Below are 124039 nucleotides of genomic sequence, written 5' to 3' on the forward strand. Positions count from 1 at the left end.
AAAATTCGTGTATTCTCCATGTGCTTTTACTTGCGTTTGATTTCACCTTATTTGATTGAATTCGGGTTTGCTTCCACGCGATCCCCAATAGGAGGATATTTAGCACCTTGTATTTGAGGGAATTTGAGAGGATTTAGGGAGATTTTGCCCCAAATCAATCATTCAGCGTGTGTATTTCAAGGTAAATGGAATTAAAAATACTTGAAATATATACATTTTGTTTTTTGAAATCTCACTTTTTTGTTAAAATTCACGTATAATCAAAATGAAATGCTTTTTTTAGCTCTCTTTTTAAAAATAGGAGAGTTGGGTGTGTAACAAAAGTGTCGCTAGGCAACTAATCCACTATTCACATGGTATACTGATGATACCCCAAAATAATTCAATTATCGGTTGCAACAAGAAAATCACATCAGTAGAATGAAATGAACCATCCAAGCATTTACCATTTAAATGGATGGTTAAGAAACGTTGGTGAGTCGTTCGTTTGTGATCCTTATGTTTGTCGCCCACCCGAGGTTCAAACTTTCCTATTTTTTGCCGGAGTTTATATTTCAATGGGCGGAGTATATATTTCAATGGGTTTATTACAATCATTCCCTCAAATATCACATGCATATTAATTTATTAAAGCTGATTTAGTCAATCAAATTCAAGTCTCATAAATATAATTAATAATTCCAATGCAGAACAAGTACAAGCTCCGAAATTGAAAGTTTGGATTCCACTGCATTCTGATCACAAGCTGCAAAAGATAATTGAGGATTTAGAATCACCCTGAATTTCAGTATAATTGTGATTTGGATTCCAACTCATTTCAAATACAAGCTCCCAATTGAGCCCTAGACGAGATTGCTAACAAAAATCACAGCCTTCCAAAACCCTGAATCGGCAATGGTGCTAGCTAGGGTGGCAATTGTTGAGCCTTCAAAGGTTTTCAGGCTGGATCTTCTTCTTCTTCTTCATCTTCATTTTTTTTGAAATAATCTTTGAACAGAGCTCATCTATGTCTTTGCATGTCTCTGCCCATTACGAGCTGCAGGATGGCTTCTTTGCAAACAAGCATAAACATAACTTCACTCGAATAGGTTAACATTCCTATCATATGACAAAAAGCTCTTTTCAAATCCGACAAGCTCCTCTCACCAATAAGATCTCCAAACCCATGTTGATTGCCACTGGCATCTCCGCCCCGTTCGGATCACCAATACCAACTGGGCTGGAGAGCATTGTCTTAATTGAGCTCGAACCATTCCTCATCATTTCCCCGAATCCGAAGGCACCGGGATTGCTCATCAAACCACCATCAACATTAAGCTTCCATCAACTGCTCAGCGCATAGAGTCAATGCATCGACTTTTTTAGGAGGCTCCCAATAGTTATTGATGACTGTGAGCTTAGCCACGGGCTTCAATCAATGCTCTCCAAGTTCTAGTAATGTCGGGAGAAGACATGCTGCGAAATTCTTTCTTCACCTCAGTCCATTGGAAGCTCTAGAACCTTCCAGTGATCTCACCATGTTTCATGGACGATTCCAACGATAGATGTGTTATCATTGCTTCTGCTATTCAATGGGTGGTGGGATCACGTGGCCATTGCCACATTCAGCCGCAGCGATCTTGCACCATAGGCATTTTGCAAATACTCTTCAGCTTCTCCTTGAGTCTCCAGCCAAGAGGGAGAGTATCTCATCAGTTTGTGGATGTGATCTATCCCCTGATAAGAAGACATGCACTCTTCCCTTCAACTGAATCCAACTGCAACCAGGAACCTTCCTCACACCCTTTGCTCCCATTGCCTTCCTCAGCATTCCCTCTTCCCTTTGCTGATTGGTAGCTGCATAGATGTTACATAGCAAAACATGGGCAGGAGCATTCAATGGTTCAAGCTCAAGGATACGTAGTGCTGCACGTTTCCCCACATCGGCATTCACATTGCCAAGGCTGCATACACCTAATAAGGCTCCCCAAATGGTGGGCCCCGGCTCAAATGGCAGCCCACAAACAAACTCCTCAGCTTCAGCAATCTTCCCCGCACGGCCGAGAAGATCAATTATAGAAATGTAGTGTTCATCAGCTGGTGGAATGGAATGGTCTCGCATCATGGAGTTGAAAAATTCCCACCCTTGATCAATCATTCCAGTGTGGCTGCAAGCAGATAGAATGCCTAAGAACGTGACAGCATTTGGTTTCATGCCGACTCCTCGCATCGACTCGAAAAGCTCCAGGGCCTTCTTGGCAAGCCCATGATGAGAGAGGCCTATAATCATCGAATTCCAAGAAATGACATCTCGGGATGTCATCTTGTCGAATATGCGGCAAGCATCGTAGATCTCCCCACACTTCGCGTACATAGAAATTAGAGAATTGTCAAGAATTATATCGAATTTAAGTCGGGTTTTCAACAGTAGAGAGTGGAACTGCTTCCCTAGATCAAGATAAGCCATTGCACCAGCAGCACCGAGAAGGGTAGAAAATGTGGAATCCAGAGGTCCAATGCCCACAACCCGCATTTCGGAAAACAAGTACATAGCCTCATCAAATAGTTCATTTTGAACATGACCGGAAATCATCGCAGTCCACGAGATGGCATCTCTTACAGGCATTCTACCGAATAGCCAACATGCCTCTGTTACATCACCGGCATGAAAATATCCTGAAATCATAGAAGTCCATGAGATCATGTCTCGAAAGGGAACTGTGTTGAACAGATGACGAGCATTTTCCAACTGCCCAAAGCAAATATAGCCATTGATCATGGAATTCAAGGACTCAATTATGTGGTTGTCTGAGTTGCTAGTAAATAGACAGCTTGCAGTATCCATGATTCCAAACCTAGAATACATGTGAATCAAACTCTTCAATAATCTTCCATCATAATCATCATGATCCAAACCGTTTAAGATTAGATGGGCATGTAACTGCTTCCCAAGATAAGGAAAACCCAAACCAGCACAAGCATAAAAAAGAGAAATGAATGTTTCAACATTTGGTTTAACATTGCCGATCCCTTTCATTTCCAGGAAAACTAGTAGTGCTTTTTCAAAGAAACCATTCCATGCGAGTCCTCCTATCATTGCAGTCCAAGAGACGACATTCCTAACTGGCATCTTAACAAACAAATCATATGCCTCTTCAATATCCCCAATTCGACAGTAGCCCGCAATTAAGCTTGTCCAAGTGACCACATTGGCATCAGGCATGACATCAAACAGACGCCTTGCTTCTTCCATCCTCAGATTTTCGGCGTAACCGGCAATCATCGCATTCCAAGAAACCTGATTTCTAACAGGCATTCTGTCAAACAACCGCCGCGCTTCCTCTAAATCGCAATTTTGGATCAAGCCCGAAATCATAGAGTTCCACGAGACCACATTCCGATTAGGCATGACATCAAACAGCCTCTTGGCGTCGTCCAGCATTCCAGCGCGTGCGAATCCACATAACATCGAAGTCCATGACACGACGTTCCTCTCAGGCATTTCCTCAAACAACTGGCGGGCGTCTATAAGCCTTCCGAACTGCACATAGGCAGATAGCATGGCGTTCCACGTGACAATATTCCGTACGGGCATGATTTCGAAAAGCATCCGAGCTTCATCAACGAAGCCATCTCGGGCGTATCTTGAAAGCATTGAGGTCCAGCAAACAACGTTGCTGCCACCTCTCTGAGGCATTTTGTCGAGCACCAGGCGTGCTTCTCGCAGCTTCCGCTGGGATAGGCAGCACAGCAGTTCGGAGTCATTGTCACTGGCGGATTTACGATAATGTACGGTCGAAATAGAAAGCTGAGTTTTGAAGCTGCGGACATGGAAAAAACAGATGCAGTGCTTGAATCTGGGCGAGAGGAAGCTGTCGAGCTGTCGAAAACACGGCGAGGGCATTAAGCGTAAATTGAGCCGCTGCGTCGGGCAGTTCTCATCCTTTCCAATCTGCGTGGACGCGCATTGCCTACTGTGGATGCGGATAGCCTGACGTCGGTCTCAGTAGCCAGTAGCTAGTGGACGGAGCTCTGTGGGACCACCATGATGTATGTGTTTAATCCACGCCGTCCATCCATTTTTCCAGCTAATTTTAGTGCATGATCACAAAATAAGTTACATCCAAAACTCATGTGTGCCACACCACGGCAAATAATAGTGATTGAACGCCCAACGTTAAAAACTTGTTGGGGTCCTTGTGTTTTCCCTTCATCCAGGTATGTGCGGCCTGATCAACAGATAAGATGGCAAATAATCATTACAGTGGGCTCTTGGAAGTTGTTAATGGTGAACATTTAATCACCACCTTTTTGTTGTGGTGTGGTCCATTTGAGAAATGGATCTGTCTCATGTTTGGTCTCGTGCATCTGAAAAATAAATGAACGGCGTGGATAAAACAGGTACATCATGTTTGGATCTATGGAGCACTGTCCAGTAGCCACCTGGCTACCGGCAGCGTCAGTAGGCAATCCCCGTTCCTATGGCATATTCTCAAGGAAGCGATCATCACCGTAGAATTTTGGTAGGGCAACCGCAGATCGTGGGTAGAGGTGGGCATCGAGCCGAATTGAGTCGAGGTGGGCCAAGCTTGGCTTGGCTTGTCCATGATGTACTCGAGTTCGAGCTCGAGCTCAACATTGAAGCTTGGCTTGTTTGCCAAAGCTGTCGAGTCGAGTTCGAGTCAAGCTAGTGGTTCGAGTCGATTTGAGTTTACCTCAAGTTGAGCTTAAGCTTGTTGGGTGAGAGAGTAATGGATTCTGTTCTTGATCCTCCTTCATTGATGAAAAATTTTAAAAACTTAAGAGAATCAAAGTAAAACCCGATGAAAAAAACCAAACAAAGCTTCAAATCGGATGATGAAACTTGTAAGAACCGATCTGCTCTTGATCTTCTTCCACCAGCAAATATTCAAGTACTAGAAAAGAAACAGAGCAGAACATAGATCAGAAATTCAAGTAAAGAACTCTAGTCAATTAGATCATTAGATTCCCTTGAAGCTCTAACAAATCTAAGAAGAACCCATCTTAGATTTCTTAGGCTTTTTGCCCACTAAGTAAATATCGAGGGATTGAAATCATACTATTGTGGAGCTGAAATGAAAACTGTTGGTGGTGGTACGGGCGGGCGTGCGGCTGACAGTGGGTAGAGAAAGAGAAGAAAGGGAAACGGAAAGGGGGTGTGTGTGGTCGGTAGAAACTCTAGGGTTTTTTTTTTTTTTTTTTTTAAAGTTTAAACTTAAAACTTTTATATATATATATATATATATATATATATATATATATATATATATATAAATATAAAATATTTAATATATTTATTAATTGAGCCGAGTTCGAGTTTCGAGCTTCGAGTCGAGTCAAGTTCGAGTCAAGTCCACTTGAAATGCCCCCTAGTCGAACTTGACTTGAACTCAACTCAAGATTCAAATAATTAGCTTAGCTCGGCTCGAATTGGCCATTCGAGCCAAGTCAATCCAAGTTGACTCGAGCCGAATCGAGTGAGTTTTTCGAGCTAGCTTGACTCGTGAACAGCCCTGACCGTGGGCATCTTTGATCGTTCCAACGGGAGAATATTATTAGTTGAGTTATTGTGCTGAGAATATAACATTATGCTCGGCTTTTCAGTTTGTGCTTGTGGGGACCATCGTTACATTACCAAATTGTCTATACGAGTCGGTCCTGCTTGTTAACCCATCCTGCTGGAGTTCTGCACCTGACAGCTTATCTCTGCCATTGTTTAGGACTTTTCTCCCTATAGTTCTCCTGTTGCATGTAATCCATTTGAATGAGTTACAAAAATAGTTTTGGGCGGTTCTATTCGTCTTCAGGATCTCTTCATCAATTGGCAGTTCCGGTGGGTCAATTTGGGTATTGTTCTATTACATTTTCAATGGTCTATATGCATTGGCCCACTTTTTCCCGCCAATAAAATTATGTAGTAATAAGGTGTCGGGTATGTCTAGGCAGTAAGAATAAGAATAAAGAAAGTGAATGGTTGAGACATGTTGGGACGGATTATAATGCTTACTATTACGGGGAAAATGGACCGACCAATAATGACAGCCAGGTTGGAATTTCAGCAAATACGATTGGGAAGGGCCTCTTTAGCCCTTTAGGGCTCAGGGCTTTAAGACAGGCCAGGGTCAACTTTGGCTTGGCCTAGCACAGCCCATTGCCATCCCTAATGGAGACTTAGGTGGCGGAGATTAAGCCCCATCTTGAATGCTTAGGCATTAAATGCCAAAAAAATGAGTTCATCTTATTTCCATTAGCAGTGGATTTTTATTAAGGATTTTGATTTCTAATACATCTCTAATATATAATGAGTTCATGAATTAGTAGTTGTGATCTCAATCTCTAAAAACACAAGTTTTTATTGTGATTAAAATGACATGAACTCAATTTTTAGGTGCTTTAGCCTCTACTAAAAACGGCCATAGCTTTTTTTTTTTTTTTTATCCCTCCTTATGTACCAGGATGCTGCTTTTATTCATTGCTGGATGTCTTTCGTTTCATCGGTCTAAGAAAATTTTATTATATCACTTTCCGTATCATCCTCATTTAGTAGAATCAAACTCGTTACTCTAATCAATATTAATAGATAGTGACATTTTATTCGGACCAATATAATAGCTTGAAAATTAAAAAACGAGAGTGGCATTTCTTTAAGGGCTCGACATCTTTACTTTAAATCAATTAGTTTTTGTTGTTCTAGCTCATATTTTAAATAATCTCATTAAGTAAAATTATATTTTCAAGTTCACAAAAAGCTCTTATTTAAAATAAGCATGCTTGGTAAACTTCACACCCTATCCAAAATCATAGTCATTTCACAAACCTGATTCAAACCCTAGCCGATCTAGAACCATCACCCAAGTCAAAGTATGCCCAAACCTTCACCCATAATCAATTCATTTTTCGAGCCACTTTCAGTCATTTCCGAGTCAATTTCGAACCATTTTGAGCCAAATATCCAAAGATGGGCTTTGGGCCGCTCTCAGGGCCCAAAATAGGCCCATCGGCCAAACCACGAAAGCAACTGTACCGAACAGTAGTCTGACTACCGCGGGCGATAGTCTAACTACCGTTGGCGGTAATCGGATTACTGCCCTCTCTCGATAAATGTTCCCTCTGAGCACACAGTTGTTCCCCTTCCAAAAGTTAACTCTTTTATAAACCCATCCCTAACATTCATTTTATTTACCATCCTACTAAATCTAAGACCTTATGAAAGTATGTCATATGACATTACCCTTCCCTCAACCAATCACAAGCTGTCACATCAGCATTTATTCTCCATAAACCCTATAATTACCAAAATGTCATCCCAAAAGGTTATAACATTCACTTTTCTTCATTTTCCACATAACAACAACCATTACCAAGAGAGAGAGAGAAAGAGTGGGTGAGTGAGAGTGAGAGGGAGTACTTGAGTTCTCAAGCTCCCATCTTTCTAGCCTCACTCTAGCCTCCTCCAACCACCTCTTACACTTACAGTCCTACTTGAGTCAATCATCCTTAATCATGCTACATCCAAACATCCAAACCATTTCAAGTACAAGCTAAAGATCATACAATTATCATTAGCATTCATATTTTATTAAATCGCATCATTACTTTCCTTCTCAGCTCCTTTGCTCCTCTAGATCGCCATTAAATGTATGCTCTGTGATTTGCCAGAATCTCGGATCCTATCACATCAGAAATTCATGGTAGTCTATTCCATATTTCATCATCATCATTATTTGTTTGAAACACCTCTAAACATTCCCGGGCATATGCTCTGTAGCTTGCCGAATTTTCGGACCCTACCATATCAGAAATCGGAGCTTGCCTAGATCTTGTCATTCTATCTCTTAAGAATACTTTACTACATAAAGTAGAGATCGTACATCTGTACGGACAGAGAGGGTGCTTAACATCTTCCATCTTTGTAACCGAGGTCTCTTATTCAGAATCTCTAAATTGTAAATCAGGAGTCAATTTAAAGCGAGAGGGTCATTAGATTCTCTAGCTTTATATATTCTACAAGTTCTAGTCGACTACGCGATTTTAAATTAAGTGGCCAATGGCGACTCCAAGTCTACTGCATCAATAATCTAAATCAGCCCAACCACACTACAAACAAACATAAATCAGCGTGGGCACCAATTTTCAACATTTACAATGGGTCTCACCTTTGATGTGGACCGTCCATCAAGTAAGGCTTGCTTGATGTGGATTGTCCATCATGGGGGCCACACTTTGATGCGGGCCATCTATCATGTGGGGCTCATCTTTGATGGGACCATTCATCATGTGGGGCGCCACCTAATATGGGTTATTCATCATGTGGGCTTATCTTGATGAGATTGTAAAGAGAAGAGAGAACAATATGTGAATTATATTACAAATTATAAGGATAAACTTGTAAAAAATTAGACAAAAATATCTACTCATTTGAGTCAAAGGGGAGTGTATTGGATTTGTTATGGCTAAGTGAATTCATTGTAGGTAAAAAAAAAAGAAAAAAGAAAAGAAAAGAACTTGTCAGTGGAGTTACATGAAGGGAAAGAAGTAACGGGGAAGTTTGAAGTCACTTCTTGTGATCCTTTATAAAGGTTTCATTCACTCACCCATTACCACACCTAGCTGAGCTAGTGGCTCAACTTTTTTCTTTCTTTTTTTTCCTTCCTGCTAGCTTGTTAGTACACAACTATCTCAGTTGACACTTCACTGTTAGCCACCCCCACTAGGGACCGAACCAAGATCTCAAGTGTTGAAATGAGGTATCCTTCACTCAGTCTACCACTTGAGCTATGGATCAAGGTGATGCAAAAAAAGAGTTTTGCATCACCTGTAACCCAGGAACAAATAGCCATGAGTAAGAAGGTGATTATGACAACATTTTATTAGTATTAGTCTAGTAGAGCTTGAAAAATAACATTTCTTTAAAATTATTTTCTAAGCTCAAATTTGGGTACTATAAATTCCATACCAAACTGTGGAATTCATAGTACTCCCACGTTAAAATACATTTTTTATAATCCTAATAAAATGTTAAAATACATTCATAGTCTAATACATTATATATATATAAAATAATAATAATAATAATTTACAATTTTGAAACAAGAAACTAAGCAAGTTGTCTGAAAAAAAATATGAAATCTATGTTTTTTACTTCAATAAGACTCAAAATCCATATTTCAGCTCTGATGAAAATTATCATTAAATAATTATTTATTATTTTCTTTCTTTTTTCCTTGAACTCCATTAACTAAACGTTTCTTAAGAAAGCGTTTGGACAGAAATCATAAAACAGGTATAGGGCCAGTGAGACTTCTTAGGACCCTTCTCCGTAAAGATACATTATTCTAGAAGGAGAACCCTCCGGAGAGGAAAACATCACTTTCCTAGTGGGCACCAATTTTCAACAGTTACAATGGGTCCCACCTTTGATGTGGACCATCCATCAAGTAAGACTTGCTTGATGTGGATCATCCATCATGGGAGCCACACTTTGATACGAGCCATCTATCATGTGGGGCTCATCTTTGATGTGGACCATTCATCATGTGGGGTGCCACCTAATATGGGTTATTCATCATGTGGGGCGCCACCTAATATGAGTTATTCATCATGTGGGCCTACCTTGAGGAGATTGTATAGAGAAGAGAAAACAATATGTGAATTATTTACAAATTATAAGGATAAACTTGTAAAAAATTAGACAAAAATATCTACTCATTTGAGCCGTGTGTATTGGATTTGTTATGGCTAAGCGAATTCATTGTAGGTTAAAAAACAAAAAAGGAAAACAAAAAAAAAAGAACTAGTCACTTGAGTTACATGAAGGGAAAGAAGTAATGGGTGAAGTTGGAAGTCACTCTTTGCGATCCATTATAAAGGTTTCATTCACCAACCATTATAACACCTAGCTGAGCTATTGGCTCAACTCTTCTTTTTTTTTTTTCCCTTCCTGCTAGCTTGTTAGCACACAACTATGTCAGTTGACACTTCACTGTTAGCCACCCCCACTAGGGATCGGTACCAAGACCTCAAGTGTTGAAACGAGGTATCTTTCACTCAAGTCTACCACTTGAGCTATGGATCAAGGTGTAGCTATTGTCTCAACGTTATCTATTCATTTCTTTATGAAAAGAAAAAAAGAATAAGAGTTTTACATCACCCGGTAACCGAGGAACAAATAGGCATGAGTAAAAAGGTGATTATAACAACATTTTATTAGGATTAGTCTAATAGAGCTTGAAAAATAACATTTCTTTAAAATTATTTTCTAAGGTCAAAGTTGGGTACTATGATTTCCATACCAAACTGTGGAAATGAAAAATAAAAAATAAAAAAAATCATTTATTTATTTATTTATAATTTACAATTTTGAAAAAAAGAAACAAAGCAAGTTGTCTGAAAAAAATATGAAATTTATATTTTTTATTCCAATAAGACTCCCACGTTAAAATCCATATTTCAGATCTGATGAAAATTATCATTAAATAATTATTTATTATTTTCTTTCTTTTTTCCTTCAACTCCATTAACTAAACGTTTCTTAAGAAAGCGTTTGGACAGAAATCATAAAACAGGTAGAGGGCTAGTGAGACTTTTTAGGACCCTTCTCCATAAAGATACATTGTTCTAGAAGAAGAACTCTCGGGGAGAGGAAAACATCATTTTCCTAGTTGCGTTTGAGTTGAGCCAATCAACCTACATATGGTTAAAACTAGGCCTAACCGATCTAATTAATTTAATAATGATATTAGATATATTGACTATCCTACCAACTTAACAACGTTCCTTAATCTACATGCGAGATAGACCATTTATCACCGCACGTGTCAAAGTGGCACATGCTTGTCCAATCTAATCCATCCATTGGTGTAAATGATTCACTTAAACCAGGTATCTGTACCACAGGACCCAATTCGTTGAAACCGACCCAATTAACTACCATAGGACCTGATTCGTGAAACCAACCGTTGAAAGCCACCAGCTTAAGGTCTTTATCAATATGCAAATGGGAATCGTTGGAGTGAGGTCGAAGTCAGGAATATCAACCAGCGCCATAGATACTTCAATAATAGACATTTTGGTACCTACTAACTAATTTGGACAACATCGCAGTTTGAATTACTTGCATGCCACGCTAAAATTTTCCAATGTCCGTTCATCAAGTGGTTACACAAGCAAATACGGACCACTCGTGTGAGATCTGAGCTTTCCATTGGGTTGGAACAATACTTAGATCTTTTGCCTAACAAATTAGACAATTCTACTCTTCAGGTGGGCCACAAAATACAAAATAAACTGATGCTAAATATTTTGTTTTTAGCGGTTCATTTGTTTTTACAAGTGTGGCCCACAGAGGTTTAAAATAGCCTGATTTTTAAACTAGGGTATCTAACCAGTTTAGCTCGCTTGATGGAAAGCTCACATCTTAACACGTGTCACATTATAACATACGTGATCGTGCGTGGCTGTGTACGGATGTAACACGCGCGTGGAATTAGAAAACGCCTTAATTCGAATAGAACGGTGGAAATGTGGTCCATTCAAAAGTTCCAAATGTAAGGGAGAATCGGGCCCCACTGAGAATTCGGGGGGACTTCTCCACCTTCCGGAGAACGCGTTTTTGACGGTCTTCGTAACAGAAAAGTCACGCCTGTGGCTGCTTTATCATCGGGTCCTCGGACCGTCGGCTCAAATCCCGCCTCAACCAACCGACCCAATGTCGGCGGATTCCGTACTACGCGCCCGTCCGGAGCTCGGCACACGCTGGTCCTGTGAGGGGTTTCCAGTGATGTATGGATTTATCCACACCGTCCAAACATTTTTACATATCATATTAGGCTATAAGACGAAAAATGAGGCAGATACAATTCTCAGGTTGACCACACTGTTGGAAGCAGTAGTGCTATTGCCACACACCGTTGAAACCTTCTTAGGGCCCACCTTGATGTTTATTTGTCATCCAAACTGTTCACAAGGGCACATAAGACCTGGACTAAGGAAAAAATATATCAGCTTAGAATGAAAACCTCTTTGGCTCTCGAGAAGTTTTTTATGGTGGGCGTTCAATCCCCATTATATGGTCCACTTGAGCATTGGACCTGCCTCATTTTTTAGCATATAATCTAAAATAATATGAAAAGAAGTATGAACGGTTTAGATAAACCATACATCACGGTGGGACCCTCAGAGCCCCAAGCTGTGCAGAGCAGTGACAGGCGGGGGTAGTGACAAATCCGCGTCCCAACCCAATGGCCACGCGAACAAGTCTGGGTGGGATCTGGAACGCCCAGATCCAAAGGCTGCTGCGCGACGAAGCAGTTCATGAGAGGAGAGACTGAAGAGGTGAATCTCCTTATAAACTGCGACTCGTCGCACACGAGCGATATCCAGACCATGCACCAGGTGGGGCTCAATGGGAGATGCCGGTCCAGCCACTCGTCAGCTACGCTGCACTCGTACATTAAATACAGCCGTTAAAGTTGGGAGCGGAAATGGTGAGGCCGGGATACACGAGTTTCCGGAAGCCCTGACGCGGCGACATTTGATAGGTCTAATCCCATTGGCCGAGTACGTACAGGGCCCAAGCACTTTCAAACATGATTGCGGGTCTTGCACGAATCAGATTGGGTGGCGATCGTGACCACCCAGCTGGGTGGTGTTGGGTGCTGTGGGACCCAACGTGATGTGTGTGATTTTTATCCATGCCAGCCATCCATCTTTCAGGCTTTTTTTAGGGCATGAGCCCAAAATTGAAGCATATATGAAGCTTAAATGAAACACACCATAGGAAACAGTGGGGATAACTACCACCGTTAAGCTTTTCTAAGGGCCCACTGTCATATTTATTTTCCATTTAACCTCATGATAAGGGCACAGAGACCTCGACGAAGGAGAACACAAATATCAACTTCATCCAAAAATTGTGGGCCCCAAGAAGTTTTTAATGATGGACATTTAATCACCCTTATTTCGTATGGTGCGGTCCATTAGAGCTTAGAATACGCTTCGTTATTTTTTTCCTTATCTCGTTCTCCAAAATAAGCTGCCAAAATGGATGGGCAGCGTTGATAAAACACGTACGTTAACGTGGGTCCTACAGTGCCAACACGAACTAAGTGGTGTTGGGTGCCACCAATCCGCTTCCATAGAGGCAGGCCTCTGTGGGGCCACTGTAATGCATGTGTTTTATCTGCTCCGTCCGTCCATTTTACTAAATCATTCCGGGGCATGAGAAAAAAAAAATAGAAAAGAGGCAGGTGCATGGCAAGAAAGTTATCACCGTAAGGGCATGTTTGATTTTGACGGTTTCACCAGGAAACGGTACATGCCCTGAAAGGAAACGGTAAATACCCTGAAAGGATGATTATTACCATTTCACCTTGTTGAATATTTGGGGGAATTCCGTGGGCATTTCGGTCTTGGAAAACAGTTTAAAAGAAGTACTTTTAATTTTTGGACCCCATCTTGAGATATATGATATATCTGTTCTATTCATTTATTCTATCACAACATTTTGAAATATGACATAAAAAATTGATGTAGATTCAACTCTCAACTAGCCCATGCTAAAAGAAACAATGGCCCCATGATGCTTTTAACGGTAATTATTTAATTTATATTTTTCTAGGGCATAGTTTGCTTGAGCATTGGATATGGCTTAGCCTATATCATAAATTTATTTGACATAATGGATGAATTGCGTGGATATATGATATTCTTCAGGGTGAGGCCACAAATATTTCGTAGAATTTACCCTTAAAAAGAAAAAGGTAAGCCGTCAAATCAATTACGAGGAAGAGAGGAAATAATTATTACTATTTACGGGGTATCCCAGTGAATTCGGAAATCAAACACACCTTAAATGTAACCTTGTATCCAGCGTCTTTTATGAACCGTTAAAAAGTTACCTCCCAACTTAGACCTTGTACGTACGGACAGAGCATTTGAGGACGAAAATACTTGGGTCCGTACGTGCATTGTGAAATCAAAAGCGGGGTATTTTCGACCTGAAATGCTCTGGCCGTACGTACAAGGTGTAAGTTGGTAAGGGAAGTTTTGGACTCTTCATAAAAGACGCTGGATAAAAGGCAGCGTTTACAGTGATAATTTTCTCTGATTTACACGTCGAATCCGGTTCCGTTTATAATGTTCCGCTACCAACGATTGGTTCGGAAAGCGAATATTTTTGCCACCTCGCCCGTGTTCTGCAAGCCACGTCTAGGATCCATCCTCGCGCGGATCGCCGTAGCATTTCTCTCTCATTTCCGCTTCTTTTCCGATTTTTAAAGGAGTTATGCGGTACTCAGGCAGCGTATAACGCTCGATACGCAGGCTCCTAGAAAGTGTAGACGTGAAAAAATTAACTCAATTTCAACCGACCAAATTGTGTAAATTACTGTCCATAGATCACAATCCCAAAAACAGATTGTTTGAACGATTGTAAACATTGATTCGATAACACTTGTTTATTGAATCGGGACCATTGAATTTTTAAACCGTACAATAAGTATCCATCAATCTGATAGTCAAAAAGTTAAAACGCGTAGTTTTTGTTTCATGAAACATCTAAACGTGGAAACATAATTATGAAATTTTAATTTGACTTTCTTGTATGCCACGCAAGCAATTTCTAAGTGCCTGCGTATCATCTATCACACTCTGCCAGAGTATTTTTTTCTCCATTTTTTATATTTTCTCTTGGATCCGCAACTGCAAATAGAGGTTTCCGCGCCAGTTTATAAAGCCCTAGAAGCAGTTAGTTTTCATCTCCTCGCCTTCTCTCATTTTTCCTTGTCCGTCTTCTCTGCTTCTGCAGCTGCGAAAGCATCGGATCTCTTATTAGGTATCGATCCGTTCTCTTTCTTCTAAGTCTTTTTTCAGATCTGAATCCATATCCTGTTTCTTCGCAGCTACTTCCGTTGCATTTTTTCCGCAGAGATTCTTCGATTTCTCTTTCGTTTCCCCCTTCTTTGAATCGATGCTTGCATTGCGTAGATCTGGACATTTCATCAGATCTGGTGAAATTCTAACCGTTAATGTTTAGATCCAGTGTTTTCCCGCTTTTCTTTGTAGAACCTGATAGGAGATTGAACAAGATCTGTTTTGGTTCTGCAGAAATGTAGTGTTTTGATTGAAATTCCTTGCTACTTTGTTTTGGGACGTGATTTGATTTTATAAAGATTTTAATGCGGAAATATGAAATTCTAGAATCGAGCGAATTAGAATGGTTTGTATTGTCGGATCGATGATGAATTTGTAATGTGAGTTCTTAATAGGATGCTGAGCTATTTTCGCTTGAACTTGAAATAGATCTGGCAAGAATTTCGGGATTGCTGTTTATATAAATTTGGAATTTTGAATTTTGGACTGCTATTTAGTTTCTAAATGATGATATTTGGGGTATTGAAGCTTTAAAGCGTAACAACTGGCTTGAAGTTAGCAATGCACAGTTGAAGAAGTTGGCTTCTTTTTTTTTGGTTGGTCAAGCAGCCACAAATTAGTGTTTGACATTTGATGATCCATACCATACATCTGGTGGCCTTGTCGTGGATTGGCTATGCTTTAAATAATCTCTCTCATCAGATGATGCCCAATTGTCTAATGGGTGGATTTTTGTCATTAAATTTAACCATCCATCTTGTAGGCCAGAAGATGGATGGTTAGGACCATCTGATGGGGGGAGATTTTGGGCATTGGCCATCTATGATGAGCCCAACCAGATGAACAGTCTAGATCATTGGAAGTTAGGCGCCACCTTTATGGTTGCCGGGTGTAGCAAAATACACCATTTTGCTGGCCTAAACACCATATAATACCACTTCTCTTTTCACCTTTTTGTTTTTCCCTAATTTTATTTTAGGGATCAGAAAATTTTATTTACAAGAAAAAAGACAAGATCTGCTCTTTGCAAGATCATCGGCAAAAAAAAATAATCGTTTTTATGACTTATGAGTGCCTTCAAATGTTTCTATCCTTTACACACACACACACACACACACACACACACACACACACATCGGGATTACTGGAGAATTCTTTATTCCCATTTTGTCTCATTATCCATTTCTGGGAATTGTTTGCTGTTTACTTTCAATGCATTTCTCAATGATGCATGAACTCGGGTTTATGGCATTCTCATCTAAGAGAATGTTATGCTCTGTGGTCTTATTGCATCTCCTAATCAAGCCAACCTTCTGATGAATGCACATCTTATATCATTTTCTTTCATTTATATGCAGATATAAAATATAGTTGTAGTCATGGGGGCCGTGGTTGATGCTGCACCAACATTGGCATCTAATGAGGTATCTTCTGATGGTCATGTCCCTAATATTTATTTGTTATAAAAAATTAGATTCTATTTGCCATGTTGATATTCTCTTGTTTAAACATCTAAAAATAATATTAATGTTGTGTTTTAACAATGATATGATTTCTTTTGTCTTGTCATTGTTTATGGGAAATTTGGTTAGCAAGCTAATATATGTTTATTAGTTTATTTGGTCATTTCATATATTGTATTCTTGCTCAATGAAAATTAAGGGCATGTTGGGGTGTCACCAAGAAGCCATTTTTCTTCTTTTTTAAAACATGCCTGATAGGAAGTATCAATGCCCGTCAAAATGTTGGTTGATGGTTCAGACTCTATCTACTACTGTAGCCCACTTGAAAATCTGATCAGCTTGATATTTTGGTAGACCATGATCATGTGACAGTGTGTCAATGGATGGTTTTTATGTGGTGGTTGGTAAATCACCACTGCCTCCCCAAACTATTTTTTGACACCATTGGTTGGGCCCTCTTTTAACTGTCTTGTTGTTCCATTCCAGCAAAACTGAAAAGAAATGATAACGGGCAGCATCCAATAGGCCCTTCTGTTGGTGTTTAGATATGGTTACATTGTGATTGACACAACCACTTTGAAAATCTGCCATGCTGAAATGTCCTTTGTCTGTACAGAATACAGATATATTATCATATGGGAAATCAGACAAAGACACATGATGAATTATAGCTTATAAAAATACACAATGAATCAGACAAAGATATATGATGAATTATAGCTCATAAAAATACACAATGAATTATTAATCGCTCACATAGTATATATGGTAATACCAAAGTGTTGGAAGAAAGCTGCCAATTTGATTTGATTCATCAATGATTAAATACTGCTGCTAATTTTAGTTGTTCAGCATGCTGGAAAGAAACAACAGACGTCTTTGTAATTCTAAGTTCTCTCTGCTTTTCTTGTAAGGTTGCCTTGTACATTAGGGAATGGGCTCCCTAAGGGTGTCTTCTTCTTTTTCTTGTTGTTTCTGCTCTTTTGGCTTTTGGCCTTTTAATAGAATCATCTTTCCAAAAAAAAAAAAAAAGTTGTTCAGCATGCTCGCCATAAATAGCAAATGTTGCGTAACTTTGAACCATGACAGGAATTTGGGAACAGATAACAATTTCCATAATTGTAGATTTTCATGGTATACTATCTGCAACATTGGGGTTATTCTAACTACATATTCTAAACATGGTCTTGGTTAAATTCATACCATTACTTCTCCATTGATTTCATAGATAGGTTCATACCATTACTTCTCCATTGATTTCATACATAGGCCCTACCATTATACTTTAGACAAGTATCCGATTAACTTGATATGTTATATGTAAACTTCACCATCACCACCACCATCATTATCTAAGCCTTATCCCAGTGTTCGAAATACTTGTATCGCGTTACGTATCACATCCTTGGGAAACAAATGCGTATCAGTTATCGCATGGGATATATCATAGGTATCGTGTAATTTATCGCGCTTTTTGGGAAATATGGGGAAACATTGGGAAAATAGTTGAAGTTTTCAATGAAACTTACATTGATTGTTTAAAAAGGCCTCAATACACAGTTTTAAATCATAACATCTTAAAGAAGAAGTGCATGTAATAGGTTTCCTTTGTATAGGGTCATAAGCTATGCGCTGTCTAATTGAACTAATGCAACTATATTCAAATTGAATGCATAACATTTAGAGTGTATATGATCATCATTTTATCAAACGCTCCGAAGTACTTCAAAATTAGTCTCAATTGACAGCTGTTTGAAGGGAAATTTTGATTTTTTAAAAAAAATATTTCAAAAATATTTTATTAATCTTTAATTAAAAAATGAATTTTATTTTTCAAAAATTACAAATCAGTAGATCAACCCTCATACATGATTGATTTCATGTTTGGAGTGCAACATTGCAAGCAATTTGAGAGAAATTGGGGAAAATTTTGAATTTTCCCAAAATTTCCCAAATCAAACTTCCTACACTCAAATTTCAAAATTAGAGTGTATGAGATAATCATTTCATCAAATACTCTTAAATACTTCGAAATTAGCCTCAATTGACATCTAGTTGAAGGAAAATTTCGAAAAAAAAAATGGAGAACGTGAAGAATAAATTGATATCGAAATCAAAGCTCCAACTCCGTGATTTTTCATGCAAAACATAAAGAACCAATGGATTTGTTAAACATTCGACACTAATTTAACATAATTATTAAAAAATATATCGGAAATTGAAAATGCTCACCAAATCGAACATGTGGGATATATCGGCACTACCTATGCATTTCGTTTCACACGGGTGGAATCTAAGATATATCGTGTGATATATTGGCCGATATCGTTGATATTTAAAACATTGCCTACAACAACAACATACACTATGGGATCTCTTCCTACAAATGCCTTGTCAACTCATCCATAACCAATGCAAAAAAGTACAGACTCAATGCCAACCTAAGGTGCAAGTCTATTGTTGTTGGGAACTCACTCATCTCTCCACTAGCGGTCCTCACATTTGTTATTGCTCCCTCATAGATATCCTTAAGCATGCCAATATATCCTCTCGAAACTCCTTTCTTTCCTAACACCCACTAGATTAACTCTCTAAGGATTATATCATTAGCTTTCTCTAAAGTCAATAAAGACCATGTCAATATCCCTCTCCATATATAATATCCATCAATTGTACAAGTAGGAAAATAACTTCAGCAATGGACCTCCCTGGCATGAAAACAAACTGATTTTCTGATACATTCGTCTCATGCATCGATCTTTGCTCAATCACTTTTTCTCAAAGTTTCTTTCTATGGTTCGTAAGTTTAATCCCATTGTCGTTGGTGCTGCTCTATATGTCTCCTTTATTCTTATAAATAGGTACCACGGTACTTTTCCTCCATTCGTTTGGCATTTCCTTCGATCTAATAATTTTGTTTGTGAACTTTTGCCATGAAAATATGTTGATGCATTTGTTGAGCAGGCATGCCTGGCTAATTAAACATGTGGATGATGTATTTTGGTTAATCTAGACAAGGGCGTAAAGGGTTCGTTAAATCCAATTACATTGAATTATTGTACAAGTGGCCTCTTCATGCATGGATATGACTCTGATGAGGATTTTCAATCATTTCTGTGTCAAGTGTCTGTGCTTATGGGATGGTTTTTAAAATGTTCCATACAACACAACTTGGTTTGGACTGAGTCATATCAGTTTTGGCTCCCAATGAAACGAGTTATCAGATTGAACTGATAGAGTCAGGGCGTGTCGTCTGGTTTTGGTCCTCAGGCGAGTCATGCTCCAAAACAGCTATTTAAATCAATGCTTCGGAGATATGCCTTCCAATTTGCTATATAATAGCTCTATAATATGCATGCTTCATGACTGCAGAATACAAATGGAGGTCTTTCAAGTGGGAAGAAAGTCACTGTTGTTTTTGTCTTAGGTGAGCACCCAATGATTTCATATTTTTGCGGATGTGGTTTATTCCTCAAATAATTATGTGGTTTAGCATTTGCCTTTACAAGTTCAAATCTTAGGTTTTCTCGCAAAACTATTTTTCAAACATTACTTCATCTATTTCTGACAGTGTTTTTTTTACTGGCTTTAATGATTGGTATGGAAGTGGATATTTAACTACCAATGCAGTCCCATACCTATTTTGTTATTGCACTCACATCAATGTTTTAAAACTCCCTGGTTGTCTCTTCTCAAAACAACCAATGCGGTCCCAATGTATTGGTGTGGTACTACTGTATCTTTCACCACCAATATGGCCCCGTATTGGCTGTTTCGGGCTGAGACAGCCGAGTCGTTCATGTGCAATACCGGTCTGTATTCAGCAATATGTACCAGTTTCGGATGATACTTTAAACCTTGACTCACATAGATTTTCTATACCTTGCATAGTCTGCTCTATTTTTCTAATGTATTTATTAAGGGTTTTCAGCTGATAGCAACAATGTCAATAAATATATGTTCAGGCGGTCCGGGCAGTGGAAAGGGCACCCAGTGTGCAAATATTGTTGAACACTTTGGCTACACCCATCTCAGTGCTGGTGATCTCCTTCGAGCAGAAATAAAATCCGGTTCTCAAAATGGGTATGCAACCATGCATTTCGTTTTTATTTTTATTCTTCCTATATCTTAGTCATTGAAATTGAATTGAAGCCACATTTGTTGTATATAAACTCAACTTCTGCATCGGTGGTGAAAAAAATGTGGGGTACCATGACTTTACCTGATGAAAATATTAAAACCTAGAAAAATGGAAATTTTGCACAAGAAGATTGGAAATTTTGAATTGCATTTATGTCAATTAGATTGATTTCATTAGGTTGTAATTAATGCCAAATTACTGATATCTATTGTTTTCTGCTTGCAAATTAATTGCTTTTCAGATACTGCAATTTAAATAAATTTCTAATGGCCATAGATTTTGGATTGTGATTGATGTGAGAATATCTCTTTCCATATATATTCTTTATCTATAAACTCTCAATGGCTTATTGTCGTCTTCCCTGCTCCAGTACCATGATCCAGAATATGATACAAGAGGGAAAGATTGTGCCTTCTGAGGTAACAGTTAAGCTTCTCCAACAGGCAATGGAGGAAAGTAAAAATGACAAATTTCTTATTGATGGCTTTCCCCGGAATGAAGAAAACCGTGCTGCATTTGAAAACGTTGTAAGTATGATGTTCTGCTAGCCAAATTGCTTTCTGCATTTTGTTAGATCAAAGTTATAAAGCTTCCATTAGGGCTGCAACTTGGGGGTTTGAGTATCCATAGGTGGTGAAATCCCACTACGGCGTGAGTGTGTCGGGGTGTGTATGTGTGTGTTAAAAAAAAAAAGAAAAAAAAAAAAGGGCTGCAACTTGGGTTCGGGTCAACCTGAACCCGACTGACCCAACCAGAGTCTGGGTTGGGTCTGGTCAGGTTGTCAAGGTCCTTGGGTTGGGTTGAGGAATGCTAGCCTGATTTGAATTCGGGTTGGGTTTGGGTGGGTCAGGAATAATCACATGTATGATGTATCTGGGTCAGGTCGCGTTGGGTCAAGCATAGAGGACTTTGGGTTTTGTTCTGTTCAGGTACCTCAGGTTGGAATCCTGGTCGGGTTGAGTTGCAGGTCAGGTTGGACTCGGGTTGACCCAACCCACCTGAGTTGCACCCGAGCTTCCATGTTGTTATGAGAACTTCCTAATCAGAATGGCTAATCAAGGACAGTCTTGATTCATATTCTTATGTGGAAATTGGAAGTCCAGGTTACTTTTCCATTCTAGTTGATAATTCTGCATTCTCTTGCAGACAAAGATCATCCCAGAATTTGTACTGTTTTTTGACTGTTCAGAAGAAGAGATGGAAAGGCGTCTTTTGAATAGGAATCAGGTAAGGCATGTGTATCTTTCTGTTTTTAGATTTTCTAATTACCATACACCCTTTGACACTGTTTCTTTCTTTTTCCATTTATTATTATTATTATTAATTTAATAATTATGGTTCATGAAGGGAAGAGTTGATGATAACATTGAGACAATCAGGAAGCGGTTCAAAGTTTTTATAGAATCCAGTTTACCTGTAATTCAGTATTACAGCTCCAAAGGGAAGGTTCGGAAGGTAATTTGTTTTTGTTTTTATGTTGCCTCTTTACAAAGTCATGAAGGTTCTGATGTGATAATGTTAATTGTTGGCATTTTGGCCTACTTCTCCAAAAAAAAAAAAAAAACTATTCCTGCATTTTACCAGTGACTTTGATGCATTAAAAACAAGGTCCCACAGAAGTCTAGAGACAACATCATATATCATAGCTGTTTTTTCCTCTGTTTCAGTCATCCAAATTAGAAAGGGCAAGCATACCAACTTTCATGAGCATTCTCCAATGAAACATTAGCACATGGCATTTCTTGCATGAGATATTGGATCTTCTGTAACTTTCGGGTGTGTCTGGATTCCCTGTCAAGTTTCTTCTGGGCTTACATGAAAATTGTTAGTAGGCTGATTTCATGCAATGATTGAAGGTCATCTTTAACTTCTTGAATGTGTGTACATGTGGATGCACATGGACGCTGTTTGCAACAGCTAACTGCTGTTACTTTTGGTCAGATTGATGCTGGAAAGCCTGTTGAAGAGGTCTTTGAGGCTGTCAAAAGCGTTTTCTCTTCAGCTGTAAAGAACGTAAGGCACCTCTTGGCAGTTCAGTGTTGTTAATCATTACTTGTGAGATAAATGCAAAAGAGAAAAACAGATACACATGGATGCTGTTTGTAACAACTAACTGCACAATGTATGTTGAGTTATATAGATAACACATGGATGAGTTAGCCTATCTCGGGTTTTGGATCGGCTGGATGCCCTCATATCTGCTAATTTTGTTGCTATATTCCGATTAACATATCATGGCCCCACGTTGTTACATCATGTAGTTGATGGGCCAATGGAGTGCCTAGCAGCATGGTGGATTGGATATTCATGATATTTTAAATGCTCCTTCGTGGAGCGAGAAACATACAAGATCCCATGTCACAACAACTCATGCACGAGCATCTCATGTTCTTGACATGGCTGCTTTCTGTGTTGGCAGGCTCAGTAGAACTGCACCAATGATATGGGACAGAATCTTGATTAAGGTAACACTCGAGAATCTTGAGAGTGTCTTATGATTGGTGGACCACATTATGAATCATTTCTCCAGTAGCTGTATGATTGAGGATATATACTGACTTCTAAGAACGAACGAAATTCCCTTTTATGAGTAGGGATAATAATTCCTTGTTGAGGCTATTAGTTTCATAGCGGCATTTATCCTCAAAAGATCCTTGGGAAGTTCTCTGGAATTCCTTATCCCCTGCTCTTTTGCTTTTCAATGGTTGAGATATGTTATTACTATCAGAATTACAAAGGAAGATACATGAGCTTGTTGACATTTTATGGTCTGAGGTTAGCTATAGTTATTTTTCTGATAGATATTTTTTTAGAGTTGATGACCAATTAAGCAATTTCTTAATTTTCTCAAGTTTAGAGGTTTTACATTCGTTTTTTATGTATTTCACAAGAAAATTTTCAGTAGTGATGATTGTTGGCATGTTTTTGGCTTGTGTACTTGGTCGGAGGTTTGGATTTCTCAATTATGCTGATAACAAAAGAAAAAAAAAAATTCCTATCCAAAAGAGAAGAAGCAAGGAAGCATATAAACATGGATGAATTATGGAGTCTGACACATCAGAAAGGAAATAGTTTCAAGACCCACTTCATTCATGTATGGCCCATGGTTTGTCAATCCAGACCGTTGATCTTATGGAGTCATCATGGATGGTGGGTGCTCCAAAACTTTTCCAGATTTGGAGGGCTGTGGCCATCAAATATTTGGCAATTTCCGACACGGTTGTTTCATTCCTTTTTCCCCGTCTCAACTGTCTATTTGTAGACCACTGATTGAAGACTTGGGAACCTCTGGGAGATTTTTTGGTGAGTTCCTCGGCTAGATTAGGGCCCATATAATCAACAGTTTAGATCACTAAACCTATGTGCCCCATTAATACAAGCTGGTGCATCAGGACAATGCTATTTGGAGAGAACCATCTTCCTTTGTAAACTACTTGTAATATGCTGGACACATGATGGGTTTCACGTTTTGTTTCTGTTGCAGGCATTAATTACAGAATACGTAGCATATGTACCATGATATACATGTACCAGAGCTCCTTGGGGTGCACCATCTATGGGAGGAAGCAGCAGCAGTTACGAGTTATGTATGCCCTGTTGTATCAAGTTATTCCTAAGAAAATAAATCAGTCTTTGGAGATGATTATCTGCCCTCTTTTGGGAGATCTTCCTCCTTTCATAGCTCTTCCTATATAAAGAACAGCTGCTGTAGTTGAGTATTCTATTAATTAGATTTGTTATTTGGTTGTGGCATTTCTTTTTCTCTCTCTTTTTTTTGAAAGCTCATATTTCAAAATGCATTTTTCCATTTCTTCTAATTACATGGCACTGGTCACCAGATCTTGCGAACAGACTGATCAGTGTCTGAGGATCATGGGAAACATGTATTGAGGACTCGGGTTGAGTCTGTTTTCTGGTTTGGCAACATGAGCCAGCAAGGAGAGAATGGCTGAGTCAAGTGAGTTAGGAATCTACTTAGGAGGGAGTGAGTTGGTCCAAGTCGCGCAAGTCTTAAAACCATGATGGGAGATGATGCGGAGAGAAGGTAGAACTCAGAATATGGTGGAGCCGTTTCTCCAGTTTCCACGGGGTGACATGGCATTTTGGACAGCCCATCTAGTTACTCGTACAGTATATTGCATATGATATACAGAGATCTGGTAATGACAGTTAAAGTTATGGAAGGGATTGGCTATAACAAATGTTTTGAGGCATGAGCCATCCTGTCATAGGCCGGCCAGATTATGGTAAAGCCATTTCTCCACAGTACGTGTTAGATTGATTTAGCATTTGACACTGTCCATCAAGTTGCTCCTATAGTGGATGGAAAATGGTCCAAACTGTTCATAGATCAGATAACTGTACCCATTTGATCACTGGACTGCAAAGCCATGGTGCAGGAGGAAATGCCCACGGTTGTTTGATGGATGGACGGTCCCGATTGATGCATCAAACGGCTGTGTACTGTGGAGGTATTACCATATTACTTCCCATGCTCTAGACTCTAGTGCACAAGGGGGAAGATGAGCAAGTGAATCTTAAAATAGGAGCATGTTGCCTGACTGTTCATCTGGTGGAATAGTCGTGGGTGGCCCATATTTAAAAATTTACACCTATAACAATTGTCTTGACTTTGCCGTGATTAATGTTGATTGGGGACGAATTTTATCCCCTATCGTTGCTCTAACGTCCACTAATCAGATGGCTAGGATATCCCAATGATGTCTCCTTTGACCCCTTGTGCAGCAGGGTTTAACTTAATGGATGGTCTCAATGCCATGCGTGATGTGAAGAGATCTCTCTGCCAAGGCGCCCATGCTTTTCTTTTTCAATTTTGGTTTAACTTGGGGCTCGTTGGGATTCATGGAAAGCAAAGCAAAGGCAACATTAATTAAAATAAACCAATTTATTTTCCCCATCTCACGAAAGTGAATGTATCGAGGATTAAGCTCAAGGGTGAAAGCAGATTGCTTACTCAGTACGCTTCAAGCATACTGAGTGAACTTGTGGGGCCCAACATAGATGTATGGGTCTTATCCATGCTGCACATCCTTTTTTTAAAATCATTTTATGGTATGATCTCAAAATTGAATCATATACAAAGCTCAAGTGAACCACACCACACGAAACAGTGGGAGGAATGATGTCCACCAATGAAACCTTCTTAGGGCTCGCAGTGATGTTTATTTGTCATCCAACCTGTTCATAAGGTCACACGGATATGGATGAAGGAAAAAACACAAATATTAGCTTGATCCAAAACTTCTATGCTCCCAAGAAGTCTTCCTCTGTAAGCGTTCAATTCACATTGTTACTTGGGGTATAATCCATTTGAGATTTGGATATGATTCAAGTTTTGAATTATACCTTAAAATGATATACTAAAATAGATGGGCAGCCAGGATAAAATACATAAATCATGATGGCCCCTACAAAGTTTACTCAATATGATTAAGCATAATGCTTAAGCGTGTATGGTGACTCAACACACAATTCCTTTCCCCATCCAACGTGTTACATTCATGTTCAATAGTTTCACATGTGATGCATGTGTCAATGTACTAAATGAGCCATTGTCTATCTTTGATTATTACTTACATGTGCTACTATGCCACATGTGTCACCATTCATCTACTCTTGTGCCCCATCTATAAGGTATGCTGTGGCAGTGGAGTAAGATATGGAGACATATCTTCATAGGAAACAATCTCTTGTACACCCCCTATCTTTGGCTCTTTGTCCATATTGCCGAGTTTACAACCATGTTTGTTGACGCCTACTTCTTCTAAGGTTTATGATTTACATTCTCATGTAGTCTATACAAGGAGTGCTCTAGATGGAGAGAAATGTAGTCAAATTTCATTAATTCATTTCCTGAGAGTATTCTTTGGTTTGGAAATTCTTGTATGTGGAAGAGAGATAAGTTTTATATTTCTGCTTCTATTGGTTTTAGTAAAGAAGAAAACTTATATTACTATCATGGGGAGTAAGATACTGTGGAATCATATAAATCATTATTACCTCTTATCTCTTGCTTTGGTTTAACTATTTTAACCTTTTGTTTAAACTTTCTTTTTCTTGATATTGCTTACATTGATCATGTATGAGAGTTTTTCCCCTAACAAAAAGTTACATATATGTAATGCGCCACATGTGAAATTATTCATCTTCTCCTAGACCCCACTTGTGCTAATGTGCCACATGTGAAATTATTCTTTTTCTCTTACGCCCCACACGTTCTAAGTACTCTACATGTGCTAATGTATCACATGTGTTGTCATCTATCTTTAATAGCTCCAAATATGACACATGTGCTGATGATGCCAACCACCATCAGTACTACCATCTAGCTTTAAGTGCCAATATGTCAAATGTGCCAATGCATATCCTACATCACATGACAATGCATTTCTTATTCCAATATGTCACATGTGTCATCATCCATCTTTATTGGTTCCAAATATGCTACATGTGCTAATGATAACAATGAGCATAAGTACTACATCTAACTTTAAGTGCCCAAATATTAAATGTGCGATGCATATCTTACTCCACATGTGCCACCATACAACTTCAAATAACTCACACAAATAATGTATGTAGCAATTTAGCTTCATGTACCAACACATGACACTATGCCATGTCTGCTATTATTCATTTTCAAGCATCCTACATGTGTCAAATGTGCTAGAGTCACTCATGCCAGTAGTTACTCATGAAACCACCAAACGTCGGGTTTGGTAATTTTTTTAGTAGTGCTAGGAAAATCTTACTAAAATGGATTAGGATATTTTAATGCAAAATTCAACCGGGATTTGATTCACTATTTCATTTCTTATGCTTTTTATGAATCCATATAAGTAAGAGATTTTTACACAAAATACAGGTAGAATTTGGATTTCAGTTAATAATGCCATCAAAGCTTTTCTAGAAGAAAAATTATATTATCACCCTCTTATATTTTTTCCCTACAACAAAGTGGATAATTGAGAATTGTGGGGGATTATGTAACATGTATCTCACATCCAACCCATCCATGCAGATGCACGCCAACATCATTGTTATATGAACAAAAATATATATATTATGGCAGATACATCACTGTTAGATGAACAAAAAAATTTATGGTGGATACAGTCATAAGGTGGACATTTAAAAAAAAAAAAAAATTACCATTCAAGAAATCCAATTTCAAATGTTGCTAATTTGATGATCTGATCAACCCGATGTTTTGTTCATGTTATAAACTTATAACTATGATGGGGTGCATAAGTTAGATGGTTGGATGTTATACACATACCATGTGGCCTAATGAGTCTTGAACTTCACTATTTTTTAAATAAAAAATAAAGGTAAAATAAAGATTTCTTGCAAATTATGATAAAAAAATCTTTCATTTTTGGGGGCTTTATTCGATTCTCGATATGCATATATATGATGCTTGGACAATCCGACTTAATTACACTGACTAAATTACGAAGCCCACTTTACTTAAGTTATAGAGCAACCCAAGCCTCTGATCCACAGCAACTTGTTCGGTGAAATAAGACTGCTGGATATTTTTTCATTTCTAACCGTCCAATAAATGTCCACCAATCTGATAATCAATAATTAACCATGAGTAATGTTTTTTTTTCTTTTTTCCCTTCATCCATGTCTATATGATCTCATGAATAGGTTGGATGACAAATAAACACTACTGTCAGCATTAGGAATGTCTCAATGGTGGAAATCAATATTTCCACCATTTCCTGTGGCATGGTCCACTTGAGCTTTGTGTATGCTTTGATTTTTGGATCAACTCCTGAAATGATCTGGAAAAATGGATGGACAGCGTAGATAAACTACATGCATTCACGATGGGCCCAAGAAATTTATGGTAAAAAATCCTTCATTTTCAAGGCTTTATTCGATTCTCGATATGCATATGATGCTTGAACAATCCGACTTAATTAGACTTACTGAATTATGAAGCCCACTTTATTAAGTTATAGAACAATCCGAGCCTCTGATCCACAGCAACTTGTTCGGTGAAACAAGACTGCTGGATATTTTTTTCATTTCTAACCATCCAATAAATGTCCACAAATCTGACAATCAATAATTAACCATGAGTAGTGTTTTTTTTTCTTCTTCTTTGGCTACACCTAAACTCGTACCGCAAATCTGGACGGTTTAATTTGAATTATTTTCATGCCATGTATGCATTGTGTAATTAATTAATTAATTAATTTTTACATGCCTGTGTATCATCCATGACAATATGTAGCGTATCAAAGTGTACCCTCTCCATCGTATATTGTAGAGCCCCCTTCCACCGTTTCCTTGGAAGGGTAGACAATGGATCAAGACCGTTCACCTACAGAGAATTCAAAACCACACCGATATACTCTTTTGGGGTTTTTTGTTTGCAGATGTTACAGAACATTTGTTTCGGGCTTTTTTTGAATCACGGTCCATCTGTGGTGGGATACACTAAATGCAGGGACCTGATTGCTGCTTATGCCTCATGGACTTGATCGACCCATCATGGATTGCTTAAAAGTATACAAATCTCTTCATTTTCTAGAACTGAACGTGAACCGTTAGATAATTTTTTTACTACTAACGGTCCACTAATCGGATGGATAGAAACAATATGAAGGATGAAATCAGATCGCATACTGAGTTACTCAGTACGCTTTTATCGTACTGAGTAAACTCAGCTGAGCCTACTGTGAATGTATGTATGTTATCCACGCCGTCCATCCGTTTTTCAAGCTCATTTTAGTGGTTGAATCCAAAATATAATTATTCGCAAAGCTCAAGTGGACCACACCACAGGAAACGGTGGGAATAATGACTTCCATCAATGAAACCTTTATAGGGCCCACAGTGATGTTTATTTGTCATCCAATCCGTTAGTAATATCACAAAGACATGGATGAAAGTAAACCACAAATATCAGATTGATCCAAAGCTTGTGTGGGCCCCAAGAAATTTTCAACGATAGAATTTCAATTCACAAATTTTCCAGTGGTAAGGTCCACTTGAGATTTGAATATACTTTATTTTTGAGATCAAGACTCAAATTATACTTTAAAATGAATGGACGGAGTAGATAAAATATGTCAATCACGGTGGACCCCACAGAGTTTACTCAGTACGCTTAGCGCACTGAGTTACTCATACGCAAACCGCTTCCATGATGGATATTAAGTTTTGGAAATTTTCCATCCACATTACTTAAAACTCGATGGACGGTTCTGATTGATACGTTACCCTGTCATGTGTGCTGTGAATAGAAAGGTTCTACCGAAATCCGGTTCGTATCGATTCTACTGGATAATCTCCCTATATAACGAGGTCGTCTGAAGTTTAAGCGTTTGGACCATATAAATTACATCCTATTAAGTTTATTCAGCATCTAACCCATCCACTATGATTTTCCCATCATTTGGATCAGATTTTCAAAAAAAAAAAAAAAAGCTGATATTTGTTTTTTCCCTTAATTTGTGCCTGTATGACCTAATTAACAGATTGGATGTCAAATAAACAGTACAGTGGCCCGTAGGAGGATTTTAATGGTGGATATCCAATCACTATTGTTTTCCTGTGGTGTGGTCCACCTGAGATTATATCCCTCTCATATTTTGGGTCAAGTGCTAAAATGATCTTTAAAAATGGATGAATGGAATGGATTAAAAACATACATCATGGACGGTTCTGATTGATACGTTACCCTGTCATGTGTGCTGTGAATAGAAAGGTTCTACCGAAATCCGGTTCGTATCGATTCTACTGGATAATCTCCCTATATAACGAGGTCGTCTGAAGTTTAACCGTTTGGACCATATAAATTACATCCTGTTAAGTTTATTCAGAATCTAACCCATCCACTATGATTTTCCCATCATTTGGATCAGATTTTCAAAAAAAAAAAAAACAGCTATATCCATTCATCTATCGACCCACATTCATATTTTTTTCTATTTATCAATAGCTAGAAAATGTTTCATTTGGTGTGGACTATTTGATAAGTAAATACGAATTATTTTTATAAATCCTATATTTCATGATGGATCCAACCTATTGGAAGGTTTAGATTCATATATACCTAACAGGTTGGAAATTATTCTCTAGATGGACTGTTGTTTGTCTTCCAATCCGTTGTACATGAAACTTCCTATATTATTCTCCTCGCGTAGGAGAATTCCATGCTGGAAGATTTCGTGGATGTTATTTCCCGAAATATCTGGGTTTTGATACATGTTAAAAATGAACTTTCGTATTCCTCAATAATTTGTCTTTACCTAAAATCGAAACCGTCCAAACAGTGGGTCCCACTATAAGTTGGCCACCTACAAAATCAGTTTGACTATACAACCATCACCAGTGATTGGTGGACCGTTTTCTCATCTAATTTGGACTGTTATTACTTTCCAGTTTTACAGCCCATGAAATGGCCACCAATTGACCAACTAAGATCATATTTTAATGTGGTTATTGAGTTACAATGCATTTGCAGGTCCCACTTTTGATGGTTCAGTTTGACGAAAATGCCACGTGTACGGTCCGGATCTTCATTTGCAATCCTACCTACAGGCAGCGATGTAGGTGCTGAAGCGGATTGCGTACTGAGTAAACTCTCTGGGGCCCACCGTCATATATACATTTTATCCACTCCGTCCATCCATTTTACCAGATAAATTTAGGGCTTCATCCCAAAAATGAAGCATATCCAAAACGCAGTTGGAATACACCACCAGGAGATATTTGTGATTTCCCTTCATCCATGTCTGTGTGATCTTATGAATATCTTGGATGACAAATAAACTTCAGTGGGGCCTTAGAAAGATATCAACGGTGGATATCAATACTTCCACTCTTTACTGTGGTACGGTCGACTTGAGATTCAGATATGCTTGAATTTTAGTATCAACCACTAAAATGATATGTAAAAAACGGATGGACGGTGTGGATAAACGACATCCATTAAAGGTGGGCCCAACGGAGTTTTCTCAGTGCGCAATCCGATTTCTGTGGGTGCGACCCTAACCGTAGGGCCCACCTCGATGTATACATTGAATATCCACACCGTTTGCGGGATGACCACTGTTTGCGGTATGCTACTGGCCGAAAGCGGAATCCCCAGTAACCCCCAAGCGCTGTGGGGCTCACCATGATGTTTGTATCATATCCAAACCGTCCATCCATTTCCCCAGCTCGTCTCAGCACCTAAACCCAAAAATGAGGGAGATCCAACACTCAACTTAGGCCACACCACAGTAAACAGTGGGAATGGAAACGACCAGTGTTGAGACCTTCCTGGGACCCACCATTTTATTTATATGCCATCCAACCCGTTCATAAGTTGATTCCCACATGGGTGAAGGGGAAAAACAAATATCATCCTGATCTAAATCTTGTGTGGCCTTAAAGATGGTTTCAACGGTCAGAATACAATTCCCAATGTTTCTTACGGTGTAGCGCATTCTAGTTTTGGATATCCTAATGTCGTGTCTTAAAGGGTTAGCGAAACGGATGGACGTAGTGGATTTAACACAAACATCGTGGTGGGCCCCACAGAGCTTGGGGTTACCGGCAAGTCACCTTCAGTTAGGCGCCAAACGCGAGTACCGGCCGCTCACGGCTCATGACTCATGTATCCAAAAAACTTGAAACAGAGCAAGAGACGGAAAGCGCGCGTTGCCCTCTCTCTCTCTATCTCTTTCACATACCTTAAATTCCCGCCTTCTCCAACTCGAGATCTTTTCCTTCTCCTCAAATTAACTTCCCCTTTCCAAAGCTCTCACTCCATCGATTTTTGTTTCGCATTCGATTCAGATAATCTGCAATGCAGATTTCACAAGATCCGGCCAGGCGATCTCACCACAATTTCCTTCCGGTATCCGTTCTATCTTTCATTTTCTTTCATTTCTATTCGTTGAGTCTTTCGATCTCAAATCTACTGTCCGTTCGGGTTCTTGCATTTTGCTACTTCAGAAACGCCGCATCACATATGGATTTCTTTATTCTTGGGCAATGAAAGCATCGCCTTAAAACTCTTCTGGTTTTATTGCACTAACTGACGAAATTGCAATCGTTTCGTGTTATGGTAGCGTTTGGGTGATGATATTGTAATTTAGCAGCTTGACTGTGAAAATCTTGACTGATTGATTGATCATGGATAATGTGTGTTTGTGATCATTAATACAGTGCAGTATTCGAAATTTGAAATAAACTGATCGAGAACGGTAATCGTCATCCCTATCACGAGGGAAACACGTTGTGAGACGGAATCGCAATATGCTTTTCCGAAACGTAGGGTTTTTTCTCCCTGTTTCTTTTGTTGTGTCCAGCTACAGCTGTCAACTGGCCGGGCTGATGTTTGTCCAAGCCTGGCCCGCAAAGGAAAACCCAGGGCCGGCTCGTGATGATTATGCATGGCCTGGTTTTGGGGTGCCGTTTGGGTGGATCACTAACTGTGGGGCCCACTGTGATGTGTGTTCCTTACATCCACGCTGTCCATCCATTTTGAAAGCTCATTTTAGGGCATGATCCAAAAATCTTAGGTGGACCATACTACAGGAAATAGTAGTGATTGAATCCCCACCATTAATAACTTCATGGAGGCCACCGGAATGCTTATTTGCCATCCAACCTGTTGATAAGGTCACAAAGACCTGGATGAAGAGACAGCACAAATATCAGCTTGATCCAAAACTTTTGGCCCACGAGAAGTTTTTAATGGTCGATTATCACTGTTTCCTGTATTACGCTCCGCCTGAGATTTGGATCTGCTTCATTGTTGGAATCATACCCTAAAATGAGTTTTCAAAATGGATGGACGGGGTGGATATAAGGCACATACATCACGGTGGGCCCCATGGTCAGGGATCCTAGCAACACCTATGCCGCGCCCCCAGGTTTGAACACGGCCCGTGATGATCATGCATGTCCCTGTTTGAGTCTGGCTTAAGCCCAAGACCAGCCATCCTCTTTTGGGCAAGATCAAGGCTGTTCATTAGGCGTGCCCAATCATGCAGGATATTGACAAAAATGCCCTTGAAATCTTAAACGGCCTCGTTGATGAACTCTTTGACACAGCCCTAGCCCAACCTGAGTAATAGATGGGCTTAAACTTTAGGCCTAGGTCCGGCCCTCGGGCCTAGTATTTCAGCCTAAGCCTAACCTGAAGAGGCCAAGCCCAAAAGCCTGACAGGCCATCCCGGGTCATTTACAGTCTCTATATCCAGCCAACGGATTATAATCACATTCCATGGAGTTTTCAAACTCATCTCAACGATTGGATTTCATTAGGTTGAGAAACAGCCCTCATGAGATTGGTAATGGAAACTGTTTTAATCCATTGTAACTTGATTTAAAACTGATTTTCAAAATAATATATATACATCACTATTATAAGTTTCCATAAAGATGGAATCCGAAATCAGTAAAGCTGCTAACCATGGGGTTTCCTGGGATTATAACACCATGATTAGCCATTGGCTATTGAAGCATCATGGCCATCCATTCCAACATCTCCCACTTGGCTACAAGGGCTGAATATGTCAGACGGTTTCACTGCCATCATTCGCAGATTTACCCTTCATCCCCATCATGAGTTTTTTCACGCTTCAGCACATGTGCCTAGCAGACCACCTTTTCAAGTGCTTTTGTTTTCACCTAGGCATGCCTAGGTCCCATGCATGCTTTGAGAATAACTCTCTTTTGTTAAGAGATCGACAGTCATATCACTTAACAGTAACTTATAGTCACTCCACACGGCTGAACAATATCATGTATATAATGATACTGTCTTCCAATGTGTTTACCCTTTTGGGGATAATTGCTGTATTTTTATTTATTTATTTATTTACTTCCATAAACTGTCTATTTGTGGGCCATTGTTGAACAGTTAAGACCTTCCGATCCGAGAGTTTTGTAGGCCATTGCTGTTCTTGCAAATCCACTGCAAGCTGGTTTCTTGTTCTGGGTCCATAGTCGTGTAACCAGGAAAGAAATTCGTGTGCGTAATTATGACCATAGCCGACAAATATTCAAAACTTGAACCTGAACAGGCTTGCATTTTGCAGTAGGCATTGGATTCCACACTCATTGCTCCACCTATAAACTATATCAGATTGGTAAGAATACTAATGAAGTGAATGCATCTACATGGAAAAATAAATTTTATTAATTTTTAATTCATATATATATATATATATATATATATATATATATATATATATATATATATATATTACGGAAACGCTCACCTGCGAACCAGTTCGTACGTACTACGTACGAACTTTTTTGAGAACCCATCATACGTGATGTGGATCCAAAATCTGAACCGTTCATGTGAAGCAGCACCTCCTGAAACCCCCCGGGCCCAAGTTTTACTTTGATCTAAAACTTTGATGGGCCATGAAAAATGAAAACAGTTTCCTCCCTTGATTTGCATTTCTCTTTTCTATGGCCCACCAGAATATTAGATCAGGGTGAAAATTTTTCACATAGGGTTTTATGGGATTCCGCATCACATGGACCGTTCAGATTAGACACCCATGCCACGTGTGCAAAGGTGCGCACGTGCGCAGGGGAGCATGACACACACACACACACACACACACACACACACACACATATATATATATATATATATTGTGGAGGATTGTCATTTGGAGCTTCTTGGCAGGGGGTATTGTTTATTGGATAGAGTGCAAGCAGTTGAGAATATTCAAAGACTTCATAAGGAACAACCTGTAGTTATAGAATGTTGCTAGAACTTATAATTATCTACATAGGACGATTAAAAGATCATAAACCTCTCATTTTGATTAATGAACAGGTTCCTAGTTTCATCCTCTTCTTTTACATATTTCGAACTTCATTACAATTCAGTTGAATAGAGTGGAGGTCACAAATTGGCCATGGGTGTTAGCATCTTATAATTTGTGATACTCTTAATTCTGTCTTTTTCTTCTTTATGACTTCATATGCAATATCTTTAAAATTTTAATGTTTGTATTTGCAGGTTTGGCACGTGGGACTGTAAGTTTAAGAAAATTGAGGTGCAGTCCACAGTGGATGAAAGAACTAGAACTTGAAATTTTCCAGGAAGAGATACCTTCCCATTAATAGCTGCTTGAACTATTATGCGCTTTGTATCCCTTGGGCCTGTTGCTGGTTCAGAGGGTGCAGCACCAGTTAGATTTAACAGTCCACCAATGGCTTCCCCATTATCGTCCTATCCCTCATCAGAGAGAGGTGCAAATCAGAGTTCAGCAACACCTATTTGTCCTTCTACTGCTCAATCTTTACCCTCCTCACATGTCCCATCTTCTGCCAGCCAGCCAATGTTACACCATCCCGTTCTACCGCCAATGGTTCCACAACAGGTTTTACCTCCACCTGCTGGCTCACAGGCTTCTGGTTATAGAGGTTCACCACCAATTAGTTTTAACAATTCATCAATGCCTTTCAGGCCATCTTATCCCTCATCAGCTGTAGGTGCTTATCAGCATTTCCCAACACCTGTTGGCGCAGAGGCTTCTGGTTATAGAGCTGCACTGCCAATTAGGTTTAACAGTTCACCAACATCTTGCCCACTATCATTTCATCCCTCTTCAGATGTATCTGCTCATCAGCGTTTCCCAACACTGAATAATCCTTCTGCTCGACCTTTACCACCTGTCCCACCTTCTGATAGAAAGCCAGTGTTATGCCCACCTGTTTCACCTTCAATTGGTCAACAACATGTTTTACCTCCAACTGCTTATGTTCATCCTCAGACTCATATCCCTTTAATGACAAGTAAACCTCCACCTCAAACTGCAAACCTTACTGCACCAAGAGATGATATCCTTCCATCACCATTAGGGTCACCATTTCCTGCTGCCCAATCAGTTTTGGATCCATCTTTGCACGGATACCCCAGCAGGCAAGTCAATCCAGTTACACATGCTCCTGCATCATGTACTCCTTTTCTTGCTCAAAAAGGAGGTTTTGTACCACCAACATCTGTAGGGACTCCTATAGGCCCGAATTCCGGGCAACAGATGCAATATTCTAGCATGGGACCTCCTGTAGGTGCAATTCAGGGCTTGGTCGAGGAGTTCAGCTCTCTCTGTGTTGGATTATTTCCTGGATCTGTTGATCCTGGAATCGATATCAAAGCACTGCCGAGGCCTTTGGATGGTGACGTGGAGTCAAGTTCCTTTGTTGAGACATACCCCTTAAACTGCCATCCTAGGTATTTGAGGCTGACAACTAGAGCAATACCAAATTCTCAGACTTTGTTCTCTAGGTGGCATCTGCCTCTTGGAGTGGTGATTCATCCTCTGGCAGAAGCTCCTGATGGGGTCAGTCAGAAAATGTGTTTTGAACAGCTGATGTTTATTGACAGTATACATATATATACACATGCATACATACATATATATGCATATGTATATATATGTATATTGATATTTTCATCTAATCAACTCTGCTATCCCTTCTCAGGAGAAATTACCTATTGTCAATTTTGGACCAACAGGCATTATTCGATGTCGAAGATGTAAAGCACATGTCAATCCATACGTCACATTTTTTTATCATGGAAGAAAGTGGTGTTGCAACTTATGCGAATTTCTTAATGATGGTAAGTCCCTACTTAAGTATTCTCTGCTTTCAGGCTTGCAGCTGAGCAGCTCTTAAATTTGTCCTAGTGAATCACAATTATAGATACATCTGAAGTATTCCATAATGCATTAGTTGTTTCATTTTCCAATGTATTGGAGGTTTATTCTTAATGAAACACTTTCAGATTTAAAAAATGATCTCTGCACTTCCATGATGTCTTCCTGACCATAGGTGCTAACCTTTCTACTAAATCTAGTCTATAAGAACTCTTGCTCTAATATTCATCATGAAAAACTTATTTCTCTACGGGTGTGTTTGTTTGCACCAAATATCATTAAATTCATGATATTTTGCACCCAATTAAACTTATTAATAATGAAATATCATGAAATTTTGAGAGATTTGGTGCAACCAAATGCACCCTAAGATAGTGGCTCCTCTTTTTCCTTTTCTTTTTTTTCTCACTTTTTGTATCAGAATTACTTCCAGTCGCCAAGGTCATACATGCTTCAAATTCGCCCCCCCCCCACCCCCCCCCCCCCCTCCCTCTTTTTTTTTTTTTTTAAGATTCTGATTTCCATATTATGCTATTACTTCTATAAAGATTGACCACATTTCTGGCGAAGTATGATTCAAAACTGTTAGTGTGGGTAACAGCAGTTGGAGTACAGTTGTTACAGTTTGTATGGTAGGCTGAAGGTGGTTCATTTAAAGTTTGATCAGTTCATGAGTTGTAAGTTCTTCATTTGTAAATCTAAGCATGTGTACTTAATGTGAAAAATTTTCTGTGAAATATAAGATAAGCATAAATTATAAGGAGGTGAACTAGAACAAGACGTGATTCTAACCATCTCTGTCAATAGCCACTAAGCTTTTCTTTTTGGCAGGACTAATTGCTTGATGAGCATGGGAAGGGGTCATCAAGAAACCCATTATGAAGTATTTATTACAGATGATATGGAAGGGAACCCCAAGAATGACCATTCTGAAAGGAACCACTCATGAATTTGGTATCTTTTACTAAAAAAAATTATGTCAGGTTTCTTCAAATTTGATTACATAAAAAGGAAAAGCAAGATAACAAAAAGAAGTTTGGAACAATGTTACCTAAAACACAAAAGCCCCACATTTTCCGTTCCACATAAATCGATCTGGATTATGGTCCATTTGCAATCCATATCGTTAGCTTTAGCAACCTAAAATAGTGGCTCTATATTCTTTCTATTGAGTGGGTTAATGCAAATTAATATTTACAATGTAGAGATTTATACTTCTATTTATTTAGTTATAATAACATTCATCATTCATATAAAAATTGCAGTATGAGTTCATATCTAAAACTATCATTGCATACAAGATATGTATTGGAGTGAGAAACATTATCCAACCCTTAGTGTAACACGTATTGGAGGAATTATCATGCCACATACCCATTCCCGTACCACGTACCAAAGCAACCCACAATCCAGATAACCTTGGTCTGGAACAGCTCATGATACAGGACACATGATTTACTGCTAACATGCAATGTGGAGATTGTGAAAGAGTCCATAAAGTGATTCAATTAATAAAAGATGCTAACCTACTAAGTAATAAAGAGTAAACAATAAGAAATAAAATCTGATTTAACCTAAATCACATGCCCCATGCTAAGAAATCACATAAATCAATTCAAACTAGGACCGATGGAATGACATAACTTCCAATTTAGCATAGGCACGTTGCACACTCAATGGACAAATTTGTAGGTTTTATGATTATGGTTAGGAAAGGGGAAAATCTGAAATTAGGAAAATTAGGGTTCATGGGAATTTGGGATTTTAGAATTAGGGTTTTTAGAAATTAGGGAAAATAGAAATTTGAAGATCGAGGGTTTAAAAGGTTGTGGTGGAAGGGAAAAGAGGAAGGCAAGAAAATAAGAAGAATAGCTTTCAAAGAATGAGAGGAAGGATGTAAAATGAATAATACCATTCAAAGAAGAAGAAGAAGAGAAAGGATGTACCTTGGAATGTACCACCAAACAAGTTTGTACCCTTCCACAATTCAATTGGAATAAAAGTTTTTTTTTAATTTTAAAAAAAAAAAAAAAAACCCTAGAAAATAATGAGGAAAATTCCTTCACACAAGAGAGCTTCTCTCTTCTTCTTTTTTTCTTGTCAAATCTCCACTAGGGTTGGAACTCCACTCTCCTTGTAGTTTTATAATTAAAAATTCGGAATTAAAATCTAACATAATTACAATTATGCCACTCACTTAAGTAAAGTGGCCCATCATCCAAAATAAGAAAACTAAAACACATATTATCAATCTCAACCATCAAATGACTCTTAAAAATAACAAAAAACATAAAGAAAGTAAAATCAGAGTCCAGGGGGCCCGGATTTAAAAGATCTGATGGCCTAATGGCCTGATGGACAAGATCCAACGGTCGAATCGACAAGAAATAGAAATCCTATGACTAAAATAATCTTCTAAGCAGCCCACATGCATCATCCCAAAGTGAAGTCTTCTTGATGCACGTCCAATGCATGTGGGGTCTTCAAAATAGCTCGACGGGCCCTATTTGGAACTCGTCTCTCATCCATGAAGTAAGTTATGCTGATGTGGGTGGTTGTCTCCATCTCTGGTACACCCGAGTGGGTCCTCTGATGCCCCCATCAGCTCCACTTGATAAAGTTTGTACAGAAGTTTTTCGTATCTCATTTTATAAATGGTAAAGGAAAGTTTGAATTGCTCTGATTGAGCTAGCTGCTTTTATTGTGGATGAGTCATGTGAGTACCTCGAATTTAGGGAATTATTTTGAAGCAACAATTCAAATAGGCTTCGCTGAATTGTTTTTGTTTACCTTTTGTATTGTGGGGTTTTGCCAACTTGAATTCAGACTTAAACTTGGAGTACAATCTTTCTGAGTCGGACTCGTACTTGGTTTTAAGCATTGTGACTCAACTCTTGACTAGAACATGTTGGCTTGGCTTATTATTGCAGTTGATTTTGTTGTTAATCAGCATATTATCACATACGTCTTTTGATGTGGACATCTCGCCCACACGCATGCCCCCCTTACGCACATATGCAAGGAAGAGGGCCCCACCTTCTATCTGAATCAATGACAACATCCATGGAGGGCCTCCTAGTTAGAGGACTGTGTTTTGGTTCCTTGGGGTGGACCCGATCATCATGTGGATCCCATTATTGGATCTCATGATCGTGGCCCACTACCCTAGGTGACCTAGTACTTTGGGTTATTATTGTTATTAGGAATATCATGAACGGTTTAGATTGCTTTAATTAGTTGTTATTTTTTATTACTTCGTCTTCAAGTAATAGATTGTGCACATGGCACGAGTTTTGGGGTCTAAGGTTTTATTATAAATAGGCACATCTTGTAGTCTTTTTTCTCATTGAAAATTAATAAATTTTTTGCATTTTTCTACTCCTTTCCGAGTTACGAAAACCTAATTGGGTGCGAAGCCCTCCCTTCTTCGAAGGATTGACTACCGTGGTACGAAGCCACATCTATCACGATTCGCCCCCACCTTCTTTCATCCATATTTCTCTTCTCCTACATTCATCTACGCTTCAAATTCATCCTCCATTGCAGCTGTTTTTCTCTCTACAGAAGATTTTCAGAATCTGACCCTACAAGAGGGCTGAAACTTCGACGGAGCACCACACACAAACCGTACATCGAATCAAATTGAGATTTGGGGTTTTGGAGTCCATCACTGTTCGACTAGGGCGAAGGTGGTTTTTTTTTGAATAGTGGGCCCCACACACGTGTGGCTAGAATCACACGCATGTGCGTCTGAGCCAATGCTACTATCCACACGTGCGGTACTTCTTTGGTTTGTATCTCTCCTCTCTCACTCCTTATTCACCCAAAATCCGTAAACCTAACATTAAATTACTTGAATCCCCAATTTTGTGCAATTTCTTCAACCTTAGGGTTTCCCGAATTGAAATTTATGAATCCCTTGGATTAGGGGAATTATTTATGTGCATGTGTGGATGAATTTACCCTCCTTTGATTCTTGTTTGGTCTATAATTTTGATTGATCTAGCCCTAGCATGTGTAGGCCTGGATCCGCATAAGATTCCCCTTGATTGAGTGTTTGAACTTTTGCGTAGGATGTGGAATTTTGTGTAATTATTTCTGAACTAGTGTGATCTAAAGCCTGAGAATCTTGCACATCATATTTGAATTTCCTATCCTGCATCATCTTCACATAGAGCCATGTCTATTTATTCATATACATGTCATTTGTTTTCATTCCAGCTCCTTACCAAATATGAGATTGAGACCCTGAATTCCTTTTCATTTTATCCCTGCTTGATAAGAGAAATTTTGATCTTTTTTAGTACCTTATCGAGGATGGCTTTTCTTTGGGCATCTTCTCTCCCTCCATATGCCTCATAAGTTAGCATGTGAGTGGTCCACGAGACTTTGCCTTGCAGTTTGAAGGTGCCGGCTCCCCAATTCCTGAAAAGATATTCCACACACATAGGCATTGCCTAATATATTCTAAAGAGATCGAAAAATGCATGCCAAATTCTTAGGGTCATCTTGGCATGGTGGAAGAAGTGGCCAATGTTGGTATTTTGTGAAAGACGGAAGCACAACTTTGCAAATTCCCATCTTTTATTTTTCTAAGATCTTATTCCATCGAGATGAAATCAAATTCCCTATATCTAAAACAGACGGTTAGGAACATACTTGCAGCCGTGTCCTCTTGAACTGTGTAGATTTGGCATTATTCCTCCTTCAATGAAGAAGATCCCTCCCAATCATCTTCAATGAGGGGAAGGTCAAAGAGTCTTCTCTTCTCTAAATCAAACTATAGGGTTGTGACTGGAGAAAAGGCAAGAGACCCTCACATGAGGTAGACCACACGAATGGATGGATGAGGGGGGAGATGAGATGAGAAGAGAAGAGGTTTCTCCCTTTCTTTTCATTTTTTTCTTCTCTCTTCGCTCTCTAATGTGGATGTACCAATGGATGGCAATTGCATCTACTTTCATGCAAAATTGAGCTTTATCTTTTTTAGATCTTGTGGTTTCTGAAGTACAAGCATGTTAGCTTCATGGGCCAAGACAGCATCTTGCTTCTCCTTCAAGACTTCAGATGTTTGCTTCTTCTTTTCGTCTTTCAAGGCATCAAGACTATCTACGCAATTGTACTTCAATTTGTTGGATATGTTTTTTGGCAAGTGTACTATGTTAAATAGAATATACATTTGGACACGATAATGGAATATATAGATTTTGGGAGCATCTCAATATCTTGATTTGAATACACACTATAAAAGCTTTAGAAAGATGAGAATCATCAAGGGACATTGTAAAATTGGTTTGAATCGTCCTTGTCTAGAGTTCCTAAGAATTGATAGATTAATGCCTTTTTCCCAATCTAGATGTCGGACATCTAGGGGAGATACTAAATAAGGGTCTTTTAGCTGGTAATTTAAATAAGGATGAACAATCAAATTTATTTGACTAATATGCACAAATTTGTAATTTTTTGTTTTCATTTTTGAACGTCGGCTTTCAAAAAGAAAGGAAGGAAGACTAGGCAAGTACCTTGACCTCGCACATGCATTTTGACATTAGATTGCTTAATTGATCAAAGGATCATGCTTGATATGGTTGACCAACATAGAGGTCATCTTTTTTTACTTCAGGAAACGAAATAGTTCCTTCCAATGAAATAACTTCTTCTAGAATACTTGTGTGCAAAGCTGATAAAGAGGCCATCAACTCAAAGGAGCTTGCAAAAGACATTCGTGGATTAGTTCGAAGCGTCTTTAATTCGAAATTCGATGTTGGGGGGCTCTTTGCACCTCTCCCCTTTGGTGATAAGATCTCAATATAGGAAGAGATAGGGTTTCAAGGGAAATCAGTTTCACTAGTCCTCATCCCTACCGGACTTTGGTATTGCCCTACAACATCAAAAGCCCATAAACTTGCTTATTCCATACACCAATATTGGCCCAAATGCTTCTACTATATGTGGTGTTCACTCTTGGCCCAAAATCCCATTCAAGACCATGATGTGGAGTACTAAAAGATCTAACCATCAAACTTTTATAAAGTAAAAGACATGAACAATGAATTAAAGGCTCTAATGGTAAAAAAACATTCATGAAACCTTTTGAAAACTGTCAAAGAGAAAAAATCCTTTGGGAGAGAAACTTTAATTGGAGTTGAAAGTCCAGCCCCCTTCTTATTTATATTATGTCCCAAATTACCAAAAAATACCCTTGGAACCAAGGGAAAAAGAGGAAAAACAATAGAAAGAAAAATAATAAGAGAAAAATAAGAGACGGTCCATGGAGTAGGGAGAGAAGGCCCACGGTCCAAAAATATACATGTCTACACTCCTCAAACCGAGTCTATGATATCAATTATTCCCAGCTTGTAAAGAATACATTGTCCAACTTCAACAACAAGATCCTTTGTGAAACTATCTGCAAGCTGAGTAGTAGATGGAACAAAAGAAGTAGAACTAATGCCAGCAGCAACATTCTCACGAATAAAATGCAATTAGCTTTAATGTTTTTTTTTTTTCTACTCATGAAATATAGGATTAGAAGCTATATGAATTATAGCAACTTGATTATCACAATACATAAGCATTGGAGTCTTTACTAAAAATCCCAATTTAGTAACATAACTTCTTAACAACAAAATTTCACATGCATTCGTCATAACACCGTATTCGGTCTCAAAACTAGATCATGCAACAACTGTATGCTTTTTAGTCTTTCAGGTAATGGGATTTCATTTGAAAAAAGTACAGTATCTTGTCGTAAAGCGTTTATCATTTAAGAACCAGCCCAATCTGCATCAAAATAGCTTTCAACATCAAGATTATTGTGACGGCTAAATAAATGCCACGTCCTGGAGAAGACTTAATGTAGTGTAAGATGCAATGAACTGCCTCAAGATAATTGGATTAAGGAGTATTCATGAACTGGCTAACCAAACTCACTGCATTAGATAGATTTGGGTGAGTAATAGTCAATATATATCAGACGACCAACCAAACACTGATACATTCGAGGATCATCAAGAAGTGCCCCATCACTAGCCCAAAGCTTCTTATTAGCCTCTAACAAAGAATCAATAGGTTTAACATCAAAATTATCAGTTGAAGCCAATAAATTAAGGGTGTATTTTCGTTAAGAGAAAATGATGCTTTTCTTAGAATGAGAGACTTCAATTCCTAAAAAGTATTTTAGCGGTCCTAAATCTTTGATGTAAAAAGCCTTGGTCATATAGAGTTAACTCAGAAATTACTCGTTACTTCTAACAATGATATCATCCACATACACACAATGGTGATATCCTTTACACACCACTTAACAAACACAAAATGATCAGAGTGAATGCGAGTAAATCTTATACAAATTAGGTTCCCACCAAACTTCTCAAACCGGGCTCAAGAAGCCTGCTTCAAATCACATATAGCCTTCATAAGATGAAACACCTTTCTTTCCTCTCCCTTTCTAACAAAATTAGGAGGGAAAGCATATAAAGCTCCTTAATCAGATCACCATCCAAAAAGGCATTCTTAACATCTAATTGCTGTAATGGCCAATCCAAATTAGCAGAAAGAAAAATTATCACCCGTACCAAATTCATCTTAGAAACATGAGTAAAAGTCTCAGAACAATCCCCACCATATGTCTGTGTAAACCCTTTAGTTATAAGACAAGTTTGGAGAGAGAAAAAAACTCTAACTAGAGAGGAACTCCAGCCCCATTTTTATTTATATTAAGTAATATTCCAAACTACATAGAATACCCCCGAAACTAAGGGCAAAAGAAGAAAAACAAAAGAAAGAAAATAATAAGAGAAAGATAAGAGGTGGCCCATTTCCAAAGAGAGAAAGCCCACGGTCTACAGAGAGAGAGCACATGGTCCAGAAATGTGCTTGCAAAAGCATTTTGAGGTTTTGCCAAGCCATTGAGGATTGGTAGCCCGATTAACAAGATTTATCCACAAACTATGACCTAGGAAGACTCGTAGATCCCATCTTGGTGTATGTTAGGCTTCCACAAAATTCTAATGCATGTAAAAATGTGATCTCCATGGGAATCAATGGTATCTCATTCAAAAGATTTCTCCTTGGGATTCAAATTTTGGAATGATTGTGCCTTGTTCTTACTTTCTGAATGGCAAAGAAGAAGGCCATACCATTTATATTAACCTACAAGGTTATCACCGACATTAGAATAGTTGGTATTTGGATTTTTGTTGCATAATTTCTGGCTTGACTAGAATGATTTTACTTATTTTATTAGGTATTCCATTCAATTGAGTCTAATTATTAGTCGGTGTATTCCCCTACATATGCCAATCCATTTAAAGTTTCATGTCCAGTTCCTGATGATTATTTATCTCGTTCGGATTCAAGTGGTGGAAGATGTGATGCAGAACAGCAGCTTGTGTCTTTGAAGGGCAGCGTAGAATTTGTTGCTCCAACTGAATATATGTCCCGGCCTCCAATGCCGCCCCGATATTTTTTTCTTATCGATGTATCACTATCCGCAGTTAGAAGTGGTATGATTGAGGTAATCACTTTTGAACTTGTTAGGGATGTTTACATTTTTTTCAGCTACTCCACCCAATCCATACACATGCTTAGGTGTGCATTATGCCAGGGTACCATTCACATATATTATGATGTCTCTAGTGGAAAATTATACAACATTCATGATTAACTGGTAGAATGTCCATATTGCAGTGCCACGGCCATCTAATCAGCTTATTTTCGTGAAACTAAGACAAATGATAATAGTTTTCTCTGTATAATTCCTTTGACATCACTATAATCTGTGTGTTTCCACCATTCTTTGTGGAAGCAAACAAGAATATTGGTTTTCGTTCTCTATATTTCCATCAGCATTACTATAATCTGTTTTTTAACACCATTCTTTGGTGGAAATAAACAATAATATTGGTTTTCATTCTTTATATTTCTGTCGCCATTACTATAATCTGTTTGTTTCCACCATTCTTTGGCAGATTGTTGCTAAGACCATCAAGTCCTGTTTGGATGAGTTGCCTGGCTTCCCTAGAACACAGATTGGTTTCTTAACTTTCGACAGCACACTCCATTTTTATAATATGAAGGCATGTGATTCTTTCTACTCAACGATCTGTAGTTCAGATGCAGTTCATTAATTGGTTAAATAAGAATATTGCACTTCTGTTCCACAGCTCTACTTGGGTGCACTGGTTAATTTGCCCCAGCTTCCAAATAAATACATGCTTAGATGTATATGTTGTGTTACTAAATCATAGTTTCTCAATGTGCCAGTCGTCTTTGACACTCCCTCAAATGATGGTGGTAGCAGATCTGGATGACCTATTTGTTCCCTTGCCGGATGATCTCGTTGTAAACCTGTCTGAATCTAGAAATGTGGTGGATGCATTTTTGGATAGTTTGCCGTTCATGTTTCAGGACAATGCGAACATAGAGTCTGCCTTTGGCCCTGCTCTTAAAGCAGCATGCAGGGTTATGGTGCGTTGTCTTTACGGTTATTCACCTTTGTGTTGTTTTTTATTGGGTGTTCAAAATAAATTTAATCACTGGATTTTTCTTATGCCTTCGGGGCACCATTTTTTGTTGTTGAACTTCCTTATAGAAATTCGGACTGCTTGTTTTCTTGACCAACAGAGCCAACTCGGAGGAAAATTGCTGATCTTTCAGACCACGTTACCGTCTCTTGGTATTGGCTGCCTCAAGTTGCGTGGAAATGATCCTTGCATTTATGGAACAGATAAAGAACATACATTAAGAATAGCAGAAGATCCATTTTATAAGCAAATGGCTGCTGAACTTTCTAATAATCAGATAGGGGTGAATGTATATGCTTTCAGCGACCAGTATTCTGATATAGCCTCTTTAGGTACCAGTATTGACATGTATTAATAACAAGTAAATGTAATCTTATTGGTGCTGATTTTGTCCTCAAATTCCTTATTTTCTTTGACAGGAACTCTTGCAAAATATACATGCGGCCAGGTAAACTATTATCCATCTTTCCAAGGAGGCATTCATACAGAAAAGTTCAGATGTGAGTTGACCAGGGACCTTACAAGGGAGACTGCTTGGGAAGCTGTGATGCGCGTAAGATGTGGAAAAGGTTTGATTAATACCGCCTTATTATTATTTTTATGAAGTCCAGAGGTCTTGCACTTTTTTTCTTCACCTAACCAAAACCATCAGGTGATGATTAGGATCCTGATGAGTCCTTTTCTCTTCTGGTTTTCAGGGCTGCGGCTTACTACTTTCCATGGGCATTTAATGTTCAGTTCCTCAGATCTAATGGATCTCCCAGCTTTAGACTGTGACAAAGCCTTTGGGTTGGAATTATCTCTAGAAGATACTTTATTGACAACTCAAAACACATTCATTCAAGTTTCTCTGCTGCATCCTTTTTCCTGAAATAGTTAGTACTACAGTGGGATGGAGTTGTTTACAATGAAAATGCTTTCCTGAATGCTACATGCAATTCGTTTCCTATACCTGAATCATAGAAAGATTTGGATATTGTTCCTAGAATCGAACTGGTTTTAGGCACTTCCAGTTAGCAGATGGTATGAATGGTCTGTTAGTTTACTATGTTATATGTTCATGGTTGTATGCAGGACTAGAATGTTCTTGAGATGTGAGAGAATGACTTACAATTCTTGTATGAAGTAGCTGTCTGTTTCTTTTCAATCATCTTCACAATATGCTGCACAGAGAGTTACCATAGCCTATTTTTTAAGTTCTATCCATTAGTTGGTAGACTTCCTGTTTCATGAATTAGATCTTGCAGATTTATACTATTCCTTTGGTGTAAATTAGGTGTCAAGCACATCTTGGTTTGAATCTCAGTTATTGCTATTGGAGTTACTTAGAACTTTTCTTGAACAGGCAACCAGCTCTCCTTTCTGGACCTTCTTTTTCCTGCCCTAACTAGTAGCAAGTGTTCCAGCAAGCGACGCCTTAGAGAAGGTTGGCTCAACCAGCGTTTGAAGTATCGATATTGCTACAGGTTTTGTTGGTTGGAGATATGGAAACAACGTCGATATCGCTGATAATATTGTTGATAACCGAAAATGTGTGGAAACATGGGGAAAACGGTGGAATTTTTCAGTGAATCTACAAGAGATGCTAAAATACATATTTGCATATTTAGGAATATTTATTAAAAAAAAAAAACGCAAAAAGAATGCATACAAAATAAGTTTGCATTTAATGAGGGCCTAAAAGCATGAACCAGTCCAACCATCCCGTCCATCCCATTTATCCATTCAACAATCCCATCTATCCATCCAAACATCCATCAATATTTCAGAATAACAACACACGATATTTCGCCGAGAAATCGTCGACAACTGGAAAGGAAATAAAAGATGTGGTCTCGATATCACCCATGTTGTAATAATGATAATATTGCGATATGATCGATATTATCATCGACACAAACAATTTTTTGGTGATATCGATACATTGCCGATATTATCGAAATATTACCGATACACTAGCGATACAAGCGGGACCTGGAATTTACATAGTCGAAAACATTGGCGATATCGACACTTTGACAATACATGTGACACTTGGAATTTACACAGTCGAAAATATTGGCAATACATTGGCAATACTTAGCAATGCATCACCGATACTTGGAATTTCTGAGACTATCAGTGTTATCAGTATTGCTACCAGTGTTATCAGTATCGCTGAGCTGGAGATACGGACAATATCAGGGATACTCTGAACACTGGGCTCAACAAGGTATGGGATTCAACAGGCTTCTTCAAGCCGACTCAAACTGCCTCAGCCTAAAACTTAAATGGGAGAGAGGAAATGATATTTAGCTTTTAGCCTTCTAAATCCTCCCCAAGATAAGCATGGGTAGGGAACTTGCAATGATGTGATCCTGCCAAGCTCCCATCTTTCAAATCCCTAACCCCCATTTCCACTTAGTTTGGTGGAGTCAAGTGAGAGTCTTCACCTTGTGGATATCCATCTTGATATAATGTTCACATGATCGGGGGAGCACCCTTTCTTCATCTTCATAGCATATTTGGTTTAGTTGCGGACTTGCAGGAGCTCCCTAAGGTGCTGCTCATGCTTCAGAACCTTCTTCCATGCCCCTTGGTGCTCTCCCCAACTACCGCTACCGTGATTAACTGGGATTTCTAACGCAACCCCACAGTTTTTATTTTTTGTTGCTTCTAAATGAAGATATTGTAGGGTCTGGAAAATTTATTGTCAAACAAGTTATTTCAAGGGAAAAGATTGTGTGCACACACTGCACTAGGAGTTAGTGTGCACATCTGTAGCGGTGGGTGGGAATCTTAACATGCATTTCAAAATGGGCTTCTGGAAATTTACATTTTCAAATGCTGATAACCATATTTAGTGGTGGGAGATAATATGCGCACCACCACAGACTTTCAATGCTCACTCTGCACGTTCAGGTCGTGCTCTTTTGTTAAATGTGATTAGATGTTTTATATCTGCTATATAGACATTTTTTACATTGCTCTTCGTCGACAGTTTAATGAATTTTCTTTTTTCCAGAAAACAGTAAAAGAAAAGAAATCAGGATTTCCATGTGATTACAAACAGCCTGCATATGGTTTGAGCTGCTAGACGTTCATTATTGTACATGTTGTAGTTCATTTGAATTTAGTCTGATGGTTGGGGAGCTTGATTATATCAACATGATCTGAGCTCCATTTTCTCCTTTCACTTCAAGTTCCTTGATTATATTGACATGATCTGAGTTCTGTTTTCTCCTTTCACTTGAGTTCCTACTCGGTCTGTTATGTTGCGTTTCATCTTTGTTAAATAATTTGTAATATAAGACATCCACTGAACCTACTTCCTGTTGTCTATCTGAGAGGCTTGCTGGAGTTTTCATTTTATACATTTTAGCTTTTGTTCCCTGGCATTCTATCTTGCTAGCATCAGGCATTTTTAATGTATATTACAAAAAGCGCATGGAAGTTTGACCTTCATGAATAATTGCTGCAATGTCTAAGGCTAGGGAATGTTTGGACCAAGGACTCCCTCTTGAGCTCTCTTCCGAATTTGCATTGATTGACCACTCAAAGACCAGAACTATACGTATGTAGGCATACACTTCAACACTATACACGTTGATCATTGCCCAAATGATGCTCAGGCTTGCTTGACCGGTGCATGTTAAGAGCAGGATCCACATCTTGAACGACTTGATCTACACAAAATTCCAATGGTCACATGGTTGTGCACCTGCACATGGGGTGGCTCCCTGCTAGCTTCACTGATTTACATGCTATAAGCAGGAAATTAGAAGCTCCATAAGATGGGAGGTTGCATTTTGTGTCTTATTTGATCTTTCTATTGGTTTCCATGGGTCATTTTTATTTTATTTTTATTTTTTTTTACACACACTCACGCCATGGTGAGATTTCACCACCTATGGATACTCGATCCCTTGACCAGGTGTTGAAACTCCTGAGAGTCTGCCACCGGAGCAAGAGTAAGGATCCATTTCCATGGGTCATTGGATGTCCTGTGCATTTCTGATGTTAAAGTTCCTTTCCTCATCTTAGATTTTGTGCATTTTCTATTTAGCCTGACATCCTATTTCTCGAGAATAGTTTCCCTCGTTTCTGGCATTCCAGTGACTAGTTTATCCCTAGCTTTCCTTAGCCTGCAAAAGATACACCTCATCTTCCGGTGAAAGACGTATCAGAGTCCATACAGCAGCAGTACCTGTGGTAACAGATCTTGGAGAGATGTACCGCCACGCTGATATTGGGGCTATTGTTTCTGTGTTGAGTAGGCTCGGTGAGATTGTCTCTTGCAACAACCTTCTATGTTTCTGGCATTTCATCTTTAACCAGGTTTTCTAGCTTCTTACCATCAATCAAATAATGTGCAGCAATTGAGAAAACATTATCCCATACGCTTGAAGAGGCTCGCCAAACTGTGAAGTTGATAATTGTAAAGGCCCTTAGAGAATACAGGAACCTCTATGCGACGCAGCATCAGTTGGGTGTCAGGATGATATATTCAGAATCACTGAAACTCTTACCTCTCTATGGACTTGCACTGTGTAAATCAGTACCTCTTCATGGAGGATATGCCGATGTTCAACTTGATGAATGCTGTGCAGCTGGTTTCAATATGATGATTTTGCCTGTTAAACAGTTGATGAAGCTACTCTATCCCAGCTTGACTCGTATCGATCACCACCTTGTAAAGGTAAAGAATCTTCTTGCATGTATCATTTTATCTCCAAAGGATTTTGTAAAATTTTCGAAGGTGATAATCCTTGGTTTGATGCTTGGAGTTTGACTTGAAATCCACTACTATGTCTCACATTGGCAGGCACCAGCTGATGCTGATGATTTCAGGAACCTCTCGAAACAATTACCTTTGGCAGCTGAGAGCTTAGATCCTACAGGCCTTTATATGTATGACAACGGATTTTGCTTCATTATTTGGTTCGGTGGAATGTTATCTTCTGAGATCGTCAAAAATTTAATTGGAGGAGATTTAACTTGTTTCCCTGATCTCTCCAAGGTAGAGGCCTTTCACTCTACTGTTAAAATTTCTGGACTTGAAACATCTCTGCTCATGTCATTAGACATAAGATTGGTCAAGATTCTACAACTTTACCACTTTTCATCTATTCAGTTTTGAGTTTCCTGAACTAACATGACTATTTCAAGATGAAACTGTGCATTCCTCGGGAGAGAACTGATTTGCCTTATTAGTTGTTTCCTGTAGGGGTTTGAATCATAGCCATTCCAATCTTCATTAATTTCTTCAATATGCTCTCCACAGTTACATTCAGCATACTTGTGTTCCCACTGCTCTTGATGTATGAATGTTCCTGCTTTTAGTGTGCAATCTGTTCAGCAATCTGCAGATAGCTGGGTTAACTATGGTACAGTCGACAAGTGTAAACAGTTATGTGACGAGGACACTTATTCTTCTAAGTAATCTGTCGTGTCTGACACCAGTGGTGCATGGACAATAGTGTCAGGGTACTTGTTGACTCAGCTATTAGGAAAAGAATATTGCAATTATTTATTATTCCTACATTCACGTACTAATACATTTTCAATGGATCTCTAATCTCTAGAAATGTATATGACATTTTCTATGTTTCATGCATTTAAGAACTGTAAACAAACTAACATATTTCGACTATCCATGCATTTAATGTGTTGTCATCTTAGCCTTCGTCCTATAAATTTGGGGTTGGCAAAGGTTTTACAATTGACTGCCCAACGCCAACCCTCTTTTTTTATCCCACAGCAAGGTCAAAGGTTCACATTGATACCACTCGCATACCAATGCAATCTAACCCAGTATTGATACCCAGCAAAACTATCAATGCGCATTCCAAGGGTGAGCAGGGGAAGTATGATCTTTTAAAAACTAATCAATAACACACATACATTTTATATATATATATATATATATATATATATAATCACGTATCTGCATGGATGTTTCCGTGTGTGTTGAGTTTCTTATAATAGGGTTCCCATGTCAGACACTACATACATGCATACGTACATACATTTTTCAATATCATTATGTCTGCGTCGGCATCTCCACTTTTTTTCCAATATCATACCCATCTGAATGGAGGTCTCCTGTGTGTTGGGTTTCTTATATAGGGTCACCGCGTTGGACAGCTCATGTCCTGTCCAACACATGGCATGTAGCCCTACCCAAGTTGCATTGTTTAATTGCCTTTTTCTTTCCAATCCACATTCCTCATTGGACTACACTCCAATGGTGCTCGCGGCATCTTTGTTTCATTATCAATTCTTCCTTTCTTTTTCCAGTTTGCCAGCAGCATTAAACTTCCTCTTATGCTATTCTAATTTGCTCCGGACTGCAGGTGAACCTTACTGAGTTCGACAATGAAGTGTCAAGAAAGCTAATGGGAATAATACGAGCCTCAAGGGAGAACTGTCCTTCTGATTATCATGTGTGTCATCTTGTAAGACAAGGAGAACAACCAAGAGAAAATACATTGCTGGTAGCGAATCTTATTGAGGACCAGACCAGGGGGATCTGTAGCTATGTTGATTGGATCCAGCAATTACACCGGCAAGTCCTGCAAATTGCATGAATAGTTGGTAGTGCGTTGTGAATTGGTAGTCGCAAGATTTTATTTTATTTTCCCTGTTTTTCCCTTTGCTTTATACCTTCTTCTGTTCTGTCTTTAGGATATCGTTTATACACAGTATGGTTTGTTAGACTGAAACATGTTGGGAAAGTTTTCACTATATAATCCCCCAAAGAAGCAAACTATCAAGAAACAATCACGTTGATATTGGAATGTACATGTCTTGAGCTTCGTTTGTACTGTTTTGTTTAGGGCTTTGATTTGGAATTCAGTATTTTTCACCCACCCTTAATCATTTGCATACACCCATTATGATTTTTGAGACTTGAAATGGTATAAGCAAACGTACTATTTTCAATTCCAGAAATTGGAAAGGGATGGTTCCAGATGAATCGAGGTAGGTCTAGATATCAATCCCCTTTTGATTTTTGAAGTTTACTTCTAGGATTTGAGTTAAGTTGTATCCATGGTTGCCAGATTGATCTTATGCAATCAAGTCTCTAACCCTAGAATGCAAATTCAGGTCCATTCTCTGTACCAGTCATCACCAATGGTTACCAGTAATCTTTCAAAAAAAAAAAAAACCAATGGTTATCAGCAGGGGTCAGATCCCATGTGAATTTGCCACCTAGTGCTGAATTGTGTCAACTCATTCAAGATGTATGCCTATAAAGACCGTCCAAACCATGGCTAAATGGATGGAGATTTTATTTTGTCACACTTGGGTCAAGGCTCCAAAATTCCAATTCATCTTTTGCTAAAATTCAAGTGCAGAAAATATTAAATCCCACTTATTTTTTACTTGGCCTGTTTATATGATAGAACTGCTTGCAGAATCAACCATTCCGACCACAATGCTGGCACATTTTAGGGGGGCCATTTGGATGTTAAGTTACTTTAGATGAGCTACTAATCCCATAAGTAGCTTATCTTGGTTTTTACTTATTTAGCAAATAAGTATGTTTGACAAGCAACATAATTATCAGCCAAAAAATAGAAAAGCATGCTTGGTTTCCACCATCATAATATATATATATATATATATATATATATATATATATATATATATATATATATATATATAACAGGATCTAAAACTCTGTGAGAAAACTATCCAGCCCATCCATTTTGCCCAAATCATGTAAGGACAGCCCAAAATTGAGGCAGATCTAAATCTCAGGTGGACCCCACTATGGGACACAGTGCTGGTTGATCAACCACCATTAAAACTCCTGGTGGTGGGGCCTGCCCTGCTGTATCCTAGCAGCCCGCCTAATGGCATGTTATTGCCATCTAACCCATTGATAAGGATGTAAAGACCTGGGGAGGGGGAAGCACCAAATCAGATTGATCCTAGACCTCCGTGGGCCCAGAAAGTGGGGCCCACCATGATGTCATTTGCTGGCCGACATGTTGGTTGGGTCCCACAAGCCTGGCCGAAGGTAAAACACAAATGGCAGCTTGCTTTTAAACGCTGTGGCCCCACCACAGTAAATAGTCAGTTTATGATACCCACCGCTGGAATCTGGGCCAACCTTTAATGTGCACCATTCGTTATGGATGGCCCACCTTTGATGCTGGTCATCCATCATTGGTGCCCACCATCAATGTCTGTCCATCATGTGGGACCCACCTTTAATATCCACCACCCATCATGTGGAGCCCACGTTTGATGTCGACTGTCCATCATGTGGGCCCCACCTCCGATGTGGACCGTTGTTCATGCGGGGCTGGCCTTAGACATCGGCCACTCATCATTAGGTCGACCTTCGATGGGTACAGTCCATCATGTGAGGCCTCCTTTGATAAGGACTGTGAGAGAGAAGCCTCCTTTGACATGGACCGAGAAGTGGAAAAGTAACAAGTCAAAAGGCTATATAAATAAATAAACAACTTATTGAAATAAGTAGTTTTTAGCATTAAGTTGCTTTTATAATGATGCTTACCAAACAAACTTAAGTGAAAAAAGTAACTTAATGACTTAAAATAAGTTAAAAGGTAACTTATTTGGTGGTATCCAAACAGGCCCTAGGTGATTCCTGTCTGCAGCAATTGGACGATCTTAGCAAAACAACCGGTTGCCCATCTGTGAATGGATTATATAGAGAAACACTAATGTCTACATCCAACAGAGGGAAAGGAAAAAACCATCCATATGATGCTAAGGACCGCCTAACCCCTGCGGCCCTGCCTGCCCCGTTACCATGGATTACAGTTATTTTCAGCAACTGTCAGCAATCAACAACGTTGCAGCTTACTGGCAGTTCAGCTTATCAGCAAAAAGACAGAAAGCTGCAGCCCATCTAATAAAAAGCATAGGAAGAACCATGGCCCGCTTTATGGCAAGCTTAGAGAGAACCAGTGGACTCAGTTCAAGGCTCTCAAGTCTTTCACAACATGAAGATTAATCAGCTTTTATGTACAAAAGGGTGACATTGGAGGAGTTAATTAAAGATGAAGATCGCTTCCTCACTGAAAAGCAAGCTACAGTTAAAAGGGACCCAAATCTCTCACCAGACCAAGTCACCAACCAGTCTGCTTGACTGTCGGAACCCAACACATGTAACACCATGTCAGCCTCACTGCAACACCCAGTTCAGTGGAAATGGATTTCACACAAAAATGATGCCATTCTCTTTTATGGTGTCAAGGATGATACCGAGCTTACCTTCAATCCTCTCATCTTTCTTGGGGTCGTAAGACATTGCAAATATATCCGCATCTTTAGATCGCTCTGCAATCAGTCTCCCGACAGTCCGGCAAGCGGCATTATCGGTGAGGGATGGCAAGGTGTTCCTCAGATCCTTTGCGTTTGTGCTCGCCACAGAGATCACCTTGCTTGTTCCCCTATGAACTACCTTTGCATGTATGAATCTCTTCGAGAAGAACACATTCAGTAAGAAGGGCCTCATGTACATGTCTGTCCGTTGCTTCCATGACTTCCTGTTGGGTTTTTTTGCAGCTTCACCTCGAGATCTACGCGTCCAAGCAGCTTGGACTACATTGTCCTACATTGGTGATATGGGCATCACATGAGGAGGAACATAATCACCATCAACAACAAGTACAGCAGCGTGATTAGAAATAACATCCAATTATTATCATCGAATGGATACCCAAGCAAAGGTTGTAGAGAAGCAAGCAGAGAGACATCAGGCAGGGAGATACTTCTTAGTGAAAAAACTTAGTACTGTGGCAGTTTGAAAGTCCACATGCACGCAAACACCCACCGTATGCATGCAAACATGTACCTCAATTCAGACCATCCAAATCATGGTGGCAACTGTAGATGGGGCACAGCACATGAATCACACATGAACTGATTAACTTAATTGGCCAGCTGGTCGACATCTAATGGACGGTTAAAATGGTTAGTAGTCAGTGGTCCGAATTCAGCAGACAGATGTCCACTAAACAGAGACTGAGACATTCAATCAATACAATTTTGGGGCACATGGGTCTGACAATTTGAGCAGCCTGGATTTAAGTACATTTGTCACATGTACAATGGTTGAGTAGATGCATATGCCCCTCATACTCTACCAGCAGATCAGATAACTCCTCTACTTTTTAATCCAATAGGGAAACCAATGTGATTCAAACAAAAAAGAAAGTGAGGCAAGCACATCTACAATAAAGTAATGTAGAGCCAGCCATGATTCAAGATTCTAGAGAAGCTTTACAACAAGTGAAAACAACAAGCTTGATCATTCTTCCTTATCGCCTTTCTCAACTCCTCAAACACGCTTGTTGCTTCCTTCCTCCAATAACCCAGCTGTACAAAAAGAGGAGCTTTGTTCCTCCTTTCCCAACCCACAACAAGAACAGCTACTCAAATTAAGCTTTGAAGAGTAATGCTGCGAGGAGACGCTGGTCCTCTTTTTCCAGGTGAAAGAGCAATTTGGAAGATCAAGATCAAATGACAGATGAATAGATGGGGTACAATGCATGTAGTGTTTCCAAAGGTATAGATCTATTTGTGAGGAGACCCTAAAAGCCCACCATATCTCATTCCATAGAAGCTAAATGATTTCCCTACATTAACATCAGTAATTCAAATATTACGCAATTCACATCAACACTTAATTAAGATTTTGCCAAAATAGCTGTGTTTATCTGACATACTGCCCATCATATTTCCCTACATTCCCATGCCATCTTTCTTCCAAAATGCCTAAACATCAGATAAGCCGAATAGTGTCTAGTTTTTTAAGAATGTGTCATTTACACATCTAAGCAGTCAACAAGCCCAATTGGATTTGGCTGTCATCCAGAAGATGATCTACTCATTACCTAACCTAAGTTTAATAAGACACTTCATAATGGCCCTGTCGAAAAAGTCCAGTTTCCAATCAAACGATGTTTTGCACATTACTCTCAATCTAAGTTTAGTTGAGTAGAGTCGCAATACTTCAATTCAATAAACTGGAACTGACCCAAGAAGGGGTAGCCCCTCTCCATTTCTAAATAAGGAACTAGCCTCCAAATTGAAATTAAGGATTGTTTGGCTCCCTGGGAAAGTGCCCAACTGAAAATGTATCCATAAGTAGGATAAGTTCATGTCTTTGGGGTCCTGGAAAACTTAGAAACGTGTTTCTAGTTGGAAAATGATTCCTTCTTTTGAGTAGTTTTTTCATTCCTGGCCAGCAGCTGGCTTGCAAATTACAAGGAAATGAATTCCTTCCCAGGGTCACTTTCTCTTCTTCTTTTTTTTAAAGAGGTTTCGACATATAGCAGCCTCCCTTTCGGCCCCAAGATATATAACACCCTCCCTATCATTATTCCAAATAACACACTCCGTTTTCCAAAATAGTTAAAAACCACCCTGCCATTAATTTTCGGATGGAAGAACTAACCAAGGCTAGTTAACAAAAATCTTTAAAAGTTATAATATTACCCTTCTCCTAGATCCCCAAGATACCAACCCTAACGCCAAACACTCTTCTCTCTCTTTCCCAAACCCTATGCCTAACCTTACTCCCTCCCAACTTAAGGGTAAAAAGGTCCTTTCTGTGGCCAACAGTCAAGTATAATTGCTATTACATGGCTTAGACACGCTTTGCCAATGGATGTTAACCCTAGGGTGGTTTTTGACCGAAAATGGAAAGGTAGGATGTTAGTTGTCTTTGGGCCAAAAGGGAGAGTTCTATATGTCAAATAACTCAAATCCCATTTTTATAAATAGCACCTACTCAGTAGAATTCCTGTCAATTCTTTCCCAGCACCCAAACACATTTTGTCGATTCGATAGAATTACATTACCAGTAAATAAAACAAGACAAATAGAATCTCTTTCTCAGGAAATTTGCTTCCTGTAAATAAATTCTTTGGTCCGTGGGATTAAATGATATGGAATTGCATTAGATGGAATTAACACCATTATTGCCCGATGATTGCATGTCTGGAATTACCATGGCATTTTGACCGTCCAATCCCACATTTGGGAGCAAATTCTTCCTTTGGGAAAAACGGTGTATTAAGTGAAACCTACATTTGGTGGACTATGGAATTGTAATCAACGGACCATATTCACAATTGATGTCAGTCACCTGTACCCATATGCAACTCAGATGTCACATGTATAAGGGCACATATGGATGGACGGCATGGATAAAACACATGCATCAATGTGAGGCTCACAGATGTAGTGGATTTTGAAATCCATCAGAGATCTTGCAGTACTTACTATTGGAACTGGATGATATGATACCTAGATTAATCCAATCATTCACGTCATTTCCAAACGCCGGATAGAATATGCATGGAACCAAATGCAATTCCATACCACCTAATCCCATGCTCCAAACAGGCCCTTAGGTCCTTTTAAATTCCATACGTGGAATTGCAATTAGGGTTTTCTCACCATTGTGAATAAAAATCAAGACACTTCATCTTCACTTTGGTCATTGTCATTCCTTTAATATTGAATTGAACTATTACAATTCAGCTCAATTGCGCATCCAAACATGCCGCTAAGTTACCAAGAATTGGGTCTGGTTTCCAACCAAAATTGTGATTTACTCCCAGTAAGTAATGTTGAATTGGATCTCGTTTACAGCTAAAACAAGGAATTACACAATCCACAGCCCAAAAATATCCACAGTATATTCAGTTTTCAGTTTTTGACGATGAGGCCCCTGATTCAGCGAACCAAACGATGGTCTGATACGACCAGCCGCAGATGGGCCATGCCCCAACTGTCCTGCCCACCAAAATTGGGCCTCTTGCAATAGAATGCATTTCTATCCGACCGTCTATTTTCAGGGCCCAAATTGAAAGGATGGGAATGCTGAATCAATGAGAGTTTTGGGACATGGTCCATCCACTGCAGGGCCCGACATGCCAACGGTCTGAATCAGCGCACCATGGGCTCTACTTCCCCTATCTGAAAACCCAAGTATATCGTCATATCCTCAGGTCGAGGATCATGTAATCCCTCCATTCCATAACCCTAAATCCGATCAAATACATATAAAGAAAACTATAGAGATGGAAAATACAGCTTACTTTTGGGGGTATTCTTGGAAGAGAAGGATTTGCGATGGAAATCTTCATCTGAGGAAAAGAAGAAGCCCATGACAGAGAAATCGATTTCTCAGAAAACGATTTTTGAGGGAAGGACGAAGACGAGCCGAGCAGAGAATACGAAGAAGAAATGCAAGCCATGTTTGATTTTCCACCCACCAAAATGTGATAGATAAACCCCCTTTTATTCCTTTCCGTGTTAGAGATTTTTTGGTGAGTGTGTTATAACTTGAGTACATATAGCGAAGAACTTTGATACTCTGGCAGAGTGGGATGGGCGATACGCAGGCACTTGGAACTTGGAAATTACACACAAGGCATACGTGTAGTCTAATTAAACAGTCCGAATTAGCGAAGAACTTTGATACTCTGACGGAGTGGGATGGACGATACGCAGGCACTTAGAACTTCGAAATTGCTCACATGGCATTCGAGTAATCTAATGAAACAGTCCGAATTATGGTACCGAGTCTAAATGTATCATGAACCAAAAACTAAGTTTATTTCACAATCAAATGAGCTGGAAATGGATGAACGGTGTGGATATAAAACACGTACATCACAGTGGGCCCCACAGCGCCTACCACCACGGAATCCGCTTCCGGCCCATGCTTTCATTTTTTAGTTCGCTTTGCACTCGGATCTAACCATCGGTAAGGGTGACAATGGGCCAGCTTGATAAGCCCAGCCTGTTTTTGGACAGGCTTGGACCTGTTAGCCGGGCCTGCTCAAATCATTGTAGCCCAACCCAACCCAATTTCATTTATACTTGAGCTATAGTTTAGAAATATGCCACTATAATCTGTAATCTGCGATCCACACATCTTAAATGTAGGCCGTTGATCACGATCTTCTTAAATGTATATTTCTTAAATGCGATGGTTTTGGATGGAGCTTATATTTGTGTTTTCTATTCATTCAGGTTTATGCAACTTTATGAATAAGTTGGATGGTAAATAATCATCACAATTGGCCCTAGAAAAGTTTCAATAATAAGAATCATTACCACCACTGCTTCCTGTGGTGAGGTCCACTTGATCCTTGCATCTGACTCATTTTTTGGCTTATAAACTAAAATGATGCAAAGAAATGGATGGACAATGTGATAAGACCCATACATCAATATGATCACTCAAAGCTCCTAGCCTTTCCATGCTGGAGATATGTAAGACGCAAAAGGGGAGTGTCATTATCATCTCTATTTCCCATGGTGTGGTTCACTTGAGCTTCAGATATGCTTTAAGCCCAAGCTCAAAATTGAGCTGAAAATGTGTATGGACAGTACATAAAATGCATACATCACGGTGGGAACCAATACCACCCAGCTGGGTATTGAGAGGGCACCACCCAATCTACTTCCTTACTCTTGCTCGGGTGGTAGACTCTCAAGAGTTTCAACACCCCGTCAACGGTTCGAATACCCATAGGTGGTGAAATTCCACTTCGGCGGTGAGTGTGTGTAACCAAAAAAAAAAAGTTATCATAGTACTCCGCTCCATCGAATGGTTAACAGTTGATACGCAGGCTTTCGGAAATTGCACATGTGGCATACATGGACGGAAATTAAACGGAATTAATTGTGGAACCCATTATTGCTAAATCACTGTCCCAAACTTAGATTGATTGGATGATCCTGACTCGTGGCCACTTTTTTGTTGAAATTGGACCATTGGATAGTTTTTCATTTCAACGGTCCAATAAATGTCTGACGATCCTATGGATCATCACATCCACGAAATTTTTGGCTCTTAAAGCATATATAAACTTGGGAGGCCGGATCCTCTACAACGATTGCAGAATAAACTTATTCTAAAATGCAGATTGTGGGGCCAGCCTAGATGCTTGCATGACATTCAATCCATCAATCAGTCAACACCCCAATGTTCCCTTTGGAGCCTAAACCGCCGGTGGCCCACCTGAATTTTGGGAATGGCATGATTTTTGGATTGCCCATTCATCAGGTGGTTCACTTCTTTTTTGAATGGATCAGATGGCATGTAAAAAACATGTCAGCCTGCAGACAATAAAGTTTTAGTCTAGGCATGTCCATCCCAATTTTTCCATCAGTGTGGCCCACCTAGGTATTGAATGGGCAAGATTTTTTAGAGAGAGGGTGAAATGGAAGTGAAGTAAGTTATGAATGGATTGGATGCAGGCCGATCATCACAGTTAGTAGTCATACTACCCTTAGAATAAGTTTATTTTACAAACGTTTCATAATGCAAGTGGCCGTGCTCTAAACCATGGACCATTACTTGTACCCTATATTCTACAAATGCTGCAGATGATACAGCCTTTAAATGGCCTGGATTTGCCTGTGCCCCTTGCCTATAAGAAGTTCCAGAAGGTCAAGACTATGTGAGGCCCACACTGATGTTTGTATTGCATCCAGTCCTTGTATCAGTTTGGGCAGCTCCTGTTAGGACATGATCCCAAAACAAAACAAAACTATAGACCACATGAAACAGTGCGGATTGAATACCACCATTGAAACGGGAGCGGATGAGCTGTTGCCTAGGCGTTACCCCAACCGTGCGGAGGCCACCTTAATGTATTTTTTGTATATCCATGCCGCCCATATATCTCATCTTAGGTGGACCATACCACTAGAAATAGTGCTGAGTGATCATTGAAAACTTTTTGTGCGTCAAAAACCTTTTGGATCAAGCCCTCATCCAGATCTTCTTGACATTATCAACGGGTTGGATGGTAAATAAACATTAGAAAAACCTTATGACCCTTTGGAATTTTTAAATGCGAGGCACTCAATCACCGCTATTTTCTCTGTGGTCCACCTGAGATTTGGATTTGCTTAATTTGTTAGACAACGTCCTAAAATGAGACTGGAGAAATGGATGGACAGCGTGGATATACAACACATCATCAAAGTGGGCCTCACAATATGGGTAACACCTAATCCCTGGGAAGTAGGGTTATCAACAGGCCATGCCTGGGTTGCACTTGGCCTAGATTTTGAACTATTTCGGGCCTCGCCCATTCAAGAGTCTGACTTTGCCAGGCTCGAGGCCAGTCATTGACAGCCTTACTGAAAAGGTTTCACCTTTGCTTCTTGTGAGGTGGTCTACTAGGGTCCTTACTCAAAACTCACATGAGTTTCAACACAAAGTCATGTGTTTAAATACCTATCGTTGTGTGTGTGTGGGTGTGTAAAAAAAATGTGGTCCATTTAAGTTTTGAATCTTGCCTTACTTGTGGACACAGCTTGGTTTGAGTCCTCGCCTTGGTGGAAGACTCTCCAGGAGTTTCAACGTGAGATCTTAGGTTCAAGTACCCATGGGAGTGAATTTCTCATGGACATCATAATGGTCGGGCTCCCAATGGAACATAAGATTAGGGCTATACACAAACTAAGTTGGCTCAATTAGCTCGCTCGACTAACTCGACTTGAAAAGGCTTGATTCGAACTAGCCGAGTTGAGCTGATTTTTTGAGCTCGAAAATTTTTCGAACTAAGTTCAAGCTCGACTTGACTCAGATCAAACCCCAACTCAAATCGAACTCGGATCGAACCAGTTCGGTGACTCGGTTACTTTGATATCGATGTTGCTTACCAAGTGTTCAATGAAATGACTTAACGAAGTGTCGGCTGATGGCAAGGAATGTATGTTTATAAAACAAATACCATTTTTTATTGATTTTGATGTTGCCTACAAGGTTTTTGATGAAATACCTGTAAACAGCCTCTGTTGTTTTACGTACAGTAAGAAATTTTAAGTGCACTACTTGTGTTTGTGAAAATGTCATACAGGCTCGATCTTAACTCAAATTTGGCTCGAACTGGCCCAGCTGCTGATCGAATCGAGCCAAGTTGGCTAGTCGGGCTCGAGGACCGAGCCGAGTCGAATTCGAGCTGGGTCAGCTAGTGGCCGAGCCGAGTCAAGCTGTGCCAAGCTCGACTCGGTTCAACTCCTGTACACCTCTACATAAGATGTCCCTCTAAATTATAAAGCTTAATTTCAGAGTATTTGTGTAATGAATACAGCCTAGTAACTAAAATTTATGAGGCGCATCATGATTTATGCCTTGCATCTCATTTTAGGGCATAAACCCAAAATTGAAGCACATCCAAAGCTCAAGAGTGGGACCACACTACCAAAAAAGTTAGCATAATAACACCCACTGTTGAAACCTTACTAGGGCCCACAATAATGTTTACTTGTCATCTAACCCTTTTATAAGGTCTTAACGTAGATGAAAGTAAAACACAAATGTCAACTTGATACAAAACTTTTGCAGCGGTGTGAAGTTTTCAACTATAAGAGTCCAATTCTAGTCCAATTCCCACTGGAAAAGTTTACTCACCATGCAATTGGCATCTCTCGTCCCCTCTAAACAAATAACCCTCCCTTGAATAGCTTTATTTTGTTATGTCAGCAAGGACGCCTATTGGGAGGCGCTTCTTCCTTTTCCTGTGCCTTTATAACTATCCTCTCTCACTCCCTTGTGAGTACAAACGTGTATACGGATGCCTACATTGTGAAGCTTGTTTTTCTATATAAAGAGAGCACTCATTTAGAAAATCGTGTGTGATTACGTCATTTATATTCTATAATTCTTCATATGGGTGAGAGTGAAGTAAGTTTTATATATTCGTTTTTCTTATTTCTAATAAAGAAGAAACCTTTGTTTTGCAGTCTTGTATGGTATTCATATGGTCAAACTACGTAAACTTTTATTTTAATTTAGCCCTTTTGATTTTTATGTAACTCTTTTTTTTTTCTTTTTTTCTTTCTTCAGCTTTGGCCTTGCTGACATTAATCAAGTGTGGGTGCTTTTCTACAACAAATTTTTTAATAATTTCAAATACTTGCCCATCATCCAATGTGCTTTACTAAAACATCTAAGTTCTTGAGGAGGCATTTTTAAATGTAAACATACTTCATTCTTTTCAAAGGCCATCCATACCTAGAAGTTATTCAAAATAAACAAGTAGCTAAGCATATGGACAAAAAACTAACTACTTTGATTTTGATTGACAGAGAATAGGATTCTCCCGAATGAAGCTGTTTTATTTCACTGGGAAAAAAAACATACAGTTTTATTTCATTGAATTTTAATTTTTCTTTATTCCCTCACATTAACCGACCATAGGGACCTGGTTAACGATGCCGGTGTCACGTTTAACCCAAACATAGACCCGGTTACAGCAGAAGTCTTTTAAGCGCGGGTCGCCCTCAGGCAAGATAATCGCCGTAACGCTTGGGTTCTCTTCCTCGATTATGGTCTTCGCGTATTCTCCTTTTGTCCCCGCCAGCTCTGGCCAATACTTCTTGTCTTCTGTTCAAAGGAAAAATAAAATTCCAAATCACTTAAAATCTCCAAACGTTTTTCTATGATGGACGGTGGGGATTTTCCTATTGAAAAGGGACCCTCATCCATCCGTCCGTCCAACCAAATGATCAACATCTGTAGTACGAAAAGATAGAATTTTTCAAGCACACACGCCTGTACTGCCCTGCTAATGTACAGACTCGTCTACATGTCTGCGAAATCCGAACTTTCCATGAGAAGGGCCACATTTGTATATCATCTGACCCAAAAATTTCAAGCACATTCGATCCTCAGGCACGTAGTAGAAAACAATTGGATGGACTAATGATGTTTTTCTAGCCATCCATTTGTCATGCTTACCCGTTGTCTACCCAAGGACTAAACCATACTGATTTTTGGGTCAGATAATCTAAAAAAATGTGGCCCATCTCATGAAAAGCTCGGATCTGAATTCGTGTGCCGTAATGGCACGTGTGGATGAGGTGGCTGTAAAAACAATGTACCCGGACAGCATGGAAGATTAGTACAGCAACCAGAAGAGTAACAAGATACACAAGGAGGGTAGCCCATCTCTCTCTCTCTCTCTGATGGATTTCATTGTTATGGAGTGGCCTACTTATAGAGGCTTTTGAGTGTAAGTACAGCTGTTCTCTCTACTAAGTTTTGGTGATTTGCATTGTTAGAAATAAATGTTTGCTAAATATAGATTTATCTCTTTACGTTAAAAATCAAAAGAACAGCTTTGATAGATTGAGATGGAAATTTGATGGTACACATCCATGCATCATATATTGTACACTTGGCATAAAATTGACACAAATTAACGTGTTCAAATCGTGGGCCCCACTTCAGATGGTTCATAAACCAAACGTTATACTTGGATGGTCTCCTCAATGGTCTAGTGGTGGATATCAGATGGGTATTCACATGAAATATAGTGAAAGAGTTTGAATTCCACAAACAAGTGTCCATTAATCAGAGGTTAGGATCGTTATCAGTCTGTCTATATATGTTGAATCGTTGCTTGGAGGGTTTAGTTTCAACTATATGTGCCACAGTGGACAATTGCCGTGCATGTGTATTGAATTTCGGTGCTCCTCAGTATTAAAGTTGATTTGATAATTAAATTCAAACCCTTAGGGTCTGTTTGGGCGGTGGGATTAGAAGGGATTAGGTGGGATGGGATTGCCAATTCCACTCCACGCTTGGGAAGAATGGAAAAGCTTGGAATTAAATTAAATAGATTTGCATTGGGTCCCGTGCCAATTTCACTCAATGTTAGCTAGTTGTTGTAGGTCCCACCATGATGTGTGGGCTATATCCACACCGTCCACCCATTTATTGAGATTATTTTAGAGCATGGGCCAAAAAATCAGGTAAATCTAATGCTCAAGTGGACCCCACCATAGAAAGCAACGGGGATTGAATACTTACCATTGAAAAACTTCTTTCGGGCCACATAAGTTTTGGATCTACTTCATTTTTAGGCCCATACCATAAAATGAGGTTACAAAACAAATGAACAGCTTAGATATAACACGTGTGTTATTCTCAGTAATTTCAAATGATGGTAGGTATATCCATTCAATGCACCACCGTATCATCAACAAAGCAGGGCATTAATCTTATCCCATGGCAACAGGGACAATCCCTGCCATGGGTAATAATTATATTTTTTGAATCCCATCCCACCTATTCCCTTCTAATCCCACCTCCCAAACAGACCCTAGGGGATTCCTCGGTAGCGCGGATGAGGTGAGGCAGGAGTAACAGTTTAGTAGGCATGGCCCTGACCGTGGGCCATTTCGATGTATTTGTTGTATATACATGCCGTCCGTCCGTTTTTTCATATCATTTTAGGGCATGGTTCCAAAAGTGAGGCAGATCCAAATGTCAGGTGAACCACACCATAGGAAAACAGTGGTGATTGAACGCACACCGTTAAAAACTTTATGAGGCCCACTGTAATGTTTATTTGCCATCCAACCTGTGGATAAGGTCACACACACCTGGATGAAGGAAAAACACAAATAGCAACTTGATCAAAAACTTATTGGGAAAACTTTGGTGACCCCCAAGAAGTATTAATGGTGGGAATTTAATCCCTACTGTGTGGTCTACTTAAGATTCGGATCTGCGTCATTTTTGGACCATGCCCTAAAATGAGCTGGAAACGGATCCAAGGCATGGATATACAACGTATACATCAAGATGGGCCCCACAGTCAGGTCCTCATTCACCAAGCTGATACCATGCCTCACCTAATCCATGTCCAATTCTCATATCGAGGATGTGAATTGGCCGGGCCTGCCAAAATCAGATTTTGAGTAGGCCCGACCTATGGCCTGGCCCAAAACAGTTGAAAATCCAAGCTGAGACCAACCCCAAGCTCGCCGTTGACAGCCCTACTCAGATCTCAGCAAAGTAACTAAAGGTACAGTGGGCTCCACCTTTTCCTGTTACCTGCCAATTAGTGAGTTTGAATAATCTTTTAACTGTTTAAAATTGTGGGTTTGTATAACTCTATAAATATTTTATATTTGTTAGTTTCTTTTTTTAAAAAATGTGCATGCACGTATATTTTGTAATTTGCATGATGTGTATGTTTTAACAACCCGAAATTGAAATATTTATGTTTTGTTGCTCAGGTGTATAATTTAGTGGGCCACCTAAAATTCAGAATTATCACTTTTTTTTCAAAGTATATATTTCAATGGACTTATGAAAATAATTATGTATGTTGTAACATATATTAACCACTTTGAATTATTGTAGATGATTTACTCGATCTTCTTAAATATTGATGAAAATATATCATGAAATTCAAATGGACTATCTGGGGTTTTCCGAATCCAGGGACTACTTGGGATTTTCATAGCCGGTCATCAACAATGACTTGAAACCATAAGCAATGGCAATTAAAATTGACAGTTAAAAGATCATCCATCGCGCCCTCATGGTCCATCAGTCGTACCTCTTAAGTGTTATTGCAGATAGCCCTCACTCAATAAAGGCTCCCATTAACATCTCCATTGTTGATGACCAGAAAGACACAATGGCAGCTCTCTTCAATGGCTATCGGAATGGCAATCTCCTTGGTACACGTGTATGAGAATCTGATCGTTCGTATTGGACCACTGCCATATTGATGCAGCAGTCAGGCAATCGGTTGGGCATCTGCGACACATTCATGAGAAGTGGACGCTAAAATTTCCACCAGCGGTCTGGATTAGGTTGAGGCTATATCCTCACTGAACATGGTAAGGCCCTGACATGGCAACGTTTGATTGGGCCTGGGTGATATTAGTACAGTACACACGGAAGAAAGCAACTTTCAAGCATGTTTTGCGTGGCCTCGGCCTCATATCCGGCAGGGGCATTGAATCTGCTGCCACCTTAAACATGACCAACTCAATGAATTTTCTGGCTAAATTTTCAGGCCACATCATGCATGGGGTAGGGACCACCAAACGAATAACATGCCATATGCACGAGCCACATTGCTGCGCGAGTGAACATCCATGACACTACTGCTCTAAAAACAGTGTTTACTACGAGTACCAAAAGAATTTCTCATTTTCTTGCTGTTTTATTCAAAACATGTTCAAGCGAGAATGTCTTCGGGCGTCGCCGAAAATGCATTTTAACCTGCTGAAAGCACACCAACAGCTGCAACGAACCTAAGATTGTGGCACACGTAGGTATTCCAGGCTTTATTGGGATGCTTCTTTTGGGAATGGAAATTTTTGATTTTGTGTTGGAGAGTTTGATGAACTGTTCGGATTTTTTTTAACATGCAGCATGTATGAGTGCCTGCATTAGGGGCAGTTGATCAATGCTTCACTAGCAGTATTTTTTTCTAAAGACTAGTGCTTGCCTCACAAATGCACGTCGACTGCAGATTTCACGAAAAATGTAAAACCAATGGCATCTATAACACACCGTTAGCTTGGAGGCAATATCCAGAATTTTGTTGAACATTGCCTCTAACCTCCGGACTGGAAGGTCTGATCGGAACTGGGCACCACAACAACACTGGGCCAACCAAAAAACAGGTCAGTAATGGGGATGACATCAATGAAAAAGAATGCAGCTACACCATGTAACACGTGTATATGCTAAGTTGGCAGGGTTGGGTCACAGCGTAACACGTGCATATGTCAAGTTGGCAGTGGATGGGTCACAAATGATGGTGAACAATCGCCATATTCATATCCCATAATCCCCAAAACATAGCTATCAAATGAACCTTTGAAATGACAAGTAATTCAGATCATCAAATCAATATGATTTTCACTAGTGCCCCATCAACTGACAGGCACGCTGGATAAACAGCTACTGTTGTCAAGTATCATCCACATTTCTAATGGAGATAGACGGTGAAACACCTCTTTTTGGAATCCCAAAATAAACAATATTTTCCCAATTCAAGAATTTACAGAAATCAAACTTACGAATGGCACAGTAGCTCGCTGCTGTGATCGGAAAACATAGGACGAATGGTAAATCTGTAGAAGGAAAAGACAAGCCTGCAAATAGACATCATTCTGCTCCTCATGGGGAGGATACCATCCACTCATGCAAGAGAATAGCATTTCTGCTTTTTTCCCATGAATGGAGATCAAATTGAAGCAAGCCCACAAGCACACAAGGAATGCTTAAATAAAACTGAGATTTGTGCCCCGGTATATAAATGGAGTGGCAGCCTCTTCTGCGGATCTCACAACATGCTGTACTCATCCTCGTTGCTCATTTGGAGGAAACAAACTATAGCCGATACAAAGACAAAAAATGACGACAGCTCCATTACCATTGCTCCCCAACCAATAACATTCGCATGCTTTAAGATAATCGGTATTGCAATGCTTCCTACTGCAGAAGCTCCAGTCAGGAACTTCGTAGCATCTATCCAACTGTAAGGATGAATAAGGAAATATCAAACAGTGATTTATCTCAGTTATGATGGCTGTTTGGATGTACCACACAAGGCAATGATAGCTAATGTACATCTACCCACTGCATTTTGGGTCAGTGGAACTGTTCGGCACAGCCCCCAGAACGCTAATGGTGGGATGCGCCAATTGCTCCCATCTGCAAAAAAGTGTCCAAAAGGTAACTAACTTGATAACTGCTCAGACCTGTTTTCATCTCATTCTCATTCTGGGTGGCAGATGTGCATTCCCACCTGCATTTTAGGTACATCTGAAACAGCCCTTAAACTAGGGGGGAACAGAAAAAAGACTTATGTAAGTTCTTGAAAAGAAAAAAACTAACTAACCCATTCCCGTTGGTGGAAATGAGAGAGGAGGTGTCAGACCCCACGAAGAAAAGCAATGGCATGGGAAGGAGTACATACATTATCACTGCAGCAATGACAAATCCAACATCACCATAATGAAGTTTGTCTGCCTTGTAATATAACCACATGAAATGTCTCTCTTACCAGTTAGCATTGGCCACCAGTTATTATACAAAGCACATGCCTGCAACGTTGCAAAAGATGACTTGAAAAAATAACGAGGCAAAGAAAAAGAAAAGAAAAGACGGGATTGATTTAATGCACAGTCGGCCACATAAAACCGGACTAGAAAGAATACTAACCAAAACTTGCAGTACGATCCCAGCCGAGACCATAATTGCCAAGAAAGCAAGCTTTCCACTGTGAAGGCAGGCAATTACATAACGTGGTAAGTCTGCCATTGTCTAAATTGCTTCCAACCAGAAAAGGCACTTTTAAACAGAAAGGGACTGACTGCGAGCAGCCTGTTATGCAAGATACACAAAAACAGAATTCAATGAGCTTCGCCATTCAGAGGAAATGAGATCAGTGAAGAGGCAAGGCATGTGACTATAACAGATTGGGTGGATGCTCAAAATTGATGGTATCCGGGGGAAAAATCCCATGGATCTTAATAAATCGAGAAGAAAATATAGTTCTTTACAGAAACAATGAAGCAAGAGAGTACAATAGAGGAATCTTACAATAAATGGAGAGCAGCTGAAAGGTTAGGATTGGTTAGATAACCAGCCTACAGTGAAGGTAAATTTGACACTGTTGTTTTTCACATGTCTTAACTCCCAGTCACCCAATCTATTGTGATAGCACTTACCTCTGTGTGAAACTGAGAAACTCGGGACCAGTGTAAACTAGGGTTAGTGCTGAGAGTAGAGTGAAGTTCTGGGAGATCCTCCATAGAGACCCTTTTTTGTAACTTGCATACTGGATCACATTATGAGAATCTCCTTCTTATATACTGGGGCCCATGGATAAACTCTGACATAAGGGCCAAACAAGACATTCTGTGAGCAATGACATTCTGAAAACAACTTGCAGTTATTTGCGGCCAACGCATTACACTGGTTGTGCATAGCAACAGTAGAGTTGAATGACGCAGTCTTCCGTCTTTTTTCCATTCAGGTTATACCCAGTACCAATAGCATTTTTCTTTTTTCGCCCCAGTATCAATAGCATTGAATCCTGAACTTTTAAATATCCGTTATTTACCATCAGTGATATCTGTTCTCTGACCTTTTCAAGGTCATCAACGTTGTAGGTTTGTGAAAAATAAGAGACAAGCCTTTTCAGGGTTAATAAAAGGAATAAAGGGGTTGGTGTAGTGTTTTTTGAAAGACTTGAAACAGATAGTGGCTAATGTCAATGGATGGGAAATTGCTGAATGCAGGCACAGTGGGGACTTCTTAACAGTTGGCTGCAACTAGCAGTAAAGATGACACAATAGAACAACAAGAAACATTTTGAATTAAAAGTGCGAGTAAAACAGAAACCTCTAAAACCATGCAGCACAAAACTAGTAATAATTTCCTGATGATAAGCACTTGAAGGACCATGACAAATTTGAATGTACTGTGAACCGTTGTATAAAATCAAAGTGAATACTTCTTTTTCTATTTTTATTAGCAACAATATTACACTTTTTCCTCTTCTTCTTTTTCTCTAATAAAATGTTTTTTTATGAATGACAAATTTTATTTTCTTAACAAAAATTGCCATTCATAAACAAAAGAAACAAAAAAAAAAAAAAGGTGAGAAAGTATAATATCCATTGACATTATGGATATGCATGGAGACATGCACATCCAAACACTTATGGATGGCCGGGACGTAATAAAGCATCCCAACTATCTTTGATCGTGAGTGCCGGGCATCCTATCCCAATGGACCCAACAGCTGCCATGTCAATTAAACTCCAGTCCACTAGAGTGCAGTGACCGAGAACCAATCGTTTTGATGGAATTGTTCGTCTTTGAAAATCTTTCCATTCCACTCCTTCAAAAGGGTTCCATGACTTCCATTGGAAGGAGATTCCAAAGTATCCAACCATCATCAGTAAAGAAATAGTAATCGACATTTTCTTCATCACCCCAACACAGGAAGCAGATGTTGAGGAGTGTGAGAATACTAACAAGTACCTTCAAATTTGTGAAATGAACTAGACCATAGACCACAAAAACCAAGAATCATGCATACACGGATTACATTTTGCAAAACCACTTAGGTGATAGAATCTAACTATAAATGTGAAGCAGCTCTTTTATACGAGGGAGAATCTAGTTCCACAAATGGACTAACAGATGTGGGACTAGAACAAAAGAAAGGAAAGCATCGAAAACAACATGATGGTGCGAAATCAACAAGCCTGGCTCAGTTTAGATCCATTAAACTCGTTATGTATCCTCTAATAATGACCTATGAAGCCAGGTTATTGGTCTGGCATTGCCTTGAAAGAGGTTGGGCCTCCTTGTTGTGCTCAAAATTTCCGAAGTCATGAAAATATGTACAAGTAGCCAAAGGTTTTCTCCTTCCCATGTGATGATATTTTGTCTTACCAGGACACTCCGAGATAGAATTCCATGGTCGAGATTGGAATTTGTACGTTCCCAATCCTGTGCCCATCTCCAATACTCAGATCCTTGAGCATGACAAGTGGAACCTGTATATCAGCGATCCAGACTGCTGATCATATGGGTCCCAACTTAAATAGACCGTGCCCCAAAAATCCCCAAGAGCAAGGTATTATGTAACTGTGATGGTGGCTGTAATCGCTCCCAACCGTTACCTTTATGATACGGATTGTAACAGCGGTTACGGTTTCTTTCTTTTTTTTATTGAGAAAAAAAAAAAACCTTGTATCGCCCCGTAATGAACCATTATGGCCTTTATGGGGGCTGTAACGGCCATTATGGGTCATTTTTTCCATGACAACGTTATGACCCCATAACATGTAACGGTTGCCACTGTCACCTTCACGTAATGGCCTTTCCGGCCCTGTAACGGCCGTTATGGTTTTTTTTTTCTGCCAAATGTAGACCTTTGCCGGTTTTTTTTTCTTCCTTTTTTCCTTTCTTATCATCTCGCCTGTCTGTTTGCAGGTAACCAATAAAAGGCTAGGAGGATTGTTCAACCAGGAGCTTTTCTGGCAGAATCCACGTTGGGGCCCGTCGACAACAATCCGGATCACCAACCCATGGGCCCTACTAGTCGAAAATCAAACCTCGCACTTCATGTCATTCCTCTATATAACAATAGTGCAAACAATATCACATATGAGTAAAAATTCGAAAGCGAAGAAAACGGGAATCAGTAATCAAAACCGCGGAGAAAACATAGATGAATGAATCCGACGGCTTAAATCAATTGCAGTGCCCGTTTATGGAGAGATCTGGCTCTCTGGGAGAAGATGAAATGGAGGGAAAGAGCCCGAGATGACCGATTTTCTTTGATCTTGATTACAGAGAATCTGCAGCAGGAGGAAATGGAAAAGTGATAGGGTTTTGGATGCGTACCAGAAGAAGATCGTTTCCTTTAGAAATCTGGTTCTTGGAAAATCTGATTCTCTTTTCGATCTCTTCTTCGCCAGAATTCTAGGGTTTCTGCTCGGTTCTAATGCCTTGCGTGAAATCTTTGAACGAAGGATATATACGCATTTTTAAAAAACCCTTTGCTTTCTTCCTTCGCTGGCTTTGGTAAAGATATCCTCCGTAACGTTTTTTCCCCAGACTAGTTTCTTGTATCTTCTCCGAGGAAAGAGATTGGTAGTTGGGCACGTGCGATGCACGAGGAGAAGGTAATAGCGAGAGAAGCGGTGAAACGGCCGGCTATGACCCATCCCGCAAGGAAACGTTGACGTTCCGCTGAAGCTCGGACCGGTCAGCCGCGTTGAGGGCCAACCCAAGCCCCTGGCCGCCATCAATACGAGTCAGTACGAGGCCCGAGCCGACCCGAGCTACCGAACCGGACTGATTGAATTATAGAATTGCGGAATTAACGCAGTTATTGCATGTTTGGAAATACCATGGCATGTTTTTTTAAAAATAAATATATACAAGACATTATTTTTTTAGAAGATTGTAAAATAGCTTATGCTGTGTTCATTCAGTGTATTTCTAAATTTATACCAAAGGAATAATCCAAAGATAAAGAGTACAATTAATTTTATCTTAATTAAACCCGTTTACCAAACGAAAACAAAGAAAATGAAATATATATATATATATATAGGGAAAAATATGACAAGTCCAGAGACCCGGTTATAAAATAGACCAACTCTATTGACACTGCCTGAGGGTCTAGGGTAATAAGTCGAACCAAGACAAGACAGAGCCTAAAGGAGAGACTTAGCTCGGGTTGAGCAAGGAAGAGATGGTGTAAACCTAAAATACCGTCCCGAAAATTCAGTATAAGGATTTCTGATCCCGAAAATTTCGGGATCGGGTGAAATCCATAAATAATTTAAATCAAATCTCCTAAGATTTGGGAAGAGAATCCCTGTACATCATGACCTCTCACTCCTATAAAAAGAAAGACATCTCCATGATCAAAGGTAGATAGAAAACAAAAATACCGTCCCGAAAATCCAACATAAGGATCTCTAATCTCGATAATTTCGGGATCGGGTGAAATTCATAAACAAATCAAATCAAATCTCTTAAGAATTGGGAAGAGAATCCCTGCACATCATGACCTCTCACTCCCATAAAAAAAAGGATGTCTCCAGGATCAAAGGTAGGTAGAAAACACCTCAAAAAGACCTTCTTTCTTGTCTAATTACTAACTTTAGTATCGGAGGTTCCCCGGCTCTAGCCAGGGTCTCCTTTACATCTTTCTTGTGCAGGTGGCGACGAAGAAGAAGGTGTATAAGGTTTTTACATCAACAGATTGGTACCATCTGTGAAAAATGATACAAAAAGTTATGTTCTATGTTTTATCCAGAAGTTGTAAACGCATTCTAATAGCGAAAATTAGAAGAACGGTTCAAAAATGGACTATACAACCATTGAAAACTTCTCATGGGTTAAAACAGTTTTGGATCAAGTTGAGATTCGTTTTCTTCCTTTCATCTGGGTTTATGTTACCTTATGGACGAATTTGGATAGCAAATAAACATTAACAAACCATTATGCTAGGCACTAGGAAGTTTTTAACAGTGGGGCATTCAATCTTTACCGTTTCCTGTAGCATGGCCTCCCTATGAATTATATCTGCCTCGCTTTTGGATCATGCCCTGAAATGATCTTCGAAAACGGATGGACGACGGGATATAGAATACGTACATCAAGATGGCCCAATAGTAATGACAACACCTAATCCGCTCCGCAAAACCCACGCACGCACCCTGCAAAAAAATGAAAGCGTATTGGGTGGTGACACCAACACCACCGGAAACGGATTGGCTACTCCCCCTGTCGGTGCTCTGTGGGCCCCGACATGATGTATGTGTTTCATCCATTCCGTCCAAATGTTTTTAAAGATAATTTTACGGTATAAGACCAAAAATGAGATACATCACAATCTTAAGTGGACCACATTAAAGAAAACAGTGTTGAATGAGTGTTGATCATAAAAAACATTTTGGGGCCATAAAAGTTTTGGATCAAGCTGATTTTTGTTTTTTTCCCTTCATCTGGGCCTGTATGACCTAATCAAAATATTGGATGTCAAATAAACAGTACAGTGGGCCTTAGGAGGATTTTAACGGTGGATATCCAATTTCTATTGTTTTCATGTGGTGTGATCCATCAGAGATTTATATACCTCTAATTTTTGTTATCAAGCCATAAAATGATCTGTAACAATGGATGAACGGAATGGATGAAGTACATACATCGTGGTGGGCCCCACAGAGCACCGACTACCAGCCACGGGGCTGATGTCACCTGTCAGGGGGAGTAGCCAATCCGTTTCCAACACCACCCAGCTCTAACTTTTTATCCACTCAGTCCATCCGTTTTTCCGGATCATTCGAGGGGGTAAGCTTAAAAAATAAGGAGATCAAAAGATCAAATGGAGCACAGTACCGGAAACAATGGTTATTGACTGCCACCGTTAAAAATTCTCGGGTCCGCAAAAGGTTTTGGATGGAACTGATGTTTGCGTCTTACCCTCGTTCAGGTCCGTGCTACATTAACAATAGTTAGGATGGAAAACAAACATCACGTCGGGCTTTACAAGGTTTCAATGGTGGGTGTCATTATCCCCACCGTTTCCTGTAGTGTAGTACACATGAGCTTCGGATATAATTCATTTTTCGTACCATGTAATAAAATGGGCTGAAAAAAGCGATGGACGGCGTGGATATAAAAAGATACATCAAGGTGGCCCCTCAACACAACCCACAAGGTGGTGTTGGGTCACCAACCAATCCGCTTCATAGAAAAGAAGGGATTTTCCCGCCCAGAACCCACAGGGTCATTTTCGTAATTGCAACCCGTATATTAAAAAAAGCCAAAAGTCACTCCAGGAAAATAGCATCATTTGCTCGGGCGGGAAAATCCCAGCAGACCAGACGCCATTTCCCCGCCTGTTCTTTCCATCTCCAATCCCTCTCTCCTCAGCAAACCAACTAAAACTCTAGAAAGGCCATGAAACCCTAACCCTAGCTTCCATGGCTCCAAGGAAGAAATCCTCCTCTTCATCCAAGAAATCAAACCAAATCCACCAGTCCCAGCCTTCCAAGTTCGGAATCCAGCATTTCTTCGATCGTCACACCCAATCCGCTGCTACTTCGACTCCTCCTCATCCTCCTCCAAATCCCCCAGAAATCCCGAATTCCCAATGTCCCAATCCCCTAAACCTTACTCCAAACACGAATCCCGCAGATCCACCGAAAACCACCTCCAATGCCGAAGAGAATCTGTCTGAGATCTCACCGGATGTCTCCAAATCAGTATCTTTCAAGCGCTTCAAGTTCTCACCTGGAATGGTAACTTTCTTTCATTTTTCTTTTTATCATATGACAAATGAAATTCGTTTGATTTGATTATCTGACCGCATAATTTTCTGCTTCCTCCATGTGACAGTTGATAAAGCAGACACAAGATGATGGAGGCGAGGAGGTCACGTGGAAGATTTCTCCGGTGAATGAACGGCTTCGATCCGTCACTAAGAATTTGCCAGAAATGATGAGAGTGTTGTCGGATGCTTCGAAGCTGAATACACTTCACCCATGTTCGCAAAAACAGGCATGGTGTTCTTTCTTGTCTGTTTTAACAGGCTTTGCTATTCCAATTGGTTTCAATTTTTTGCACCTTAAGATTTTTAAGAATCTCATGGAATCTAGTTCAGTTTTTTTTTTTTTTTTTTTAATTTCATTTATTTATTTATTTATTGGGTCGAAAGATGACTTTTTGGATTTACAAATGCTATATGCCTATATCTGATTCATAATTCTGTTACCTTCTATATTCATTGGTCATCAGAAGCGCACCTTTGCCAAAATTTGCGAACTGAATGGTGATTTCGAAATTTTGAAAAGAACTATCAAAACGAAAAGATCAATCCTCAAAATTGAAGGCTGTGGAGAGCACAATGGGCTGGGCTGAGCATGGTGGTCAGTGCATTTGGCCTGCTTATTAACTGGGCCTGACAATCAGGCCTAGGCCGGCCTCAATTGTTAATCATGCCTGAAATTCTGGTTTGGGTCCGGCCTGGAACAGCTGCAAACATGTCAGGGCCTGAATGGACTGGGCCTCGGTAGCAAAAAAAAGTTGCCAAAGTAGGTGCCTCAGGCCTGGGATGGAACATGGTCTGATGGGCCAGCCTGACCTTCGTCAGCTGTAGATGGAGTTGAGCTTTTGTTTAGCTCAATGCAGTCAAAATTTCCATAAATTTCTGGAGCATTGATTTTAAATTGACGCAGTTCAGTTTTGCTTTGCTTTTGGCCTGCTACCCGAAAAAGAAGTTTTTGGGATCCATCATCCATCCAAGTTCACTTTGACCACATTTCTCTGAATTTTATTTTAAATATTTATATTTATATTTATTTTCTGGGTGTAAAGGTTATGGCATGATTGTAACTTGACTATTGACAGCTCCACACAATTCCCAGCTGCAACCATTAAGAATTTCGTTCATATTGATTTACTATGACAGTGTTTGGTTAGATACTGTTGCACTACCATTCCTGAGAAATAGCTGTTGTAATAATGATGGAATGTGCAGAGTTCTCCTTGTTCATCTGGAAAGCTTGAGAAATGGCTTTCTTCTCCAACACTAAAGGCCCCTGAAAGATCCTCATCCTTCACAAAGAGGGTATCTTTTGAAGCATTTGATCAGGAAAAGCAGACAGAGGTTTGTAATGGTCTTGGAAGCAGGGCTGACCCAAACATCAATAGCATCGTAAACACGCAGAGTCCATTTAGAACTCCCCCATCTATGTCGTATTGTCCTGCTGAGGTAATTATGGTTCTTTCTTTGTTACTAATCAGTGTTAGGCTTCATGATTGATATTGTCATGTACTGAAATAATGTGCATTCTTGATTGATGGAACTTAAGTGCCTGTTATCTGATGCAGTCCAATGTCGGTGTTGTCTGTAATGGAGAATCTGATCATTCAGATTCACGACAGCACAGAAAGGTATGCTTGGTGCACGCTTGTGAGCCTTGCATTTTTCATAATATGCGAGTTCAGCATCTTTTACTTATTTTTTGGTTATATTATTCCCTTTTTCGAATTTGTAATTACCATTCTATATAAGTCCTTGTGTGTACCGTCTTGCCATAGCATTCCTCGCGCTCAATGGTTGAGCAAGGTTCAACTGCTTAAGTTAAAGCTTTATTCATCTTCACATAGAAATGTTTATTAAATTCGACTGTACCTCAGGTCTCAACATTATTCACCACCATTACCATCATAATATTATTATTATTGTTTCCTTCTTTTAGGCATTGCTTGAACTTTTAGATCAAGTGGAAGATGTCATTGCTGTTGAAGAACCAGTATTTAATCACGCAAGGGAATATTTATTGGATGATCAGGATAAGATGTCTCATGAGATGTCTGTGGGAACTGATCCTCTGGAGAAAGCATTAATCATTCCGTCAGAAAGGGTTTGTCATGGTCATTCCAGTGTAACTTTTCTTGTATTGGAGGTCTGCTTCTTCTCTGCTTATGGTCATCTCCATGCACTGATGAATCTTCTTAGTGATTTCACTATCTTTACCGTAAACATTGACCCAGGTTTCTGAGAAGTGCAGAGGTCCAGATCCATCATGTGCCCAAAACCCTTTTAAGGTGCGCATTGAACCTCTGTTATGATTGCCTGCAAGGATTGCCATAATGGCATCGCCATTGCACTATTTTTTGTATGCTGTTGGTAAGTAATGAAGATGTTATTTCCACAGGTCCTTCGGTTATTGAATGAACACAGTGGAGAAGAGCGGATTTTGCACTTGTATGATGAATGGTAAGCACATTGTACATTCTGGCCATGGAACCTTCTAAATGTTTCTACCTTCTTATTGATTTGAACAGGAGGGTTTCTGTTTCTTAGTTTCATGATCCTTCCAACCAGATCCACTCCCACTTTGTGCTTTGGACTCCCGCTTCCACTCCCTTGCTCTTTATAGTTGCCCGTGTTTTCTTTCTTCTTCTCTCTCTCTCTCTCTCTCTCTCTCTCTCTTTTTGAAACAAATGCTTCCCCACCCTCACACCCAAGTTTGTTGCTGCTTCACTTCATTCTTCGGGCAACCATATTCTGTTTTGAGCATCCTGACAGTTTCTTTACATATTTTAGGTTTTACAGTCTCATTGGACCTGGAGATACTTTAAATGTGATTGGAGAATTTGATGACCAGGGAAAATGCATTGTGGACCGTGATGACAATCTTGTCATCATTCATCCGGACATACTTGTGTCTGGAACACGGGTAATTGTTGCCTGTAGCTGCTTTAAGTTTCTGGTTCATGTTTCAACTTCTGATATGTGGTAAAATGAATGCTGGTTTTGGCAATGCCATTTGGAAACTAATTTTCGGACAAGATCATTGTCATCATTCTTGTCGTGATGGAATTAAAGAATGAATCACTTTCAGGTTGCTGCTAGTTTCACATGCCCAAGACGCACCGTCCTTGATGAGAGGCTCAAGTGTAGTGAGCATTCAACTGCAGCATTAATTGGTACCTTGCTTCATCAAATTTTTCAGGTTTTATGTTCAAAAATTGCCTTTTCAAGTTACTTTTTAGCAGTTCAGTTTATGGGCCAAGCAAACAAATCTTGGTCTCAAATTCTATATTTCAACAAGCAATTCTCTTTTGTAGGCTGGTCTACTTCACGAGTTTCCAACAAGAGATTTCTTGGAAGAATATGCAAGAATAGTGCTTCAGAAAAATATTGAGAGCTTGTATGCATGCGGAGGTATAGGACTCTCCCCCTCACCCCCCCACCTTCTCACACAAGGTGGAGGTATAGGTTTCTTGGTATTAGTACTTGATTTCTGTTCTTTTCTTACTTGAAACATAAATGAGGATGCATGATTGGTCTGTTGGGTTGGGCTTGTTTTTTTATTCATGTTAAGGTTTTGACCACCTTTGTTGATACAGCTAGTAGCCACAGTTGAATCAGTTTAACTGGTCATTATGTCACTGAAAATTACTCTATATGGAATTATCTTTATGTTATTGCTATGCAATTGTCATTTCTTAACCCTATAATATTTATGAATTTTGCATCTTAACCTTGCTTTGCTTGTTGAACCTGCAGTGAATGAGAATGATATACATGCGAAACTATTTGAGGCGATTCCTAGAATATTAAATTGGCTCACTTGTCTTAGGAATCCAAAGGTAAAAATAATCATTGATTATGTCTTTTTCTTTCTTTCTTTCTTTTAATTGGTAATTGGGTCTAACTGTTATTTATATTATGATAGTTTTATCTTGACTGTGACGTTAGGTGTCATTATTTTGATGCTAGTGATTATGTCAGTATGTCTAGGTTTTCTTTATTTTTTCGTGACTTGTTAGTATCACAGCAGTGTTTTCTCAGCTGGATAGTTTATGTGAGTTGGTTTCATTTGAAAACTGAAAGGCAATTCCTACCTATTTAACATGGTCATGACTCTCTCTCTCTCTCTCTCTCTCTCTTTTAATGAAAATTGTTAGGCAATTCCTACCTATTTAACGTGTTCTTGGAGAAGAAGAAAGAAAGAATGGAAAAAGGAGGAGAGGAAGAAAGAGGAAAACGTGAGAGAGAATGAGGAGCTCAAACAGCCCCACATGCCCCACCTTTTGTTTTATTTTACCAGGGCTTTCACTTAAGAGGTGAAATTACAAGAATACCCTCATTACAAGAAACACACTACCAAAGAGCAAAAGACCCATGTACACACAACCCAAATGCATAAAGAGTAAACCGAATCAAGATGACTACACGTGTGATCATTCTAACACTCCCCCTTGAGTTAGAGCATACATATCATAAATGCTCAACTTGTGAAAAAATCCATCTAAATGAGCTTGACTTAAAGCCTTTGTGAACATGTCGACAACTTGGTCTTCAGGTTTAATAAATCAGGATGATATTTCCTTCTTCGTGACTCTCTCTGATGAAGTGACAATCCGCTTCAATATGCTTGGTCCTCTCATGATAAACTGGATTATTGGCTATATGTGATGCAGCTTGGTTATCACAATATAGATTCATGGGAGTATCAACCACAAAACCTAACTCATACATCAACTTCTTCAACCGCACAAGTTCACACGTGGTATGGTCCATAGCCTTATACTCTGCTTCTGCACTAGAATGAGCAATAACAAGATTACCTCCTACAAAGATTACCTCCTACAAAGTTTCCTAGTAAACTTGTCCCTTTTAATAAGTCCATAACATATTTCCTTTGCGATAAATTAATCCTCAATTGTGATCGTGCTATCTTAATACTCGGAAAGTATTGAAGGTAGTCTAAATCCTTTATACAGAAGTGTTGATGCAAGAATTCCTTCAACTTAGATATGCCTTTACCATCGTTTCCAGTAATGATGATGTCGTCTATGTAAACAACAAGAGCTGGAGTGTCGGCCTCACTTTGCTTAAAAAAGGTTGAATGATTAACTTGATGGCGCTTCATCCGAAATTGCATTATCACGTTACCGAACTTGTTAAACCACGCGCGTGGAGACTGCTTTAACCCAAAAATTGATTTTCTTAGCCGGGAGACTTTATCAAACAAAGCTAGACAGTTGCTCCATGTACACTCTCTCAAGTAAATCACCATGAAGACACGTGTTCTTTACATCCAATTGATATGGGGGCCAATCTAAATTTGTAGTAATAAAAATCACCACACAAATTGAATGAAGCTTGGCCATTGGGGAGAAGGTTTTAGAGTAGTCAACTCCAAATGTCTAAGTATATCCTTTTGCTACCAACCGGGCCTTTAAACGATCCGCAGTGCCATCAGACTTGTATTTCACCATATATACTCATCTACACTCTACTGTACGTTTCCCTGTAGGTAATTTATCCAAAGCCCAAGTTTGATTTTGATAAAACACAACCATTTCTTTTTTCACAACTCTTTTCCACCCATCAATATGAAGAGCTTCTTGAAATGATCAAAGGACAAACCCAGTCGACAAGGACAAAACAAACCTTCAAAATGAAGGTGATAGTATATTCAAGGAAACAAAATTGGAAATAGGATGTAGAGTACAAAAATGTATACCATTTCAAATAGCAATAGGTTGATAAGCTTCATTCAGCAAGTCTGGTGGAGACTGAAGAGGAGGATTTTCAGACGGACTGGTAGAACTGGCGGATGGCACATTACTAGGCACTTTAGTACTTCTCTTGGAACGTCTAAAGTAGACTTGCAATGGTGGAGGATTTGGATGTTACTTGATGGCTTGCTTTCCAGGTAAATCTGTGTCCACCACCATTGGAAGGGTGGTGGAGTTTTTAGAGAATTGCAATGCTTTTCCATTGTCTGAGAAATATGGAGTATTCTCATAAAAGGCGACATCCATGGACACATTGCCTATGGGTGATAGGATTATTGCATTTGTAGCCACATTGAATATTTGAGTACTCCGGAAATACACACTTTACAGCTTTGGATTCAAACTGATTTAAGACATGATTAAATTGATGTACAAAACATATGCACCCAAAAATTTTAAGAGGAAGAGAAAAAGAAGGATGCGGGGGATGTAAGATAGAAAAGGGAGTTTTACCTCCTAATACTGACGAGGACATCCAATTTATAAGCTAACACAGAGCTAAAACATTATCACCCAAAAAACTTTTTGGAACGTTCATGTCTAATAATAATGCCCTAGCCACTTTGAGCGAATGACAGTTTTTACGCTTAGCAACTCCATTTTGCTGCGGTGTGTGTGCACGGGACTGATGCCATGAGATAAGAGATATGAGTGAAAAAGGTTTGATTTGTACTCCTTAGCATTATCTGATCTTAGAACACACTTTAGTATCAAATTGAGTTTGGGTCAGTGCATGAAATTCTTTAAAACACACACCTCAGAACGATCTTTCATTAAATATAATTAGGTCAGTCTAAAGCAATTGTCCACCCACAAAGATGACATAATATTTAAAGTCAGACAAACTAAAAATATGAACGGGTCCCCAAACATTTGAATGTATCAAACAAAATGGTTTATCACTAACTTTATCTTCATGGGAAAGAAAAGACACTGTGATATTTGCTTAACCCACAAGCTTCACATTCTAACTTAGACAAATAGGACAAAGACCAGACAAGACTTTTCAAATTAGTTAAGGATGGGCGCCCAAGCCTGGAATGCCATTGATGATGAGAGATATTAGTTTGTAATGCAGCTCCAACTTTGGTTGTTTCACTCTTGAGATAGTAGAGTCTATTAGATTCATGCCCTCCATCAATCATCCTCTCCGTCTTTAGAGATCTTAAAGCTCACAATAAAAAGGATAAAATTTGGCAGCAATTTAAGGATTTGGTTAGTTTTCTTATAGATAATAGACTCAACGGAAACTTCGGAACATACAGAACTGAAGACAAGAAGAAATCTGATGTAGGACACTCAAGCCTTCATCAGATACACTGGTTGAAGTGCCATAAGCTAGAGTGACAAGTGAAATAGATGAAGACCAGACTAATTTGGGCAACAAATTATGCTTATCGGTCATATGATTAGAAGCACTAGAATCAATACTCCATGGACTATACTTTGAAAATGTAAGATAAGATGTACCTGACTGAGCAAGGGTAGCAGTGGAGGAAGAGGCATGAGTGGAATGATTTTTCAGAAGCTTGGCATAATCTTCCTTGGACATAGTGACCGTGTCATCTGAAGTACTCGGCTCAGCAGGAGTGGCGGGATTGGATACATTACCTCTGAACTATCCTCCAATGGCAGGATTGGATACTTGATTAGCTTAGACAGGCTTCCCATGTAAATCCCAGCATGAATCAACATTTTGATTATTGAGGTCATAACGATTACCATGACCACGGCCATGGCCACTACTGCCACCACGGCCATAGCCACGACGGCGATTACCTTCAAATCTACTGCCTTGACCACAACCACTACAAATTCTCCCATCACCTCTGCTCGCTACAAAGATAAAAGCCAAATAATATGATGAAGCGGAATTTCGAGTAGACATGCCAGTTGTCCTTTGAACTCTGGCAAAAGCTTTTGTCACTGAGGGATTTCTCTACCTCTAAGAATCTGGGACTTCACAGGCTCGGACTTAGATCGAAGGCCAGAGAGAAGTTTGGCAAGACGAAATTCTTCCCTTTGCCTACACATAACCTCATGATTTGTTGACAACGGTTGGTATACATTCAACTCTTCCCATATGCCGTGTAGGATAGAATAATATTCTTCTAAAACTTCTATCTCTTTGTTGGAATGCGAATATTTTCTGTATGAGTTCATAAATACGAATTAAGTTTTTCTCACCAGAATACATCTCTTTCAAGGTGTCTTAGACATCTTTAGCGGTCTGCAGGAAGATTACATTGGTGTTGATATGTGGTTCCATGCTATTCTACAACAATGCCTTAATTTGGGCATCTTCTGCCACTCAATCGTCATAATCTGTCGCAATGATATTAGGCTTAGGCGATGTCTAATATTTAACTTTTCTCTTTCCAGTCAGAAAAACTTCTATAGATGTGGCCCACTGTAGATAATTCGTGCCATTTAATTTCGTTGATGTTATTTGGTAGGCACCAAATCCGATGATGATAAAATACTGCTCTTAAGATCATTCTTGGAGTCCATCTGTATAATAACAAATAATTTTTCTTGAACAAAAATCCTGCAATAAATTGACCTATTAAATCAATACTTGCTCCCGAGCTTTGAACTTGTCTCGATCAACACAATAAAGGAGGACTTCATGAAACTTTTGGATATTCAATCTTCAAATCTGATTCCATGCTTCAAAATTGACTGTAGATTACATATTGGATGAAAGATGGCCCACTTTATTTAGAAATAGAAAAATAAAGAAAAGGATATCTAGAGAAGGGAAAGATGAAAGAAATGAGATAAGAGGAGAGACGGCTAGGGCAACAAGAGTCATGTGTTGCTTTCTTTAAAGACCAACACACGCGCATACGTATTAATTTGAAGAAAATGTTACAGTGCTCTGTTGGGGTTCATAACAAATGTACACACGCACACACAATTATATATACTTCCACACTCCCCCTCGAGTTGGAGTATGTATATTGATCATGCCCAGCTTGGAATACATACAAAGATAATAGAGATGATGATAATGGATCATTGCTCCCCCTCAGACACAACATGGCAGGATATAGATTGTAGCTTGAACTTCCTACATTCATTGAACCTTCTCTTCAAGTTCACGGCCATAACAAAACTTTACAACAATCGAGTCAATAACTAGTCATCCGCATGCAAATTCTCTCACAAATTGAGTGTGCATCATGTGCAACACTCGAGAGAACGCACACAATAGCATGTGGAGACTTGTGTGCATCACGTGTGATACAGAGTGAGGGTGCATCATGTGCAACTACACTCACAACAAACAACAGGGTGGAGGGACACTCGCACCATAAACATGCCTGGTAGAGGAAGAGATGATGAATTGAGAAGGAAAGATTCACCACTTGTAAAGAAACTCCCCTCAAGGTTGAGTGAAGCATTTCATCAAACACCTTGTGTGTGCAGGGTACTTCTAGGCATGATACAAAACTTCAACCTCGCAATCATCATCATCATATCAAATCATGAAGAAAGGAAAAAAAATCCAGCAAAAGAACTAAGGAAGAAGGGCTGACAACACCAATATCTCGCAAAAGACGTTGTTGTACACCCAAAACTCGACGAAGGTTCATGATACTTGTTGTTGGAGATTGCTCTTGATAAATCACACCTTCTCCATGTGGAACATTTGCTTGAAACTCCTTCAGAAAAACACTACAACAGAAAGGGCAAAATATGGACTTTTCCATTTTTTCTTCATTTTCTGCAGAAACACCACAAAAAGTACTCCAAACTATGCGGAAAAATCTTCATTATCCTTCTCAAAATCCGGATCTACTAGATCCTACACTTTCTGCTCTAAAAAGAACTACTGGCCGTACAATGTTGACGTCATCCATGCATATAGACAACATCACCAGTGGGCCCCACTATTGCAAGTTGCAGTTAGGTTTCAGATTAGACGCTTTGATACCTAGTAGAAAAATAAAGAAAAAGAAATTTGGAGAAGGGAGAGAAGAAAAGGGGAGAAGATGAGAGATGGCTAGGGCAACATGAGTCATGTGTTGCTTTGTCTAAAGACCAATGCACTCACACACATATTAATTTAAAGAAAATGTTACAATGCTTTGGTGGGGTATATAACAAACATACGCACACACACGATTACATATACTTCAACAGTGTTAACATGTGTCTATGTTTGTCTCTGATGCTGCTGGACATGCCCTATATATTCTTATCTATGATTTTTGGTACAGCTTTTATTTTGCTTACCTAAGTCTTTGGGATTTTTTTAACAAATAAGTAACTACAATATGCTATTAGAGCATGGGCATTTATTATTATTTAAAAATATTTGTAGGACATTCTTTTTTGAAAAATAATGGAATTTATAAAAAAAGCCAAAATGAAAGCAAGGAGAGAGCAAACAAAAACGAAAATACAGATTGCCACACAAGGATTTTGTAGGCCGTGTTGGTGATCTGGCTCTTAAAAGCAAGCTTGTTGGACACCCTGTATCTGCATAACTTACATAGCTTGTTGCATAGATTGTAACTCTTGTTACTTTGTCTTAAATTTTCTGCTGCTAAATTGATGTTAGTTTTACTTTTAAGGTTCTCAAAGAATTTCCCTTTTGAAAAGAAAAGAGTGCTGCCACAACCAATATATATGGTGTTCGCACCCTCACTAGAATCATAATCTACAATTTTCAGTAAAATACCATATGCCGTGTATTGTTGTCGACATTTGGAGAACTTGCTTCTGTTTCCTTCATTTTTATGTTGGCCATTTTTCCCCTCAATTTTTTTAGATATTTATTTATCTATTATCACAAGAATTTTGAGGTTGTTCAGGTTGTGTTGTTATGTGGTTTTATCAATGGATACATTTTTATTAAAAGAACCAAGAAAAACAAAAAGAACAGTGGCAAAGCCACGGGACCAACCACAAAGCACAAGAAATACAAAACATAGGGTTTAAACAAGAGTTAAACTGATAAAAGCAATTGCTCAAGCAACAAAACAAACTCAGCCTCTATACACCATCGAGGAGGATTCCCTATGACAATGGATTCTAGTGGCACCCTCCTTGGCCAGATGATCCAGTTCTGCACTCTGTTGAAGTTTTGAACTGATCAGATCTACCATAAATTGTGTATCATCTATGTTGTCATCTTGATGCAAGGACATGTGATAACCTAACTCTAGATGCATGTATAATCAGTTTAAAGAATATTCAAATAAATACACCAATTAACTAACTCTTTCCAAACAAAGGGATTAGGTAAATCTCAACACAAAGATGAAGTTATTCTGTCAGGATCATGCCCCTTAGCATAAGATCACGTAAACAGTAAAAAGGGAGGACTTCGGGATATGAGGATATCCCAGATCTAGCACAAGTCAGTCCACGAGTAAGCTTGGATCTGATTCTACTGACTAACAATTCCTCTTTTCCGTTCGAACTAGAAGGGGGTATCCAGAGAGAAACGAAAGGGGTGAAAGATGAGGGGTTCGAGATGAAGAAGGTATAAGTCCTTTGTCGTCAAAAGAAAAGGAGGAGGATGATTATTACCTTTTCCTGCACCTCGAAGATCTTAGAAAGAAGGAAATCCGAAATCGCGGTGGAATCCTCAACACCGAAGGGCCAATCCTGAAACCCTAATCTTTTGAATAAAGAGGAAGAAAATAGACGAATTCTTATTCATTCAATAATAATAAAAATAGGGTTCCTCACAACGTATATATAAGCTATGGAAAAAGTAAAAGTGCACTAAAGCCCTTAGAAACAAGAAAAATAATAAAAAGACGAAAAATAAAAAAAGTTGCAATAAAGCCCCTAAAACAAGAAAATAACAAAAAAAAAAAAATTCAAAACTAAAATACCCATGTGGCAGAGTGTAAAATCCGACCCATGGATCTATGGTCGGGGTAAACACCCGTGTGGTAGGGTGTAAAATCTAACCCGTGGATCTATGGTCAGGGTGCGGTTATGCCGCTCCTGCACTCGTAGCGCGTTAGAAAGTGGGTCCGATGGACCTGTCGTCCATCCACATCAACTCCTCCGCTCTGATACTCTGTCGGTGATGCCTCCTCCTCTGGTACACTCTAATGGGCGCACCATTGATGTCCGCATCACATCTGCTATTTTTAATGATGTTTGTGGAACCCAGTTTGGGAGGGAGGGAGGGAGGGAGGGAGAGAGATATCTTTAAATGATTGGTGGCATATCATGCATAGTGGATGGGTTATGGCCAGTGACAAATCTTCATTTGTCTATGGATATGTTAGATACAGCATGCACCCACTAGACAAAAAGTCTTTTTAAGCATTTGGTTATGCTGTGAAATGAGACAGACCATCCCTACCTTAAAGAGTAGGAAGATAAGAATTGGTATAGATATGCTTGTATAATTTATTGGCTACACTCAAGCATGGTCTAAAATATGTATCTTAAATTACCCGCTGTTTACCCACTGTGGTTGCATGCTGACAATAATTTGATTCCTGTAACAACTCAGCTGTTTTAAATAGATCACTACCAGCATATAACCACTGTCATGGAATCTCATTCTTAGGGAATACTTTCTTTTGTTATTTAGTTTCAGGAAAAAAAGTTCTTGTGCATCAGGTAATTGATTTTGTCAGATTATTGGCAGGAACCAAGAATCAGTACTGTTGATTTTGGATCTATTGATGGGCAGAAAGAGGTCAGAATAACTGAGGTTAGTGTGTCCACTTGGTTGTGATTGGATGTTCTCTAGGGATTCTACTATGTTCATTGCAGTAACAAATATGTAAGCATGTTCTCGTGTGCATACACATCGTATCTGTGTAGATTCTTGCATATATGGGCTCGTATGTAGAGGCATATTGACATGCATGCTTATGTCACAAAGAAATTTACACAATCACAAGTTTGTAACTACAAATGCCAGCATTCATACACATGGTTGCATAACCTGTGCTTAGCTGCATACATACATGTTCACTTGTATGCAAATGTGAAATTGCATTTGAAAAAAGGCAATTCTGAAACACAATTTGGTAACCGTTTGTGGTGCTATCCTAGGTAAATCAGGATAGATGACAATAAACAAATAAACTGGATTGCACATGTGCATCAATGCATATTGAATTAAAATAATTGGTAACTGTTTGCAGTGCTTGATGACCTATGGTCTAACTGAAGGTCTGGCCCTTGATAGAGTGGCATGGTGGAACAGAAGTCATGTAGTCGACCCCAATTAATTGGGATAAGGCTTCGATGACGACGATGATGATGAATAATTGGTAACTGTTTTCAGTTCTTTCCTTGGTCAAATCAGTATGTTTTGTGCAAAAATAAATCAGAATACAGAGAACTTCTTCAATAGGCTGTTCATGAATAACTAATGGAATAAATGACTCACCTGATTGAGAAACTTCTCTATATCCAACTCCCCATTCCTTTTTCTTACATGAAGATTTTGGAAAGGCCTTTTCCTCGTTGAGACACCACATTGGGATTCCATTGAGGTCTCTGTTACAGATCTGATACAATTCAAACAATTTAAGATGCTTATGATCAGAAGTAGCGTTTTTATTAGACTGTAAAGAATACATACAATATGTAAATACTGATCATTTCCCTCCCACAATATAATTAACTCATCTAACATGTACTTCAGCTGTAAACTTTAAGTGCTCTTGCTGATTGAGAACTCCTAATCTTCCTTTTTCACTTTGACAGAGGAAGAAATGTTACTCACCTTTTTTTTTCCTCCTCTAACTTATGGTTCTTGAGACTCATTTTCTAACTGATGTTCAGTTGTCCTTGACAGCCCCTATTTATGGGCAACTGTTACCACCTATTTCATCATTTTACCAATTGCAACTTGCTAATGGACAGTTTACCACTGGTTATAAAAAAGAAGAAAACTTTGACAGCTGTTCCTTCCTACCTCCATGTATTATGCTCTTTCTCATCAACCAGGCAACATCTTCCACCCGTTGGTTGCCAAAGATTGGGGGATCATCTCTTGGCACATAAGCCACAATCCCCTTCCAAGAAACTTCACTATGATGGTATTTCAGTTCTCAACCCTTTCGAAACTTCTGACCACATGTTACTAAAGTATATCACACCACACCAACACAGCTCATTAGGATGTCTGTATATAGTTTGCCCTCAGTGTTATATCAAATGCATGCAAGAAAAGAACCTTTTACACTTCCTCTCATTGAGAGACACAGTTGGCCATTACATCAAATTACAACTTCTGTCGGGAGAAACACTTTCATCGGAGAAACCTCTTCATGGAGTGATTCTTTGATCAATAGACTGTATTTGTCAATGTAACTTGCTCATCGAGATATTTTACATAGAAAAACCTTGTGTCAATCATTTAAATCTTGATAGTATTATATACCAATTACCTATATAAAAAAACTAGAGAGGAAATTCTTGCTTTTTCTTTGTGTTTTCTGCTGCTGCTGTTTGTAAGTTTTGTTACCTTGCATTTAGATTAAATGTGTTATTTATGTTATCCTTACCAGAAATTTCTCTGAGATTGTAGGTTATAGATATTGAGGAGATGGCATGGGCTCCAAGATATGGACTGAAAGGAATGATTGATGCTTCTATCCGTGTAAGGATAGATTCTGATGTTGATGGATCTAATGAGAAAGTCATCCCTTTGGAGTTTAAAACTGGAAAAGGAACCAGTGGTCAGGCAAGTTTCTGGTCTCAATGACTTTGCATGCTCACGAGTTCAAAATGGACTGGTTCTTGGATTAGGTTTGATAACTCTGTTATCTCTATTGTTGGACAGTGTTTTGAATAGCGTACATAGTGTAGCATAGCAAAGCAATGACACTATGTAGCATTATTAAATAGTGCAAATCCTTTGTAATGTACACTACGGGGGTCGCAGTGTATGCATAGCGTATCTACAATATGCCTTTTTTTTTTGTTTAAAATAATAATTGTATTTTGTACTTAATACTTTCAACCAGTGGGATTTTAATTTCTTTTCATACTTGTGACTTGTGGTTTCAATTAGACATTATTAATTAAAGTGGTTTGATTAGAAAGTTGTTGATGTGATAATGATTTCATTTGGTTTATATATGTGGATTGGCTTTTGATAAATGATAATTAATAGCTTGTTTGAACATGCTTATACTTGAAAAAACAAATAATCTTTTGGGCATTTTTATACATTCATATATATACATACAAATAATTTTCCTATTTCTAAATTAAAAAATAGAAGTATCGTGTAACTCACACTGCATGCCATGCTACTTACACTGCATGCTATTGAGGGCTGAATGTTATAGAACATGCTACTGCTATTTAAAACATTGTTGGACATCATCACTTGCTTGTGGTCCTTGAGTCTATAATATTCAAATGGCATATCTTTGCCTGCATTCATGCTAATGTGCTGTTCTGTCCGTCTACTGAGCTGTTGGAGCTACTTTTATGAAGTTGGGAAATAATCTGCTTTGTTTGATCCCTGTGGGTACTTTACAAAATGATGTAAGTTTTGACTATATATTTTGACAATAACAAAATCATTCCAATGTTTTGTATTTTTGTAAGAAGTTTTACATGATACTCATGCCAAAAGTTTTGTGCAGTACTGTAAGTGGGGCCCATCACCCAGTGATCCAAACAGTTGATATTATGGGCTCCACAATGGATGGCCCATGCACCAAGGGTCTCCCAAATGGAGATTCTACTCCTTTAGCTGGCAGTCACAACCAGGTCCTTACTCTTGCCCGGGTGGTAGACTCTCAGGAGTTTCAACTCCTGGTCAAGGGTTCGAGTACCCATAGGTGGTGAAATTCCACCAGCGTGAGCGTGTGGGGTGTGTGTGCGTGTGTAAAAAAAAGAAAAAAAAGTAGGCAGTTAAGAAATAAAATATGGCAGCAGTTCATATTCAATACAGAAAATGGCAAAATATTCTATAACTAGGATCTTCCAACTGGAAATTTTTTGTTAATGGGCCATCTGCAGTGACCCAATCGTATTATCAGCTTCGATTGTTGGACCATGGGTGGACCCTACTTGTACTGTTGTACAAACTGAGACCTGAATGTACTGTACTAATTCTTTCCCCCAGCATTTATAATACATCATTTTTAGGACCTTCTAAAGCACCTCCAATGACTAAAAAAATATCTTTAATAAAAACAAAAACTTCCAAAACTGTTCTAAACTCTAAATAATTGAAAATCAGCTACTCTTTGAAAGCGTAGCATGTGAGGTCCGCACTACAGGCCATAGGACTGACATCTTCATTCTGGGCTATCTGCAAATTATACTTGTTTGCTTTAGAATGTTAGTCCACACAATAGGTGGCACTAGTGGTAATTTGGGTCACCATCATGCATGGAGAAACTGCCAAATCATAGCTTGTTTGTATTTGTTCTTTGAGATTGACAGGCTGGATACTTGCCGATTTGCTTTTTGTTTCTGCAGTCTGCTATGGAACACTGTGCCCAGGTGATCTTATACACTCTTCTAATGTCTGAAAGGTGTGTCTGATATGGCTACTTCTCATACAGCATTGCTTACTGTGGTGTTTCTTTCTAAAGTTAGTTTAGAGTGGTATTATTTAAGTTAGTTCATGATAGTTATATCTGATTGAGATGCTTGTCTGTTTACATTTTATTCGTATTGTGATATATATTCCTTTTTCTCAGATATTTGAAGGATATCAACTTTGGTCTTCTATATTATCTCCATACAGATCAGACGCGGGTAATGGAAAAGATGCTTTGAATTAATTTAACGTGTTTCGAAACTACTTGAATGTGTCATATTATTGTATCTAGGGGATTCCAGTTAGAAGATCTGATGTTGTTGGACTAATCATGCGCCGTAATGAACTCGCAACTGATATTCTTAAGGCATCTACGACACAGCTTCTGCCTCCAATGTTACGAGTATGAGCATTTCTAAACTATACGTCATTTGTTTTCTGTATGGTACTCAACTGAATTGTCATTCGATTTTCTGTTGCATCTTCTATTGTAGAATCCAAACACGTGCAAAGGCTGTCGCCACCTCAATGTCTGCACTGTCTATCATAAGGTAAAAAATGGATCCTCTGACAAATCACAACAGAATCTGAATGCCATTTCTCATGACCTATGCTAATTGATAACAGAAATTCTATAATAATAAATGCTTGTTAAACATTGTGTTTCTTTCTTCTCACCTTGGAGTATTGCATCTGAGGGTGGCAATGGGCCTGGTAGAATGCCTACCCCGTCAGGCCCAATATGGGTTTGCAAAGGGCTTGGATAAGGGTGGCAATGGCCTGGGTAGATCACCTGGCCTAGCGAAGCTGACCCAGCTCTGGCCAGCTCACACGCACGGACCAATTTTCATTGGGCTTGGGCTCAAGTCATTTCAGCCCGATTCAATGCAGCCCAACTGTATATGTAGTTATCTTCTACAGATATGCCATTCCAATAGTCAGTTAGGCAACCCATCCATCTTGAATTGTAGACCATTGGTTTCATTCTTCTAAAAATCTACTTCCTTGTGCATGTGTGGTCCACTTGATCAATCGATAGAATAGGACATTAGGAACATTCCAATCGGGCTCATGCTTGGGCCTGATGTGCTAGGCGCTGGGCTTGGGCCTTGGGTTTGAAATGTTGTTATTAGCTTGGGCCTCGCATGGCACGGCCTAAACCTAGCCCTTTGCCAGCCCTAGGTTTGGACCTATTAAGTTGGCCCATGGGCCGGCCTTGGGCTCATGTCATTTTAGCCTGACCCAGCCCTAGCTGACCTCATATGTACATCTTACATCTTGCAAATATGCCAATTCCAATCCTCTGTTAGGTGACCTGTGCATCTTGAATATAGACTGTTGGTTTTATTTCTGTAGATATCTATTTATTTATGCATGTGGGGCCCACTTGATCAATGGATATGTTAGGAAATGGGCTGGGCCTAGCCCCAACTAAAACTTTCCTTGGCTCGGACCTTGGGCCAAGTGTTGTGCTAAGCAGGGCCTAGCTCAAAACATACCTATTGCCACCGCTAGATGCATCTTCATACTTCTTCATTCATCTTCTACTGCTAGCATCATATTCTTTAAGATTTTTGCATCATTTGCCAATTGTAATGATTCGGTTTTAACCAAATTGTTGTTATAATTGGATTATTAACAATTTCTATCATATCTTAATGACTATTTTTTGAAGTATTTTGAAAGTTTTATTAAAGAAAATATTATACAAAGAGGATGATAAGGCATCATCCAAGGTACAAAGGAGGATTCCCCCATGACCCCTTAAAAATTGACTGGCTATCTGTGAACACCAGTACACTTTAGCCTAATAAATGGCCACGTGTTTCACTTGAGAAAGGCCACATCAAAGGAACACTACTTGCCTCGGAAAGTCTAACTATTATTTGTGAACTGATTGTTAATTTCTATTATGAATTGTTAGCAAATTAAGGTTGGAATTGGCCTCAATTGGATAATTAGGTTTTTAATCAATTTGAAGATTCTGAAGCTGCTTGGTTGGAAAGTGCCTTTGTGGAAGAAAGGTGCTTGAAGTTATCAAAAGCATAGGTAGCACAATGCTCTAGGTTCAGATGGATTCCCCATCGGCCCTTTTCAGATCTTCTTGAGGAGTTCAAAGGGGAAGAAGGTGAAAGGTGTTGGAATGATTTCAAGCTGATTGGTTTGATTGGGGTTCCCTATAAAATTCTTGTAAATTGAAGGAGGCTAGTTTGTGGTTCTTCTAGGAAATGGTTGTGTAAATGCCGGGAGGAGGATTGTAACTCTTGGAAATGCATTGTTTTGAGTAAATATGGGGTGGAGCATGGTGAGTGGTTCCCTTAGCTCTTGATTCAATAGAAGGGTTTAGGTTTGTGGAGAGTTGTGCTAAGAGTTGCTAGTACCTTCAGTAGAGAGGTCTCTTTCATCCTCGGGGATGGTTCTCATATTCGGTTAATGAGTTTTTTCAAGTTAGCAGTGGGGGAAGGTGATCCCATTTCTCATTACATCTCGTTTGGGAGATAGAGCAGTGTGGTCTCTTTGCTTTGACAAAAATCTCTTAAATTCTGAGATTAATGATTTTAGTGGCCTTATGGTACTTCTCCATTGAGCCAGTTTGGTGCCTTCTGATGCGGATCACTAGGTTTGGAATCCTAACATGTTTATTCCCCCCCACCCCCCCCCAAACTGTGTTACATGTAATATAGATCTAATTTAGAATATTTTGTTGCTCATTCTTTTGTTGAAATATTCCTATTTTGAATCCCCTAGGTGCATGGAGGCAACGCTGAGAGTAGTGGACTCGATGGTGTGTTTGAGTCATACATTGAACACTTAACCAGTGCTCACTTTGATTTCCTTCGACAATGGGATCGATTAATTGATTTGGAGGCCAAAGAGACACAGGTATTTTTTTCACACTATGAGACATAAGATTAGGTGCACAATGGCCAGGTATGTCAGTATATACATATATATTTTTTAATTTCAGGTTGCAAAGAGAGAAATGTGGCGTTCATCTGGTTTAAGGAGAGGGCAGAACACCAACAGCCTCTTTTCCATGATTCTTGATGTTTCAAATGAATCCTTACCTGAAACATCATCTAAAGATGGCCGTTTCTTTTATCGTCTTGTGCGTCAAGAGTCACCTCCCTACAATTCAGAGATGCAAAGTGAAGACAAACTGAATGCTGCCCCACCTATAATTAGCAACTTGGATTGCACCCTCAAGCGTGGCGATCATGTGGTATAGGTTCTTTCTTTAATTTGCTTTACCTTTTTCTGCAGGCAGTCTATTAACTTATTCAACTTTAACATATACAAGTTTGATGTAGAACTTTGATGACATATTTGCCAGCATGTCAATTTTCTACATATTTTTAGACAATATTATAAGATATGCCGTTGACTAATAAAAGGTGACAGATGTAGGGATTTTCATTGTGTATCTGTAGCACTTCAGTTCACTAAGCTACACTTCCTAATGTGCGAATGATAAATCTCCATATATCTGGGTATGAGTACATGATATGTGCATAAAATGGTATGATGTTAGCTTTCAATCACGGATAAATCATAAAATATGCCTGAGCACGTGTCAGTTATATTGATGCGAAGTTTATAGTTACTTGGCGCATGGGACACTTTATGGTGGTTTTTAACTGATCATTATCATGAACACTATTGTATTTATGGGGCAATGATTGCGCTTGATGGAGACCCAAATATTCTGGTTATTACATGTCAGACTTAAATTATATTATAATTATGAAGTATCAAGCAGTGTGTAGAATGCCTGTAGCTATTGGCTTTTTAGGTGGTTTATGTAAATATCATGTATATGAGTTACTAGAATATTGTATATATGGGTTGTTAGGTGTAAAATACCATGTATAGAGAAGCTCTAAATAAGCTTCCTAGTATAGCCTTGTAGTGTGGTTATTTAAACTCACCTTTGGGTTGAAGAAAGTAAGAAATACAAACGGAGTAATTCACTAGATTCACTAGATTCTTGAATTATCATGGGTTGTTAGGTGTAAAATACCATGTATAGAGAAGCTCTAAATAAGCTTCCTTGTATAGCCTTGTAGTGTGGTTATTTAAACCCACCTTTGGGTTGAAGAAAGTAAGAAATACAAAAGGAGTAATTCACTAGATTCTTGAATTATCAGTTTACATAAGATTGGGACAATTAATGATATCTTAAGTTGAAATTGTATCGCTTAAATATGGGTGTTTGGAGAATGAAAAGCCCTTAATTTGTGCCTTTATTTTAATTCCAACATAGCCTAGTACGAAGAACCTTGGATTATGCATGCCACCAAAACTTTTTTTTTTTTTTTTTAAATTATAAATTTAGGAAAAGGCGGCAAAGCCAGCAATAATACAACAACAATTTACTGGATATAGTACATTTATACGGGAGACCCATGCCAAATTGTCATGAAAACTTAACTTTGGCTTAAGTTCAGTCAGCATTGAAAGCTGGATGTTAAGCTTTTCACAAGGTTGTTAAGAAAGCTCCATGACATAATACCTTGACAATCAAGCATTTAGCAGGAACTAGTGAGCGTATGACATGTAATTATGGAGCTTGCATTTGCATTTCTAATTTCGCTCATCTTAGATATTTATCATTCCCATAAGCCTTTTTTTTTTTTTCAATGGCTCGTACACGAGTAGATAATAATATTCATTATCTTGGTGTCATTGTTATCCTCATGATTAAAGTTTGGTAGCAGAAACACATGCATTTTGCTGACTTGTGCCTGTGCACATTTTTCTGTACCTGTCATTGCATTGCCAATTGCCCTGCAATAAAGTTTATTTGCTTTGCATAATTTCTTCCATTTTGCATCTAGATACTTAGCACAGAATCTGGGCGTGTAGCAGTTGCAAATGGAGTCATAGCTGACATTGACCGTTTTCATGTTTCAGTAAGAACTTGATTCACTGTAGGACAGCTTTTACTTGTTTGTCATGTTCTCTCTCTCTCGTTTTTTTTTTTTTTTAATTTTTTAATTTTTTTTAGGTGCATTATAAATTTATAACTCATTTCTGAACATCCTAGGTCTCCTTGTCTCGAAAGCTAAGGCTTCCAGGGAGCAGCCCTTCTTCCGAGAAAGAAGATCTCATGCAGGAAGTTTGGCAGATTGACAAGGATGAATTTGCTTCCTCCTATGCAATCATGAGGTATTTACTATTTTGCATGACTGCAACTATGTCTTGGTGATCATATTGAAAAGTCCCCCTCCCCACCCCCATATAAACCCCTATCCTTTGGTCAAATTCCTCTTAAATGCCATCCTTTATGGTATTTCCAGATAAAGGCCTAACATTTGGGCATACGGTAAAAAAACTTACTAATGGAGAAGTGATAGAATCATAGAATGGGTTGTTAGCCACATAAATGACTGTTTTTCCCTCAAGTGATGGCTGATATGAAAACAGATACGAAACTATGGATGGGGTAGGTTGTAGGCAGTAGGCTGTATTGCATCACCTGAGAAAATGACCAATTTTCCATTGGTGTGATTATAAGTGGCGCCCCTGAGAAAATGCCCAGTAGACGGTCCGACTCAACCTCCAGATGTGGCCCACCTGGTTAGTATGTTGGCCTAATTATTGCAACAGGTGATCATCATGGTGGGGCCCTTATTTTTCCTTTGATCCAGATGCACCACACATGCGTTTTTAGGAAAAACAGGGCTGCATATTAAGTTGCCATGCATCTGGCTGTAGGTGATCAAAGTTTTATAAGTGGGGCCATGGGAGAATGACCAATTTGCCTTTGGTGTTTTTGTACGGTCTAAAACGAAATCCTTTGGAAAAAAGCTGTTCAAAATCACATGGTTTTGCTGGGTGATGGCTTCCTTTAAAAAAGAAGAAGAAAGAGAAATGTGCGAACCTTCATTGCCTTCTCTAACAAGACTCTTACCCATCCCTAAATAAAGATACAAATCAATCACTCAAACTATGCATACATGGTACAGTTGCACATTATATGTTGGGAACTACTATTGATGGGCCATATTCGAAAATCACACAATTTCTATGTTTCTGGTTAGCATGTAGCCAGAATTCGCCAATAAATGTTGATCATTTGGAAATTTTCCTAATTGCTCAATTTTAATTTTGTCGAAGTTGTTTAAACGGTGGATATGATCATCAGGCCAATGTGAGCTTAGCCTCATCCATGGTCGGGCCTAACGAACAAAAAGTTTGAATTCCAGGGATAGAGAGATGCTGATCAGGGCAGCAGATGGGTGGGAGAGGGCAGGAGAGACTGACAGCAATCTGGGGCAGCCATTGCCATTGCTGTATAAGTGGGAGAGAGAGGGAGACAAGGAATGTAAAAAAGTTGTTTTATTTTAAAATTTTTATTTTTATTTTTACTTTTACCACGGGGAGTTAATGTTACTTGGGTTTGTAACTTATTTGGTAGGAAATAAGCTATGGGCATTTTGGTCATATACAAAATACGGTGTAAAATCTGTATGCAATTCGTATGGCTAACTAATGGTAGGGAGTTTTTTAACTAACGGCCTAGACTTCAGGTCTTTATTTGGAAATATCATAAAGGATGTGGTTTATATGGGAAAAAACCCTTTCCAAAATCATCACAGTGATGCTAGTAAAAAGGTGACTTCTATGTGCATACCTTAGATTTAAAAGAACCAAGACTTGAATATGCTAAATTCCCTGCATTTATTTGTTTACACGAAGATTCAACCTCACTCAACTGTTTGTACAAAGTGCGCGAAGTTCTCATCTCAGGAGGATGATTGTTGACCTAGAGGTGAGTACTAGATTCATCTGCATGCAGTTTCCTAAGTTCCGGTGTCTTTATGTGATACATATTGCTAATGCATCGCATTATCTTTTATCATTGTTTTGTTGCAGGCACCGAGGTTTGATAGTGGAGGCATATTCAGTCAGGACCCAGCAATATCATATGTTCGGTCAGAGAAGAATATGAATGATGATCAGCGAAGAGCTATTCACAAGGTTAATAATGTGTTTGTTTCCCTAACGTACTGCTCGGTGTCCTTTGTTTCGTACTATGTTATCCCATTTTCTTTAAATGTGAGCTATTTTCAGTGGGCAGTGTGCTCAGTGCTGAACTGATCATCTGTGTTCAATAGGATATGTCCCTCATCACATAATTTGATATTTTCAGATACTTACAGCGAAGGATTATGCTCTTATTCTAGGAATGCCTGGAACAGGCAAGACATCCACCATGGTGCATGCTGTGAAGGCATTATTGATGCGAGGTGCTTCCATTTTGCTTACGTCCTACACAAATTCAGCTATTGATAATTTGCTTATCAAGCTGAAGGGTCAGGTTATCTCCATCCCAGATGTATAGTTTTATCGGCAAGTTTCGTGTTCTAGAGATTACTGCTCTTCTTGATGCTAAACAATCACCTTGATGATAGAATGACACCGCCAAATTTGTGTTTCTATTTTGCACAACTAAGTATTGAGGCATTCAGTTTACAACTGATTTAATTGTTGAGAACAAACTGTAAGCATTTCAAAAACTGTGATCTTAAAGAAAATGATTATGTCAGTGGGAAAAGATCAATGATTTTATATTTTTTGTACTGATAAAGAAAGATGAATAATTGTTTTGCTTGCAACTTGATATTGTATTTCTTTCTGATGTTTAATTTCTTCAGTTTGGTAAATTTGTTTCCTGATTTTATGAATTCCTTTACCCCATTGGCTGGTCAATGTCAGCAGGTTATTTCGTCATGTGATTGCATGGTAATCAGCATATGATGTTTTTTATATTCAATTTATTGCATGTGCAGCTGTGCACTATAATTGGTACTAGCCTGATGTGTGTGTGTGTGTGTGTGTAGTCAAGTTCTTGGAATGCTTGGTTCCTTAGGATACGGGGAATATAATCGTTTTCTTAATTTTATAAAATCACAATTTTCTTTATGATTGATTTCTTTTATTCATTATTCACCGATTACTAACGGCTTGTTTGTTTCACCAATTTCCATGGTAACATAACGTAAATAAGCCACGACTACAATTTCAAGTGTTTGTTTAAACAAGTATTACAACATATAAATCTAGGATCAAATGCAGATGTAACCGGAGACGGGTAAAGGAATTTGTAATCATTACAATTTTACATTATAAAATTGTCATCTTTATAGTTTTTACCTGGATCAAATGTAAGCAATACCATCATTGTAGTAGAATGCAGCTGATGTCACCAGACAAGTAACGCAATTTGTAATCATTACTCATTTCCTTATGTAATTGGTGTAACTAATAGGTCCCTAGTGAAACAATGAAGTTGTTAATCAAATCCTATGTACTTGATGCATGATGAAGTTTTTTATCCCAAGGTGATGAAAAAAATCAGATTTCCATATTATATAAGCAATGAATCGTAAATTTCAACAATATTAAAATAATCCAAAACAGTAAACAAGTAAACAATATGTTAGATCCTAGGCTAATACGTGCTCGTAATAGGAATTATTAACATACTAAAGCAATAAGTCCCAATGGGATTAAGAAACCCCCCTATTAACATAGGGCTAGGACTAACATTTAAGGGAACAACTCAAATCTAATGAGGGTTTACCCAAAATAGATAGAAATAGGGTTTGCGAAAATTGGGGAAGGACTAGGGTTTCACAATTGGGGAAAAGTTGGGTTTAGGTTTAGGGTTAGATTAAGGTTTAGAAGCTAGGGTTTTTAATGTAGCACTAAGAGGGCATCAAGGGGAAAACTATGGGAAACAAGTGGGGAAGAGGGAGTGCATATTGCTGGCCGTACAGTCACGTCTGTATGGTTGGCGTATGGTTAGTCCTGGCTGCTCACGGACTAATTTCTTTGGGATTTTAGAATGGGATGAGTTTTAGATCCTTGGATTGTAGGGGAAAGAAGAAAGAGAGAGTAAAGGGTTGATGGATTGAGAGAGAGGAGGGAAAATACCTTGTAGTTGAGATAAAGAAGAAGATATCTAGGCTTCACACGTTGTAGTTAACGTTGGATTCACACCTTGAAAGTCTCAAATCACATGAGAGGAAGAAGAGAACATGCTTAAAATTCATTCAATCCAACATGAGCCCCCCCCCCTCCCCAAGTTTGCTTCTAACCCCCTACTTTGTGCAAATACCCCCTTGCGAAACCTAAAACCAAATAAACATGTAACTAAAGCCTCAAAAGTAAACTAAATGCTAATGAACCAAAATAACTATAATCCTAAGTGTTTGATCGATCCCAACGATGTCCATGATCAAGGCGGATCCAACGGTCAAAACTCGTCCAAAGTCTAAGCTCGTCCTCCATGCAACTCACAAACATCTTTCCAATGTGGGGTCTTTGATGATGCTCGTACATGCTATGTGGTCTTTTCAACTCCTCTAAACTCGAACGGGTACTCTCCTAGCTACAGGGAGACTGGGGCTTGCCTCCTTTGATACGTGTGTAGTGGCGTGTGTCATGTGATGTCCCCATCAAGACTCCAACCTTCCATGCTATGGATATCTCTTGCATTAGCACACTGAATGTGCACATAGCAGAAGGCACTTAGGAATTCATCTAATGCACTCTAGTAGAGAGGAGATTTCTCAATTGTAAATTTGCTTTGATTGGTTTAATTTTATTGCATGTAACGAAAGATAAATCTATTGGAAGCAAGTTGCAACTAACCATGCTTAGGTGTAATAATTCTATTTCATCTTTGTTGGAAACCTTGTTCCCTATTCTTTGGCACACTAGCTATTTCCGGGTTATGGGGAAGTATGGCCAATGTCTCTAGTATTGGTATCTTTACATGTATTGTTGACTGATGATACAAAAACACGTATGGATATTGTTGATAGTAGGAAATGTATCGTTGATTTAGGGAAACATGGGGAAAGCAGTGGAATTTTTTAATGAAACTTTAGGAGATAATAAAAGGCACATATTTACATATTTAGGAATAAGACATTACAAAAAGAACCATACATAATAAGTTTTCATTAAATAGGGGCCTAAAGCATGTGCCTTCATAAAAAAAAAATCAATGCATACTAACCAAAATAAGTTAATATAATACAAATTCAGCTACCAAACAATAACTAAGACATCCAAAAAGTAAAGGAATTGAAAAATGTACTTATGTGGCCATCCCTCGTACGTCTTACCCACATGGAGTTACAAGGTGGCTTGAAGTCGTTATAGCTATCTTCACTTTGTTGGCTATAGTACTATTGCTCTAGTATTGGCAGTACCGTGCCTAGGTCATTGTTTATTTATACTAGTTGAGGTACTCTCATGCATCTCTGGTACTCATCTTTCTTGAATTGTACAATTATGCTGGATGTGATACTGCATGATGGTAGCTGACTGTGGCTGAGCAGGGTATTGGGGAAACAGATTGACTCTAACCCCGACTCCCAGATAGAATTGAGCTCAATCACATTGTGGGTACCTCGAATATCCCCCTCTATCCATAAATGTAAGTGCTATCCTGCATTCGTGCATGTTTGTAGTTGGACAACTGTGTCTGAATGTTGTAGCTGCCATATCCATAACCATAATACCCTTATGCGCATAAGGTGGGATGGAAGTGGAGTTCTACTGTTCTAAATTGATATTTATCGATGAAAGGCTACGTGTAAGAGACTCCTTGGTGTGTGTGGCCTTATTCTCACTCTTTCAATATTGGAAATGTTGACTGAGCTCTACTTACTCTCCTCAAGGGTGATGGATAATATCAATGGCCTTCGTCCTAAGTGGCGTGGTCAAAGTGGCATCTTCAGTGGATTTGGCTAACAGATCGCTAACTTTGACCTGTTGTGCACTGTCGCCTCCACTCCCAATGCTATCATCTTCACCCCCGCTGTTGTTAGCACTCTTGTCAGACCAACTTTCATCCTCTCCATTACCACTGCCATTAGCTTCGTCATCGTCCTCACCATCCTCATTGCCACCACTAGTTGCGAGTAAAGTCTCATCCTCGCTCTAGATTACTCGATGTCGTGGAGTAGGCCGTGACTATACATTGCCATCCTTATCAAAATGTACTAGACTCTGATCAAACACCAAAGGAGTTGGGCTCGGTCCTTTGCTCATTCCGAACCTAGTTGACGACTTGACGTTAATATGAAGAGACATTGCTCCCTCAACTATCATTAGAGCAAGGTCTCTCTCAACACCATCTATATCAGTTAACTTGACCCACTCATAAAGTGTGCCCTTAACATCGTTAGCGAGATATGCCAGTGTGCCTATTGACAGTAGGTACAACAGGTCATGATGTGCCTCCATGTCACGCTTTGCCCATAGCTGCTTGTCTTTCAACTTTATATTGTAGTGGCATTATTTGAGCTTTTGTAGCTTTTCATAACCGAGTATGTTTCTGTTATTTGTGTGTATGAGTTACCACATGCTTCAATTCCTCGTGCATGTGACGAGGAGACAATTTGGGCAAAAACTTGGATGGCGATTAACTGCAATGTGAGAACATTGCCTTCGTACATCACCCACCACTTGCTTGCTAGTTGATTAGAAGCATGTATTAATTCAAATGGAAAATGCAGTTGCTCAACTATTAATAGGGCTGAAAGTTGGGCGGGTTCAACCCGACCGACCCAACATTGGGTTGGGCTCGGGCAGGATATATCGGGTCTGATTTCAAGTTTGGGCTATACAAACACTAACCCGATAAAACTTGGGTTGGGCTCGGGTTGAGGTCTCGGGTTGCCCGACCCAACCTGAACCCAATCAATATATAAGTTACTTATAAATTATAATTGAGTGTGGATCGTTTTTGTCAAAGGCACACTAGTGATGTCGGGTCTCATTTGTCCACGTCATTTCCAAGGACTCAAGCTAACAAGATATGCCGGATTTCTCTCTCCCAAATAGATTGCGTGCTATGCTACATGACTTTTAAATGAGCAGTTGTCCTATATTTTAGCTTGATTTTTTAAAGAAAAAAATGAAGTTCTTTATGATGAATAATCACATATATCATTAATAAAATCATAGATTCAAAAAAAGGTCCTATATTGAAATATAATAAACTAATATAATAACGAAAATATTAGCATGTATACACGCGACCAACCTGATCAACCCGACCGAGCCCGCTTGGGTTGGGCTTGGGTTGAGAATTCCCAACCCGAGATTGGGTTGGGTTGGGTTAGGGTTGAGCACCAACCTGCCCGACTTTCAGCCCTAACTATTAACCATACTATTTGATTATTTGAAGAAATAAATGTACTCACATGGTGATGCAGGACCAGTGCATGAACCAAATAAGATGTGAGATCAAGTAGCAGAATTAAGATAATTAACAAAAAAACACAAGCATTCCCATAATCATCACGAATCCCACGAAAACCAAAAGAACATCATGCATGATCATAGCCTAGGCTACTAACATCGTCACACAAGATCTTTAAATAAAATGAAACTAGGATCTAAGGATCCCGTTGAAGGCCACGTCTTGTCATTTGTGACCTTAAGGATCCTATAAATCGGTTGCAAGGTGCCAATGACATCACAAAATGTATCAACGAAGGAATCACTAAGCACGATTTTTGCAACCCTCTGTGCACTCTGGGTTTTTCTTTGGTTCTCCAAATATCTCTTAGATCTTAATAATCCTTTTAGCCTCGGTCTATGCTTATATAAGCTTTTGAGTGTGATAAAGTTTGTTGTGAACCGTGTCGCACTAGGTCAGGCAATATTTCCCCGATTCTCATCGTGCATTGCGGTCAGCAAACTCTATATGAAGTTCGTCACCTTCCTTCGCTGCATAATGGTCCTAACTAACTCTCTTTGACCTATCGATCCAAGCATTATGTTAATGAAGTGAGCTGCGCACGAGGTCTAATAAATACTTCTTCGTCAACTTCTTCCTCACTTAGACGAACACACTGTTGTTGTCCATCAGTACTTGCACAACATTCTTCAAGCTCACCTTTCGAAGCCCTTCCTTCAAAAGGCTATATATAGTAGTGATGCTTTATGTGGGCGGATGCATTAATAGATTTGTGGAAAATTGGTTGCTTTGCAATACTCCATTAAGTTGATAATAGACAAGTTTGTTGATATCATACATCCATCGCACATGACTGTCATTCCGTATGTCTCTAGTTCAGCTTGAGTTTCTTTATCTAAGCTTGCACCTCATACTCACGATCGAGATAGACCCCCAAGATCTCCTTTGGCGTTGGAGGCTTCACACTTTGCTCGATACGTTGGACGATGTCGATCATATCATGAAAGTGGTGATTGGGCGCTGTATGTGGTGGTATGTGGCTTGAAATAAACTACCTAGCTATGGCGCACCCTATAGTCTTCTGGAATCCCATCATGCTCCATAAATATTTTAGTCTCGTCTGCTTTGCACCTGCAATAGTGCATCTGTAACGTGAGCATTCTAGGCGCACCTGAGCTGGACCCACCACCATTTTCTGCCCCCATCTTCCTTACTACCACCAACCTCACGTGTAGAGGCCTCAAACGACAACCTAATCTTTTCAAGACGTCTCCTCTACTCTCTATCCCAACCCGGTGCCAAGGACTCGTGCATCACTTGTTCCTACTCACTCCTATCCCTCTAAGTAACATAGTTCTCGGGATATTTGCCATACCCTCATCATTATCATCATCCCGCTCCTCATCAACAATATCTGGGTGTTCCATGCAAAAAGAAAGACAAAATGCAATTTTTTTTTCCAATTTTTTCATATCTTAGGTGTTCCAGCCTACTAAGGTTTTGAGCTTTGTTTTCTCCCCTAAAACACAGATTTGTTCACAATGCTTGAAGATGAATGGTCAAAATCAACCCCCCACAAGATCCCAAAAAAACATTCTCAATTTTTTTCTTTTTCTTTTTTTGATTCTCTATTTTTTGCCCATTTACACACTTTACAAGCACAGTTTACCGTATCGACAAGTATCGGTGATAATTTCGTCAATATAGGGGAGGGTTTATAAAGAAGATTCGGTGAAACTGTAGCGATATGGTAAAGTATTGATAAAATATATCGTCGAAACCTGGAAAAGAGACAATTCATGGAGGTTTTGGTATTGCCAGCGATTCCAATATTATCAGTGATAATATCGTTATTATTGCCAATAACTGGAACACCGGTAATAACTGTATGACTCAAAAGAATGACTGTTGTAATCTTGTTGTGAATTGTTTGACACAATTTGTAGAATGATCTCAAACTCTGGTGTGTAAAGTTTCCTAGTATCAAATTCGAACATCCTTCTAATAAAAGAAGAAAAGAAATTCAGAAATCCGTTTTGCATTTTCTTGGAGAATGACAATTTCTCATGGTGGAAGAGGAAACATGAATTTGTCTGTGTTCATTGTTGGAGAATATTTTTTCATCATGTAAACTGAACCTATCTTTGATTTCATTTCCTGAGTATTGTTTTTTCTTGTAAGAGTTCTTTGCATTTTGCTTAACACATTGGCCATTTTAGGGCATAGATTTTGTACGTCTTGGAAGAGATGAAGCAGTGCATGATGAAGTTCGTGGAAATTGTTTTTCAGGTTAGATTGGCTTATTATTATTATTATTATTTTTTATCCTGCTGTTTCTTTATATGCTTTATGCATATCTGAATCCTCTCTTGTGACAGCAACAAAAACACATAGTTTGGAGGAAATTAAACTGAGAATCAACCAAGTCAGTGTCGTTGGTGTTACCTGCTTGGGGATAAACCATCCCTTGCTTGCACACAAGAAGTTTGACATATGTATAATGGATGAAGCTGGACAGACAACCCTGCCTGTATGTGCACTCTCTTCTCACTTTGTGCTTTTGTTTACTTCATGTTAGTCCTACTTGAGAGCTTTTTGTGCAGTACAACACTATTTAAAACCTTCTGAATAGTGCAGGATAGTTTCAATCGGAGTCATATATGGTGGTAGGAAGTATCATAGCATGCATATGATTGGTTTGAAGTGAGCATTATGTGTGTATTTGAAGTTGAAGGTGTGCCCTGCTTGTAGTAGAAATATGATGTTTTAATTTTTTACATCTTTATATTCTGTTGGTGAAATATGGTGCTTTCATAATGGATTTACTATTTGTGGGTAATCTTGTCATATACCCGTTGGTTGTTTCATTTTCTTAGATGTCATATCCATGAAAGTTAAATTTGGTTTACTTTAACAAGCACCACAAAATGGTTGTGTCAAACAACCACTTGCTCTAAAAGCTCGAGCCGTTAGATGATGGCATATCAATGTATATCAAGGGTCTTTAACACTCCCCCACACATGCGGGATGGAACTCTGCAAAGGAACATACTAGGCAAGGGTGGAGGACACTCACAAATCACACCATAAACGGCCCCATGTGGGATAATATATTAGGGAGCCATATTCGCTACTCCTTGGACTCGAACGGAAGACCTAATGCTTTGATACCATGTCAAATAACCACCTGCTCTAAAGGCTCAAGCCATTAGAGGATGGTGTATGAATGTATATTGAGGGACTTTAACATTCCCCCGCATATGCGGAGTGGAACTCCCAACGGGAACATACTAGACAAGGGTGGAGGGACACTCACATCATAAACAAGCCGGGCTTGATTTCCCTGTCCTTGATGGAGACCTTGAGGTTCTCTTTGTAGTATGAAGTTCAGCTCAACATATTCTTCCATATGTAAACAAAAGTGATTTTTTTCTAGGAGTTCCTACTCTTCTGCAGATCAAGATTATTTTGCAAAATGTTAGATTCCATCCCGTGTATATAAATAGAAAGTGTCTCACAAAACTTTATGTTAGAAGGCCTCTTCAAATCCAGATCCCTATGCTCATGCATATCTGAAGAATTCTTCCAGCAGAGACCTGGCTTCCAATAAAGCTTGGTGCTGATTTTTTTACATAGTGATTGTTTAGTGTCTTAACAATTGATTAATAATGTTTATTAACTATCTACTGCTTGTAGTTGTATCAAATATCAATTAATATCGATGGTTTACTAAGATGTTCAGTATCTTTAAAAAAATTTCAGTACCCAAGAGGGATCTCCTGATACCTGGAGAAGGGTAAGGATAAGGTACCCCCATTCGAGGGACTTGAACTTCATATCTACTGAGGTTTTGAACACCAGACCTATCAATTATTTAGCATTTACAATGAACATATGAATAGGGGCTATAAAGACAACCTTTGATATTGTTAGGGAAGTATTTGAACATGATTATACTTGTAACCTGTGTCCTGAGAATTTGGATTTAAGAGGACCCATGGGGAGTGCTCCAGTGATACTGGTGCCACCTTTAGTAATGTTGCCACATAGCTATTGTGGGCCCCACGTGGGTGTAGATCACAGCCAAACCATCCAAAAGATGCACCATAGCACGACGTGCACCCAGCTGAAAAATCAGGCCAATCCAATCATCAGATGGGCAAGGCATAGAAGACAATGTATAACCACCACAACTCCCAAAATTCATGTAGTGTGGCCCATGTATGTGCATGGAATCCATCCTATCCAAAGATGTGCTCCATCATGATGATAAGAATTCCCATAAAATTGACCAATCAAATTATCAGTTGTGTTCCACCACTTGAATTTGGAGGTTATTGGGCGTATTTCCATTGTTTTCTATGTTGTAGCTTACTTTGTGGCTGGATTGGCCTGATTTTTAGGGCATGTGACCATCCTGGGAGTGCACACCTTTGGATTGTGTTGTATGTCATCTACACACTACATACGCCCCACAACAGCCTGGCTTCACAGTTACGTATGGTGGTACGGTATGACTGGAGGTCCTCAGGATACAAGTCCTTTTTGTACTTGTTATGGTTATCTGTACTCTAGTATCATAGACAGTTTGTACCTGAAAACTCAGGCACCAAACTTTTTTTTTATTAAAATATTTCTCATTTTTATGTTCTTTGCTTTTACCTTTTTTTGGGCATTTTCCTCAGTTCTTGGTATTTTCAGTTAAAAAATCCAGAAAAAAAGAAGTGAGGTTCATGCCTCTCTTCAAGAAGGGCTGAAGTGTCCTTCCTTTGTCCTTTCCCTTTTCAACTACTCGATGTCATAACATCCTAGGACTGAATGAGGCAATGTGTATGTGTCTGAAGGACTTGGAGGTATGACTGGATGTCCTCAGGATACAAGTCCTTTTTGTACTTGTTATGGTTATCTGTACTCTAGTATCATAGACAGTTTGTACCTGAAAACTCAGGCACCAAACTTTTTTTTTATTAAAATATTTCTCATTTTTATGTTCTTTGCTTTTACCTTTTTTTGGGCATTTTCCTCAGTTCTTGGTATTTTCAGTTAAAAAATCCAGAAAAAAAGAAGTGAGGTTCATGCCTTTCTTCAAGAAGGGCCGAAGTGTCCTTCCTTTGTCCTTTCCGTTTTCAACTACTCGATGTCATAACATCCTAGGACTGAATGAGGCAATGTGTATGTGTCTGAAGGACTTGGAGGTGATTATGGGCCTTTCATTGGTCATAAACAACAAACCCAAATTAAAATTTTTGTTGCTTCAAAGTAAATGGCCTAATGTGATGCTGCTGATGTAACAAAAATAATCACACATGGTCCTAGCCTCTGAAGTTGGACCTAAAAAAGGGAAATTGTATGTACCCTTGCATCCTTTTTATAATTGTTTATCTTTTTTGGGGCATGTGTTTCTTAAACTGCTATATGAGGTTGATATCAGCATTAATGATTGTCACTATATCTTACTTGGTTATCCATTTTTCCATTGAAGTCGGTGATTTTGTTTTCCGTGCTCAGGTATCTTTAGGGCCATTGATGTTTGCTTCGACATTTGTTCTTGTTGGAGACCATTACCAGCTACCCCCACTTGTTCAAGTAAGCATCCATGTTTCTTTCAGTTCTAAATCTTTAAAATATCTGCCACTGTTCCACTTATCGTTTGACTGACCAGGTGTAGTAGTTATTTTTTAGAGCACAGAGGCCCGGGAAAATGGGATGGGGATTAGCTTGTTTTGCAGGCTTTCCGAAGCTCATCCTCAGGCAATTTCAGCTTTGCAATGCCAGGTTTCTATGATCTATTGACCATTGTCTTTTCTAAGATGGCTTACTTTCTCCTTTATTTGCACTTATAGTGGTTACTTATGTGAGCTGAAATATCTTGTCTCATGCAGTATCGCATGTGTGCTGGTATTATGGAACTATCAAATGCCCTGATATACGGAAACAGATTGCGTTGTGGTTCAGGCAAAATAGCAAATGCCAAGCTTGAGTTTTCAAGTGCAAAGCATATTATGTCATGGCTAAAGGAGGTAAACTAATCCTTCTCTAATAATTGTATTAGTTGTCTTATGTATTTCTCTAATGCAAGTTACAAGGGGATTTTTTTTTTTTTTTTGGAATCCAGGCTCAACACCCTGTTTGAATTTTGAACGACCTGGAATAATTTCCTCATGTGATAATGAAGCCATTTATTGATGCTCAACAGTTTGGATTCTAGGATACAAAATATTATTCACCCAAAATGTCAACTCTAAATATTGCAAATTCAGACCAAGGAAATAAATGCATGACTGTAATTGCTATGTTCCATCAATGAAGTTAGCTGACCTTATTGGCCTTAACTGATTCATTCTTATTTTCCTGGGAATCTGTATATGAAAAATCTCTGATCAGCCACCATGGCCTATTCTCTCAAAGGCTCTCAGGATGGGATATCAAGCTTGGCAGTATTACCTTTTCTACAGGCCAATCTATTGCAGCAACAAGGTCTTATATTCTGTCTCAACCTGAGGAAGAGAAGCTGAATCAAGTGAGATTAGGAGGCTGATTAGCCACTCCTGTACTAGCAATAATGCTCAATGTTGTCAAAATAGTTACCGTATTGCAAATTGTAAGATATATATATATATATATATATAAAATTTTTCTTAAAAATTTGATAAAAAAATTGAAAATATAAATGAATAAGGTTTTTTTTTTTTTTCAAAAAAAAAACTCCTCGATCATCCTTTTGCCATCAATATGCACCAAGCAATACCATATCATGATAGTGTTATAGGGTTCTTATCTTTCCTTTTATTTTGTCTTTCAAGAAATTTCCCTTAAAAACACACGAGGATCCTTCAATATGTTATGTTCTTGTTGCCTTTTTTGAATGTAGAATCATGTTGGAAAAGCAACATTTGAATTATAGACCTTTGAAAAAGGATATTTTGACTTCTAAACATCGTTCCACAATACATATAAGTCAACATGATCATAATCATCCATAAAAACGTTCCAAATAAGTCAAACATCAATTTGACCAGTTAAGAAGTATGAACTCATAAAAGAAGCTCCAAGATTTAACATTGAAGAGGTAGCGTTTAATCTCTTATAAAGAACAAATAAAATAATTTACCTTTTCTAATTGATTCTCAAAGTCCCCAGCAATTTGAAAACATAAAATGAAAGCCAGGTGAAGCTTAAAATAGAAGAGAATAAGTATAGTTTGAATCGTAAATTGTAGGATTCCTATAAAAAGGGATTCAAGGTGGGATTGTTTTGTTTGAGATTTGACTCAAGTCGTAAATCATAGGATTTTGACAACACTTGTCATGCTAATGGGATTGCAATAGATCCAAGACAATGGACCTCTTGTCGTCCACAACCTAACCCATATAAGGTAAAAGGTCTCCTGTTTTTCCCAATATCACAAAACCATTATTTCAGACTTCCTGACCAACATAATATTCTGTTGCAAATATCAAAAGGTTAAGTTCATTTCCTTAACTAGTTACTAGTTTAGGATGCGGAAAAGTTAAATCAAGTGAGATTTGGGGGCTGATTGGCCACTTCTAAACTAGAGATCATGCTAAAGGGATAAGCAGTAGAGACAATGGGCCTCTTGACTCCTCTTTTCCCCAATATCAGTAAACTATGTTTCACTTTATAACCAACGTATTATTCTGTTTGCAAATATCAAAAGGTTAAATTCATTTCATAAACTTCTGCCAGTGTTTAACAATCTCATGCATCATTGTCACCCTTAACTGAAGAAACCCTTTACCCAGGTGTCTCTCCTGCTTCAAATTGTGCTTCAGACTCATGCATCCACACCAGAGCTCTTTGTACATGCCAACATTTTGAAATGGACACTTCCTCCTTCCTGCACCCCAAGCTGCTATTGCTTTCTTTCACATTTCTGCAACTCTATACTGTTACTATGCACATGCTCACTAATGGTTCCTGTCTTTACACACAAGTGTACTTGTATTTGTACATGATTGTCATGTGGATTGAATACAGTGGTCGATTTTGCATGGCATTGCCTATGCATGCATGATTTCTATGATGCATCTTCTCATGCTTCATCATTTTCATTTGTGCTCAGCTTCTGCTCTCAAAAATTTCAGGTCCTGGATCACAACAAGTCAGTTGCATTTATCAGCACAGGTTGGAGATGTTTTTAGATGTTTTCTTGATTTCCAATCTTAGATTTTTGGTACCGAGACTGAACTAAATGAACATTTTCACAAACTAGATATGCTGCCTGCTTTAGAAAAAAAGGAACATAAGGCTGTAAACAACCCAACTGAAGCGTACATTGTCAAAGAGGTATGACCTTTACCTGAATCCCTTTATTTATTTATTTTAAGTTTCTTTGTTGATATCATTCCTTCAGTGTATTCAAAATGAAATCAACTTGCTAATTTTAATTGTAGTCATTCATGTTTTTATTATTTATCATGTAGGTTACTGAGGAGCTGTTAAACAGAGGCATTCTTGGGGATGAGATCGGCATCATTACCCCCTACAACTCACAGGCAAATCTCATCCGGCGTGTTGTTGGCACACCATCCGTGGAGATACACACCATTGACAAATACCAGGTTATCCCATGACAGAATGCAAATGGATGCTTAACTACTTTCCAGCAAAGAAATAACTATCTCCCTGGGTTTTCAAAATGGCCGAGTGATCTTTGACATTCAAGTGTTATATATGTTCTCCAAATATGTTGACATATCCCTTTTCATTACTGAACTTAGCCTCTAGCAAAATTGGAGTGCTTGTCTAGTGAAACAGTGCCACACCATTTTGGTTAATTTTTATAGATTCATTGATTTGCTTACAAAAGATTAACATTATGTTCCTTAATTTTCAATTGACTCTATGGTCATTGTTACTCGGGAGTGTGACAGGCCCGGGATGCTTATTAATTTATGCTCTACCTGTGTTAATTAATCAGGGAAGGGATAAAGACTGCATATTAGTGTCCTTTGTAAGATCCAGTGAAAATTTACGGGCTTCTCATTCTACTCTGCTTGGGGACTGGCATAGGATCAATGTGGCTATAACTCGTGCAAAGGTTGGTAGCTATGCCTCTCCAAATGCTCCATTACTGCTTTAATCACTTGCTTTCAAATTCATATTCACACTAAAATATTAACCAAATTTGACATTTCATTCATCATCATCCCTTTCCTTTTGCTGCATTTCTCTGGGTTATAATTTCCAATTTTTTGTTCAAGTGCGTCAGCTTGTTTAACTTGTGATCTTTTTAGGATTTAAATTTTTCGATAAGATGTTTTATTAATTGAAAGTTTGTGATAATAGAGAAAGACAAGGCAAGAGGAGAGGAAAAAAGAAAAGAATGGAAAAGAGTAAAAGAGAGGTTAGGGTTGGATCCCTCCACTTATTTACTGAAGTTATAAAATAAAAATACCATCCTCAAAGGGTGCACCATATGATCATATGGCCTGTATTAATCAGCTTTAACATTAATAATTATTTTGTCTTTAGATTTAAAATTGCTTCAGTGCCAACTTAGTCATCAGGGAGAGGATGGACTGGACGACATCCCAACGTTCAGCTGCTTCATTGATTGATACTTCTAGGCCTTCCATAATTTGTGGCCGTGTGGGTCTGTGATGGCGTCAGCAAAGGGTGTTGCTCCATACCAAGATGCTGATGATAGTTGTCATTGAAGAGGGTTGATGTCAGGTGGACAGCTGGTTGTTGAACTTCTACCAGGCAAAATGACAATTCATGTTTAAAGTTTAAACGGGATTCGTACAGCCTACTCCAAATAGATGCGAGGAATCTGTGATGAAGACAATGGAATATTTGCTCATTCTTGATTTCAGTTAACCCCATCCTCAAATGACTGAACTTGGTATGTTGGCACTAGGTTACCTGAACACATGCATACTGATGACAGAGCTCGGCATTCATCAGTTTATTATGACTGATCCATATTCATCAAATTTGGTATGAATATTGATGCCTTTTTGAACTTGCATAAACGATACTAATTCTAAGTGTTTTTTTTTTTTTTTTTTTCTTTTTCTTTTTTTAACGTTGTTTGAAAACTTGGTGAGTCAACTAGGGACTTGTCCGAGTTTACTCGGATTGGCCAAAAACCTGACCAATCCATGTTGTGGATCATTTCTGTATAATGAGTTTTAGGCAACTTGGCCAGGTTTTACAATGACTTGGCTGATCCATCAAGTCGTGAATTCTAGACCGAGTTGATCCCTTATAAAAAAATTTGGTAAAATCAACTAATCAACAAAAGTCTTTGTTGTTAGTGGACTGATTTTCTTTGGTTTTATTAGCAATATTTTTACTTTTCAATAGCAATTCCATATCAATTAATATCCTTGATTAGATTATAGTTCTTTTTATTTCAAAATTAATCTTCTACTCCTTTCCTAATCTCATTCTTCTCATTCTTCATAAGCCCAAAATACATTTGTTTTATTCACCATATGCAAAGTTACATGGTACTACAAGTCCTAAGATGTGTTTATTTGTAAATCCCTTTTCTTTTCTATTTGGTTTGTCATATATGTTCATACAAATGGTCATCCCACTGATTTTTCTTCTAAGCTACCCTACCAATTGATGTTCCTGATTATTGAGATGATGGGTGACGCATGGATTCTTTCTTTCTTCTCTCTACTGATGAATATAATAGGTATTAAAATGAATAATATCCCTTTCACATAGTTGAAAATTTATCATAATATATATTATTATTAATGATTATTTTGAATACATTACTATCAGATGACATGTTATTTGTATTTGTATTTTTCCCCCAATTTTGACTAAAAATATAATAGACCTAATAACATTATCTCTGATATTATCGAAATATCTCTGATAGTATCTGCATCTCTAGCTCGGTGATACCAATAACACTCGTAGCGATACTGATAACGTAGTATAAAAAATTATAGTTATTGGCGATGTATCGCTATATATCACTAAATATCGCTAATGTATCGATATCGTCAATATTTTCAACTGTGTAAATTCCAGGTGTTGCTTGTATTTCCAATGCATCGATACCGCCGGTGTATCGCCAACATTTTCGATTGTGTAAATTCCAAGTGTTGCTTGTATCACCAATGTATTTGCGATATTTCGATAATATCGCCAAAAATCTGTCTTAAAAAATTCTCATTTCATATTTTGTGGGCTGGTTCTATACAGTGTTCAATTTGTCTATGATATTATCATTATCACAACATGGTGATATCGAGATCACAATCTTTCGTTTCTTTTTTAGTTGTGAACAATTTGTTGGGAAATATCATGTGTTGGCGATATTCCTAAATATCAATAGATGTTTGGATGGAAGGTTGGAGGGATAAATGGGATGGATGATATGGTTGGATTGATTTCTTACAACAACACATGCTTTTACACCCCCATTAAATGGAAACCTATTATGTATGCATTCTTTTTGCAAATTTTATTTTATTTTTTGGTTCTTAAATGTGCAAATGTGTATTTTAGCATCTCATGAAGTTCCATTGAAAAATTCCACCGTTTTCCCCATATTTCCCACATTTTCAGTTATCAGCAATATTATCGGTGCCATCGATATTGTTTCCGTATCCCCGGCTAGCGATACCGACACTTCGAGCTGGGACCTAATCAAAATTTACGAGACTAAGCTGAGTCACTGTATCAACTCATCCAAGTCTTGACTCATTGGTTGGCCAAGCTGAGTCCAAGTTTCTGGTTTCTGAACAATGCATTTCTACACATTCACAATACCCAACAAACAAGCACAATATGTTGCATGGACTCTTCTAAACTAGCGGAATACCGATGTCAAGACATATCGAGCTTGAAACTGGTCTTTGATGTGACATTTCTATATTTTCATCCCATTTCTTTTCCCAAACAAATAAACTAAATTTATATTCACCGTATATTTTTAGCACTAAAAATGTAAAATTACATTTATAGATCAAATTGTATAACCCGTAGTATTACTTATTTCAACCATTTGATTGATTGTGTAAATTTACAGTGGATTTTGATTATGCATTTCTCAAATTCTCAATACAAAACTGTGGAAATTGTAATACATCTATAAAATCTACTCCATATCCCATTAACCCATTACAACCGTATGGTTGGATGTTAGCTTTTTTCTTCGAGGTTCTTAATGGCAGATAGCAAGGCCCCAGTTTAACCATTTGATGCCATCTAGGTGCTGTAAATTATTTCTGCCACATCAGGAGCATTCAGCAGGGGAAAGAACTTTTAGATTCTCGTAATAGAAACCCCTGAGAATTACTCAGTCACACTTTCCAATGAATAGTCCTATCAGGGAACCAATTAAGCTTGAAGCAGAACTCGGTTTCACATGTGAAAATGCATCAATATGATTAATTTAGCTAGCTTAGGAAAGTTAATCTAACTGCTCTAAATTTTCATTCACAAGATATGGGCCATTTGGGTAGTACTGACCATTTGCATGCCTATAAGCATGGTTTTAAAAAAAATTGCTGTTGCAATGGTGTATAACGTATATCGACATTTTGATTTCCTGTTTCCCTATGCCGATTTGGTAGGATGGCATGCTGTTTGAAATACCATGATGATCAATGACAGTTGTTGCTATTGTGGGTACAGAAGAAGTTGATCATGGTCGGATCATGCAAAACCCTTTCAAAGGTCCCATTGCTAAAGCTTCTGATCAAGAAGGTTGCCGAGCAGTCTGGCATTGTGAATGTCTCAAAGGCAGATATCCATTACCTTGGAGAGTTGAAGAAATGCTCTCAGGTGAGTGTATAAAAGTAGGCGGTTTTCTGTTTTCCCAAAATTTTGTCAATGTTTGTTTGTTTGTTTTTTAAAATTCTTCTTATTATTATTTTTTAACTTTTTTGTAAGCATCCATAACCAGCTGTGCTATTCAGCTGGAGACCACTGTTTTTGTGTTCCATCTGGAAAATGCAAATTAGTTAAAAGAAAAGGATTTTGATAGCTGACAGAAGGTTTAAAGCTTGCTCCCGTGTCATCAGTTTAGATGAGGCAATCAAGACAGTTATTGCCATGGAACTGCTCGGCCATAGGAATATTTGCTGGTGGTGAATCTTGTCACCGTCTGATCAAAATCAGCTAGCAATGGCGAATATGCAGCATTTAATCAGAACAACCATCCATCACCATTGGACAGTGAAATGATTCAGCCACAGTATCTTTATTTATTATTTTTTCTTGCTAGATCCTTTCATGTAGAAGAAAATGAGGCCACCTTTATCTTGATCTCCGGTCTCAATCCATCGGGCACTGCTGTAGATGGGAGTTTCCAGTTGGATCAAGGAGACCTTGCCAATCAAATGCGTCTACTTCTGTCATTATGATCTTATCCAACCATTTGTGATTGATTGGACATTTGAGATCATCTGGTTTGTGACCAGTTTCAGCCCATCCATGTGGGCTACTAGATGAATGGCCCAGATCCCTCTGCATGACTGAGAATGGAGCATTCCTACTCACGGTCTATTAGGGCTGTTCTGCCGCAATGTCCACTTCAGCTGATGTTTCTTTTTAAACTTCCACACGAGATCATATGGACACGACCGCATTCCACCATCTAGTTAATGACCCATATACAGTGATCACAGTTCGACTTGTAGGTTCCAGTTGTAGAGCCACCCAAAAAACCACGAAGTCAGACGACCCTAAGTGACGGGTGTCCTAACGGTTGATTAGACTGCAACTCGCTTCTCTATCACCGACATGATTATGGCCCCAGGATGGACTCTTTAACTAGATATGGCTTCTTTTTTCTTTTTTTTCCCCTCTGTTTTAAGCAGGGATTTATTGGTGGATGGGGGCATTTTGAAATGGCCGGTAATTTGGCGTCTTGCATCTTAGGAAATATCTGTATTGTAGTCCGCTGAAGTGACATTCAGTGCCTATATTTCGCCACCTTGATTAATGTTAGGTGATACATCATTACCGATAGATGCCTGTCGTTTTTACTGGGCTTTTGTGAAGAGGAATTGGTCCGGTCGTCACCAGTCTGATGAGGTAGGTGTTGTTTAATGTGAAGAATGGTCCTATACGACCCTCCGCATGCTAATGTGTCCGGTTCCGGACGTTCTGGTGATGCAAAAGGTGGGTTCCACCATGAAGATAACGTCGCTTGAAATTCAGGATGATCCACTAAAGTGGGCCAGATATCGGGATCAGATCATCGTTGGCCATTTGGTTTTGTTGGTATGGTCCGGCTGATAATTGGATTGGCCTGATTTTTTTTATCGGGCGATCTTCATGATGGGGCACGCCTTTTGCATGGCTTGGATGTACGACGTGTCCCAAGTTGGTGCAGCATGTTAAGCATGTTGTGGGCTGTATGTGATCATTACCCTTTACACGTTGGGGTTGGAATGAGACGTTGGTTTATGAGCCTCAGCGAGTGCGCAGGAGAGATTCAATTCCTTAATATGGGGCCCATGGTTTGGTGATCCAGACTGTTCAATCTTATAGGCCCCAGTTTAATTGGGGACGTCCTGATACTCTCGGAGATTGGAAGATCCTAACGGTCTTTATGTGATGGGCCCCACCCAAGGCGGGGGCTGTCTCCGAAACCCTCCCACATAGAAAGATCTCGGGCCCACACCATCGAGTATAGCCATCTGGAAGGTGGTCATTTTGAAACTTTCACCTTCTGAAATTGGTGGCATGGAATGAAAGAGATCTTTAATTATTTGGATTTCAAATATCAAATGATACAAGAGTCCCACTCCATTATTTCCATATACACCGTCTATACTGCTTTTAATGCTCGCGACCTTTGATTCGAATGCGGCCCACATTTCCCTGTCCTTCTCACTCATCTCTTTCTATCTCGCTGTCTGCCGTCTTTGCACCTTTGGGCTTTTTTGACTTACGACCTTGAGAGCTCGATAAATTACCGAAGTGCCATTTTCTTTTTCTACGCTCGTTTGCAGGGCTGCGTGTGTAATCTAGTGGCCTCAACCGTGGAGACAAGGCGCACATTTGCGAGCCCGGAGCCGCTCATAAGGCGATCCCGCGTCCGTAGGCAATGTCTCAGAAATTATGGTTGATCTGATCATCAGGTAGGCCACACGAGTGTATGTGATTTGTGACTGTTAGCCAATTTTCTCATCTGTTTGTACGTTTTGTAGAGGTGTAGCGTATCTGATGATCCGATCAACCTAGCTTTTGACACATGGTACGTAAAAAGCGGGTACAACCCAGGAACGGCTGCGATCTCAAATATCTGTGCTTCTTTTCCACTTGGGAGGCGAATGCGCTCGAGTGTTTATTATTATTATTATTATTATTTTATAAATTAATAATCTCCAAAGGTTTTCAATGTAAGAACAATCAGGGATCAAACCCTGGATTAACTCACACACAGCATCCTCTCAACCGGACTCGAATTCGGTGTGTTGACCCCACTGGTGGAAAAGCTGTGTGCTCCATCACGCTGTATTGTTTTATCCACGCTCTCCATCCATTTTGCTAGTTAATCTTAGGGCATGAGGCACATCCAAAGCTCAAGTGGATCACACCACATTAAACTGTTGCGATTGAACGCTTGCTGTTGAAAACTTCCTGGTGGCCCACTGCAGTGTTTGTTTTCCATCCAACCTGTTCATACAGTGACACAAACATGGATGAAGAGTAAATACAAGTATCAGCTTGATCCAAACCTTATGTGGCCCCAAGAAGTTTTCAACAGTAGGCGTTCAATCCCCACTATTTCCTGTGGAGTGGTGCAGTTGAGCTTTTGATCGGTCTCTTTTTGGGCTCATTTCTTAAATTGAGGTGGATAATGGATGAACCGTTTGGATAAAACACATACAATATGGTAGGGCCCACAAAGCTTTTCCTCCACATAGCTGGGTGGTGTTGGGTCACCGCCCAGTCCAAGTCCCTCTGCGAGAACGAGCCGGAGACTCACTCGAGCGAGTTCACTTAAGAGGTTTGCAAGAGTACATCTCGACGTATTGCTATGATATACGTAGGGATTTTAGCCTTTGGATTTCGTGCATATTTCAATGATCCAAACGGTTCATATGTGGGCCTCACTTTCCATGGCGGATATATAACGAAAAAGAAAAAGAAAAAAAAGGGGGGGAATATTTCAACGACTTCGGTCCCAGGAGTCATCTCCGTTGAATATGGACTTTCTGCTTAACCCTTAAATAATCTAAGGGTTGAAATATTTCAATTTAAGAATTGTTTCAGATATCCACCGTCCACGTTTAGTACCATCTTCTAATCAGGCTGGGAAAGGGAAAAGGATACCGATCGAACGGCTGAAGTCCCGGTGTATCCTGTACGTGGGGTGTGTTAACTGTGAAAAGCTCCGCTCTCCGGAAGCGGATTGGCTGGAGCACCACACATCAGCTATATAGCTGATGGATTGACGTTGGCAAGTTCTGTGGGTCCTACCATGAGGTATGTGTTATATCCAAACCGTCCATCCATTTGGCGAGGTCGTCGTAAGGCTTGAGACAAAAAAGTAAGACATATCTCAAGATCGGTGGACCACACTGCAAAAAGCAGTGATGGATTAAACTTCTACTATTGAAACCCTTCTGGGTGTCACAGAAGTTTCAGATCAATGTGAAATTTGATTTGTTTTTCCTCCTCATCAAGGTATTTGTGACCTTATGGACAGATTTTTTTGACGGTGAAAATCATTATCCCCTCTGCGATTTTTGGTGTGATACATTTGAGCTGTAGATATTATTCATTTTTTGGATAATGCTCTAAACTTATCTTGAAAAATGTATGAACGGTGTGGATATATTAAACAAATCATTTTGGGGCCTATATAATTTTGATCTCCTTTTACCTCTTCGTACAACTCGGAGCTCGAGGAGCGTCGGCGCTCGTCTTCCCACGACACGTATCTACAGCAGCTATATATAGATGCTGTGTGGTACACCAGCGATTCCGCTTCCGGTGGGATAAGCTCTCCGAGGAGGTTTGATCTAAGCCGACACTGCATCCGGAGGTACTTCTATGTCTACGTGGAGAGCATCGCTGCTCGGATACGGTAGTATTGCAATTATCAGAACCGCTTACATGATGGGCCTCACCTCGGACGAGGACACCCAATTTTTCCTTTTTCTCAGATTGGAATATTTTGAACTTTGAATATTTAACTCTATTCAATTGAATATAAACCGTTTCTTTTAACCGTTGTTATGTATTCATTGATAAGTATTCTGATCTTTAATATCCATGTGAATATCTCCCATCTATGGTGAGGCCCATCTTATAAATAGTTTGGATCATTTGAAAATGATCCCAAATCCAAATACTACCGTCGCAACCTACAAATTGGCAGTGTTTCTGGATGTACTGAAGGATACCTCAACGTCACCATCCAACCTACTTTTGGCGTGCATGTACCCGTTACGTGATTTGCGTGGGACGCAGATTGCGTAGTGATTAACTCGGTACGCTATTATGTACTGAGGAAACTGTGGAGCCCACCGTGATGTATGTGCCTTATCCACGCTGTCCATATGTTTTATAAGATCAAAATATAAAATCGAAGCATATCCAAATCTCAAGTGGACCCACGACAGGAACCAGTGGGTATAATGACTTCCACCGTTGAAGCTTTCCTAGGGCCCACAGTGATGTTTATTTATAATCCAACCTGTTAATAAGGTCACACAGACATTGATGAAGAAAAATAATACAATTATCAGCTTAATCCAAAACTTCTGTGGTCCTCAAAAAGTTTTCAACGGTAGGTGTTCAATTCCCACTGTTTCGTGTGGTGTGGGCCACATAATCTTTATCTATGCTTCAGTTTTGAAGTTATACTAAAATAAACTGGTTAGACGCATGGACGGCTTGGCTGAGACACAAAATAACGGTGGTTCAGAAAGAGTTTTAAGTACTCAATACGCTTCCATTTGCGTGGTATGCTCTGGCCTAAAATCCAACTTAACTGCTGGATTGGAGAACTGATTTTGACCGTTGCTCCACCTTTTCCTCACCATTCACATCCAACGGTCAGGATCATCGGTCTGTCCATAGAGCACACGCAGTGGGGCCTGAACCTCCTTCATGCGTGTCATGCCAACAACCTTTCTCCTCGTCAAAAGTATGGGCGAGAGTATGGTCATCCACCCCACCATCTGTTACCCCCTTGTGGACGTAACGCTCAGCTCTGTGGACCCCACAGTGTTTTTTTTGTGCAATCCACTCCATCCATCATATGCTCCTTCTTAT

General features: G+C 39.1%; 6 protein-coding genes across 15 annotated transcripts; 3 read left to right on the plus strand and 3 right to left on the minus strand.

The window, feature by feature from the left end:
* Positions 1-1605: 1605 nt before the first annotated feature.
* On the minus strand, positions 1606-4102 carry LOC131248134 (pentatricopeptide repeat-containing protein At1g32415, mitochondrial). The gene has a single exon (XM_058248208.1). It carries the CDS (start codon positions 3881-3883, stop codon positions 1649-1651), a length of 2235 nt encoding a protein of 744 aa, XP_058104191.1. The 5' UTR covers positions 3884-4102; the 3' UTR covers positions 1606-1648.
* A 10577-nt stretch (positions 4103-14679) lies between these two features.
* LOC131248135 (UMP-CMP kinase 4-like) lies at positions 14680-24228 on the plus strand. Its single transcript, XM_058248209.1, has 10 exons — positions 14680-14833; positions 16230-16295; positions 19707-19761; positions 20300-20417; positions 20846-21002; positions 21622-21702; positions 21823-21930; positions 22417-22488; positions 22895-22940; positions 23960-24228. Exons 2-9 carry the CDS (start codon positions 16251-16253, stop codon positions 22901-22903), a joined length of 645 nt encoding a protein of 214 aa, XP_058104192.1. The 5' UTR covers positions 14680-14833; positions 16230-16250; the 3' UTR covers positions 22904-22940; positions 23960-24228.
* Positions 24229-32120: 7892 nt separating this feature from the next.
* Positions 32121-53467, plus strand: LOC131248136 (protein transport protein SEC24 A-like). The gene is made up of 13 exons (XM_058248210.1): positions 32121-32362; positions 35498-36824; positions 36967-37105; positions 45470-45660; positions 46115-46222; positions 46410-46613; positions 46770-47001; positions 47089-47238; positions 47368-47524; positions 50803-50930; positions 51025-51347; positions 51474-51668; positions 53005-53467. The coding sequence occupies exons 2-13, from the start codon at positions 35619-35621 to the stop codon at positions 53236-53238; spliced, it is 3267 nt and encodes a 1088-aa protein (XP_058104193.1). The 5' UTR covers positions 32121-32362; positions 35498-35618; the 3' UTR covers positions 53239-53467.
* Positions 53468-55602: 2135 nt separating this feature from the next.
* LOC131248137 (uncharacterized) lies at positions 55603-59986 on the minus strand. The gene is made up of 2 exons (XM_058248211.1): positions 59743-59986; positions 55603-56243 (listed from the first exon to the last, which is right to left on the minus strand). Exons 1-2 carry the CDS (start codon positions 59899-59901, stop codon positions 55848-55850), a joined length of 555 nt encoding a protein of 184 aa, XP_058104194.1. The 5' UTR covers positions 59902-59986; the 3' UTR covers positions 55603-55847.
* Positions 59987-69308: 9322 nt separating this feature from the next.
* Positions 69309-74276, minus strand: LOC131248138 (vacuolar protein sorting-associated protein 55 homolog). Of its 3 annotated transcripts, XM_058248213.1 has the most exons (6): positions 73857-74276; positions 71162-71529; positions 70653-70814; positions 70495-70534; positions 70330-70414; positions 69309-69964 (listed from the first exon to the last, which is right to left on the minus strand). In XM_058248213.1, the coding sequence occupies exons 3-6, from the start codon at positions 70749-70751 to the stop codon at positions 69772-69774; spliced, it is 417 nt and encodes a 138-aa protein (XP_058104196.1). In that variant the 5' UTR covers positions 70752-70814; positions 71162-71529; positions 73857-74276; the 3' UTR covers positions 69309-69771. The 3 variants fall into 3 exon arrangements, with proteins under 3 accessions (XP_058104196.1, XP_058104195.1, XP_058104197.1); XM_058248212.1 differs by lacking the exon at positions 71162-71529 and having other exon boundaries at positions 73857-74272; XM_058248214.1 differs by lacking the exons at positions 71162-71529; positions 73857-74276 and adding an exon at positions 71034-71148.
* A 2529-nt stretch (positions 74277-76805) lies between these two features.
* On the plus strand, positions 76806-118796 carry LOC131248140 (DNA replication ATP-dependent helicase/nuclease JHS1). Of its 8 annotated transcripts, none has more exons than XM_058248215.1 (34): positions 76810-77272; positions 77370-77531; positions 78511-78744; positions 78864-78926; positions 79235-79441; positions 79530-79583; positions 79694-79755; positions 80086-80218; positions 80384-80494; positions 80610-80706; positions 81052-81134; positions 89701-89766; positions 91600-91755; positions 93513-93568; positions 93737-93794; positions 93869-93979; positions 94071-94127; positions 96325-96459; positions 96545-96799; positions 98415-98489; positions 98624-98745; positions 100279-100351; positions 100456-100560; positions 100733-100900; positions 108025-108094; positions 108184-108335; positions 111314-111391; positions 111488-111580; positions 111688-111825; positions 113911-113950; positions 114039-114112; positions 114250-114387; positions 114747-114866; positions 118436-118796. In XM_058248215.1, exons 1-34 carry the CDS (start codon positions 76955-76957, stop codon positions 118595-118597), a joined length of 4026 nt encoding a protein of 1341 aa, XP_058104198.1. In that variant the 5' UTR covers positions 76810-76954; the 3' UTR covers positions 118598-118796. The 8 variants fall into 8 exon arrangements, 5 of the variants coding, with proteins under 5 accessions (XP_058104202.1, XP_058104201.1, XP_058104198.1 ...); XM_058248216.1 differs by having other exon boundaries at positions 79235-79420; XM_058248217.1 differs by having other exon boundaries at positions 79235-79399.
* Positions 118797-124039: the final 5243 nt, after the last annotated feature.

Source organism: Magnolia sinica, chromosome 6 (genome assembly GCF_029962835.1).
Source record: "Magnolia sinica isolate HGM2019 chromosome 6, MsV1, whole genome shotgun sequence".
NCBI lineage: Eukaryota > Viridiplantae > Streptophyta > Magnoliopsida > Magnoliales > Magnoliaceae > Magnolia > Magnolia sinica.

What these genes read in the sequence shown, in the direction of transcription:
- LOC131248134 (XM_058248208.1), bottom strand. Translation starts at nt 3,883, where the DNA reads ATGCCCTCGCCGTGTTTTCGACAGCTCGACAGCTTCCTCTCGCCCAGA.
- LOC131248135 (XM_058248209.1), top strand. Translation starts at nt 16,251, where the DNA reads ATGGGGGCCGTGGTTGATGCTGCACCAACATTGGCATCTAATGAG. An exon ending in GTGCTGCATTTGAAAACGTT is followed by an intron (nt 21,003 to 21,621) that starts GTAAGTATGATG and finishes ATTCTCTTGCAG; the next exon opens with ACAAAGATCATCCCAGAATT. An exon ending in GTCTTTTGAATAGGAATCAG is followed by an intron (nt 21,703 to 21,822) that starts GTAAGGCATGTG and finishes TGGTTCATGAAG; the next exon opens with GGAAGAGTTGATGATAACAT.
- LOC131248136 (XM_058248210.1), top strand. Translation starts at nt 35,619, where the DNA reads ATGCGCTTTGTATCCCTTGGGCCTGTTGCTGGTTCAGAGGGTGCAGCA. An exon ending in TTCTGTGTTGAGTAGGCTCG is followed by an intron (nt 50,931 to 51,024) that starts GTGAGATTGTCT and finishes AATAATGTGCAG; the next exon opens with CAATTGAGAAAACATTATCC. An exon ending in TCGATCACCACCTTGTAAAG is followed by an intron (nt 51,348 to 51,473) that starts GTAAAGAATCTT and finishes TCACATTGGCAG; the next exon opens with GCACCAGCTGATGCTGATGA.
- LOC131248137 (XM_058248211.1), bottom strand. Translation starts at nt 59,901, where the DNA reads ATGGCTTGCATTTCTTCTTCGTATTCTCTGCTCGGCTCGTCTTCGTCC. An exon ending in TTCCAAGAATACCCCCAAAA is followed by an intron (nt 56,244 to 59,742) that starts GTAAGCTGTATT and finishes TCACCAATGTAG; the next exon opens with GACAATGTAGTCCAAGCTGC.
- LOC131248138 (XM_058248213.1), bottom strand. Translation starts at nt 70,751, where the DNA reads ATGGCAGACTTACCACGTTATGTAATTGCCTGCCTTCACAGTGGAAAG. An exon ending in GGATCGTACTGCAAGTTTTG is followed by an intron (nt 70,535 to 70,652) that starts GTTAGTATTCTT and finishes GCAACGTTGCAG; the next exon opens with GCATGTGCTTTGTATAATAA. An exon ending in ATTTCCACCAACGGGAATGG is followed by an intron (nt 69,965 to 70,329) that starts GTTAGTTAGTTT and finishes TCATCCTTACAG; the next exon opens with TTGGATAGATGCTACGAAGT.
- LOC131248140 (XM_058248215.1), top strand. Translation starts at nt 76,955, where the DNA reads ATGGCTCCAAGGAAGAAATCCTCCTCTTCATCCAAGAAATCAAACCAA. An exon ending in TGGAGGCCAAAGAGACACAG is followed by an intron (nt 96,460 to 96,544) that starts GTATTTTTTTCA and finishes TTTTAATTTCAG; the next exon opens with GTTGCAAAGAGAGAAATGTG. An exon ending in ACACCATTGACAAATACCAG is followed by an intron (nt 114,388 to 114,746) that starts GTTATCCCATGA and finishes TTAATTAATCAG; the next exon opens with GGAAGGGATAAAGACTGCAT.